Below are 144,179 nucleotides of genomic sequence, written 5' to 3' on the forward strand. Positions count from 1 at the left end.
AAAGCTGAACGCTTCCACGGGACATTGAGGAGATGGTTGGTGACCCAGGTGGTGGTGTTGCTGACAGATCCTCTGTTTGCGGGGTGGCAGGTGCCGGTATCACTACAGAGGTGGATGAAGAGGCCGAGACTGCAGCAGAAGAGGAAGCAGGAGGAGCCAGAGATCTTTCTTGGTTTTGAAGGTGTCTACTAAACTGCAGCTCGTGCTTTGCACTTAGATGCCTAATCATGCAGGTTGTGCTCAGGTTGAGAAGGTTTATGCCTCGCTTCAGGCTCTGATTGCACAGCGTGCAAACCACTCGTGTCCTGTCATCATCACATTGTCTGAAGAACTTCCACGCTAGAGAACTCCTTTGACCTGGCTTTGGTGCGCTAGGTCCCTTGCTGCGTTGGGCAGTAGCAGGCGTAGTGTCTAGGGCACGGCCGCTCCGCTTCTGCACCCTGCTCCCTCTTCTGCTGTGCTGGTGGCTCTGTGCGACCACCGCCTCTTCCTCCAAACTACTCAGGTCACCTTCATGACCTTCATTCCGTGTGGGGACGAGGACCTCATCGTCCTCCACATCATCTTCCACCCAGTCTTCACCCCTGCCCTCCTTGTCGGTCTCCACAATTCTGAGTGCCGCAGCAGTTGGCACCTGCGTTTCGTCATCATCGGAGACGTGCTGTGATGGTCCTTCCATGTACTCATCTTGAGAAATAAGTGGTTGGGCATCGCTGCACTCAATCTCTTCCACTTCTGGGGCAGGGCTAGGTGGATGGCCCTGGGAAACCCTGCTGACAGAGTCAGCAAAAAGAAGAAGAGACTGCTGCATGACTTGGGGCTCAGACTGCTTGCCTGATTTGCAAGGGGGGTGAGGTGAAAGATAGTTGGACATTGGCTGCAGGTGCCAACTCTGACCTTTCTGCAGTAGACTGGGTGAGAGACAATGTGAAGGAACTGGTGTATCTCACACGTACCGATACAGACTATGCCGCAATTTAATTTTTTTCACACCAAAAGGGTGTATATTGAATAGCGGAATAGAAAAAAGTATATAAAATTGGTGATTTTTCAATAGCACATGTGAACACAGCAGTGTCTTATGTTTTATGTCACAGTCAGCAGCAGGCTATGAAGGGAAAAAAAAAAAAATCCCCTTTAAATTTGTAATTTTTAAATAGATTAGAACAGCACTGTGTAGTAAAATATAGCTGAATGCTGCACACAACAGACTGATAATTTTGATAAAATATATATTTTTTCTCCCTCCTCCTCCTCCTCAGTGGGCTCAAGTGAGGGCAAAAAGATCCTTCACTGCACCACCCCCCACACAGCAAAATCGATGTAGATCGCTAACGGACGATTGTTCTGTCCTGTGTCTCGTAATCTCTCCCTGCCTCCTCTCTCCAGCCTGTCCCTAAAATGCTTTTCTATCTTTCCCTGCCTACACTCCGACCTGTCCCTACATTCTTTTCAGCCACAATGTTTTTTTTTTCCTGTCTCTGTCCCTAATCAGCAGCAGCCAGCACCATTGTTTGTGCTCTCTCCCTACACTAGAACAGACTGACCCACACCACGCTGTGTCTCTAGCTTATAAAGACCTGGGTCACATGCTTCAGCTGGCCAATCACAGCCATGCCATTAGTAAGCATGGCTGTGATGGCTTCTATGGCACACCAGTTAAACGCTTGTTGATTGGCTGTTGAAACCGCGCCATTAAAACCGCACCATTACATACAAAATAGGAAATAAAATTACCAAACACGGATTTTAAAGCCGAATATACGAATAATACAGTCCGTGTTCGCTCAACCCTACTCGTGAGTGGTGAGGTTAGTATCAATTCAAACATTTTATAATATTGGGAGGAGAACCCATCTGGCCCAGGTCTTTTACCTGGTTTCAGATCTTTAATGGCCTGTTTTATTTCAGTTTCACTTATATCTGCTTCAAGGCTTCGTATGTCAGTTTGCGATAGGGTGGGTAGTTTGCTATGTGTTAAATAATCTATGATGGAACTATGTCTGTCTCCTTGTATCTCTGGGGGTTTTGTTTGTTGTGGGATATTATAAAATTTAGTATAGTATTTATGAAACATGTCCGCAATTTTGGTAGGGTCATGTTCTAAGGAGCCATCTGGTTTGCGTAAACCAGTTGTTTCCAGTTAGTGTTGTTTCTCTGAGGGCTTTTGCCAATAGTTTACCACTTTTGTCACTGTGTTCAAAATATATTGATTTTTTTTGAAAAAAAGATTTTGCTTCATTTATTGTCTAATAAATCTCTTAGATCTTGTCGTGTTTTCCGTAGTTCAGATTCTGTATGAATGGCCCGAGAGCGTTTATGTGTACATTCTAAATTTGCTATTTTGTCTGTTAGATCCTTGATGAGTTTCTCTCTTTCCTTCTTTTTCTGCGCACCAATTTTTATCAATTCACCCCTTATCACACATTTGTGGACACTCCAGATCGTCATAGGTGAAAGGTCTGTGTCATTGTTGGTGTTGAAATAGTCTGTTAACGAATTTTGGATATGTAATTTTATTTTGGTGTTTATTAGAAGTGAAGCATTAAGTTTTCACGTGAAGGCTTTTGGTTGGTGGTCGCATGTTTGCAAAAGTGAAGGTGCATGATCTGAAGAGGAAAAAATACCAATATGTGTCGATTTGATGTCTGGTAGGTCCCTCTGTGTGATGTAAATACAGTCAATTCTTGTGTATTTGTTGTGTGGTTTGGAAAAGAAGGTAAAGTCCCTCTCATTTGGATGGAGAAATCTCCATGAGTCTATTAGCGTCAACGAATGCAGGAGAGTCTTAATTCTCTTCCGGACTCTATACTTGAACACTAGCACACTAGAGGGTGCTACATATCATTGGTATGAAATCACGTAGACAGACACCAGGAAACTTGTATCAATAACTATAGTAGAGCTGGGTAGAGGGTTTGTTGGCAAGTGACTTTTTTTCTAGGAATGATGTTTTGCTGGGGAAAGGGACATTTTTGCTGGGAGTGTGGAGGGGGAAGGAGGAGGAAGCAGGTATTCATGTATATTGTCATGAATGCCTGTTTGTTTTTTTCATATTGTCACAATTGCCAATTTGTTGCCCCACGCTTTTGCAAAATCTAAGCATTCTACGTCCACAGTCACCAAGGTTTTACTTACCTCTTCAAAGATGAATCCATGCTGTCTGTAGCTTAAAATATTTTCTTTCCAGCAAGAACTCATCTGTGTGGTCTTTTATTAAACTCTCCAGTATCTTCCTGAGTATTGAAGGTAAACTAACAGGTCTATAGTTACTTGGTAAAGACTTTGATCCCTTTTCAAATATAGGCACCACATTGGCCCTACGCCAATCCATTGGTACTATTCCAGTCATTAACTAGTCCCTAAAAATTAGAAACAACGGCTTTGAAATGACAGAGCTCAATTCTTTTAGAAACCGTGGATGTATGCCATTTGGTCCAGGTGCTTTATTCACCTTTATTCTGCCTAAATATTTCTGGACCACATCACTTTTGAGCCATTGTGGATCAATTGGGGCTGTGTCAATAACATCCCCATTATGGGCATGAGCTCCCCCATGCTCCTTTGTATACACAGAGCTGAAGAAAGGAAAGTATTTAATACATTTGCCTTTTCTTTGTCCCCAGTCACCCACTCCAGATTTTGTAAAGGGCCTACATGCTCAGACTTGAATGTCTATTTGCTGCCTGCATATCATAACATATGACTGATTGTTGCCTGTGTAGTGTATACATTTCCTATTTGGACCTCACATATTGTCAGGATAGACATTTTTGCCTAGGTATTTGACATCACAGCACTGATAATTCATCACCCATGCAGTTAAGTATAGCAGATACTGGGAGGGTGTACAATGTTAGTTCACCTTTTTAATTTTTTCTTTAAAGGTGAACTTAAATTTTATGTCCACTACACATATAGATCCATAATGCAGTACAGCAGCACCAAACCTTTTTTTGTACCTTGCAACAATTTGACTCATAATATTGGTACTACATTTATTTTGGAACAATGTGAGGTCTACTTCGTACTACATGCATTTTGTAACAATGTGAGGTCTACTTCGTACTACATGCATTTTGAACCAATGTTAGGTCTACTTAGTACTACATGCATTTTGAACCAAATGTTAGGTCTACTTGGTACTACATGCATTTTGTAACAATGTGAGGTCTACTTCGTACTACATGCATTTTGAACCAATGTTAGGTCTACTTAGTACTACATGCATTTTGAACCAAATGTTAGGTCTACTTGGTACTACATGCATTTTGTAACAATGTGAGGTCTACGTTCACCCAAGATTCACCCATTTTCTGCATATTAGTCAATTAAAATTTGTAAATGTTGTGTGAATCTTTGGTGAAAACACTGATAAATAGAGCCTTGCCTATTGTGTAATACTGACCTCAGAATTCAAATACAGAATTTGATTGCACTTATACAATTACTTACTTATGTATGGAACAACATATATAGCTTTGTATGCATTACACAATGGTAACAGGGACAGAAAAGGGCTTAATGCATTAATTATACCTAATGGAATCCAATGCAATACCATATAATGGAATTATTGTATGAGTGCATTTGATGCAAATAACTATTAATTACATTAGTATATGAGTTGATTGTAGTGCACACCATTAGCTTTTCATTTTGTAAGCACTTCTTAAGTATTTTATTTTCTTAATTATATGGTTTGCCACATTTTATTTATTTCAGGAAAAGGCATAATGTGACCAAACAAAGCACTGAGATCTTTGGGCTTCCAAGTATAAATAAGAAGCATTTACATGTTTAAGTCAATATTTGAAAAGTAGCTTGGGTAATAGGTGCACATTACCCAGTTAATGCAATTCACTGATTTAGCCAGTGACTACTATAGTCGTTTTCCTAAGGTCCTTTCATTCCCTAAATTTAGAAGAACAGAACATTATGTTGTGAAAAATTATAGCTAGCTTTTAGCACCCAAGCTCTCTTTTGGTGGAATTCATTATAATACTTTTATATTTGGTACCGTGTAGCAAGCACCAACTGTTCCTTGTACATTGGTGCAACTTAGTTATGGTTGCCCCATCACATATAGCACAATGAAACGTGAATAATAAATTGACGTTCTCTTTAAATTCCCTTTTCATCTTTTAATGTAGTCTCATTCCCTTTCTTCTTAGCATTCTATTATCTTCTGATGCATCTGTCCAGGGTTGGGACAATGGGGGTGGAAGGGACAGAAGCCCCGGGCACAATAGCTCAATAAGAATAAGAGGAGGAGTGAGCCCAAAACTACAGGCAGTGCTGCTGCTAAGGTCAGCCTGGGGGCAGATGAAGATGCCCAGCACAGACTCCACCAGATTGGTGCTAATGCCCAGAACATAGCACCTTGTGAAATTGCACTTAAAGAGTGGCAGAGGGGTGCAGAATGCTAGAAGGCTCCCTGCACTCAGCACTAGAAGATGTCACATCACACACTTTTCTGTCAGATAGAGTCATCACCACCCAACAGAGTCTCAGTCCCGGTGTCTGAAATTATATAGTTCAGAGGCCAGGACAGGAAGAGAGAGTGGTACTGCAAGGGAAAGTGTCAGTCGGATGTAGATAGATGTCTGACGGTCAACAACTTACTAAAAGCTGAAGGCATCAGCCAGAGCAGAAAAAATATTACTTCAGTTAATAATGTATTTCCTCCTTGGGGTATGGGGGGGGGGCTTTATGGTGAATGAGAGGGGGGGTTAGAGGGGGTCAAATAACTAACACTACCACTGGCCAGTAATGCACCACAAAAGGGTTAATGAACTGCCACTTGTCACTATTGTGGATGTGTTAATATTTAACCGTTTTGGCCAGTGTCAGTGTTTATTAGTTCCTTCATGCTGCATTATGAAGGGGTTGAATAACACTGCCATTGCCCACTGCTGTATTAGTGACCAGGGGCAGTTTAATAACCCCTTTCTTCTGCAATAGTGGCCAGTGGCAGTTAGTTAATTCCTTGTGTTGCATTAGTGGCCAGTACTGTGTTTATTAACCCCTTCATGCTGTAGTAAACACTGCCACTGGCCACTGCTGCATTAGTGATCAGCGGCAGTGCTTTCGCGTTAACTGGCACTGATGCTGGGGGTTAAAGTTGTGTAAACTGGACCCGATGCTGGGAATTATGATTGCGTCCTCTGACATCAGTGCTGGCGCTTACCACTTTCATGTGTTGAAAAAACACTGGCTCATTAAATCATTTGTAATAAACATGAGGAGAAGGCACAGTTTTCCATTTTCCCCCTGGGCACCAGATGACCTTGTCCTGGCACTGCATCAGGATATATGTTCAATGCTTTTATTTAGCCACTCTTGCACTCATCATCAAACAATTTCTTTATTTCTCCTAGCTTTGATTTCCTCTATACCTTCTGCATGTTCCATACATATTTTAAGCTCCTCCCACATGCCCTGTACATCTCTTTGTTATTCTTCTTTTCATATTAATAGCATTTATCCATTCTCACCTTTTTTATTTTCCTATCATTGGATACCTTTGTACATATTTGAAAAGCTACTTAATATTGATCTAGGATGCTACCCATTTACCATTACATCTTTATAGCTGTACTCCATACCTTGACTCTTTCCAAACTGGTTTTCTTCAGTTGTCCAACTTGTCCATATCCATAGATTAAACAAAAAAAAAAAAAAGATGTTCCCCCAATTACAATGTCATTTTAAAGAGAATGTAACACTAAACAAGATACTTTACCATATGTCTCTTTGTGTACACTTTCTTTCACATCATTTGATTTAAAGGTGTTGTTTTCTAAACTAAGCTAATTGATGTTTTGGTTGATTTACCAAAGGCAAAAAGACTATTCACTTTGCAAGGGAATTTTCCCCAGACCCTAATGAATTAGGTGGAGCTCTGCTGACTTCACCCAACCACCCATTCATGTGTAAAATAACAGTTTTTTTTATATTTTTTTTTTTCTTATACAGGATTGGATATACTCTGTAAAGTGAAATTCCACCACATTCATTAAGCTCTAGGGAAAATAAACACCTGATTTGTCTTTAGTAAATCAACCCTATTGTCTCCGCCATATTATAGCACTTAGCCCAGCGGCATACGTACAGGGGTCACCATTACGATCCGGCCCCATGCGACCCGGCCCCATAGTAAAACATAAAACAACAAAAAGTTAAAAAAATGACTGGACACAAGTGGCGGAACTATCAGGGTGGCAAATGTCACACTCATGACTGGGCTCTGGTATTCCACCACTATGGGGGGCTTCTTGCACCGGGGCCCTGAAGGTTCTGGTTATGAATCCAGGTTTTGGTTTCAAAATCCAGATGTTCTCTTTCTTCTCTAATACATACCTTGCTCTCTCTAGAATAGACCTTGCCCTGTGTACATCGTCCAATCTCCCTTATGTTGTATCTGCAGCAGCCCCCCCATGTTGAGGGCATGGGGCCTGGTATGGTTCAGGAGGAAGAGCCTGGTATGGATTTGGGGGGGACCCCATGCCATTTTTATTTTTTCTTTGTGAGGAGTTCTTTTTTCTAGATGTGAGTATGTCTCATAGGAAGCTATGTTAAATGGACTGCAAAACACACTAAAAAGCATAGGTGTGAACCTAAACTTAATGTCCCTAATCATGCATTTTGGTTCCTTTCAAGGATTTGTTATAAACTTGGACAAATCTGTTTTACTACCCTTGGACTCCATCCTAGGACAGCTACACACGTATGCTTCACAGACTGGAGTAGCAGAGTTGTTTAAATATCCGGGGGTTGTGATTTATCCCGAGCTTGCAGATAATATTACATTTAAATTATACAAAAGGGGAGCTGGTGTATATTGGATCGAGGTGTGTCTCAGTCCCAAATGGTACAGACACCAACAAAAACCATAGCCCTTGGGATTTTTAAAGAGACACAACCTACAAATTAAAAATGCATAGATATATTATTTGAAGTCACATATGACATCACATACATTTAAAACCATGTCATGATAAATGGTTACCAAAAAGATCCAACAGTAGAAAATACATGAATAGAATAAATGTCATTGTATAAACATTTCAACAATTTTGGACAGTCTGTGCTGTTTGTGTCTCTACGCATTTCACGAGGTACGAAACTCGCTTCATCAGAAGAAGCACAGATAAGAATCTAAAAAAAACAGAAAAGTTAAAAAAAAAAAAACATACCCCTAATACCCACCCTTACAATTAAAATGGTTGTCTGAACCTTCACATATAACCAATAAATAATGGATAGCCTAATACACTTGGTCAACCATTCAAATGGCTCACAGTGTCATCCCGGATGAGGAAGGCCCCTGGTCCACATAAAGTTGAGGAGAGGGAAGAAATTAAGCCAAAAGCAGACAGCTGGTGCCCCCAGACAACCCCACAGACCAATAGGCGGTCTATGTGAGATCCTGAAACAAAACCTAATCAACCTAAAGGAATCAAAAATTAAAAGAAAAAAGAAAGAAAGAAAAAAAAAATAAAGGGGGAAAAAAGTGCACAATGAAGTCATATAAAAATAAATGTCAAAAGAGAAGAATGAAGTGTACATAAGTGCACTGACTATAAGGTCCAGTCATGACAAAGGATTAAGGTGAGCGATAAAGAATATGTGTCAAGAAGATCCAAATGTGTGCTCACAAAGAATTCACCTCTCCCAAAAAACTGGGATTAGTTGCATAAGATGAAAGTAGCTAGAAAAGCCATTTAGATTAAGTTAAAAAACACTGTGCATTCTAGACAAAAAAGGAAGTGAATACCAAGCATGACCAAAACCAAAAAGGACTGCTAAATCAAAAAGGTATATGTGATGCATATCATGCCAAAGTGCAAAAGTGCCATTGAAAAATATACAAACAGTACATGTAAAAAAAAAAAAAACACTATATATATATATATATATATATATATACACACACACACACACACATATATACATAGTGCATGTGAATCTAATCTAAATGTTACCAGAAAGTCCTAGGATTGTGAGTGGCACATGGCACAGACAGCATACCAAAGATTCCTGGAGAGGAGGAGGTAAATGGTGGCAAGTGGGTGCCTAAATAGCCCTTGCAATCAGCAAGAACCTCCCCAAACAGACACAAACAGCACAGACTGTCCAAAATTGTTGGAATGTTTATACAATGACATGTATTCTATTCATATTTTTTCTACTGTTGGGTCTTTTTGGTAACCATTTATCACAATATGGTTTTAAATGTATGTTATGTCATATGTGACTTCAAATAATATAATCTAAGTATTTTTAATTTGTGGGTTGTGTCTCTTTAAAAGTCCAGTGGGCTATGGTTTTTGTTGGTGTCTTAATTTTAAATGACTCTTTAACTTACTCGCAATACTGGAGAAATGTAAAACAAAAAGTAAGAGCAAGTGCAAATAGCCCATCATGTGAAGGCAAGGCTAGCATGTTAAAAAGGATTGGGCTCCACAACTGTTATATGTTTTACACAATTCCACAAAATGGTTCTTTCAGAACTGGCTCAAACTCATAGATTCACTTATTCGAGATCTAAACTGGAAAAGATGGGCTCCCTGTATTAAACTTTTCACTCCAAAATTATCTAAGGATCAGGGAGGGTTGCCGGTCCCCAATGCCAAAACATACTTGTTTTGCCTTTCAATTATAGCTAATAGCAGGCTGGAGGGACATTAATGTAGACAACCCTATTCAGGGCATACTGCTGACACTTTTCTCTAAATGCTCACTTCTCTCCCAATTGGAGGCTAATACTATGGCAGAAAGTGTACAATGCCTCAATCTCAGACACTTAAAAAATGTGAATAGAAATGAAACACCTTATATTGTTTGAAGGCTATAATTTGTATGCCTCAACATGGAATAATACTCACTTTGAAGAACTTTATAGTCTGCAAGGTTTTGACCTCTGGTAAAAGCAAGCATTCACAGGGAATCCAAAATATCCGCCACTTCTATGCCACTAATGTTCTCAAATCTTTTCAAACATTACAGGTGGAATTGCCTCTCCTAAAACACAAAATCTACCAATACGTACAACTAAGACATGTCCTTCATTCTTGCAATATGGCCCAAAAATTGACCAAATTCCAAGCACATCTACTTTCTAGCAATTACCATAACAAAAACAGGCTGTATTGCATATTTATATGCTTATCTTCCACAAGACAATTGTGACAAAACTCCATTGCAGGATAGCATGGAAAAAAGATTTATGGTGTATTTTGGAGGACGGATGTCAGAGCATGTTGAATGATCCCTATAGAGTCTCTTTGCATATACCCAATGGCTGACTCAATTAATTGTTTTACATAGAGTCTATCACACCCCACAGAATGTCATAGAGATATGCCAAACTTCCCCAGGTGCCATAATGATAATGCAGATCTCATGCAAATGCTACAGAGATGCCCTAAGCCATTCCTCTATTGGCAAACAGTTATAATTACCACTAAAGAATATTTCATGTTGCAATGTCAACAGACCCACTTGTACTTTATGCTAGATGGAAAGGTCTTCCTCTTGGGAGTATTTGCCCCAGTGGCCGGACTGTGCCCTATAGGTTTTAAACTAATGGTTGTCTTTCCATCCACCTACAATCACAGAATGGAAAAACCAAGTTAATTCTTCATTACTAAAATAAAAAATAACTTTTCAACACAGGCTGTGCACACAAATTCAACAAAATATCAGAGCAGGAGCTGAATGATCCTTGGTGAAAAGCTGAACCAATCCTGGAGGAATACACATCGAACGGGGGAGAATGACAGGCTGGTGTGGAAGCTGTGTTTATCTGGGTAGATATTGGAGCTGATGATTGAATCCACCAAGGCATGTATTGACCACCTGATTGGCATCAAAAGCTTCTAGTAAGCCTCTCTCTTGCTTAACTAGGTTGGCATGACCCCTTTTTTCTCTCTGGAAGTCTGGACATCTTCTGCATTTCCTTTCTCTGGGGACACCTCTCCATTCATTTAATGAACTATTTTTTCACCTTTGGAGTCCATTCAATCTGCAACCATCTTCATAGTTTGGGATATGGACTTATAGCTAAATGTAATATTCTGTCCACTTTTTATGCACAAGCACTTTAATGGTTTTTACAGTCATTTGATCTTGTGTGAATGTTTTTAGTAGATTTACTTAAGACAGTTACGCCATAATTTAATCATTGGTACACATGTCATGATCTTTTGCGTTTTGGTACACATTAGCACTGTTATACTTAGTGTCTGGATTAGATCACACACGGTATAAATTATTAAGGATATGGAATAATAAACTTATGCGCTAGAATGAGGTAAGCGACACTATGGAAACTCTAGACGGAAACTAGAATCAGACGTGGAACTCCTCCGAGCAAGCAGCTAATTTGATAGTGTCCCCACGTATCACAATAGTTATATAAGCAGAAAATCAGCGCTCAACTCTAAATGAGGTGGACCACTCTATCTGTCTTCAGCACTAAATACCTATTGATCTTAAAGCTGTAGATTACATAAGAATCCAATGATAAATAAATCTATAAATGTGTTTGTGAACTTCTAAAATCAGATGTAGTGATCAGAAAAGTAAAAGCATAGGTGATGATAAAACGGTAGAAAAATGTTGTAAAGTGATGATCCCACAATAAATGGTCTGTTTAAAAAAAAAAAAAAAAAAAGAAGCAAAGTACTTGATCCCAAATACATGTATAACACCAGTTTTATATACTCTTCCAAAGATTCACAAAGATAGTGTAAACCCACCAGGTAGACCTATAGTGAACAGCATCAATTCGATCAGTACAAGACTAGGAGAGTATATAGATTGGTTTCTACAGCCAACAGTGCAAAATACTAAGGCCTACCTTAAAGACACTAAAGATTTACTGGATAAAATCAATAAGATAAAAATTGATTCAGATGAACTGATACTGGCTACAGCTGATGTAGCCAGCTTATACACTATTATTAATCACGAAGAAGCTATTACAGCCACAAAATGGGCCTTGCGAAATGGAAGTAATCTGAAATCAAAACAAAGGAGATACATATTGAAGTGCCTAAGGTATGGCCTAGAACATAATTATTTTTGGTTCAACTCTGAGTATTACAAACAGCTACAAGGTGTAGCTATGGGCGCGAAATTTGCGCCCAGTGTGGCAAATTTATATATGGCCAATTGGGAAGAGGAGAGAATTTATAAAAACAGACCAAAACATCTACTTATGTACCAACGATTCATTGATGACATTATAATTATATGGGCCGGTAGTAAAGAGGCTTTATTGGATTTTACAGAAACTCTAGCACAGAATGATAAGAATATTGTATTATCCTGGAGTTTCAGTGAAAGATCCATTACCTTTTTGGACCTGGAAATTTGGAGAGAAGGTGAATACCTAAAAACGAAAACTTTCTTTAATCCTGTTGATAGGAATAGCTATTTGCCTACAAACAGCTGCCATTATAAACCTTGGCTAATTAATATTCCTAAGGGCCAATTAACAAGGATTAGGCAAAATTGTACAGAAGTATCAGACTACCAGGAACAAGCCAAAATTTTAAAAAATCGATTTTTAGAAAAAGGATATGAGAATTCTTTTATCGAGAAAAAAATCGAGGAAGTTGGAGCAATGAATCGGGATTCACTGCTGAAGGAAAAAATAAAAAAACATGAGTCGGCCTACTCTAATTCGGCGCTCATCTTGAATTTTAATGTTCAACACAAAAAAATAGAAATGATTATTAGAAGACATTGGAAAATTCTTTTAGCAGATAAAGTTTTAGCTGAATTTTTACCACCTCTTCCCAATGTCACATATAGAAGAGTACCAACATTACGGAATATGATTGCAAAAAATATTATTGATCCACCCAAGAAGAATGAAGTGAATTATTTTCAATTAAAAGGGTTTTATCCGTGTAAACGATGTTATTCATGTAAAAGGACAAATTTTAACAAAAAGAAAAAGGAGTTTTTTTATTCAACTAAAACGGGAAGGAGTTACAAATTAAATGGATTCATAACATGTAACACAGAGGGTGTCGTGTATGTTTTAGAATGTCCGTGCCACATCCAATATGTGGGACGTACTAAAAGACCACTTTGGAAAAGACTACACGAACATGTTCAAAACATTCAAAAGGGGTACCACAAACACAGTCTATCTAGGCATTTTGCCGAGGTACACCACAAGGACCCCTCGTCCCTCCAATTCATAGGCATTGAGAAATACACACCTCATTGGAGAGGAAGTAATAAAGTGAGAACATTAAGCCAAGCAGAATCACGCTGGATATTTGAACTCCAGACCCTCGCGCCGTCAGGCTTGAACATTGAGTTCGACCTGAACTGTTTTATTTTGAATTATTAACTTCTTTTAATTGGTTTTATTATTAGAGTCACCTACCATATACTATGTTTAGCCTTTGTCTCGATTTTTGGGGGCAGGATCCTCACTAATGATTGATTGGGATATAGATTGTGCATGGTCACCTAATTGTTTATTGGAGAAGCCACACCATCCAACACACCTCGCATAGTATGGTATAGGTAGGATTCCATTCTATCCTTTTCTTTCAGTCTACATCCACACTGCCATCTTGAGGCCTTTTTTGATATTGCTATTAATAGAGATTATGTTTTTTATCTAGATTAATTTAGATGAAGCAGGTCTTGTTGTTTTATATTTTATTGATTGTAGTGGACATTGTCTTTATACATCATTCTCCTCTCCCTCGTGCACGCATTGGATTTGGTCGTGATCTATTACTCATGTTTCTCATGGGTAGTTCATTCTCCACTTTTTCTATGTCACATCCTCAGGGCTTCTTCTCCCTTCTTAATCATTTTAAACACATATTTTATACTGGAGTTTTTATTGATTTTATACATGTTAAGATATTGTGATTATATGCCTGAGAATTCCCTTCCACGGATGGATATTCTCACGCTCTCCTTGGTTTTGGGGGAGAACTTCAGGACTTAGCACACTGTCTTTAGTTTAACCCCTCCGTTTTTATTAAGCAATTTTATTAAATAGTTTTTACCACATATTTTCATCAAAAGCCCCGGATTTGGAGGGCAGCGGATTAACCGTTATCTTTAGCCTGTGATTTTATCGATATACACTCAGAGGAAGTACATTAGTCATACTTGCAGCAAACTCCGATAGACCGGAAGCAATTGTGATGGGTTAAGCATTGACCTCGTCCTATGTGGTTTCCTTGGTAACCAATTCCTGTTATATATCCGGTGACGATCTACTGACGGCTTTCCCCTTTGAAAAAGCTATGGGTGTTCGTAGCGCAACGCGTCAGAGACAAGCCGCATTGACGTCACTTCCGGTCTTCGGCCGAGACCGGAAGCCTCGGAGCTCACCGCAGCAGCGGTTGTATTGGAGACTTTCTGCACTGTCCTAGCTTCGTTGTGTAAGTAGTTTGCAACTTTTATTCAATAAATATATACCCTTATGTACTGCACAATGAGAGCCTCTCTTGTCTGAGTGCTAGATAGATGGATTGAGGGAGATCCGCGTGGACCCATATTGTGACGAGTTCAGAGTCTGTATCACTAAGCCAAAAACAGCTGAAGGGAAACAAGCGCATGTCCGAAGATTGTGAGGAGCTTGGATCACAGTGCTCAACGCTCTTTTTGAGTGTTGTGGAGGTGAGCGGCCACTGCACTTGGTGTTGGATTGCGAGCTCACCGTGACACATCCACTTTGCTGTGTTTGGAAGTGTGATTTCACCTGCTGATTTCACTTGAATTGATCACTCAATTTCTTGGCACTCTGCACTTTAATTACCGTATTGGACTTTTAAAGCCATTGTTTGGACATTTATGCACCTTAAGTTTAGCACTTCTGCACTTTTGATATTCAGTCCGTTTGGTGACACTTATGTATGTTTTGTATTGATATCATCACTGATTGCTGCTATCCGCACACCAATTTTTGTCAATTTTCTGCTGCCATCATATTGATTGGACATTATTCGTACACTATTTGTTCTTCACTGTTAGCCACTTTTTTTCATTTTTAAGAAGCACAGTGGTCTGGATTAAGCAGACCATTTATTGTGGTACATTTTTCTACCGTTTTATCATCACCTATGCTTTTACTTTTCTGATCACTACATCTGATTTTAGAAGTTCACAAACACATTTATAGATTTATTTATCATTGGATTCTTATGTACATCTACAGCTTTAAGATCAATAGGTATTTAGTGCTGAAGACAGATAGAGTGGTCCACCTCATTTAGAGTTGAGCGCTGATTTTCTGCTTATATAAATTATTAAGCCCTGCTTTATTTTTTGTTTCTAACAAAATATTGGACCTCTGGTTGGCAGTACCGAGATTAGCTCCTGTGACATCAGTTACACAGACATCAGTTGCACATAAACTATTACAATAATTTCCATGACAATGTTACCCTGCCATATCGTGTGTGTTTGTGTGTGTGTACATGAAATTACATGAATCATACTGTAAATAAAATTTGCTAGGGAATGTGCATTTATGTATGTTTATTTTTTTTTTACCTGGCAACCTTGATGTAAAAATGTATTGTAATCACATGAATGGCCAGCTTTACATTTAAGTATTATGGTAGAATATGTATTACATGTAAAATGTGAGAAGACTGCCTCTTTTATATTTTCTTATTTTCAAAAGCAAAAAAATTCTCATTAAAAAATAATTGATTAAAAAAATTATTGTCCCATGTATTTTGGCCCCTCTAGAAAGGTAAGAGTCAGTAAATTGACCTGGAACACCATGGGCAGAATGAGAGTTAGGTGTGTGGTGCTTCTTGAGTCATCATAGCCAAAGAGCAGCGCCACACCTATAGGTCAGATAACTGGTTCAGAAGCTATCAAATAATTTAATTGCGATTCTCACATAGATAAACTTAGTTAGTCAATAATATCTTAAAATTAACAATTTGTATGACATATTTTAAACATTTTGATTTCTATTTTAACACTTTTTTCATTTTTTACAGTTTTTATTTTTACATATTTTCATCATAGTAGTTCAGTGTCACCATAGGGATCAGGGTTTTTTTTACACTTTGCTGTTACAATGAAGATCATTGAAACAGCAGAGTTTTTAACTGTCATGAATAGATTAACCATTCATGACATCTGTGATCACTAGTGATCTGTGCTTGGCTACAACTAATCACATAGTGCAGGGTGCTGTGATTGGCCCATGTACCAAGTGATAGCTGTGGGCCAATCACAGCATAGGCAACACAGTTGTTATGAATTAATTCAAGCTCAGCAAAGCTGGTCCCCTTACAATGAGCACAAATACAAAACGGAAATGTGTTTCCTTAGTGCTACATTTGTATGAATTCATTCATAACAGCTTTGTTGACATTGGGATCTGCACAGTGGATGTGGGGGGGGGGGGGGGGGGGAGCATGCAGCGTGCTCCTAAACCCAGTGCCAGAGCATAAAGTACATGCATGTGATTGTGCCTGCATGTGCAGTTCTGCCACAGTATATGTACTGTGGCAGGTCAGCAAGTGGTTAATGAAGCTGTGGGATACTCCACATTCCTGTTTAAGTGCTATGAAGACACTTTTGCCTTTGTAGCTACTTCTCAGAAAAGCACCTTGAGAAGTAGGACATAAAGTGAACAGTACTGGGACACCATAAGCAATGTTTCATGCCAGGCAAGCATTAATACTAGTGTACCAAGGGTTAACAGTCCCTAGGATCCCTCTCTCAGGTCTGTACTCACAGTGTCTCTGGAACCTGGGTGTCTTCTTCCAGACTCAGGCAGTCTCTTTATTGAGCCTCCAGGCTAGATTCTGGTTGAAACCCCACTTTTAGCTCTCTAGGGACTTTCATCGGAATAGGCCTCCCAAGATATGCATAGCTGGCACCTCAATGAGACTGGCTGGGTCTTCAGCTGGACTACTAGGAACATCTCCTCCTGGCAAAAAACCCTGTTCCCTTTGGCTCTGAACTTTTATGCACTCCCCAACCACCATCTGGGCATACCTCCCCAAAGATTGGCTACTCATTTGACTCCCTCATCCACTATATTCTGTAAATCTCCAGAAGATGAGGGACACAATTATACTTGCAGCCTGCAGAGCCTAGAGCAATCAAATGCTGCTCTGCTGATTGCAGGAGAGCCACACAACTAGATTTGCCTACCCTCACTAGCAGCCTATCTAGAAAGGTGTTACATCTAAGAGCTGGTTATCTGCCAAAGGATTTATACCTCTGTTTATCCAGTTATGAGATTTACATAGCTCTGCCACATAGGTTGATTTTTATCTTTATGGTAAAAATAGCAGGCATGATTTTAGTAAAAGCAGTAGTTAAAACTAAAGAAAATTACATTTACTGTATATGCTAAAGCTTATATAGTAATAAGCAGCAGTTGCAAACTAACAATCTCTTTGTCAGTCTGCTCTTTCCTTCTGTTATTGTGTCCCCTATTAGCATATTACACTGCTTTGCAACACTTCTTATTCTGCTTCTCATTCCCCTAGCTTGGACTCTGCCATACAGGAACTGTCAGAGACTGGTACCTAATTCAGATTCTTACTCCTCTATGATGTATTAATGAATAAAAAGCTGCATTAAGGCATGTATTTAGTTTCAAATGAATGCTTTTTTTAGTTAGTAACTCCTTCTCTTTTTTTACCTATTATACTGCTGACACATTTCCACCAATGTTTTCCTCTGTAGTAACTGTATGATCACATTATTATGTGGTATTAATTTTAATGGTATAATATTTATTTTCAGATCTGAGCATTTCTAAGAGAAAAATCAAGACCTGTGTATTTTTATAATAGCGGCAGGGTAAAAAAAAAAAAAATCCTAATACCAAATGCAGTTTTAAAAGCCTTTTCAGCAACCACAATGACATTAGAAATTCTCCTTGCTGCTATAGACTGGTTCTTAGCTAATTTTTCAACCCTGAACTTTTATCCTATTCAACTACTAAGGAAATCAAACCATGTATTAGAATTTGTCTAGTAAATTGTCAACCTAAAAACATTTACATGCTTGTAACAAGTAATTCAATAATGTTCTTCAGTTTATGCAGCATTACATGTAAAGGATCAGACTACTGTTCTGCTACTTCTGATAATTAGAGATAGAGGAAATTAATCACATAGAAATGTGCCACATTTTGGTTAAATAGTTAACTGCACTTAATTTGGTTATGTGGTTTGGCTGTTATCAGTATATAACCTGATGATACATCTCCCAAGATTTATGTGGCCAACATTTACTTATCCCAAGGGCACTCTCAGTGAAGCATCATTATTTCTTTATTAAATACTCTACCTTTGCCTGCTTGCACTCGACAAACAAATCTAATGGCATGAAAGAATTCAATTTCAGAGCTGAATGATAATTTGTCAGGCACTGTTAATTCACATAATTCAAAGTTAATTATGTTTGAGATATTAGGCTGAACTATAATTTGGTTTAATTCGACAGTAGATTCCTAACAATTTACTAGTTGTGATTAGGACAACAAAATGTGCTTACTGCATTGATTGGGCAAATAAGCTCTCTTTCATATGCTGTATATATATATATATATATATATATATATATATATATATATATATATATATATATATATATATATATATATATATATATATATATATACACATACACACACACACACACACACACACACACACACACACACACACACAGTATCTCACAATAGTGAGTACACCCTTCATATTTTTGTAAATATTTTATTATATCTTTTCATGTGACAACACTGAAGAAATGACACTTTGCTACAATGTAAAGTAGTGAGTGTACAGCTTGTATAACAGTGTAAATTTGCTGTCCCCTCAAAATAACTCAACACACAGCCATTAATTTCTAAACTGCTGGCAACAAAAGTGAGTACATCCCTAGGGGAGGAGTTCATGCTCTGCTTCAGTATGTCACAGTACATGTTGGCATTCATGGTTCCCTTAACTACCTCCCACCCAGGCCATTGTAAATATACGGCCGGGTGGGAGTCTCGTCCTTCTGAATGGACGTTCCGGAACGTCCTTCAGAAGGAGAGAGATCGCGCTGCCGCGGGCACGCGCAGCGGCGCGATCTCGATGTGCCTGTGTACCTCGGACACAGAGCAACATCATTCGGCAGGAGGACCCTGTGATTGGCCCTCCTGATCACATGACGGCTGTGTCCAATCACAGCCGTCATGTAATGTAAATAGAGCCGTTGTAACGGCTTCGATCTCTTCTCCTCCTGACAGATCCTGTCAGTGAGGAGAAGAGAAGAGGATCGGTGCTGCTGCTGGGGTGATCAGTGAGTATTTCTAATTACTCACTGATCACAGGGGGGGTCTGTGCTGGTAATCAGATGATTGATTACCAGTGCAGCCTTGGGGGGGGGGGGAGGGGTGCCACTAAGCCACCAGGGATGCCCACCCATGACCACCAGGGATGCCCACCATGGCCACCAGGGATGGCAAGCAGGGCTCAGAGAGCCCCCCAGTGCCCTCCCTATCAGTGTTGCCCACCAATGCCATCTATCAGTGCTGCCCACCAGTGCCGTTATTGCCATCTATCAGTGCCGCTCACCAGTGCCCATTACTGCCCACCAGTGCTGCCTATCAGTGCCCATCAGTGCCCCCATCAGTGCCGATCAGTGCCCCCCATCAGTGCCGATCATTGCCGCCCAACAGTGCCACCTATCAGTGCCCATCAGTGCCGCCAATCAGTGCCCATCAGTGCTGCCTATCAGTGCCCATCAGCGCTGCCTATCAGTGCCCACCAATGCTGCATATCAGTGCTATCTATCAGTGCCACATATCAGTGCCCATCAGTGCTGCATATCAGTGCTACCTATCAGTGCCCATCAGTGCTGCATATCAGTGCCACCCCATCAGTGCCACCCCATCAGTGTCTCCTCATCAGTGCCTGTCAGTGCGGCATCATCAGTGCTCATCAGTGCAGGAAAAAACGTATCTATTCACAAAATTTTATAACCTAAACAAAAAAATTTTTTTTTTTTTCAAAATTTTCAGTCTTTTTTTATTTGTGCACCAAAAAAGAAAAAACCTGACGGTGATCAAATACCACCAAAAGAAAGCTCTATTTGTGGGGAAAAAATGACACAATGTTGCATGACCGCGCAATTGTCATTCAAATTGCAACAGCGCTAAAAGCTGAAAATTGGTCTGGGAAGGAAGGGGGTTTAAGTGCCCAGTATTGAAGTAGTTAATGAACTGTAGCTCCCAAGTGCCGGCAGCACTCATGCAGTCCCAGACCATGACACTCCCACCACCATGCTTGACTGTAGACAAGACACACTTGTCTTTGTACTCCTCACCCGGTTGCCGCCACACACGCTTGACACCATCTGAACCAAATAAGTTTATCATGGTCTCATCAGACCACAGAACATGGTTCCAGTAATCCATGCCCTTAGTCTGCTTGTCTTCAGCAAACTGTTTGCAGGCTTTCTTGTGCATCATCTTTAGAAGAGGCTTCCTTCAGGAATGACAGCCATGCAGACCAATTTGATGCAGTGTGTGACGTATGGTCTGAGCACTGACAGGCTGACTCCCCACCCCTTCAACCTCTGCAGCAATGCTGGCAGCACTCATACATCTATTTCCCAAAGACAACCTCTGGATATGACGCTGAGCACGTGCACTCAACTTCTTCGGTCGACTATGGTGAGGCCTGTTCTGAGTGGAACCTGTCCTGTTAAACCGCTGTATGGTCTTGACTCTTGACCACAGTGCTGCAGCTCAGTTTCAGGGTCTTGGCAATCTTCTTATAACCTAGGCCATCTTTATGTAGTGCAACAATTCTTTTTTTCAGATCCTCAGAGAGTTCTTTGCCATGAGGTGCCATGTTTAACTTCCAGTGATCAGTATGAGAGCATGAGAGCGATAACACCAAATTTAACACACCTGCTCCCCATTCATACCTGAGACCTTGTAACACTAATGAGTCACATGACACCGGGGAGGGTAAAATGTCTAATTGGGCCCAATTGGGACATTTTCACATAGAGGTGTACTCATTTTTGTTGCCAGCAGTTTAGACATTAATGGCGGTGTGTTGAGTTATTATGAGGGGACAGCAAATGTACACTGTTATACAAGCTGTACACTCACTACTTTACATTGTAGCAAAGTGTCATTTCTTCAGTGTTGTCGTATGAAAAGTGTAAGCTGGGAACAGGTAGCAGGTGCAAAGCTCCCTGGGATAAGCAGTCTTTCAGGCACAGATACCAAATCCAGTGTGGTAGTGACAAACAACGCGGTGTTTATTGGTGCTATATGAAAGTCTATTTACAGGTGCTGTACAGTGCTTTAAGGAAAAACAAGCAAGAAAAATAATAACAAAACAAAAACCTAGCCGTGTCGCGGCACTTACTATACAAAATGCAGGCCCTCACTAACAGGCTGAACAAGCCTACAGCTTGTTAGCTTCCACAGACACACTCTGACAGTTTTACTGACCTTCTGCTCTCATAGACAATCATGTCTGTTTTCCCAAGCTGAGAGAGCACTGGCTGTCTGTCTCAGGTGAGTTTAAATTGGCCTGGAAGAGAGGACCAAGATCCGAACTGGATCATGGATCAGAGATCCCTAAAGGTGTATGAGAGATGCCTGGGGGATGTATAAACCCTGAACAGGACTTTTCCCGGCTCTCTCTGGGACGCTCTGCTACAAAAGATATAATAAAATATTTACAAAAATATGAGGGGTGTACTCACTTTTGTGAGATAATAAATATATACACACACACACAGATTTTATAGGTATATGGCTTTGTATAATGGTATACTTTGTAGACATTATATTTGTGTATGTGACATTGTATTTTCTTTTTTTTTTTTTTAAATCAGAAAATGTTTATTACAAAACGTATGCATGTAACACCATACATGAAAAACATACAGATACCTATAGAACATTTGAATACGTTCAGCAATATACAGCAAAAGAAACAAAAATGGAATGAAGATCAGACATAGTAATATTTAAATTGTAAGAATAATATTAGTATTTGGTGCTTGTCATGAAGTAGCAATTTCTTTATCGTATCAGCTTAATGATAACTTCTGTAGAGCTTATATTGTAAGTATTTACCAGTGCAAAATCTACAAAATTGTCCTAAGCAGTTAATTATCATTTGCAAATGATCAACTAATAAACCTTAAGCGGATCTTCACTGCATCTGAGCAGTCCACTAACCAAAAACGCTATTTAATTCATTTTTAATATTCAAAGCAAACTCTCCCATCCTTCCATGTCTCCATGATTTATTTTGCTGAGAAATTGCTTTGAAAATCACCCCCTAGCATTTCTGGTTGTGGCCATCTTGATTAAGAGCACATGATTCATGTAGCATTTACTTCCTGCCCGTAGCTCAAGCATGCATGCAAGAAAGTGTGCTTAGCTGAGAAAACCCCTTCTCCCATCCCCTCCCCTCCTGAAGACTCCTGGGATGCATGACATCATTTGCCTAGGCAAGAAACCAGGAAGTAACTGAAGAAATATATATAAAAAAAGTTTTAAATAAGTAAATATGTTATACTATTTATTTACTAATGCTAGCATCATGAGGATTTAAAAAAATCAATGTCGATTGGGAGAGTGAAGTTCCACTTTAACTGTATAATTTATGTTGATATAAGTACTAGCTCATTTCTAAACCTACAGGGGGTTTAACTAAAGCATATTGCATGTGGTATTTGGGTCACGTGACACATTTTTTCCAAATATCACATGTAATACTGAAAATGTCAATTCACTTTCCCTTTATGTGTCATTTACCTAAAAAAGCAAAAGGCTTGGTAAACACTGCATAAACAGCGGTAAAGTCAATTCAGTAAAATAAATAAATAAATGTATGTGTTCAATAAGAAGTGATCCAGGCATGCGATAGTTAACCACTTGACCTCCGGAAGATTTACCCCCCTTCATGACCAGGCCATTTTTTGCGATACGGCACTATGTTATTTTAACTAATAATTGCGCGGTCATGCGACTATGTACCCAAATAAAATGTATGTAATTTTTTCCCCACAAATAGAGCTTTATTTTAGTGGTATTTGATCAACAAATTGGAAAAAAAAAATACTTTCTGGTAAAAAAACACATCCAATAAAAAAATTGAAAAAAATCAAATTTCCTCATCAATTTAGGCCAATATTTATTCTGCTACATATTTTTGTTAAAAAAAATTCCAATAAGCGTATATTGACAGCATCTAAAAACTTTGGAATATTTTTATTTATCAATTTTTTTACTAGTAATGGCAGTGATCAGCAACTTATAGTGGGAGTGCGATATTGCGGCGGACAAATTGAACACTAACTGACACCTTTGACACTTTTTGGGGACCAGTGACACTAATACAGTGATCAGTGATAAAAATATGCACTGTCACTGTACTAGTTACACTGGCTGGGAAGGGGTTAACATCAGGGGCAATCAAAGGGTCAAATGTGTTCCTAGCCAGTGCTTGTGTACTGTGGAGGGAGGGGCTTTTACTAAGGGAAAGCATAAATCGGTGTCCCTGCTTTGCAAGAACACAGGATCAATGCCTTCCCTCCTGACAGAACAGCAATCTGCCTTGTTTACATAGGAAGATCGCTGTTCTGCCTGTGTAATTAACAATCGTTGGGTGCCAGCAGACATCGAGTCTGCGGTACCTGCCACTGGGCTCCTGCTGTGTGTGATCACAGCGGGAGTGGGCCAGCGGCGGCACACTTGCATGCCCCAGACCTGGAAGTGTTAGATCATGTACTAGGTATGTGATCTGGTGCAGAGCCCTATGGTGGATGGTCGTGAAGTGGTAAAGAATGTATTTTATTTCAGCTGGTTGTCAAGGAGCCATTCTTATTAACAGAGATGTATAGTAACTAAGTAGAACTACTTCACTACTGTACTTAAGTACCGAAAGGCGGTATCTGTACTTTCCTAGAGTAGAATTTTTTTTCTCCTACTTCCACTTTTACTTCACTACATTTTTTCGACGATTTCAATACTTCTACTCTGATATTTTTTATTTGTGCTGCATAGTTACTTGTTACTATTATAAAAATTACCACTGCCAGAACAGTAGATGGCAGGTTTCATGAAGCTCAAAACATGTGTATTATCAGCGCATACGAAAATAAATGCTACTGTATGTATAAATAAAAGCTGCATTTGAAATAATAAAAAACAATATGATGTTCAAACTTTTGACTTCTTTCTTTAATAACTACATAACACAGTACTTGTACTTTTACTTTCAGTACTTGAGTAGCAATTTTTCTTTCAAAACTACTGGTACTTTTACTTTCAGTACTTGAGTAGCAAAATTTTTAAAAAAACTACTTGCAATACTTAAGTACAAAAAATGTTGAATACTTTAGTACTTCTACTCAAGTCACTTTTTGATTGAGCACTTGTACTTTTACTCAAGTATGGGTTTCGAGAGTTTAATACAACTCTGCTTATTAACCAGAAATAACCCAAAACAAAGGTCCATGAAGTTTAATTAATGTACAGAAGCACATGTAAAAAATGCTTAGAATACACTCTGATATGGTGTGAATGCAGGCTAAGGCTGGCCATACACTATACAATTTTCTTATTCAATTTCCTTTAGATTTACCTTAAACTACGTAGTGCAAGGGCCTGCCTGACTGCATACAAATTGAAAGTGTTTAGGTTTGACCCTATATTACATGGTTTTGGTAAATCTAAAGAAAAGTTGAACAAGAAAATTGTATAGTGTATGGCCAGCCTTAGTCAGATCACTTATAGGACAAGTTCACTTTTAGTAACATGCTACATGCTGGGGGGTTCTTCTTCCCACACCGGTTGTCATATTTTAAAATCTGCATGGCTGTGCAGGGCCCTGCCCACATAGCAAGTCCCGTCTGCCACTGCGGACCTTAGTTTGAATGAACTGCAGGAACATTGATCATAGTTTCATAGTTGGCAAGGTCTGTGGGTGTGAGTTTTTAAAATTATCAACACTTCCTACTGACACCACCAGTTGTGGATGGGAGTTCCATATCCTTACTGCTCTGGCAATAAAGAGCCCCTTACACAGTTTAAGATGAAACCACTTCTCATCCAACTTCAGAAGCGTTAAAAACATGCCTAAAGTCACATTTTTAAAACAGGTTTAAACACATTCAGGCGTGCAAGCATTAATAATTTATTTGACCGGAATATTAATTTATTCTGGCTATTGAAATGGATAAATGCTCCTAGCGTTTAGGCTCATTTAGGCCAGGCGGATGTTTTTCTATGCCCAAATGTTCCTCTCTTGAATGTGATTTTGGTGCCTTTAGATTGTTGCCCTTAAACGCCTCTGCCTCTAAACTCCTCTAAAAGCCTATGTGTGCATGTACACATAAGCTAACATAGAGGAGCGTTTAGGGGCAGAAAAAGAATAAACAAACACCTGAAAATGAGCCTTTGACAGCAGCAGGGTGCATGAGGACTTAAGCGACCTGAGACTAACCATTGAGATATTTGTATATTGCTATCATATCTCATCTTGGGTGTCTCTTCTCCAGGGAGAATGCGTTTAATGCTTGTAGTCGTTACTCATAACAAAGTCCATCCAGTATCGGTTTTAGCTTTGTTGCCCTACTCTAGTCTCTCCAGTTCCAGCACACCCTTCCTGAGGACTGGTGACCAGAACTGGATGGCATACTCAAGCTGTAGCCGGACTAGGGTTTTGTAAAGTGGTAGAATAATAATCTTATCTCTTGAGTTAGTAACCTTTTTAATGCATGCTAAAAGTTCGCTACTTCTGCTTGCTGCAGCTTGGCATTGCATGCTATTGCTAAACCTGTGATGTACTAGGACTCCCAGAGGTCAGATAATTTTCCATCCTAAATTACCCCAAAGGTTCTCCCCCTAGTAGCGAGTAACTTGCTTTCATATTTGTGATCAGCTTGCCGTAGTTCTTTCACACTTCCAACATCTTAGCAACTGTCTGCCCATAATGAGGTACAGGCACAGAGCTCTAGGCAGTGTGTGCAGAAGTCTGACATTGCACCCGCCATCTACATCTACATATAAAAATATAAATATGGACATTCATTTTTTTTTCAAGGTGAACTTAGTCTTTAAATATACTGTCTCATCTGTGCCTAAAATGAGCATATAAGCCCATGCAATGTAGTGATAGGTAAACAAATTCACAGTCAAAAAATATATACACAAATGCATATATAAATCATTTTCATATTGGCTATAGTCTGTGTTAAGAACATAAAATTGTATTCTTTGGCATTATATTATTCTGCCTTTGTTATAGGACTTAGTCACATTGCTGTATTTTACTAGAGGTGCCTTGCATATAAGGAACTGATGAGACAAGCAGATTTATACCTGTATGCTTTTTTTTTTCTGTGTCAGCCTTTTCGGAAGCTATTTCTCCACAACTCACATATCACATTTCCTCAGTTCAGCAGCATGTTTCCGCAGCAGTGCCTTGTTCACGATTGTGCTGACTGCCTTTCCCTTCTACTATCTTCCTGCACACCTGATAAAAATCTCTGCCAGGTAACAAATGGATGAATCAGCAAGCCATGTGATGCAACAGTTGATGTAATATCTTCATCCATGTGCTTGGCTCCTTCAGATATATTACAAACATCTTCAAAGCAATTTATTGTAGCAGCAGCTACTGATAGCAAATGCGTACTGAAGTAAATAGTAAAAAAAAAAACAAAAAAGAAAACAGCAATGCGCTTTTAGAAAAAAAGTATCAATACATTTTTTAAAGATAAACCATCCATTGTAGCTCAGTTATGGTGGCTCAGTTATGGTGGGGTCCATTTATAGCTACAGTGTGTTTTTCCACTATAAAATATGGCATTACTATTTCTATATTTTAGGATTATATTTTTAATTGTTTTTCACATATTATGTTGCTTTTATTGCACTCAGAAGTTGGCACAAAAAACAATTCTGGTATTGTATGTGCTGCTAAAGTGACAAATATAATTGCTTATACTACAAACTTCTGTTATATTTAATTTTATTGTATTGCTTCAAATTTTCAGATGATTTTTTTTAAACATGCTCGTTCCATTTATTTGTTATATTTTCACATCTTCTATTTACTGCTTTATTAATTATGTAAACTAAATATATAAAAAAAAAAAATCAAAAAAATAAATCAATGGGTGGAGTTGTGAACCAAAACCTGTGTGCAACTTCATGGCTGGGTTTACACTGCCACACTGAGTGGCTCACAGCAGGGGTCCGGTGCGTCCCTGTTCGCCGTTTTAGGTCTGATTTCAGTCCAAAATTTTGGCTGAATTCGGACCTGAAGTGGACCAGGAGATGCACAGAACTTTTGCTTCTGCTCTGGAGATATGTGACCTGGCTCTATAGCGAGCCGGTCACAATCTCCTGACATGCGAATTGGATGCAGGGAAAACCGCATCCAATTCGCAATAGTGTGAACCCAGCCTTAACCACTTCCATAAAGAGCAGTTACACCCCCTTCCTGCCCAGACCAATTTTCAGCTTTCGGTGCTCTCACATTTTGAATGAGAATTGCTCAGTCATACAACTCTGTACCCAATCAAATTTTTTTATCATTTTTTTCACGCAAATAGAGCTTTCTTTTGTAACAAAACAGTGGATTATGTCAGAAGCATAAAGCAGAAATATTTTAGTTAGTACTGAATTAGTTGGTGTAGGATACATTTATAAGGACAAACAGCATGACGTTTTTTACCCTACAAATCCACAAACAAGTGTATATGTGGCACAGAAAAAAAAATATTGCCACACCACATAGAAAGCATTTCAGCTGTTGTAGTAGGCAGTAAGCTTGGCATAAAACATGCAACTATTTAAGTAAAATACAATAAAGAGTATTTTCATACTATATAGCCTCATGTACACTGGGTGTTTAGTCCCAGTACATGACATCCTGGCTTTTTGATGTGGATAAAAGGCACACGTGCACTGCAAGTCTGTTCTCTAAAATCCTCCTGAACTGGATATATTATATATTTTTTCTAGGAAAATATGTTTGTTTTCTCTCTGAACTGAGTAAGTGGCAAGTTTAGCCATGAAACATGTTTTATTTGGTAAATTAAAAAAATCTTGGGGGTGTGCTTAGCTGTGGACCAAGATGCCCTCTTAACCTCAGAGCTCTGTCCAACTACAGGCAAAAACCGGCTTACTGTGACTCCCCCCTCCTCTCTTAGACCCCGGAGAGGAACTCACTACCTCCATGACCCCAGGACCAACACTTTGCATGACCAGGAGGAAGGGGAGCTCCTCAGCCCCATGCCGCTCACTGATTTCTTCAACGCCAAGCATACCAGCCAACATGGTGCCAGCAGCGCTGCGGACCCGCCACCACGAGGCTCCACTGATCTGCACTGTGATACTGACCCTGAGACTATGGCCAGCTCCAAGCTCCCCATCACAGCCTCTCCCTGAGAGAGGTAAGCGTACTGCACACTCACCAGCTCATTCCCCTGACAAGGCTCCATTGTGTAAAAATCAGGATAGCTGGGCACAGGATGATCCCCATAATACTGAAGGAAAGGACTCAGATTCACTAGCTGCCTTCCCTGCTAGTGATCACCCAGCATCAGAAGCCACATAAAAGGAATGCTGCTCTCCCTGCAAAAGGAGCTTCAGAGAGAAATTCGCTCCTCCGTATCCAACCTTACTATCAGAGTGGATCAGTTGGAAGATCGGTGCGATACTATGAAATGACAGGTGAGTGATTACTCCAGAGCATATAAGGAAATAGTCGATGCCTTTGATCACCAAATGGAGGATCTCCGCCACATGACTGCTAAGATTAATTGACTTAGAAGATAGGTCAAGTCGGAACACTATAAAGTTCAGCGACATACCAGAATCAGTCAAACCCGCTGAACTGACCACCTATCTACAGCACCCATTCCTTAAGCTCTTACCTCACCTTACCATTATGGATCTAACCATAGACCAAGCGCACAGGATCTCTAAACCCCAGTACCTGCCCGCAGATGTCCAAGGGATGTGCTGGCTCGGATCCACTTTTATCACGTTAAATACCAGATCCTTACAGTATCCAGATCCTCATCACCTCTGCCTGAACCATACACGGGGGTCTCACTTTTTTCCAACATCTCAACTACCACTGCTCGACAGCGCAAATAATTTCAAGTCACTACCATCCTTCAGGAATGCCACATTCCTTACAAATCGAGCTTCCCAGCCACTATCACCTCACCGAGGGATGGCATCAAATGCCTGCTATATTGGAGCCTTATAAACACTCCTCCCCCTCCTCCCAAGCAACAAAGGCCACTGCAACATCAACATGAGCCTTGGTCCACAAGCAGAAAATCATATTCTAACTTGGAAAGCCTCTAATGTTTTCCCTTCTCCTGACCCGGGAATCCTACCCATTCACAGTTAATGCTGTAGTGCTAAAACTTTGTTTCTGTAGCAGGCAGTGTTTTTTCTTGATGATCCCCACTCCTAGGATACACAGGGTGCTAGGCACACCTATTAGCTCTTTGCTTCAATTTTGCTCTCTCTTTTGCTTTATTACTGTAAATTTCTTTGATTTTACTGGTCTCCAGATAGGACATTGGAGTACATTGCTATGCTCTGTTTTAATTGTTGATTGCATACCAAGTGTTGGTATAATAGATATGGTCTCTGATCACAATTCTATGCTTCCTTCTCCAACCCCACCGTGGTACTTAGTATACCCTCTATCCATGCCAATGGGCTAAACTCCCCTTTCAAACGTAATTTATTATGGCAGGAGGCCCTATCCCAACAGTCAGATACAGTGGGTACGGAAAGTATTCAGACCCCCTTAAATTTTTCACTCTTTGTAATATTGCAGCCATTTGCTAAAATCATTTAAGTTCATTTTCTTCCTCATGAATGTACATATAGCACCCCATACTGACAGAAAAACACAGAATTGTTGACATTTTTGCAGATTTATTAAAAAAGAAAAACTGAAATATCACATGGTCCTAAGTATTCAGACCCTTTGCTGTGACACTCATATATTTAAATGCTTTCCATTTCTTCTGATCATCCTTGAGATGGTTCTACACCTTAATTTGAGTCCAGCTGTGTTTGATTATACTGATTGGACTTGATTAGGAAAGCCACACACCTGTCTATATAAGACCTTCCAGATCACAATGCATGTCAGAGCAAATGAGAATCATGAGGTCAAAGGAACTGCCTGAAGAGCTCAGAGACAGAATTGTGGCAAGGCACAGATCTGGCCAAGGTTACAAAAAGATTTCTGCTGCACTTAAGGTTCCTAAGAGCACAGTGGCCTCCATAATCCTCAAATGGAAGTAGTTTGGGACGACCAGAACCCTTCCTAGAGCTGGCCGTCCGGCCAAACTGAGCTATCGGGGGAGAAGAGCCTTGGTGAGAGAGGTAAAGAAGAACCCAAAGATCACTGTGGCTGAGCTCCAGAGATGCAGTCAGGAGATGGGAGAAAGTTGTAGAAAGTCAACCATCACTGCAGCCCTCCACCAGTCGGGGCTTTATGGCAGAGTGGCCCGATGGAAGCCTCTCCTCAGTGTAAGACACATGAAAGCCCGCATGGAGTTTGCTAAAAAAACACCTGAAGGACTCCAAGATGGTGAGAAATAAGATTCTCTGGTCTGATGAGACCAAAATAGAACTTTTTGGCCTTAATTCTAAGCGGTATGTGTGGAGAAAACCAGGCACTGCTCATCACCTGTCCAATACAGTCCCAACAGTGAAGCATGGTGGTGGCAGCATCATGCTGTGGGGGTGTTTTTCAGCTGCAGGGACAGGACGACTGGTTGCAATCGAGGGAAAGATGAATGCGGCCAAGTACAGGGATATCCTGGACAAAAACCTTCTCCAGAGTGCTCTGGACCTCAGCCTGGGCCGAAGGTTTACCTTCCAACAAGACAATGACCCTAAGCACACAGCTAAAATAACGAAGGAGTGGCTTCACAACAACTCCGTGACTGTTCTTGAATGGCCCAGCCAGAGCCCTGACTTAAACCCAATTGAGCATCTCTGAAGAGACCTAAAAATGGCTGTCCACCAACGTTTACCATCCAACCTGACAGAACTGGAGAGGATCTGCAAGGAGGAATGGCAGAGGATCCCCAAATCCAGGTGTGAAAGACTTGTTGCATCTTTCCCAAAAAGACTCCTGGCTGTATTAGATCAAAAGGGGGCTTCTACTAAATACTGAGCAAAGGGTCTGAATACTTAGGACCATGTGATATTTCAGTTTTTCTTTTTTAATAAATCTGCAACAATGTCAACAATTCTGTGTTTTTCTGTCAGTATGGGGTGCTATGTGTACATTCATGAGGAAGAAGAATGAACTTAAATGATTTTAGCAAATGGCTGCAATATAACAAAGAGTGAAAAATTTAAGGGGGTCTGAATACTTTCCGTACCCACTGTATGCTCTGCGTGCAAGAGACACATTTCTCTACTCGTAATCTCCACCATTGCTCCCACAAACAATTTACTCACTATTTCCATGCCAATGCCACTAAGAAAAAAACTGGCATAATAATTGCCATCAAGCACCCTCCCCATGTTGAGGGCAAGCAGCCTGGTATGGTTCAGGAGGGGGGTGCGCTCGCTCGTTCCCCCCCCCCCCATCCTGGCCAGCCAGGCTGCAACCCTAATCATTATACGTATTAACTTTTATGATGAGAAGTCCTGTTTTCAGCAATACTGCCTGCAGTCTCTGAACTTATCTTGGAACTAGACTTGGCTTGAAACAACAGATTATTCGAGACTGTTCACACAAAAGATTGTCAGAGGCTTCTTCCATGTTACCACACACCAGTGTTCACTTACTGACATAGAGATTGTTTTGTTGATAGTCGCTAAATAAATATATTTCTAGTGCTCACTGCTCCTGCCCAGGACCTCAGCCTCATCAGCAATCTGCAAATACACCGAGAAGATATAGAAAATCACTTCCTGAGCTCAAAAGGAGGCACTGTGGTGCTTTTACTTACTTACTGGTTGCTGAAGCAGCAAAGACAGATGTATTAAAGGGGGCAGAGGGACCTAGATGTCCAACTAATCCACCAATGTAAACAGGCAAAAAATTTGGGGGAGCATACCCATGTATTTCCAAAGCTGCTGCAGCTATGAACCAAAAGACATATATATTAAAAAAGAATAGCGCGCAAATGCAAAATAAATTACTACCAAATCTGAAGAGAGTCCATAAATAAAAATGGGGTTTGGTCCCACCATATGGCCATATCGTGCTCAAGCCCACTACTGCGTCAAAGTACCCCATTATCAGTGGGTCCTACACTATCCATGAAAAAGAGATGAATCCAGCCTTTCTAACCCTTGGAGATAATATTCCTTGCTGGGAGAGATGTGCAAATGCACTACAGGGGACTCCTCCTATATCCACTTGATGGTGGACACTGATTGAGTACAGGTGTGTGTGGGGGGTGGGGAGGGCTGCGCAACCTCAATAGTCTGGTCAGACCGAATACATAATAAACAGGCAAAAAATTTGGGGGAGCATACCCATGTATTTCCAAAGCTGCTGCAGCTATGAACCAAAAGACATATATATATTAAAAAAGAATAGCGCGCAAATGCAAAAGAAATTACTACCAAATCTGAAGAGAGTCCATAAATAAAAATGGGGGTTTGGTCCCACCATATGGCCATATCGTGCTCAAGCCCACTACTGCGTCAAAGTACCCCATTATCAGTGGGTCCTACACTATCCATGAAAAAGAGATGAATCCAGCCTTTCTAACCCTTGGAGATAATACTCCTTGCTGGGAGAGATGTGCAAATGCACTACAGGGGACTCCTCCTATATCCACTTGATGGTGGACACTGATTGAGTACAGGTGTGTGTGGGGGGTGGGGAGGGCTGCTCAACCTCGATAGTCTGGTCAGACCGAATACATAATAAACAGGCAAAAAATTTGGGGGAGCATACCCATGTATTTCCAAAGCTGCTGCAGCTATGAACCAAAAGACATATATGTTAAAAAAGAATAGCGCGCAAATGCAAAATAAATTACTACCAAATCTGAAGAGTCCATAAATAAAAATGGGGGTTTGGTCCCCCCATTTGGCGGCGTCACTTCCGGTTCACTTCCGGTTCCCGCACATAGAGAACGAGGCTTGGACCACATCGCGCTCCACACTCGTACCTGTGCTTGTTTACTTATTTCTGATTGTGAGTACCTCTCTGTTTTATATTGAATAAACCTCTTAGACGGTATTACGCTATGTGCCTTGTCTATCTATCATCCCTTGGTATACGGCTATGAGCTATATCTGGCGGACCTCTCGGATCATCCCCAGCCTATAGGAGAATAGTAGGATCCACTAATACCCCAGGGATACCTCCAGTTAGGACCTCAGGGACCACTTCAGGGACCCATCGACCCAGGAGGAGGGGAGACACCGAGACCCTTGATTCTTATACACCCGCCTTATACCCCTGTGTGGGGTGGGTGCTTCTGGTAAGTGAGCCTTTTCACCAGAAAGGACCACGCAGCACCCTACCACAGGGGTCACCCTTTTGAATACAGTGATTGTCACCTACCACTCATATATATATTTTTTCTTGCACAATATACTCAGTCACTGGACTACAGAAATTCCATCATTGGGACTATTCACAGATTGGTTGCACACCAGCACTATTTGGATTGTGTTGGGACTATTCACAGATTGGTTGCACACCAGCACTATTTGGATTGTGTTTCCTTTTAGTATATTCTATTTGTACACCAACACTATTCTGATTGTGTTTTCATTTTATTACATTTTTCTTGTATTTGTATATTTATCCTTTGCATACTAGTTCTTTCCCCAGCTCTTTACAGCACTTTCCATATACTGTATGATACAGTTGGGAATTCTTTGCACGTGCACTACAACACTTTATTTGATAAGCACTTTATCTGCCAAGCACCTTTATTTTGATTAGCACTCATTTGTATTGAGTTATGTTTTAGCATGCAATATTTACGCTAAATTATTTGTCACCGTCACTTTATAGTATTTACAGTTTGTACGTTTTTATTGTTTTTCAAATAGGCAGCGCCAACACCCTATCTTTTATTCATTTTATATTTAGTCCCCGGACTAATATTCAGGGAGGCTGCAGCCTACACTCACACACACTATCTATATATTATATTTACTCTACACACTTGTCACTGGGATATATTTTCTTTGCACAATTTTTTGGGCATATCCTATTAGAGTCCTCTTGCGCGGAGTTTATACATCTCATCTGTACTCAATCAGTGTCCACCATCAAGTGGATATAGGAGGAGTCCCCTGTAGTGCATTTGCACATCTCTCCCAGCAAGGAGTATTATCTCCAAGGGTTAGAAAGGCTGGATTCATCTCTTTTTCATGGATAGTGTAGGACCCACTGATAATGGGGTACTTTGACGCAGTAGTGGGCTTGAGCACGATATGGCCATATGGTGGGACCAAACCCCCATTTTTATTTATGGACTCTCTTCAGATTTGGTAGTAATTTCTTTTGCATTTGCGCGCTATTCTTTTTTAATATATATGTCTTTTGGTTCATAGCTGCAGCAGCTTTGGAAATACATGGGTATGCTCCCCCAAATTTTTTGCCTGTTTATTATGTATTCGGTCTGACCAGACTATCGAGGTTGAGCAGCCCTCCCCACCCCCCACACACACCTGTACTCAATCAGTGTCCACCATCAAGTGGATATAGGAGGAGTCCCCTGTAGTGCATTTGCACATCTCTCCCAGCAAGGAGTATTATCTCCAAGGGTTAGAAAGGCTGGATTCATCTCTTTTTCATGGATAGTGTAGGACCCACTGATAATGGGGTACTTTGACGCAGTAGTGGGCTTGAGCACGATATGGCCATATGGTGGGACCAAACCCCCATTTTTATTTATGGACTCTCTTCAGATTTGGTAGTAATTTCTTTTGCATTTGCGTGCTATTCTTTTTTAATATAATCCACCAATGTAACTGAGACATTCAAGGGTTTCGTTAGGATTGTGAAAGATTTTTGGTGCCCTTGGGCATATTGAAGTGTACAAAAGTACAGGACTATGTAATATAGCATTGATGACTAAGGTTGGGTAAAGACAAATCTAAATTAGTCTGGTACAGCAGGGAGTAGCCAAATTTTGATCTGTGTGTGACCCTCCCTGTTTGACAGAAGTCGATCGTTAAATTGGCTTCTGCCAAACAATCACACTGGCAGCAGGACTTTTCACTGTCACACTGATCAGATTAAATTTGAGTACAGATATTCTAGCAGGAGGAATTCCTCCATCTAACTTGCTTGTATAGATGGGGGAATCCACGTGACTTCTTCAAGCCTTCAGCCCTCAACCTACTGGATGAACAAAAATCCTGACTGTTTATACCCAGTTTTAGTTAAACTAATCATATAGAAACTAGGGGTCAAATATATTTAAGTCAAAACAAAATGTAAGTAGAGTGCAACGGTCAATAAAATGGGACATGTAGCACTGCATATAGATTGCAGTGGTCAGGAACATGTAAGATACAATACTTCCTTAAAGAGTCTAGTGGTCAGACATATGTATCATATTGTATTCTACATCGGTAGTCAGTGGGAGAAAGATATTCCCCCTAAAACGGTGGTCATTATTGGAAGAATGCCCCAGCACTTATGGTCAGTGGGGGAAAAAGGAAGTGGCGGACTATGGGAAGAAGTCTACCTCAGCAATGGTGTCTGTGGTAAGAAAAATGTCCCAGTATTGGTGTCAGTGATTACTTGCCTGAGGAGATGCTCTGTGTTCTTTGCCATGTGATATCAGCACAAGGTCTATGCAGGGAGATCTAAGAAGACATAGGATTATCTACTGTAGGTGTTGCTGTCCTTTCAAAGCATGCAGCAGACCTAGGAAAGTGCCCAAGGTGTTTCGGCCTAAGAACGCTCCGTGAACAGCACGGTATTTGCCTGGTCCTAGTGACACTCTACCCCACAATTATTACTATAGGTAAATCTGTTCCATGGGACTTAAAGTGATTGTAAACCCTCACCTTGTAAAACAATCCATTAATTTCAAAATAGAAATTAAAGGCAGCAAATTTGTGGATAGACATATATATATAAAAAAAAGACATTATAAATACCTTTTTTCCCTTGTTTATAAATTATCACATTACCTCTGTTCTCAGCTGCATAAGAGCTAGGGGCAGAGAAGCAGCAACACACTCATCTTCCCAGTGAAATGTTGTATGGGGGGGGGGGGGGCTTGTTAGGGCAAGTATGATCATTGGAGGAGAGCAGGCTGAGTTCCCAGCACATATAGAGACCTGACCACAGTATGTTCTCTTGCTTAATGTAGTCAGTTTTAATAGGAAAGCAGAAGGACAGGCAGGAACACCAGGGATTTCACACAAAGGAAGTAATACAAAGAGAAAAGGATATGAAAAATACAAGTACATAGTACAATGAGCACATATCAGGAATATGAAATGTTGAGTTGTTAATTTAAATGCTTTGTTCAGCTTCAAATAATGAATTGTCTTAAATGTTCTGTACTAAATATTCACTTATGCATTGGAAGTCATTATGAAACTGTGAAACTAACCAAAAAAAGCAAAATAAAAAAAAAAAAAACAATTTTATGTATGTTATGTTTTTATTTATTTATATCTATCACATATAACAGAAAAGGAAAAGATTAAAAAAATGCAAAGTAGGTTGCTAAAAATATCATGATGATAATTTAGTGATAAAAACTGCTTTTTGTTTTTTGTTTTTTGTAATAACCACTTTTAGAGATGACTAATAAATGTTGGCTTAGCCAGCTATAAAAAAAATCCGAACCTGATGCTAGCTTTCAAGTATAACCATTGCCAAATTATGGCTGTGTATATAATGGCTGAATGAGTGCTATGGCGCTGTCTAACCATCTGCTTTAGCACAATTTTTCAGGATGAATTGTCTTTAAGTAACTGTTCCAAATAACCATTGTTTCTCAAATTCCCTGTTGTTTCATCAGTTCAGTTAAATCAGTGTTTCTTAAATTATATTACGAAATTCACTTTATAATTCAGATACTATAGACCCAGTCTATTTGATGTTATTCTATGGAGGATCAAAACATTATTTCAGTAGCATTAACTGTTAAATAATATACTTTGTTTACTAATAAAAGTTAATGCGTTCATAAAAAGTCTGTATGACATAAAACCGGTTCTCTAGCAACCATGTCTTTTTCTGACAATTGCTACATCGCAGACTCACTGAAACAGCAGAGCACAGCTATCTCTGTGTTCCTTTCATGAACCTGGTTGGAGGCTGAGGTGATGAGAGGGCTCCCTTGCGGCTGAGTGCAGAGCACCCCTGGAGATGGTGACAGAGGGTGCTGTGCCCAAAGGTGCACGGGTTGCCTGTAGGTGTAGCTGTGTCAGGAATCGGATCCGCAGTAGATAAGACAGTCACTTGGATCACTGGCAGGTTAGTGCAATCAGGGTCAGAAGCCAGGCCGAGGGTCAAACACAGGTAGTCAAACAGGAGCAGGCAGGGAGAAGTCCATAAGGCAAGCCGGGTTCAGAGCAGGAGAAAGCCAGAGCAGGTCAAGAATAGGCGGGTCGGTAACGGGTAATCAATCAAGCAGGAGTTTCAAGGCACAAGGAAATCAGGTGCTAGCTGAAGATAATCCAGCAATGAATGGCAGCCAGTGCTGAGTTTATATAGGAAGTGGATGTTGATAATTGGCACTAATTAGGACGTCCCACGTGTCCATTTTGGAAATTAGCATATCTGCCATTTCCTGACAGTCCTGCGTGACCATTTTGGAAATTGGCATATTTGTCATTCTTTATGAAGTTCTTCCCTGACAGTTCCACAGCGTGGAGAGTTGCTGTTGCCTGTTCTTCCAGAACTCATTAGAGGGACATCAGGATTGGTGAGAGAGCACCTGCTCGGAGCCCAGTTACCTGTTGCTACAGTTTCTCTTAAACACTGAACACAGACACTCTACTCTTGGATCAGTTAGTGGATCATCATTAATCAGAACCAGCTACATTGCATTGCCTGTTTCACACTGTGCTACACTGGGGAATCATTTTTCCTTTAAGCTCCAACTGCCGGTGAAGATAATAGCAAGGCCTTGCATTCTGAATATTGCTATTGCATTGCTTTTAAAGGGGACACATCACTGGTATCTAGATGACCTTATCTCTCATTAAGATACAGGTACTATAGGCCAGCCTGGGGTTCCCCTTTAGTAAGAGTGTTTTTGATAGCAATTTATAGCTTTCTGAGAGATTCATTCACTTACTGTAAAATACTGTGTGAATTGATATATGCCCATGCCACAAACTATATGTGGGCAAAACTAAACGCCCCTTGAAAGTTGATATCGGAGAGCATTTAGCGAGCATTGGGGGGAAAAAAGATGATGAAACCCCGATTGCACAAGTATCATGACAAGAGACCAAAACGGCTTGCGGGTGAAGGGCTTTTATGCCCTCAAACTCTCAAACAGAAGAGGAGACTTCAATCTCATCCTTCTCACCCTGATCCCGGGTTGTGTGTCATTTTAGCGGCAACGTTGTCATAATAAACCTTCTGTGTAGTCTGCCCAATCTAAATCTATGTTCATTTGGGGGGTTTTATTTTATAGATTTTGCTTCAATAAAGTTTGTTTTATACGGGAATTACTGCGGTCTGCCACACTCCCTTCCTCCCCTATAGAACTCCTTTGGGCTTTCCCCACTTCTTTTTCAACTCTAAACTGGTAACCGTTAAAATTTGTTAAAGCGTTGCTTATGGAGATTTTTAAGTACCGTAGTTTGTCCCCATACCACAAGTGTATGCAATTTTAAACTGTATCATGTTAGGTATCTATTTACTCAGCGTGACATTGTCTTTCAAAACATACAAAAAATTGGGCTAACTTTACTATTTAATTTTTTAAATTCAGTGAAGTTCATTTTTTCCCCAAAAAATGCGTTTGAAAGACCGTTGTACAAATATGGTGTAACAAAAACTATTGCAATGATCGCCATTTTCTTCTCCAGAAAAAGTTGCTAAAATATATATATATATATATATATATATATATATATATATACAGTGTATATATATATATATATATATATATATATATATATATATATATATATATATATATATATATATATATATATATATATATATATATATATATAATTTTTGGGGGGTTTTAAGTAATTATCCAGCAAAAAATACTGATTTTACTTGTAAGCAACAGGTGTCAGACATAAGCTTGGTCCTTAAGTGGTTAAGTTTTCTTTCTGATATTTTCATCAGGTGATCTGGCCAGTAAGTCTGATATTTTTCAAAAGAACAAATTCTTCAGCAGTATGTTTCACTTACAGAGATGAGACAAATCATTTAACACTGGCACAGGTGCTTACAATGATCAGCTTTTATTTATTTATGTAAAATCTTTATCCCAAAAGGAAAAAAAACAAAAACAACTGTTGTCTGTAACTACCTATAAAGCATTAGCTGGAGTTTGGCTTCAATTTAAATCTGCTAGTACATCTAACATTCTCCTCCTGCCAGATTATCAATGCTGCTGTTTACATGTCCCCCCCCCCCCCCCCCCCGTGCTCCTTCATTCAAAGTAGGGAGCACTCTAATACAGGAGGTGGATTATTGGCCAGATCAACAGGTGAAAACAGAGGGAAAAAGCCTAAGAAAACAAAAATAATACAGCCACCACATTCAATGATTGGAACGCTGCAATATAATAAACTTTTACTTTTGGGTTCCATACTGCTTTAATCCTCTATTTGCAGTGGTGACCAAAGACAAAAAAAATTATCATGTCAACGGTTTGCTTCCCTGCTTAATCCAAATAAATTTCTCCTGTGTCACTCCTGTGACTCGTTTACAGTGGGCCAAAGCTTGCTGTTGGCTGACGTCACATACCCAGTCTAGGCTCAGGAAAGATCTCAACCGTATGGTCAAGAATCCCAGGGAGCCGCTAAAAACCTGAACCAGTTTCTTTTGCCCCCTCCAGAGCTCAGTTCTCCAGTGAGCACTGGAAGGGCAGAGCAGACTGCCAGAGACTAACAGCCCCCTGCTCTTTGCACACTGAAGGCTGGGAACTGAGTGATCAGTGATCTTTGATTGGGTGATAACGCTGATGGTAACTGCTTTGCTAAAACTATCTATCTATTTTTGAATGCAGTCACAGACACATTTCAATGTTTTTTAGTGGTATATTAAATAGGAAGAGATTTGAGAGTGCTTATAGCAGACCTAGTGAAATTGCATACAGGGGTAAGTGGGTGGTCTTCACTTCCTCCATGTTTCCCTGGGCACTTGAGCACCAAGTATGAGCCACATAGGAGGCCGACTCCGGGGTGGGTTCTTCTGGGCTATGCTAGGCACTTGGTACACTGCCTTACACATGGGGTACTTTTACTTTAAACAGACGACTGAATGATGTACTAAACACCACCACTGTTACTTGTGCATTTAATGCCAACTGACAGCATACATCCCTGCCTCTGCCCTTGCAGTGATTACACTACATGAGCAGAGCATGCAGGGTTGAGACCCCCCCCCACTTTTCTCCCTCTCTGAGCTGAGTGGGGGGAGAGTAGGGATGGCCAGAGAGAGCAGAGTGTGCAACTCCAACTCTCCTGTTATCTGTTCCATATCTGTCAAATACACAGAAAAACAGAGCTGATTGCTCTTAGGGCTCTTTCACACGGGCTTTCCGTGTGAGAGCTCCGCTGCGGTCCCTTTTTTTTTTTTTTTCACGGAGCGGATGACATTTCTGTCATCCGCTCCGTAGGTCCGCATATCATCCCATCCGTTTGCGGATGATATGCGGACCTAATGTAAATCTATGGGGATTGCGGATGACACCGCTGACATCCGATTTTCCTTCCTTTCCGTTTTTTGAACGGAGGAAAAATAGGGTTCTGTTCCGTTCGAAAAAACGGAACAGAACTGAAAGGAAGGAAATCGGATGTCAGCGGATGGTATTCCGCTGACATCCGCAATGCCATAGACTTACATTATGTCCGCAAATCATCCGCAAAAAAATAGGATGATTTGCGGACATACGGAAAGCCCGTGTGAAAGAGCCCTAAATTAACAAAAGGGCTTGAAACCCTTTTGTTAATTAGGAGCAGTATATGATGTTTATGTTTATATGCATTATGGTTGCACCACTCTTTGTTAATTCCCCCAACTGTGTTTTGCACACTCTTATAGCAGAATGTGTGTTTGCTTGTTTGCTGTATGCCCTGCTTATGTTAAAAAAGGGGCGCTTTAATGTTTAGTGAAAATGTATAAAGACTATGCACATCCTCACTAGAATATTTTGGGGTTTTTTTTCATAAAAAATTGTAAAGTCATTTTTGTTTTTTAATTTTAACCACTTGACCACCGGAGGATTTTGCTGTCTTCCGTCCAGGCCACTTTTTGCGATTCGGCGCTGTGCGACTTTAACTGACAATTGCGCGGTCATGCGACGCCGTACCCAAACGAAATTTACGTCCTTTTTTTCCCACAAACAGAGCTTTCTTTTGGTGGTATTTGATCACCTGTGCGATTTTTACTTTTTGCGCTATAAACAAAAAAAGAGCGTTTATTTTGAAAAAATAACAATATTTTTAACATTTTTTTATATGAAATTCCCCCCCAAAAAAATTTAAAAATCATTTTTTTTTTAAATTTTTGGCCAATTTGTTTTCTGCTACCTATGTTTGGTAAAAAAAATCGCAATAAGCGTATTTTGATTGGCTTGCGCAAAAGTTATTGCGTTTACTAACAAAGGGAAAGATTTCTGTCATTTTTGGTGTTTTTTTTTTTAACGCGTAATGGCGGTGATCTGCGATTTTTTTTTTGCGGGACTGCGACATTGCGGCGGACAGATCGGACCCTTGACTGACATTTTTGACACTTTTGGGGGTACCAGTGACATTACTACAGTAATCAGTGCTATAAATATGAACTGTTACTGTAAAAATGACACTGGCAGTGAAGGGGTTAATTTTATTGGAGAGGGAGGGGTTAATGTATGCCTGGTGCTTACTGACATGTGGGGGGGGGAGGTGACTGAGTGACAGAAGGACAGATCGGATGTTCAGCTATGCTGAACACTCCGATCTGTCAGTCCCTGTCACTATGGAGATCCGCCCGCTCTGTTTACACAGGCGGGCGGATCTCCTCACTCGATTCCCCGACGATCGGGGCAGAGCAGCGGCGATCGCCGCTGCTCCTCCCCTGGCCCGACTCCCGCTGTTAATGAAAACAGCGGGAGCGCGCCTCCGGAGGCGCGCGAGCGCCGCCTACAGGGGGAAGAGTCCAGCGACGTAGGTCTACGTCGCTGGACGGGAACGAGCCACTTTGCCGCAGTACGCTCCATGTGAGCGGTCGGCAAGTGGTTAAAACTGGCTGGTGTGGGTCCTGTTAGCAAATAGGCTTAGTGATTGGTTTTTAAAGCGTAACTCCACTTTTGTTGAGAAAAACATATTCCCCTCTGGGTGATCTCTGTACATTACAAGGATTTCAACAAACTTTGTTGCAGATTCCTACCTTTTTTTATTCTGTTCTAAAATCCATGTGTGTTTCTCTGTGCCTCTGGGAAAGTGATTCTAATGGAAGTGATTTCATAATTATCAATCAGCTGTGCACCTGTAGGACACTGATCAGGAAAGCTGCTGGACCTGCATCCCTTTAGATGTATTCCTTTTGGGAGTTTCTCACCAATAATTACATTTGTGTTACAGGGGATGCCAGAAATCTGACTTGCATCTTAGTGCAGACTTCTGGGAAAATCGGTGAGCCAATCAAACAAGCAGGAAATTACGTTTCAAGTAGCCATATTGCATTGCATTTTCAGAAAATAACAGCAGCTGCAGATTAAAAAGGAAAGGTCATTCTTAATAACATTCAATTACAATATGACTTGTGTCCCAATTGTATACGCTACATTATTTTTTCTTTATTTGCAATTTTTTTTTCCCCTATGAAAGTGGAGTTACCCTTTTAAAGACCATTCACTTACTTACTCACATACTTTTTTCTGTCAACTCATTTTAACGTTGATTTCTTGATGGAATATAAAGATGGCATAGAAATGTACCACAAAATGTAATATGTTTTGTGCTGATAAAATATACTAATGTTAATTTCTAGCTTTTAAAATGGCTGATGAGCTTCCTGCATTCAATTGGAACCTAGTACAAGTGATTAAATATGTAGGCACTTTATTAAACTGATCGTTTTTTCTGTGGATAAATTATGCTTTAATATTTATTTATCACTAAAAAAAAGACTAGTGAGGGTACTGTTACAAATGGGGCTTAATACAAGTGATTTAATACTCACATGTGGGCAATACAGTATTTTCACTTTAACATGATTTCCTCATTATAAAATGGCAAGTAAATAAATACTTTGCTTATTGGCTCCACACTCTGTTGTTGATTTATATAAATGTACATGGCTGGCGAGGGTCCTGTTCAAAATTGGGCCTAGTGCAAGTGATTTATTACTGCACACATACATTATTGTTAACAGCACCTGTGACGAGACCAACCTCGCCACATTGCATTGGAGGAGCCTGGTTGCCCGTCTGCTGCCTTTGGATTATGGACCGGCAACTAAAGGGTTAATTTTACGGTGCAGAAGGATCTATTTCTCCCTTTCTGCACAGCCGTTCGGTAGATTCTATCTACCGAACAAACAGCCCCTGGTTCTAATTTGTATGGATTTGGTGAATTCAGGGTGACCAGGAGGGTGTTGAACACTGAAAATATGGTTTGGATTACTACAAATGAGACAGTCATATTCAGGAAAAATGTCTCCCTTGTAATATGAAGATTTTTGTTCCCATTTGCCATGAGGTCTCTGAACAGGAAGTCAACTCCTAATATGGTCATTACAGGAAGTTCTGAGGAGACGGGCTGTCTGAGGTGGCTCTCCATTCATCTATTGTCAGGTGTGCTAATGACCTCACCTGTTGTCTGCTAAGGGATGTATTGACACTCAGAGTAATGTGTATTGAGGGCTCGTTAGGGAACCATTGTTCTGGGTCTGACTATTGTGTACATTGATTGCCCCCCTGGGGCTTCTGTCTCCTTGCATTGGTCAAAGCTATCTGACCAATCCCTGTTGACTCATTTTCAATTCCTCATTTGCATGGCTAAAAGAGGACCTGAATGGGAACTGCAGGTACTGTGCAATTGACCAATGGGAAAGCGGTTGTTGGGGGAAGGATGTTCCAATTTCTGTATAAAAGTGTGCTGTGTTCTTCCAATAAATGTTGTTGTTGTTCCTGTTTTACCCTCAACTCAGAGCTTTGTCTCGTTCTTGGGGGGATTCACTGTATGCTGTTGGAGACTGATTGCTAGGAGTGTAAGCTGATGTATGCTTTTCCTGTTCGTCTGCTAGCAGCTATTCGTGAGGTTCCAGGTTGGACTGCTATTTTGTATCCAGTTCGGGAGTTTGTTGTTCTGCAGTAGCTGTGCCTGTCTCTCAGAAAGGGGCATATCGCCTAAACGGATTTTAACCCCTTGTCTGCTGAAACGGTCCGTTACAGCACCCTAGACACAAATCACAGTGTGTTTGTGGATACCACATTGCATGGTACCACAGTACCATAAGATTTGCTGTGGCACATTTCTTAAAAGTAGTGCATGAACTTATTTTTTCTGCATTACATTGCGATTCAGATCTGAACCAGCCCTAAAAACAGGGGTATTTTTTATGTTGTATCTAGTTTCCTAGATAATGAACTCCGGAGGAGGAGTTACTTGTTCTGATGTCACCCACGGCTTTATCTTGTTGTACTATCGATTTACATTGTTTTATACAGAGCGTTCTACTTTGCACTTGTGAACAAGTGCCAGATTTGTAAGTGTGATTTTAATTTCTTATTGTGATTTTAATTTCTTATAGTAAAGTACTATTAAAGTAAAGTTTTTAGCAGAGAGCACTATTTGTCGCTCTCTTGATTTTTTTATATATACCCAGCATATCTTACACATCTGAGGATCGATCAGTAGAAATGAGCCAACCACCCCCTGTTCGGTTTGCAGCAAATCTCAACCAGGGGAAAAGTTTGGCCCTGAGCTGCAAACTCTATTGAAGTCTAAGGGAGTCTAAAGCCCCTTACACACGCGTCGAAAATTGGCAGGGAATTTTCGGCCAACGACCGATCTGCCGATTTTCGGCTTGTTAGTATGATGCTTCCGACAACCGACTCCGACTTTTCGGCCGAAAAAAATCTGGTGTGCAGACTATAAAATTTTTGGCTGCCGTCAAAACACGGCCGATTTTCACACAGTCAGCACAGATTCTGACAGGGAAAAATCGAATGAGAAAGTCTGGGCATGCTCAGTGAAGAAAGAACACAAAGAAAGCAAACCAACACATTACATCACTTCTGAAGTAGAATTTTGTTGGGCGAGAAAATTCGTGTGCAGTCTAGGCACATTCCAACCAACAAAACACCACTCTGGACAAAAGACGGACGATCGGTTGGCCGATAATCATTGCGTGTGTACGGGGCTTTCCTTGAGAAATAAAAAGTCCCCATTTTGAAGGCTAATATGCAAGTTATTGGCCATAAAACCAATACCCTGCCCTGGGGGACATGTATCAATGCAAATTAAAAAAGAAAACTATAATTTTTAAAGGTAAAGGAGCAGTGATTTTAATGATGCTTAAAGTGAAACAAATAAAATGAAAAAAAAAAAAAAAATGGTTTCTTTCTTTTTTGTACTGGTATGGACTGGGGGGACCCCACGCCATTTTTTTTTTTTTTGTATTCCCGGAAATAATTTTATTTTCTTTCAGCTGTCAGTGGGGAAGTTGTGTTCCGTGAACACCTGAATGGGTGATGTTCCTCCCAAATTTTTGCTCGGCCTGAACAGTTCTCCCAACACTATTGATCAGCCTGGATCAGCAGAGTTACTATCTGAAATGTTACCCTTAATGGAAAAAGCCTGATATGAGTGTCCTGTTAAGTCAGGAGTCATGTTTAAAAGGTGAGTGGCCAGGATTCCGTTTGGTGATGGGATTGAGCACCCTATACACTTGGATGTTTATCATGTCACATTTTTGATCTGTACCTTTACTGGCGATCCACTGAAGATTTTCTTATGAACGTTGTTGCTCTGCAATTTTAATGAACTTTAGATAATGAATTGCCTAAAACCAACCATAAACTGAAGTGCAAACTGAGAGACATCATACATCATAGTATAAAAGATAGTCAGGTTGAAAAAAGACATAAGTCCATCTCGTTCAACCAATAAAAAAAAAAAAAAAAAAAAAAAACAACCATACAATACCATATACACAATCCTATACCCACAGTTGATCCAGAGGAGAGCGAATAAAACCCCAGCAAAGCATGATCCAATTTGCTTCAGCAGGGGAAAAAATTCCTTCCTGATCCCCCGAGAGGCAATCAGATATTTCCTGGATGAACTCTACCTATAAATGTTGGTGCCCAGTTATATTATGTACATTTTGGAAATAATCCAGGCATTTTTTAAAGCAATCCACCTCTGGAGGAAGTCTATTCCACATTTTCACAGCTTTTTTTGGGAAGAAACTGTTCTGTATTTGGAGATGAAATCTCTTTTTCCTCTGGACATAAAGAGTGGCCCCATGTCCTCTGTGATGACCTTAAAGGGAATTACTCAACACCAAGTTCACTATATGGACCCCTTATGTATTTGTACATGTTGATCATACCCCCCCCCCCCCTTATACACCAGTCATAATCTTATGTTACAACAACATAAAAAAAAAAAATGGAATGTAAAATGTTACTCCTCTTTCTCTACCTGTATAGTAGAAACAGGGGAACACAGATAAAGCAAGTCTGTGATTTTCCCTTTCCATCATAGGCAGTGTAGCCTCACTTCCCCCTTCTTGTTTCTTCAGGTAACATCGACTGCTGTGCTGTGGCTTGGCTCCTTTTTGAATTTGCACATTTCACAAATATACTTATTTCACTTGGCACTGGACATAAAAAGAATAGAAAAAAAATACAGTAAGGTATGCTCCTCAATTCAGAAAACAGATGGAGATATCTAGTCAGCCGGGGAAGGGAGAAAAGTATCTGATGAATATGAGAGAGTGAAATGAAACACTAGAAAAGAAGCTGTAGAAGTAGGAGAGAGATATTTATACTGTATTTGGAGGAATAGACCTCAAGAGGAAGTGAAGATTTTATCTATTTTTATCTTTTTTGCTGGTTTCTGTCAGAAACACTTTTCCAGTTTTTGCAATATTTAAAAAGGAAAAATAAAATTATTTTTTATAGGAAATAAATAAAAGATATATTTTAGTGTTTTAGATTGGTTTGATGTGCATATTAGAGATATGCATCACTTTCACAAGAGTGTTATACTAATTCTATTAGGAAAATGTGAAACATTGTTATGGCAGCAATCCCAGTTCACTTTTACTGCTCATCTCTAATCTGGACAGTTGAGGGTAAACCCATTAGCAGAATGTGAATTGGGGGACTACAAGACCCGTTGAGTTGAATCAAATAACTCTAGCTCTATTAATGTGGCCGTAAAGGCAGAAGATTTTTTTTTTTTTTTACCCTAATGTATTATCTGCATTAAGGTAAAAAAAACCTTCGATCAGCCCTGCCCCAGGCCCCCCTAAATACTTACCTGAGCCCAATCTTGATTCAGTGCTGTGCTCCCGCCTCATGAGACTCAGGTGCAGCAGCATTAGCCATTGACTCCTGCTGCTGTCAATCAAATCCTGTGAGGAGGCAGCAGGGGGTGGGGCTGAGCCACGCTGTGTTTGCCTTTCTATGGGGGCACTCGGCGGGGAGGAGGAGTCAGGAAAGCCTATAGGGGACCCCAGAAGAGAAGCTTTGGAGCAAAACCATTGTGCAGAGCAGGTAAGTATAACATGTTTATTATTATCCAAAAAAAAATAAAATGAGCTTTTACAATCACCTCAATATGCAGCCATCTACTTATCCGTAGGCTTGATTGGTGGACCTTCTCAATAAATGGTAGATATGCATTTAAAGATGACAGTATAATGACTCTAGTAATGCATTATTATATTAGGATTCATAAAAATAATCATGTGCTATGGTTTCCGACTATTGGGGTTGAGTCCGCATAAGGAAGCACGATTTATGCCTTTTCAGATCTTTATATTCTCTAACTATAACCCCTGATAAAGTTATATTTTGATCAGTCAATAAACAATTTCTAAAATGTTGTTTTTCATATAATCACAGGAATTACACTTTTGCTGCTAGAAAATATCTGTATACTAAAAGCATTTTACCTCTTTGTGTTTTATCCATAATGCTTAATCATGTATGCAGATGGACAATGCCATGTACCTAAAATGACTTGTTTGTTTTCAGCTTTGCAATTGAATGTCTGGTAATAGAACATTTTCCAAAATATGTTCTACCATCTGTTACTGAATCATCTGTTGAACTGATATGACTGCTAATACATATTTTACCACTTTGTTTTGTGATAAATAAGAGTGAGGAAAATATATGCAATGTAAGTTTATTAACATGATTTAAGCTTTATTGTTCATGTCAATGGCATTCTAGTCAAATACTGCCTTTTCCCTTCAAACGTGTGCAGGTGTGTTTACATGGAAAATGCAGCATTTGAAAAAAACCTGCACTTAACCTTCTTTGCCTGCTGTTCAAATGAACCTTAATAGAAAATGATTTGTCCAAAGAAGCACAGTGCAATGCATAGCAGGTTTAATGCAGCCTCAGAACTGCCTGGTGTACTGCTCAATTAAAATCAATAGGATTTTGCTGATCTGCATTTGACATACGTTTAAAACACATCTCAAACACCAGAGAACAACATTCATAGACATGAGCCCTTAAGCTAAACAGAAGCTATTTACATAAAGCAAATGGAGTGTAAAGGTACTCTGAGGGGGGACTGAAGTCGAAGGTGCCTTCAAAATGAACCCCATAAACTTAGCTCTGAAGTTAGGAAGGTCAAACCAATTGCTGCAGTGCTGATCTGTTTATTCTGAAGGGGGGTCCCCATTGTCAGAATACAAAGACACAGCAGGGCTCTGTGAATTTTTTTTTTTTTTTTCAACCCGCTGGTTTAAAAAAGAAATACTGAGATACTGTTTCTGATTGATTGATGAAATTATATTGGGTGAACTTAAAAATAGGTAATATATTCGCCACACTTTCAATGTTAAGGCTGTAGGATGTCTGTAGGAGCTGGACTGGGTGCTTTGGGGGAACGCGGGAGGAAATGGGGGGGGGGTAATTTTTTTTTTTTGGTTGTGTTACTTGTTTGGTATTATGTCATTGTTTCTGCGTTTCTATGTAATTGTAAAAATCAATAAAGAGAATCTTTTTTAAAAAAAAAGGTAAAAAAATTTGTATACCATGCTTTATCTCTATCCTATTTTTATTTTCTCATATTCACAGTGTCAGATAGCTAGGTCTGTACTACTGTATCTGTGTAGTAGTCACAGTGCTGTATGTTATAGGTGAACCTGTTTAATGCAGTATAGTTTATATGCTGTTCATGTTGTTTTAGTTAACTCTGCCCCTTCTAGTCTGGGATTCTAAAGCTAGTTTTAGCTCAGAGCACAATAACCAGCATAGACTATGTAATGGAACCCCAACCCAAATTGCGTTTGTGTGCTTCCGTCAGAATACCGCTTCCTTCAGTCTTGAACATAGATATCAGATATTCTAGCCACCCCCATACAAAACTAGCCAAGAATAGCTTATATAGATCTGGAACCTTTATTGAACAAACTCACACACAATATATACCACACAGGAGGACATCCCCCTCCTGATCAGATTACCCCACCAAGTCAGGTGCCTGATTACATTATCATATACAGATAAAATTGTGTACAGAAATATATTTAACCTGAACTAATTATCTTGCCATCGAGACAGAAACAATAGGTGAATGGGAATCCACATCTAGACAATGCTATAATTACCATGTTAATTAACTCAGCACTGCAACAAGGCTAAAATAAAATACATTACAAATTTTTCTATGTATATACACAGAACACCTTATTAAACAGACAATAGCAGGAGACCACTAGTAACAGGCTGTCTGTCTCCTACATTGAAGAGCCTGGAATCCACATCCAAGCAACGTCCTGACCACTCAGGAGTCACAGAATTCATGGCAACGGTCTGCAACAGTTTATGGGGCAAAGCTCATACAATGTTTTATCATTCTGATGCAGTGGAATTAATGTATCCTAGATTTCTTGAGGGATATTAAAGCGGAGTTCCACCCAAAAGTGGAACTTCCGCTTTAGGGAGTCCTGACCCCCCGACATGCCACATTTGGCATGTCATTTTTGGGGGGGGGAGCGGGTACCTAGTTTTGACAGGTACCCGCTCCCACTTCCGCTCGGAGCGCCGCGGCGCCCTGAGCGGAAGTTCTCCTCTCCCCCTCCCTCCCTGCAATCTTCTGGGACACGTCAGAGGTCCCAGAAGATTGCCAGCCAATCACGGCGCGCAGCGCGACTCGCGCATGCGCAGTGGGCACCCGGCTGTGAAGCCGCAAACTGTAACAGCCGGGTGCCCACAGCAGTGATTCCGGCGCCGTGGGAGAGGATCGAGGCTTCCGGCGGCCGCATCGCTGGACCGTTGGACAGGTGAGTAAATGGCTGGAACTCCGCTTTAAGGACAAATATCACTATCACATTTGAAGCAATCAAAACCATATTCCCAGTGTCCACCAAGTAGTTGTCCATCATTTCCTTGGTCACCCTGTGCCCCTAATAGACACAGGGTGACTTACACATAAGAGGGGCCTAGGGAGCTAAGAGAGCGATTTCTCAAACTCGCGAAGGTAAGCTGGGTTTCAACCAAAGTGATTCCCGTCACAAGCTAGTTCTAGGTTAGACATCTGATGGCCATTTCTGGTAGTTAGAAGTCCGGATGCATGTCAGATTAGAAACTACTAGGGATAGTGTTGAGCGAACACGGACTGTATTATTCGTGTTCGTACCGAATAATTGGATTTTTTGTACCCGAACACGGACACGGACACTTTACTGTATGTTCGGGTAAAAATCCGTGTTCGGTCGTTTTATTTTCGGGTTTTGCATGCTTTGGCGCTCTTTTCATGGCGGGCTTTCAACAGCCAATCAACAATCGTTTAACTGGTGTGCCTTAAGCCATCCCAGCCATGCCTGCAAATGTCTCAGTAGCTGTGATTGGCCGTCTGAAGCATGTGACCAAGTCTTTATAAGTTCCAGGCAGCCGCAGCATCTTCATTCTGCTGCTTAGATCAGGGACAGAGCACACATCAACGTGCTGGCTGCTGATTAGGGAAAGACAGGCAGGAAAAAAACATTTGTGTCCGGATAGAATTGAGGGACAGGTCGGAGAGTTTAGGCAGGGCGAGTTGTAGGCGTTTTAGGGATAGAGTCTGCTGAATTATAGGGTCAGTGTCTTCTACAAAGTACAATCGATATTGCTGTGTGGGGGGTGGGGTGACTCTGCACTCAATCCTGATCTACGATCTCTTCTCAATCCTGTTAGGGAGAGGCTGCTGCTGCTAAATTTTAGGGAAACTGTGTTCTACAAACTACAATCGATATTGCTGTGTGGTGTGGGATAGGAGATAGGCAGGTGTCAGTGATCCACATCCATTTTTCTGTGTGTGAGCTGCAGTGAACACAATCTTTTTGGGCTGCAGTGAACACAATCTTTTTGGGGTGCAGTGAACAACGTCCTTTTTGGGGTGCAGTGAACACAATCTTTTTGGGGTGCAGTGAACAAAATCCTTTGTGGGGTGCAGTGAACACAATCTTTGTGGGGTGCAGTGAACACAATCTTTTTGGGGTGCAGTGAACAACATCCTTTTTGGGGTGCAGTGAACACAATCTTTGTGGGGTGCAGTGAACACAATCTTTTTGGGGTGCAGTGAACAAAATCCTTTTTGGGGTGCAGTGAACACAATCTTTGTGGGGTGCAGTGAACACAATCTTTTTGGGGTGGAGTGAACAAAATCCCTTTTGGGGTGCAGTGAACAACATCCTTTTTGGGGTGCAGTGAACAAAATCCTTTTTGGGGTGCAGTGAACACAATCTTTTTGGGGTGCAGTGAACAAAATCCTTTGTGGGGTGCAGTGGACACAATCTTTGTGGGGTGCAGTTAACACAATCTTTTTGGGGTGCAGTGAACAAAATCCTTTTTGGGGTGCAGTGAACATCCTTTTTGGGGTGCAGTGAACAAAATCCTTTTTGGGGTGCAGTGAACACAATCTTTTTGGGGTGCAGTGAACAAAATCCTTTGTGGGGTGCAGTGAACACAATCTTTGTGGGGTACAGTGAACAGAATCTTTGTGGGGTGCAGTGAACACAATCTTTGGGGGGTACAGTGAACACAATCTTTTTGGGGTGCAGTGAACAAAATCCTTTGTGGGGTGCAGTGAACACAATCTTTGGGGGTACAGTGAACACAATCTTTTTGGAGTGCAGTGAACAAAATCCTTTGTGGGGTGCAGTGAACACAATCTTTGTGGGGTGCAGTGAACACAATCTTTTTGGGGTGCAGTGAACAAAATCCGTTTTGGGGTGCAGTGAACAACATCCTTTTTGGGGTGCAGTGAACACAATCTTTTTGGGGTGCAGTGAACAAAATCCTTTGTGGGGTGCAGTGAACACAATCTTTGTGGGGTACAGTGAACAGAATCTTTGTGGGGTGCAGTGAACACAATCTTTGGGGGGTTCAGTGAACACAATCTTTTTGGGGTGCAGTGAACAAAATCCTTTGTGGGGTGCAGTGAACACAATCTTTGGGGGGTACAGTGAACACAATCTTTTTGGGGTGCAGTGAACAAAATCCTTTGTGGGGTGCAGTGAACACAATCTTTTTGGGGTGCAGTGAACAAAATCCTTTTTGGGGTGCAGTGAACAACATCCTTTTTGGGGTGCAGTGAACACAATCTTTTTGGGGTGCAGTGAACAAAATCCTTTGTGGGGTGCAGTGAACACAATCTTTGTGGGGTACAGGGAACAGAATCTTTGTGGGGTGCAGTGAACACAATCTTTGGGGGGTACAGTGAACACAATCTTTTTGGGGTGCAGTGAACAAAATCCTTTTAGGGTGCAGTGAACACAATCTTTGTGGGGTGCAGTGAAGAAAATCCTTTTTGAGGTTCAGTGAACACAATCTTTGTGGGGTGCAGTGAACACAATCTTTGTGGGGTACAGTGAACACAATCTCATACTTCTGAAGATTTGAGGGTGCTGCCTGTTCCATACTCCTCCTCCTACTGCTCAACCATCCTTTTAGGGGTACAAACAATAGTAATTGGGGCCTAGTGTGGTGGTGTACGTGTGAGATACATACACTTTCTTTTTGATCATATTTTCTATTCCACTATTCAATTAAAACCTTTGGGGATCAATTAAATTGCGTGATAGTCTGTGTCGGTATGTGTGAGATCCACCTTTCCAAGTTTTTGGGGTTCATCTCATACTTCTGAAGATTTGAGGGTGCTGCCTGTTCCATACTCCTCCTCCTACTGCTCAACCATCCTTTTAGGGGTACAAACAAATAGTAATTGGGGCCTAGTGTGGTGGTACACGTGTGAGATACATACACTTTCTTTTTGATCATATTTTCTATTCCGCTATTCAATTAAAACCTTTGGGGATCAATTAAATTGCGTGATAGTCTGTGTCGGTACGTGTGAGATCCACCTTTCCAAGTTTTTGGGGTTCATCTCATACTTCTGAAGATTTGAGGGTGCTGCCTGTTCCATACTCCTCCTCCTACTCCTCAACCATCCTTTTAGAGGTACAAACAATAGTAATTGGGGCCTAGTGTGGTGGTGTACGTGTGAGATACATACACTTTCTTTTTGATCATATTTTCTATACCGCTATTCAATTAAAACCTTTGGGGATCAATTAAATTGCGTGATAGTCTGTGTCGGTACGTGTGAGATCCACCTTTCCAAGTTTTTGGGGTTCATCTCATACTTCTGAAGATTTGAGGGTGCTGCCTGTTCCATACTCCTCCTCCTACTCCTCAACCATCCTTTTAGGGGTACAAACAATAGTAATTGGGGCCTAGTGTGGTGGTGTACGTGTGAGATACATACACTTTCTTTTTGATCATATTTTCTATTCCGCTATTCAATTAAAACCTTTGGGGATCAATTAAATTGCGTGATAGTCTGTGTCGGTACGTGTGAGATCCACCTTTCCAAGTTTTTGGGGTTCATCTCATACTTCTGAAGATTTGAGGGTGCTGCCTGTTCCATACTCCTCCTCCTACTGCTCAACCATCCTTTTAGGGGTACAAACAATAGTAATTGGGGCCTAGTGTGGTGGTGTACGTGTGAGATACATACACTTTCTTTTTGATCATATTTTCTATTCCGCTATTCAATTAAATCCTTTGGGGATCAATTAAATTGCGTGATAGTCTGTGTCGGTACATGTGAGATCCACCTTTCCAAGTTTTTGGGGTTCATCTCATACTTCTGAAGATTTGAGGGTGCTGCCTGTTCCATACTCCTCCTCCTACTCCTCAACCATCCTTTTAGGGGTACAAACAATAGTAATTGGGGCCTAGTGTGGTGGTGTACGTGTGAGATACATACACTTTCTTTTTGATCATATTTTCTATTCCGCTATTCAATTAAAACCTTTGGGGATCAATTAAATTGCGTGATAGTCTGTGTCGGTACGTGTGAGATCCACCTTTCCAAGTTTTTGGGGTTCATCTCATACTTCTGAAGATTTGAGGGTGCTGCCTGTTCCATACTCCTCCTCCTACTGCTCAACCATCCTTTTAGGGGTACAAACAATAGTAATTGGGGCCTAGTGTGGTGGTGTACGTGTGAGATACATACACTTTCTTTTTGATCATATTTTCTATTCCGCTATTCAATTAAAACCTTTGGGGATCAATTAAATTGCGTGATAGTCTGTGTCGGTACGTGTGAGATCCACCTTTCCAAGTTTTTGGGGTTCATCTCATACTTCTGAAGATTTGAGGGTGCTGCCTGTTCCATACTCCTCCTCCTACTGCTCAACCATCCTTTTAGGGGTACAAACAATAGTAATTGGGGCCTAGTGTGGTGGTGTACGTGCGAGATACATACACTTTTTTTGATAATATTTCCTATTCCGCTATTCAATAAAAACCTTTGAGGATCAATTGAATTGCGGGATAGTCTGTGTCGGTACGTGTGAGATCCACCTTTCCAAGTTTTTGAGGTTCATCTCATACTTCTGAAGATTTGAGGGTGCTGTCTGTTCCATACTCCTCCTACTCCTCATCCATCCTTTTAGGGGTAGAAACAATAGTAATTGGGGCCTAGTGTGGTTTTGTACGTGCGAGATACATACACTTTTTTTGATAATATTTCCTATTCCGCTATTCAATAAAAACCTTTCTAGGGCAAGATCTTAAATTACAGAAATATGAGGAGACCGTCAAATAAGGGCCGTGGCCTGGGTCGTGGTGCTGCTGGTAGAGCTCCTGTTGCAAGGAGAGGACGTGGTCGATCTGTGCCAGCTACACGCACAAGTGAAACACCTTCCTCAAGTGTGAGTAGGCGACAGAACCTGCATCAGTATTTGGTAGGGCATCATACGCCCCTAGAAGTGATGAGGCCAGAACAAGTGGAGGCAATAGTAGATTGGTTTGCTGCTGACAGTGCCTCCAGTTCCTTCACATTGTCTCCCACCCAGTCTACTGCAGAAAGGTCACAGTTGGCACCTGCAGCCGATGTCCAACCGTCTTTCACCTCACCCCCTTGCAAATCAGGCAAGCAGTCTGAGCCCCAAGCCATACAGCAGTCTCTTCTTTTTTTTGATGACTCTGTCAGCAGGGTTTCCCAGGGCCATCCACCTAGCCCTGCCCCAGAAGTGGAAGAGATTGAGTGCAGCGATGCCCAACCACTTATTTCTCAAGATGAGTACATGCAAGGATCATCGCAGCACGTCTCCGATGATGACGAAACGCAGGTGCCAACTGCTGCAGCGTTCAGCATTGTGGAGACCGACAAGGAGGGCAGGGGTGAAGACTGGGTGGAAGATGATGTGGAGGATGATGAGGTCCTCGACCCCACATGGAATGAACGTCATGCAGGTGACCTGAGTAGTTTGGAGGAAGAGGCGGTGGTCGCACAGAGCCACCAGCACAGCAGAAGAGGGAGCAGGGTGCAGAAGCGGAGCGGCCGTGCCCTAGACACTACGCCCGCTACTGCCCAATGCAGCAAGGGAACGAGCGCACCAAAGTCAGCTCAAAGGAGTTCTCTAGCGTGGAAGTTCTTTAGAAAATGTGCTGATGACAGGACACGAGTGGTTTGCACCCTGTGCAATCAGAGCTTGAAGCGAGGCATAAACCTTCTCAACCTGAGCACAACCTGCATGATCAGGCATCTAAGTGCAAAGCACGAGCTGCAGTGGAGTACACACCTTCAAAACCAATAAACGTCTCTGGCTCATCCTGCTTCCTCTTCTGCTGCAGTCTCGGCCGCTCCAGCCACATCTGTAGTGATACCGGCACCTGCCACCCCGCAAACAGACAATCTGTCAGCAACACCACCACCTGGGTCACCAACAACCATCTCCACAATGTCCCGTGGAAGCGTTCAGCTTTCCATCTCCCAAACACTTGAGAGGAAGAGGAAGTACCCCCCTACCCACCCGCGATCCCTGGCCCTGAATGCCAGCATTTCAAAATTATTGGCCTTTGAAATGCTGTCATTCCGTCTGGTGGAGACGCACAGTTTTAAAAACCTTATGTCAGTGGCTGTCCCACAGTACATCGTGCCCAGCCGCCACTACTTTTCCAGGCAAGCCATCCCTTCCCTGCACAACCAAGTGGGGGAAAAAATCAGGTGTGCATTGCGCAACGCCATCTGTGCCAAGGTCCACCTAACTACCGATACGTGGACCAGTAAGCACGGTCAGGGGCGTTATATCTCCCTAACGGCACACTGGGTAAATGCAGTGGCGGATGGGCCTGAGGCGGATAGCAATTTGGCGCATGTCCTTCCACCACCGAGGATTGCAGGGCGCTTCAGTTTGCCTCCTGTTCCTAACTCCTCCTACTCCTCTTCCTCATCCTCTACAGCCTCCTCATCCGGACAGCGTAACACCTTCACCACCAACTTCAGCACGGCCAGGGGTAAACGACAGCAGGCAGTTTTACAACTTGCCTGTTTGGGGGACAAACCACACACCGCGCAGGAGTTGTGGAGGAGCATGGAACAGCAGACAAATGAGTGGTTGCTGCCAGCGAGCCTCAAGCCCGGCCTGGGCGAAATCTCATAGCAGCTCTGGGCCTAGCCGGTTTGACGCACATCCCTTGCCTGGCGCATGTGCTGAATTTGGTGGTGCAGAGGTTCCTTAAAAACTACCCCGATATGTCAGAGCTGCTGCAGAAAGTGCGGGCCGTTTGTGCGCACTTTCGGCGTTCTCACCCTGCTGCTGCTCGCCTGGCAGCGCTGCAGCGTAACTTCGGCCTTCCCGCTCACCGTCTCATATGTGACGTGCCCACAAGGTGGAACTCCAACTTGCACATGCTGGAAAGACTGTGCGAGCAGCAGCAGGCCATAGTGGAGTTTCAGCTGCAGCACGCACGCGTGAGTCGCTCTGCGGAACAGCACCACTTCACCACCAATAACTGGGCCTCCATGCGAGACCTGTGTGCCTTGTTGCGCTGTTTTGAGTACTCCACCAACATGGCCAGTGGCAATGACCCCGTTCTCAGCTTAACTATCCCACTTCTATGCCTCCTTGAAAAAACAATTTGGGCGATGATGGAAGAGGATGTGGCACAGGATGAGGAGGAGGATGAAGAGGTAACATTTCCAAGGCTTTCAGGGCAGTCATTCGCAAGGGGCTCCGAGGGTGGGTTCCTGCACACACAAACGCCAGGGACACAATTGTCCAGCAGGGGCACAGTTCTGGAGGATGAGGAGGAGGAGGAGCTGGAGGAGGAGATGGAACCAAGTTCACAGCAGGGTGGCACCCAGGCCAGCTCATGGCCATCACTGGTGCGTGGCTGGGGGGATACAGAGGACACGGACGATACACCTCCCACAGAGGACAGCCTTTCGTTGCCTCTGGGCAGCCTGGCACACATGAGCGATTACATGCTGCAGTGTCTCCACAACGACCGCCGAGTTGCCCACATTCTAACTTGTGCTGATTACTGGGTGGCCACGCTGCTGGATCCCCGTTACAAGGACAACGTACCGTCCTTAATTCACTCACTGGAGCGCGATCGCAAGATGCGCGAGTACAAGCGCACGCTGGTAGACGCCATGCTGCTGGCATTCCCATCTGACAGCGGGGCCGCAGTGGAAGCACGAGGAGGAGGAGGAGGAGGTCGCCAATGCAACCAGGGCACCGCCAGCACCTCAGAAGGCAGGGTTAGCATGGCCGAAATGTGGAAAAGCATTGTCAGCATGCCACAACAAACAGCAGCACCAGCAGCTCAGATGGAACGTCTTAGCAGGAGGCAGCATTTTACCAACATGGTGGAGCAGTATGTGTGCACACGCCTACATGTAGTGAATGAGGGGTCTGCCCCCTTCAACTTCTGGGTCTCCAAATTGGGCACATGGCCTGAGCTTGCCCTTTACGCCTTGGAGGTGCTGGCGTGCCCTGCAGCCAGTGTATTATCTGAACGGGTATTTAGCACGGCTGGGGGCGTTATAACAGACAAGCGCAGCCGCCTGTCCAGAGACAATGTGGACAAGCTCACGTTCATTAAAATGAACCAGGCATGGATCCCACGGGACTTTTCCGTACCTTATGCAGAATAGCAATGGATACCGACCTTACCCACCCATTGTTCCATTTTTGCTCTTTCTCACTCTTTTGGGGTGTACCCTCATTTAAAATTTGTGAAAAGAAGCAGTGTTGGCTACCTCGTCCTCCTCCTCTGGGCCAGATTAACGTAGGGGCTATTGGAGCTGCAGCTCCAGGCCCCTACCTTTTATATAGGCCCCGGGTTGGCCATATTCACTGTTACCGCTCTTCTGTCACTTGTAAACACAGAAGTCTGGCTTCTATGCTCGCTTCCCCAGGCAGCACCCTCAGAACCTCCCCACACAGCGCGAAGGCCGGACAAGGAGGGACAGTTGCCGATGCATGGATGTGTTTATGGGCTTCAGAGACAGCATCCCATGTTGAATTAGGCATGCATGGCTGCACCCTTCCTCCTCTGGGTGCATGGCAAGGCACGGCCCTTAAGGCCCTTCAAAATCCTCAGCACCAAGCCCATGATGCTCTTAATCCGGCCCTGGTACTCCTCCACCGCCGCTTCCACCTACACCGCCCATAGGTGTGCGCAGCCTATTGCATTAAGGTGTGCACCCCAAAGTTGAAATACACATGCATGTGTTTGCCAGCAGGGAGAGTAATGTATCGGGGCCATGTACCTGTAGGCAAAGAGAAATAGAGCAGAGCAGGTCCGAGGGAGATCTTTCCCATCTCCTCACTGGCAATGCTATGTGCCCTAGGTGATAAGGGTGTGCCCAGGCACACCCGGCACACCCTGTGCGCATGCCTATGTCACCGCCACATCCACCACCACCTCAACCTCCCTCCTACTCCATATGGGCCTCGTCCTTCAGAGATGAAGAAGAACATTGCTTTATTTTTCTGTTTTTTTTTGTTGTTTTAAGTTATTTCCCTATCCACATTTGTTTGCAGAGCACTTGCCATGCTCTTAATTACGTTTTGCTGCCATTTGCAGCACTCTAGCCCTTTCCTTTGGTGTTTTAGAGCCATTTTAGTGCCTTAAAGTTCGGGTCCCCATTGACTTCAATGGGGTTCGGTGTCCGGGAAAAGTTCGGTAAAAGTCCGGGACACGGACCCGGACTTTTTTTTAAAGTTCGGCCGAACCCATCGAACACGGACATCTAGGTGTCCGCTCAACCCTAACTAGGGACTACAGTGCAGAGTAGATTGGCTGACTCTGAGTTCCAGTACCATGACACAGTTTTTGCCAGTAAGATGCTGCATTCCAGGCTGGTTGGAGAATGGCTGGAGGATAAACCCATCAGAACTGATCTTGTCTTAAGGTCTCTGACACAAAGATAGACACCGCAACTTTATTATCAAATGTACTCTTCCAGTTAGTGAAGGTTCTGGTTCTCTTATTTTCCTATTTGGGGAGGGATGTTTCTCATATGAGGGGTATGAGGCACTGCTGGGATTCACCTGTTTCTAAAGGGTGTAACCCTTTCCTAGATGCAATGGTAGATTTAGACTATACTTTCTGACTGGTGCATGTAAAAGAAGAACCAGTATTTACAATGTATTAGCTATTTTCATAGGATGGATAATGATAGTGAACACCCAATGAAAATGACAATGCAAGTGGTAGGTTAACTGGTAGTTTAACCAAACTGACTGAAATGTTAGTACAGGGTTTACAGGCAGACCATTACAGTCAGCTAAAAGTTTTCTGGTACAGTATATATCTTTTGCCACAAGGAGAAAAAGTTTGGAAGTCTGGAAAGAGCACACTCTCCAATGTCTAAGGGAGTGATCCTATTCAGAAGAAGGCAAACAACATCGTGTTACTGACAGTCTGTGGTTCCCAGGTGCAGAATTAAAGTGTTTCTTACCTTAACATTTCATATTCCTGATATGTGTATGCTGTACCATGTATTTGTGGTAAAAAGTATTCTGTTTTCTTTGTATTTCTTACTTTGTGTGAAATACCTGGTAATCCTGCCAGTCCCCTGGCTTTCCTATTTTAATCTGACCACACTAGGCATAGAAGAACATCCACCCCAGTATGGTCAGTTTTCTGGCTGTGCTGGAATCACAGCCTGCCTGTCCTCCAATGGTAAGGCTTGTGCTGATACATCTGCACAGTCCTTCACTGAGAAGATCAGCATATTGCTGTTTCTATACCTCCTGCTGACACCCCCCTCCCTGCAGTCTCCTCCACCACCTCTTATGCAGCTGAGAACAGAGGTTATGTGACGTATATATATATTTTTATTTATGTACAGTATATATGCAAATATTTTGCCTTGCATTTATATTTTAAACTAACTAGGTTGTTTTACAAAGTGAGGGTTCACATTTAATTTATTCAGCCTTTACTGAGACACTCACAAGGGTGTAAGTGCAATGGACTACATACAGGTACGGTCTGTTCACTTTGAGCCATACTATGATTACAAACAGATGGTTGCTGACTAGCGTATCTCTCGTCAGAAAGACGGGGAAGATGTTTCCACCTTTATTAATCAGTCACAGTTAATTAATTACATTACCTGAGCAGAGCTGCAGCTCCATGTGTCCATTCAGACACAGAGCTGCCATCCAGCACACGCCCCTCTCTCTCCTGATTGACTAACTGACTTTGATTGACATCAGCGGGAGCCAATGGCACTGCTGCTGTGTCTGAGCCAATCAGGAGAGAGTGTCATGGATGGCCGAGGGACTCATGGACATTGCTGGATAGAGGTGGGGCTCAGGTAAGTGTTAGGGGGTGCTGGGGCGGCACACAGAAGGCTTTTTATCTTAATGCATAGAATGCATTAAGATAAAAAAACCTTCTGACTTTACAACTCCTTTAATAAAGTCGGTGAAGAAATAAGCAGCTGATATTCAGTTTCGTACTCTTAAGGCGAAAAGTGTTCTAAAAGAGGATCTCTATTCTAACTCTCTCCAAACAGAATATCCTGAGCCTTATCAACCCAAATCTTCGGTTGCTCAGCCAGTTGCTTCAAAGAAGAGGAGGGCTTCAGATGTGGTCATAATGAATAATGTCATGGGGACTCTGGGGGAACAGTGCTTAGTGTGGCATTCCCTATACAGAAGAAAATACACAGATGTGGGTGTTTCAGACCAAAGCCAAGATGACCCCTCATAGGCTCTAAGTGTATAGTTAGCTTTATTTGACACAATTTACCAAGTTACCCTTAATTACCACTCATTCTACCAGAAGTACTTAAATGGTAACTCCACTTTCGTGGGGGGGAAAATAGCAAATAATAAAATCCAATATAGTGTATACTATTGTGACACAAATCATATTGTAATTGAATGTTTTTAAAAATTACTTTTCCTTTTCAATCTGCAGCTGTTGTAATTTTCAGAAAATGCAATGCAATATGGCTATCTGGAGCTGTTCTGTACACAGAATGTGTACTGACCACACCCCAGAAACATTTCCTGCTTTTGTGATTGGCTCACCAATTTTCCCAGAAGTCTGCCTAAGATACAAGTCAAATTTCTGGCATCCCCTGCAACAAAAATGTAATTTTTGGTGAGATACTTCCAATAGGAACACGTCTAAAGGAATGCAGGCCCAGCATATTTACTCATTAGTGCTCTACAACTGCCATAGCTGGTTGATAATTATGAAACCACTCCTATTAGACCCAGTCACACAGGAGAACAGAGGAACAAACAGTGATTTCTTCAGAATAACAAAAGGTAGGAATTTGCAACAAAGTTTGGTAAAATGTAATGTAATGTAATGTAAATAGATCACCCAGAGGGGAATGTTTTTTCTCAACAAAAGTGGAGTTATGCTATAAACTACTAGAAGAATGGAATTGTGGGGCCTGAACAGTTATTCATATCCTGTTGACAGAAACTTGCAAACAATTGTGACTCTTAAGGATTTAGTAAACAAAGGTGTTCTTCCTATGGAGATCATGGCACTCGTCTGTCCCGACACAGGTGATTCATGCAGATCCAGAGATACTGGCCACTAATTGTGCCTTCGAGAAGTTTCTTGAAGGAGGTTGCACTTCTTCTAAGCAAGTTGTTATCCTATCTGGACTTCAAGAGCTTTGCAATGTCCTTTCTGTGAGCCATCAGCATGAAATGGTGTATTACGTTGGTGAGAGCCCAGTAAAAATTCCACCAGGGGGAGAGAGAGTGCTGAGAGTAGCCTACAGTATTGCCCTTGAGCTACTGGATGAAGTGGAGTGGAATTATCTATAGTTATCACTGTTAAAAATTGTTTTTCCCAACCTGTCATGATTAGTCATCAGCAAGTTGCAGCTAACCCTGTGCTTGGTGTTAAACGCTATGCTGAAGTGTCCAGAGTCCAAGTAAGTAATACAGCTTCTACCTCAAATTCAATTTCTGTAACCCGAAATTGCAAGAAATCTGGAACAAGAAACTAACACAGCAATTGACAGAGTTGCTAAAGGTGTTCTCTACAGATGATATGGATGTAGGCTGCACTAAGTGTTCAACACATTTTTAGACTAACTGACACTATTCACTTCAGAGAGAGAGCCCAGAGGATAGCACCAAAAGATGTGGATGATAGACACTACACCAGATGAAAGACTAGGGAATCATTGCAGATAGTAAGAGTCCCTATGCTTCCTCCATTGTGGAAGTGAGAAAAAAATGTGGATCCATCAGGACAAGACCTGATCAGTATACACTGCCCAGAACTAAAGAAGCTCTGGAGGCTTTAAACAGAAAATGTTTGTTCACTGAGCTTGACCTATAGCCTGGATGCTACCAAGTCCCCATGGCACCTGAAGATCAGGAAAAGACAGCCTTTGTATGTCTTTTGGGCTTCTATCAATTTACTTTAGCTGCAGTAGCTGAAGATCAAGTAGCCTTTTCTGGGGTGTGGCTCATAGGCTCCATAGGAGGTTGACCAGAAACTGGACCAGGCATGTTCGCCAACCCTGCTGCATTAGGGTCCTTTGAGAGCTGTTCCATATTTCCACAGTGGATGACCAGGAGTCAAAAGGTTGACCCCCTAATTGGATCTCTGGATAGGACTGTGAGTGCCAAAGAACAAGAAGTGTTGAGAAAGACTCTTCCTGCTGGATGTGTTCTGCTCTTAAGACATTGGAAAAAGTTTAAAGAGGAAGTAAACACTGCCTCTTTTTTTTCTCACCTGCAAAGTAAAGGCACAATGTGCTAGTATGCAACGCATAATAGCACATTATGTGAAACTTACCTGCAAACTAAGCCCTAGTCGTCCTCACTGGAGACCACATCCATCTTCACCCGTCTTCCTTCCAGGTCCATGAACTCTGGCTGTGTGACTGGCCGAAGCCACGCATGTGTGCAGGAGCCGCCCATCAGGGCACAAGGCCCTGAATAAACATCACGGCGGCTGTTCCTTCAGAGAGCATGCACCAATGGTGTCATTAGTGCAGTATACAGTAAAAATCTCCTAAACTTGCACCATTTAGGAGATGTTTACAGTACCTATAGGTAAGCCTCCATATAGACTCACCTATAGGAACAAACATTAGAATGAAATTTACTTCCTCTTTAAGATAGACTAAGGACTTATCTATCATGTAGTATTGTATCATGACCACCCTGGGAGATTAACTGGTTCTACCATATTGTTTCCAAAAGATGTTCTTCAGAAGTCTGCATGATCAGAATGGCCATCGGGGAAAACACTTATGGCCTAGTTCAAGACTGTTTCTATTGGCACAAGATGGGAGACATTGTGACTAGTCTATGTAGACATTGCATCAGATGTGTACAGAGGAAAGCCCTACCAGTTCGAGCTGCTCAAATGGGGCACTTACAGAGTTTGAGCCCTACGGACTAAAACTGTATAGATCTTCTTAGAAATTACAATGATTCAGGAGGAAATGGAAATGTACCGGTGGCAACTGACCACTTTACCTGTTAAGCCCAAGCCATTTCTACCAAGAATCAAATAACAGTTACAGTCTGGAGAGTGCTTTCGGAAAAATATTTTATCCATTATGGCCTAGTAGCCCAACCCAGAGGTTACGCTCAGATCAGGGCAAAGATTTTGGAGTTGATTAACTAAATCTGGAGAGTGCAAGATCTGGTGCAGCTGTGTATTGTAGCCAATCATCTTCTAACTTCAGCTTGTTCAACTAAGCTTTGCAAAAAAAAAAAAGAAATGGAAAATGAGAGCTGCACTAGATTTTGCAATCACTAGCTTTAGTAAATTGACCCGTTTGAGAGCATGTGTAAAGCTAGAAAGATCACTTGATTTGCCTAATCTGACTTTCAATACAAGATTGAAAAGATTTAAACATAAGAATTCAGAACGGCAGGGGTAGGATGGGAAAGGTGCAGATAAAGGAAAATAGATATTGCTCGTACAGCCTGTTGAACCAAGATAGCCGGGTTACATTTTAAAAAGGATTACACAATATAATACTCTAAATTAGGCACAACTATATAGCTAATAAGGAATACAGTATAGTACATTGTAAATCATTTTTTTAACCTGCAGTGTTTGGGTAATACAATGTATAAATGTTTGTCATTCTTATGCTGCACTGAGAAGAAAGTAGTTATTATAATTAGTGATGGACGAACATCGGCCGAGTTCGCGGCGGGCCCCGTTGACTTTAATGGGAGGTGAACTTTAAAAACCTTTAGGTCATATTTGCAGCCACAAAAGACTTACTAGCTGTGAACAAATAGTCCCAGCACATGGACAATGTCATAGCAGAAGTATTGCAATTGGAAAAGTTGCCCTAAAATTTTTTATTTTTTTTTACAGCAAACATTTTTTTTTTCTTTTCATAAATCAGCAAGAACTGACAGCAGCTGGTAAATACATGTCAAATACATATAGGGTCCATTCACACATCTCTAAAATGGGTCCGCATCCATTCCACAATTTGGCGGAACCTTTACAGACCCATTGATTTTTAATTCCAGTCTGAAAAATTAGGCATTAACAGGATAAAGAAGTAAGTGTCGGCCATTTCAGGCCCCAAAAATTAGCCCACATGTGTTTACCTGACAGCTAAGAATATTGTATTCTGTGGCTGAAGGTAAATTAGGCATTCACAGGATACAGAAGTAAGTGTCGGCCAGTATAGGCCCCAAAAATTAAACCACATGGGTTTACCTGACAGAAAAGAATGTAGTATTTGGTGGCTGGAGGTACATTAAGCATTCACAGGATACAGAAGTAAGTGTCAGCCAGTATAGGCCCCAAAAATTAGCCCACATGGGTTTACCTGACAGCTAAGAATGTTGTATTCTGTGGCTGAAGGTACATTAGGCATTCACAGGATAAATAAGTAAGTGTCAGTCATGAAAGGCCCCAAAAATTAGCCCACATGGGTTTACCTGACAGCTAAAAATGTTGTATTCTGTGGCTGAAGGTACATTAGGCATTCACAGGATACAGAAGTAAGTGTCGGCCAGTATTGGCCCCAAAAATTAGCCCACATTGGTTTAACTGACAGCTAAGAATGTTGCATTCTGTGGCTGAAGGTAAATTAGGCATTCACAGGATACAGAAGTAATTGTCGGCCAGTATAGGCCCCAAAAATTAGACCACATGGGTTTACCTGACAGCAAAGAACGTAGTATTTGGTGGCTGGAGGTACATTAGGCATTCACAGGATACAGAAGTAAGTGTCGGCCAGTATAGGCCACAAAAATTAGCCCACATGGGTTCACCTGACAGCTAAGAACGTAGTATTTGGTGGCTGGAGGTACATTAGGCATTCACAGGATACATAAGTAAGTGTCGGCCATGAAAGGCCCCAAAATTTAGCCCACATGGGTTTACCTGACAGCTAAGAATGTTGTATTCTGTGGCTGAAGGTACATTAGGCATTCACAGGATAAATAAGTAAGTGTCAGTCATGAAAGGCCGCAAAAATTAGCCCACATGGGTTTACCTGACAGCTAAGAATGTTGTATTCTGTGGCTGAAGGTACATTAGGCATTCACAGGATACAGAAGTAAGTGTTGGCCAGTATTGGCCCCAAAAATTAGCCCACATGGGTTTACCTTACAGCTAAGAATGTTGTATTCTGTGGCTGAAGGTACATTAGGCATTCACAGGATAAATAAGTAAGTGTTGGCCATGAAAGGCCCCAAAAATTAGCCCACATGGGTTTACCTGACAGCTAAGAACGTTGTATTCTGTGGCTGAAGGTACATTAGGCATTCACAGGATAAATAAGTAAGTGTCGGCCAGTATAGGCCCCAAAAATTAGACCACATGGGTTTACCTGACAGCTAAGAACGTAGTATTTGGTGGCTGGAGGTACATTAGGCATTCATAGGATACAGAAGTAAGTGTCGGCCAGTATAGGCCCCAAAAATTAGACCACATGGGTTTACCTGAGAGCAAAGAACGTAGTATTTGGTGGCTGGAGGTACATTAGGCATTCACAGGATACAGAAGTAAGTGTCGGCCAGTATTGGCCCCAAAAATTATCCCACATGGGTTTACCTGACAGCTAAGAACGTAGTATTTGGTGGCTGGAGGTACATTAGGCATTCACAGGATAAAGAAGTAAGTGTCGGCCAGTATAGGCCCCAAAAATTAGCCCACATGGGTTTACCTGACAGCTAAAAATGTAGTATTTGGTGGCTGGAGGTACATTAGGCATTCACAGAAAAAATAATGGTCGGCCATGAAAGGCCCATAAATTTTGGCATTCCATGGACATGAAATGCCTTTTATGCCGCTGTATTAGCGAAGACCAGGACTAGAAATTGTTGTGGGTGGATGGCGGTCTGGCGGATATTTGTGGCCTGTCATGAGGAATTTCAGTGAAACATGGTCTACTGGTCACATGTGTTGAATTCCTCAGAGATCCATGCCTCATTCATTTTTATAAATGTGAGGTAGTCTACACTGTAGACTGTAGAGCTAGGCGAGTGCGCTTATCGGTCACGATCCCCCCTACTGCGCTGAACATCCTTTCGGATAGGACACTGGACGGGGAGCAAGCTAACAGTTCCATTGCAAATTGTGCAAGCTCTGGCCAGAGGTCAAGCCTGCCCACCCAGTAGTCCAGGGGTTCATCACTCCTCAGAGCGTCCACATCGGCCGTTAACCCGATATAGTTTGAAATCTGTCGGTCTAGGCATTCCCTAATGCTGGATCCGGAGTACAGCTGTCGATGGTTCGGCTGAAAGAAGGATATTATATCTGAAGTGACCAACACATCTTCAAACCGCCCTCTTCTTGCAGGCGCTGTTGGATTACTACCCGCAACTGTCTCTCTGTGACCGGAAATTCCTCTGCCAGCGCGCGCACGCAAAAGCAGAATGCAGCATTTCCCGCAGCAAGGCCTGGAAGCGCTGCATTCTGACCGCCCTCTGTGATTGTGGTAACATTGCCGCCATTTTTTGTTTGTACTGGGAGTCTAAGTACAAAGTACGTTGCCACCCAGTACTGGTCCTTGGCCTTTATGCTTTTTATATGGGGGTCCCCCTTAAAACACTGGAGCATGAAGGCCCCCATTCGCACTAAACTGGAAGCGGTGTAGTGGCCTGCTTCCAGCTCATCATCCAGGATAATGTCGTCCTCCTTCTTCTCCCCCCATCCACGGATAACACCAGGGATCCCAGAAAGGTTAAAGGCATGCTCTTCTTGCTCCTTCTCATCCCCCCGGCACCATCCTCCTCTGATTCCTCTTCAGACTCCTGCTGTTGACTTGTCTCAGATGGAGTAGCACCCACTGGGAATTCAACCAACATTGCGACTTCCTCATCTTCCTGCTCCTGCTCCTCGACGGCTTGATCAATGACACAACGCAATGCATGCTTCAGAAAGAAGACGTAAGGTACGATGTCACTGATGGCGCCCTGGCCGCGACTGACCAGTTTGGTGATCTCATCGAATGGCCGCAGAAGTCTGCATGCATCGCTCATGAGCAGCCACAGGCGAGGTGAAAAAAAACCAAGCTCCCCAGAACCTGTCCTGCCGCAGAGTTCGTACAGGTAGTCGTTAACTGCACGTTTCTGCTGGAGCAGCCTATCAAGCATATGCAACGTTGAGTTCCATTGCGTCGGACAGTCACAAATAAGACACCTGACGGGAGCCATGGCTGTGTAAGATCTTCTGAAATGGCCCGAGATTTTCCTGGCCTGCCGCAAGACGTCCTGGACCCCAGGGTATTTGGCAATGAATCGCTGCACGACCAAGTTCAGGACGTGTGCCATGCATGGCACGTGTGTTATTTTGCCCTGTCTCAGCACGCTCAACAGATTGGCACCGTTGTTGCAAACCACTTTACCAACTGTCAAATTGAGCAGTGTCAGCCACTGATCTGCCTGTGAACGCAAAGCTGAAAGGAGTGCAGGACCAGTGTGGCTCTTGGCTTCCAGGCACAACGGACGCAGCACAGCATGGCAACGTTTCACCTGTTATGTGGAATAGGTTCTGAAGATCTTGGGCAACGCTGCGGAAGAGATGGTAGCAGCGGAAAAGGAGGAGTCAGCTGAGGAGGAGAGGGAGGATGGAGGAGGAGGAGGAGAAGAAGAGGCAGGCCTGCATGCAATCCGTGGCGGTACAACCAAATCTACACCGGTGCCACGTGTTACATGCTTTACGGCCATCAGAAGGTTCACCCAGTGGGCAGTAAAAGTGATATACCTTCCCTGCCCGTGTTTGCTAGACCATGTGTCTGTGGTCAGATGTATCTTGGCACAGACACTGTGTGCCAGAGATATATTCACTTGCCGCTGAACATGGCCATACAGCTCTGGAATGCCCTTCTGCAAGAAATATTTCCTGCCTGGGACCTTCCATTGTGGTGTTCCAATGGCCACAAAATTACGAAAGGCCTCAGAGTGCACCAGTTGATATGGCAGTAGTTGGTGGGCTATCAGTTCCGATAAGCCAGCAGTCAAACGTTGGGCAAGAGGGTTATCCGGCGTCATAATTTTTTTACGCTCCAACATTTGGGCCACAAAAGCCTGCCCTTTTCCAGAACAACATGACAACGTCATGATGGAAGGTGGAGTGGAGGACAATTGTGAGGAGAAAGGAGAAGAGGCTGGATGGTGAGAACCTGGAGTGTGGCTTTGTGGGTTCTGACGGTGTTGCTCCCACTGAGCTCGGTGATGGGAGTTCAGGTGCCTTCTTAAGGCGGTCATCCCTAGGTGAGTGTTCGGCTTACCGCGACTTATGCGTTGACTGCAAAGGCTGCAGATGGCAACACTGTTGTCAGCAACGGACACATTGAAAAAAGCCCACACTGCGGAGCCATGTGCCGGCGTCCTGGGAGCGCCAGATGTGACTGTACATGGTTGATGGCTCACTCTTGATACATTTGCAGTCTGCTTTGTACCTCTTGTGCAATGCAAGTTCTGCCTGCCTCTCCTCTCTATCTGCTGGTCCGTCTCTCTCCCTCTGAACTCCCCTCCTCTTCCTCTCTTGTGGCCACCCACGTGATGTCCATAGACACATCATCATCCACGTCACCTTCCCCACCACTAACATTCGAGATCTCGGAGTAGGCAGCAACAGCGGGGACCAACCTCCTTGGGCTAATCTGGGTACTGTCGTCAGACTGCTGAGTGGTGGCTGTTGCTACTTCCTCTTCCTGATCCGATGCCAAGAATGGCTGCGCATCGCAAATGTTTTGTGATGAATGGGAAAATAATTCCAGTGACTCAAGCGGAGGGTATATGGTGGTGGTGGTGTTTGTGGTGGTGTATTTGGGGGTGCACACAGCAGAGATTGAAGAGGGTGCAGATAGAGAGGATGAGGAGGGTGCAGAAGAGGAAGGCTGAGTGAGCCACTCAACCAAGTCTGGTGCGTCCTTTGACTTAATCAAATGCACCTTCTGAAGCTTCACACTTTGGCTCCGGCCTACTGCTCCTGCCCTACCCCTACCACCCCTGTGAAAGGGCCTGCCTCTTCCTCTGCCTGTAATTTTTTAAATTACCCTGTGACAAAAGTCTCTAGTGAATCGCAGTATATCTGGAAAAAGGTATATAACATCCCTCTTAATCTGTGGTATTGGGGGTCCACGGGTTTACCACACCAGTTCTACAAATAATTGGCCAGTAACTGTTATCACTGTGTGTAGCACAGTTAACACAGCAAAAGAGGCCACATTTTTGTACAACTAAAATCCAATCTTAGAAAAGTATACTGTTAAATAACACCCCACTTCAATATGTGATATTGGGGGGCCACAGTTTTATCACACCAGTTCTACAAATAATTGGCCAGTAACTGTTGTCTCTGTGTGTAGCACAGTTAACACAGCAAAAGAGGCCACATTTTTGCTGGACTAAAATACACTCTTAGAAAATTATACTGTTTAATAACACCCCACTTCAATATGTGTTATTGGGGGCCACTGGTTTATCACACCAGTTGTTCAAAAAATAGGCCAGTGAGTTTGGCACTGTGTGTATCAGAGTTAACGCAGCAAAAGAGGCAATATTGTTGCAGGACACAAATACACTTATGAAAGTATACAAAGATAACACCCCACTTCAATCTGTGGTATTGGGGGGCCACTGGTCTATCACACCAGTTGTTCAAAAAATTGGCCAGGGAGTTTGGCACTTTGTGTATCAGAGTTAATGCAGCAAAAGAGGCAATATTGTTGCGGGACACAAATACACTTAGGAAAGTATACTCAGATAACACCCCACTTCAATCTGTGGTATTGGGGGGCCACAGGTTTATTACACCAGTTCTACAAATAATTGGCCAGTAACTGTTGTCACTGTGTGTAGCAGAGTAAATACAGCAAAAGAGGCCAGATTTTTGCAGGACTATAATACACTCTTAGAAAAGTATACTGTTAAATAACACCCCACTTAAATATGTGGTATTGGGGGCCACTGGTCTATCACACCAGTTGTTCAGAAAAATGACCAGTGAGTTTGGCACTGTGTGTAGCAGAGTTAACACAGCAAAATAGGCAATATTGTTGTAGGACACAAATATACTTGTAAAAGTATACTCAGATAACACCCCACTTCAATATGTGGTATTGGGGGGCCACTGGTCTATCACACCAGTTGTTCAAAAAATTGGCCAGGGAGTTTGGCACTTTGTGTATCAGAGTTAATGCAGCAAAATAGGCAATATTGTTGCGGGACACAAATACACTTAGGAAAGTATACTCAGATAACACCCCACTTCAATCTGTGGTATTGGGGGTCCACGGGTTTACCACACCAGTTCTACAAATAATTGGCCAGTAACTGTTATCACTGTGTGTAGCACAGTTAACACAGCAAAAGAGGCTACATTTTTGTACAACTAAAATCCAATCTTAGAAAAGTATACTGTTAAATAACACCCCACTTCAATATGTTTTATTGGGGGGGCACAGTTTTATCACACCAGTTCTACAAATAATTGGCCAGTAACTGTTGTCTCTGTGTGTAGCACAGTTAACACAGCAAAAGAGGCCACATTTTTGCTGGACTAAAATACACTCTTAGAAAAGTATACTGTTTAATAACACCCCACTTCAATATGTGTTATTGGAGGGCCACTGGTTTATCACACCAGTTGTTCAAAAATTAGGCCAGTGAGTTTGGCACTGTGTGTATCAGAGTTAACGCAGCAAAAGAGGCAATATTGTTGCAGGACACAAATACACTTATGAAAGTATACAAAGATAACACCCCACTTCAATCTGTGGTATTGGGGGGCCACTGGTCTATCACACCAGTTGTTCAAAAAATTGGCCAGGGAGTTTGGCACTTTGTGTTTCAGAGTTAATGCAGCAAAAGAGGCAATATTGTTGCGGGACTCAAATACACTTAGGAAAGTATACTCAGATAACACCCCACTTCAATCTGTGGTATTGGGGGGCCACAGGTTTATTACACCAGTTCTACAAATAATTGGCCAGTAACTGTTGTCACTGTGTGTTGCAGAGTAAATACAGCAAAAGAGGCCAGATTTTTGCAGGACTATAATACACTCTTAGAAAAGTATACTGTTAAATAACACCCCACTTAAATATGTGGTATTGGGGGCCACTGGTCTACCACACCAGTTGTTCAAAAAAATGGCCAGTGAGTTTGGCACTGTGTGTAGCAGAGTTAACACAGCAAAATAGGCAATATTGTTGTAGGACACAAATACACTTGTAAAAGTATACTCAGATAACACCCCACTTCAATATGTGGTATTGGGGGGCCACTGGTCTATCACACCAGTTGTTCAAAAAATTGGCCAGGGAGTTTGGCACTTTGTGTATCAGAGTTAACGCAGCAAAAGAGGCAATATTGTTGCAGGACACAAATACACTTAGGAAAGTATACTCAGATAACACCCCACTTCAATCTGTAGTATTGGGGGGCCACAGGTTTATTACACCAGTTCTAAAAATAATTGGCCAGTAACTGTTGTCACTGTGTGTAGCAGAGTTAACACAGCAAAAGAGGCCACATTTTTGCAGGACTAAAATACACTCTTAGAAAAGTATACTGTTAAATAACACCCCACTTCAATATGTGGTATTGGGGGGCCACTGGTCTATCACACCAGTTGTTAAAAAAATTGGACAGTGAGTTTGGCACTGTGTGTAGCAGAGTTAACACAGCAAAAGAGGCAATATTGTTGCAGGACACAAACACACTTGTAAAAGTATACTCAGATAACACCCCACTTCAATATGTGGTATTGGGGGGCCACTGGTCTATCACACCAGTTATAATACATTAAAAGTGCTTTTGTTACTGTTTGTAGTATTGCTGCAGCAACGCTCAGTCACCACAGCAGTCACAACGCTGCACAGTGCACAATACAAATCCACTATAATATGCTTTCTGTATTACAAAGTATATTATACCATGGACTACACCCCTATATAGTGCACTGCACACCTATACCAAATAAATAGCAGCCCTTGAAATGACTTTTGTGGCCATTAACAGAGCGATTTGTGTCACTGCTAATCTCTGTCCCTGGAGCACACTGGATACCTGTCCCTAAACTGAAAAACTGCACACCTATACCAAATATATAGCAGCCCTTGAAATTACTTTTGTGAACATTAACAGAGCGATTTGTGTCACTGCTGATCTCTGTCCCTGGAGCACACTGGATTCCTGTCCCTAAACTGAAAAACTGCACACCTATACCAAATATATAGCAGCCTTTAACATGACTTTTGTGGATATTAACAGAGCGATGTGAGTCACTGTCGATCTCGATCTGTCCCTGATGAACACTGCATACCTGTCCCTAAACAGAACAGAAACTGTACACCTATACCAAATACCAGCCCTTAAAAGGATTTTTGTGGATCTTAACAGAGCGATTTGTGCCACTGCCGATCTCGATCTGTCCCTGATGAACACAGCATACCTGTCCCTAAACTAAAACAAAAGTGTAGTAGACCTATACCAAATACCAGCCCTCAAAAGGACTTTTGTGGATCTTAACAGAGCTATTTGTGTCTGGCAATCTGTCCCTGATGCGCACAGCCAACCTATCCCTATGCTAACAAAAAGCAGAATGTGAAATGGCTGCCAGCTCTGGTCTATTTATAAGGTAGGAGGCATGTCCATGTGCTGAAATGTTTCAATTGGCTGTCCCGTTCCACCTGACGGCTGTGTCATGGGTCAAAATTCTCCCCAATGTAAACTAATATGGCCACTTTGAACAACGCCATGTGTTCGCAAAATTGGCAGGTAGTGAACAAGCAAAATTTGCCGCTAACCGACTGCCAGGCGAACCGCAAGGCCATCCCTAGTTATAACGTTAGTCTTGACATGTCTCCTAAAGTGCAAAGCTATTTAGAAAAGTTATACCTATCTCTCTCTCTCTTCTTCTCTCTCTCCCTCTATATATACAGTATCTTACAAAAGTGAGTACACCCCTAACATTTTTGAAAATATTTTATTATATCTTTTCATGTGACAACACTGAAGAAATTACACTTTTCTACAATGTAAAGTAGTGATTGTACAGCTTGTATAACAGTGTAAATTTGCTGTCCCCTCACAATAACTCTCCACATAGCTATTAATGCCTAAACCGCTGGCAACAAAAGCAAGCACACCCCTAAGTTAAAATGTCCGAATTGGGTAAAAAATGTCAATAGTTTGTGTGGCCACCCTTATTTTCCAGCACTGCCTTAACCCTCTTGGGAATGGAGTTCACCAGAGCTTCACAGGTTGCCAATGGAGCCCTCTTCCATTCCTGCATGATGACATCACAGAGCTGGTGGATGTTAGAGACCTTGAGCTTCTCCACCTTCTGTTTGAGGATGTCACACAGATGCTCAATAGGGTTTAGATGTAAAAAAGGATGGGGGCTATAGAACAGCTCCGTGAGAACGACTGCATTAAGGGATGCTCACACCAACTGTGTTAATTAGAAAAAATCTTTATTGAAGAGCAAAAAGACACAGTGTCTAAAATGCCCCCTTTTTGGGGGAACAGTGTACAAAATATAAAGATGTCAATGGTGAAAATATACAACAAACATGACAATCAACATGAAACAATGACTCACACACACAAAGCCGGCCACACATACGCTCCGGAGGTACTGACCAACAGAATAACATACAGGCTGCATACGTTCCTAAACGGAATCTATGAATGCTGCTCTGTTATGAGTCTGTTGGTCGGCATGCCACAATAGAAAAAATTGCACCACAAAGTGGAAACTGTAGTCACTATAACTGGATTTGTCATAACGGTGTAGTACACATATTGCATATAGTATATGCCTAATTGGTCAGCAGGCTACTAATAAACCAAGTCCCTGAATAAGGTTAGAGTTCAGAAATTCAAAAAGGGATGAAAAAATAGGAAAAACCAGTAATTTTCATTCAAAAACAGTACGTGTCATTCTTGAACTCATATAGATTGTGATAATTTTTGGGACTCTGCAGCTTCAATTGAAGTCCTCAAAGACTGGAATGCAGTTGGAGAAATGTCTGTGTGTCATTGCTGACGAGCTGGATGTAATTTCAGTGCATTAAACTGAATAGTAATAAATGACTCCTAGTGGGTGACAAAGGAAGTTCACTTTGATTATAGGGGTAACGGGATCAGGCCAGCATGATCACTTTGCCACAATGAAAGTCTCTCCTTATTAAGAACCAAATACGGGAGCTAGGGGAGAGACGCAGTATTGTTTGCTAACTGCGCAGGCTCACACCACTTCAGGGCTGTGTCTGGTATGATCACATAATAATAGACATTTAGTCGACCACAGAGATGTGGGTATCAACTAGTTATTTAGCCCAGACCTGCCGGTGTTCACTGCCCTTTCTCTATCCCCCTTTTTGTTCCAAATGAACTGTGGCTCACCGTAAGTTCTCCAGGCTGAAAAGAGCTGCTCAAAGACGGGAGACCGCTGTGACCCCTCCGTGGGTGAAGTGAACATGAAGGCCCAAAGTTTTCTTTCCGCTATCAGCGTTCCACGAGGAGGCAGCATGTACCATACGTCGCGGACTTTTTACGCCATTTACAGGAGCTGGAACGCATCGGTGGCTCTTCCGGGTGTTGTGCGGCCGGCGTGTGACGTCAACGCGTTTCGCGTGCGTGACGCACGCTTCTTCAGGACGTCATTGGTTAGTACGGAAGATCAATATAAAGGGGGTAGCCTGATTGGTAAGTGCAGACAGGTGTCAGCACAACAGACATTCCTCAATACTGCTTCCTATGTAATTAAAAGACCGGATGGTGTAACACCATCTTGTGGTTAAAAACAGGTAATGCTAGTGTTTCATATTTACTGGCTAGTTTTGGTGTGGCTCGGGGACTCGATTTAGCATAACTGTTTAGGCAGGATCAACAAAGGTATAGCGATATGGTGGGATTACTTTAAGCCAGTCAAGTCACTCAATGCAAATTTTGCTGCTGTAGTCCGGCTTCATTTACTGAGTGACACAACGACTATTCCCAAGATTGACTCAAACAGATATGCTAAAACGTACTTGAAATTAAAAAAGTCTTCATAAGGGATTTGAAACGAAGTTCAGGCCAAAACCACAGCCTGGCATTTTTAGCATATACAAAGAGATGTTTTAACCATCTCATTTAGATTAATTTATGGAAGGTAACTATATAGGTGGAGTTCATTCATCAATTCATAAAGGGGAGAAAATAGTTAGTGATGCTATAGTAGGCATCATCAAATACTATTATAAGAACCTACAGAATTATTTTCTTAAATAAAGGGAATTAGTGCCAATAATGGTATGATAAGAAAAATCGACCAAGGCAATAATAACCTAGTAACCCAATAAAAAGAAAAGAGAAGGGCCCGCATAAAGTTAGAAATATAATATATAATCCAACATGGTTCACGGGCAACAAAAATGATGTCACGTGAAGAAGTCAGTAATCAAGTGATCATATTCCCTATTTTATCTATGCCATATTGGGGCTCTATTCTCCCATAGTTGGATTTACCCAAGCTGATCTTTCCACCTATCAAGTTCCTAATTCCCTAAACAAGCCTAGTCCACCTATCCTTCAAAAATACCTAGATGTTATGGTTCCAGAAAGATACGAAGACTTATCTCTGTGTTCAGGCCTAGGGGAACCAAAGTCTGGAGTCTAAATATCCAGGCCTTCTCCTCTTTTAACAGGACTTTATCAAAGTCTCCTCTCCTAGAAGATATCTTAAGAGCCCAGAAGCCTATTACTTTCAGACCTGAGGGGTCACTATTATGCTTCTCGGCAAAGTGTGTGCTGATGGGAGTATCTTCCTTGAGACGCACACTTTTGAGGTGTTCTACTATTCTAATGCGTAGTTGCCTTTTGGTCTTTCCTACGTACATTTTGTGGCATGGGCACGTGATGATATACAGTACCCTGGAGGTGGAACAGTTTATAAAGGACTCAATGCCATAGATGACCTTTGCTGTAGAATCAGTGTAGACCTGTGTTTTAGTTACATGGCCACAGATCTGACAGTGACCACATGGGTACATCCCCTTTAAGGGTTTCAATTCCGTAAGCCAGTTGGTTTTAGGGGTACGTGTGAACTCGGAGCGTACCAGGTGGTCATTGAGATTTGTGGCCCTTTTGGCCGTCAGAAGTGGTCGTGGACCCACTATATTTTTCAATTGTTCATTTTTCTGCAATATATGCCAATGTGATTGAAGTATTTGTTTCACTTTATCCCAATGACACCCGTATTTGGTAATCAAACGCGGCAAATTAGGATTTTCCGACTTTTGTTTTTTTTGGGTCAGTAAACTATCTCTATCCTTGACTGCAGCTTTTTTCCTGGCTCTCCTGATCACTCGGTGTGAGTATCCTCGCTCACGGAACCTTGCATATAGCTCTTTAGATTCACGGATATAATCTTCATCGAGTGAACAATTACGTTTAATACGAGTAAATTGTCCCACTGGGATCCCCATTTTTTGGCTGGCTGGATGGTGACTGTCAGCCCTAAGAAGGGTATTGGCAGCCGTTGGTTTTCGATATGTAGTGGTGACTAGTTTGCCTTCCCTGAGCTCAACCTTTAGATCCAGGAAGGAGATAGTTCTCCTGTCCGCAATATGGGTCAATCGAATATTGCGTGAATTGGCATTGAGTTCTGACATAAACTGCTCCAGCTGGAGTGGTGTACCATTCCAAATCATGAGCACATCGTCTATGTACCTCAGCCAGGTAAGGGCATGGCTGAGGTACATAGACGAGGTGTACACCACTTCCTCCTCCCACATTCCCAAATGTAGGCAGGCGTAGGAAGGGGCCCATGGGGCTCCCATGGCCGTGCCTCTAATTTGTTGGTAAAAGTGCTTAGAGAACTGGAAGACATTGTTCAGTAACGAAAATTCAAGTAATTCCAGAAGGAATTCGTTCTGTGGACCTTTTAGGGGAAATTGTTGTTCCAAAAAGTGATAGACTGAGAGTAAACCCCAGGGGTGGGGGATAGAGGTGTAAAGAGACTCCACATCAATGCCTACAAGTAGGATGTCCGTGGCAAACTCAAGGTCCTTGATCTTGCCCAAGACGTCCCCCGTATCTCTCACATACGAGGGAAGGTCCAGGACAAGATCCTTGATCAGTGAGTCGAGATATTTACCAATCCTATCCAGTGGACCCCCACAGGCAGACACAATGGGTCTGCCCGGGGGGTCCACTGGATTTTGCCTACTATAGCATCACTAACTATTTTCTCCCCTTTATGAATTGATGAATGAACTCCACCTATATAGTTACCTTCCATAAATTAATCTAAATGAGATGGTTAAAACATCTCTTTGTATATGCTAAAAATGCCAGGCTGTGGTTTTGGCCTGAACTTCGTTTCAAATCCCTTATGAAGACTTTTTTAATTTCAAGTACGTTTTAGCATATCTGTTTGAGTCAATCTTGGGAATAGTCGTTGTGTCACTCAGTAAATGAAACCGGACTACAGCAGCAAAATTTGCGTTGAGTGACTTAACTGGCTTAAAGTAATCCCACCATATCGCTATACCTTTGTTGATCCTGCCTAAACAGTTATGCTAAATCGAGTCCCCGAGCCACACCAAAACTAGCCAGTAAATATGAAACACTAGCATTACCTGTTTTTAACCACAAGATGGTGTTACACCATCCGGTCTTTTAATTACATAGGAAGCAGTATTGAGGAATGTCTGTTGTGCTGACACCTGTCTGCACTTACCAATCAGGCTACCCCCTTTATATTTATCTTCCGTACTAACCAATGACGTCCTGAAGAAGCGTGCGTCACGCACGCGAAACGCGTTGACGTCACACGCCGGCCGCACAACACCCGGAAGAGCCACCGATGCGTTCCAGCTCCTGTAAATGGCGTAAAAAGTCTGCGACGTATGGTACATGCTGCCTCCTCGTGGAACGCTGATAGCGGAACGAAAACTTTGGGCCTTCATGTTCACTTCACCCACGGAGGGGTCACAGCGGTCTCCCGTCTTTGAGCAGCTCTTTTCAGCCTGGAGAACTTACGGTGAGCCACAGTTCATTTGGAACAAAAAGGGGGATAGAGAAAGGGCAGTGAACACCGGCAGGTCTGGGCTAAATAACTAGTTGATACCCACATCTCTGTGGTCGACTAAATGTCTATTATTATGTGATCATACCAGACACAGCCCTGAAGTGGTGTGAGCCTGCGCAGTTAGCAAACAATACTGCGTCTCTCCCCTAGCTCCCGTATTTGGTTCTTAATAAGGAGAGACTTTCATTGTGGCAAAGTGATCATGCTGGCCTGATCCCGTTACCCCTATAATCAAAGTGAACTTCCTTTGTCACCCACTAGGAGTCATTTATTACTATTCAGTTTAATGCACTGAAATTACATCCAGCTCGTCAGCAATGACACACAGACATTCCTCCAACTGCATTCCAGTCTTTGAGGACTTCAATTGAAGCTGCAGAGTCCCAAAAATTATCACAACCTATATGAGTTCAAGAATGACACGTACTGTTTTTGAATGAAAATTACTGGTTTTTCCTATTTTTTCATCCCTTTTTGAATTTCTGAACTCTAACCTTATTCAGGGACTTGGTTTATTAGTAGCCTGCTGACCAATTAGGCATATACTATATGCAATATGTGTACTACACCGTGATGACAAATCCAGTTATAGTGACTACAGTTTCCACTTTGTGGTGCAATTTTTTCTATTGTGGCATGCCGACCAACAGACTCATAACAGAGCAGCATTCATAGATTCCGTTTAGGAACGTATGCAGCCTGTATGTTATTCTGTTGGTCAGTACCTCCGGAGCGTATGTGTGGCCGGCTTTGTGTGTGTGAGTCATTGTTTCATGTTGATTGTCATGTTTGTTGTATATTTTCACCATTGACATCTTTATATTTTGTACACTGTTCCCCCAAAAAGGGGGCATTTTAGACACTGTGTCTTTTTGCTCTTCAATAAAGATTTTTTCTAATTAACACAGTTGGTGTGAGCATCCCTTAATGCAGCCGTTCTCACGGAGCTGTTCTATAGCCCCCATCCTTTTTTACATTGTTACTGCTATTTGGCTGCGGTGGCTCCCCATGACCTAGTAGAGGCTGTCTGATATACTGATGAGTCTCCAGACGGAGTGTGTCAAGCATACACAGACACCATAGTCTCTAGGCCCGGTGTATATTCTCCATGTATTTTCAATAGGGTTTAGGTCTGGAGACATGCTTGGCCAGTCCATTACTTTTACCCTCAGCTTCTTTAGCAAGGCAGTGGTCTCTTGGAGGTGTGTTTGGGATCGATATCATGTTGAAATACTGCCCTGCGGCCCAGTCTCCAAAGGGAGGAGATCATGCTCTGCTTCAGTATGTCACAGTACATGTTGGCATTTATGGTTCCCTCAGTGAACTGTAGCTCCCAAGTGCCGACAGCACTCATGCAGCCCTAGACCATGACACTCCCACCACCATGCTTGATTATAGGCAAGACAAACTTGTCTTTGTACTCCTCACCTGGTTGCTGCTATACACGCTTGACACCATCTGAACCAAATAAGTTTATCTTGGTCTCATCAGACCACAGGACATGGTTCCAGTAATCTATGTCCTTAGTCTTTTTGTCTTCAGCAAACTGTCTGCAGGCTTTTTTGTGCACCATCTTTAGAAGAGGCTTCCTTCAGGAATGACAGCCATGCAGACGTGTGTGACGTATGGTCTGAGCACTGACAGGCTGACCCCCCACCCCTTCAACCTCTGCAGCAATGCTGGCAGCACTCATACGTCTATTTCCCAAAGACAACCTCTGGATAGGACTAAACTTCTTTGGACAACCATTGTGAGGCCTGTTCTGAGTGGAACCTGTCCTGCTAAACCGCTGTATGGTCTTGGCCACAGTGCTGCAGCTCAGTTTCAGGGTCTTGGCAATTTTCCTATAGCCTAGGGTCTAGGCAATTTTCCTATAACCAGTAATGGCGAACCCATGGCACACGCGCCACAGCTGGCACGCAGAGCCATCTCTGTGGGCATGTGAGAGAGTCTATGGAGAGTCCAGGTTTGGTGGCGGCGGGAGAGCAACAGCAAACAGTGGCGAGGTCGAGTTGCACGAAAATATCTGCACATAGTGAGCGAATGAGTGGGCAGCCCGCAGCCTCTGTGGGGAAGGTTAACTGGCCTGAAAACCCAGGAGGGAGTTTTCACTGCTTCCTTGACCCTCGAAGAGGTGAGCAGCAGCCGCAGGAGGTCAAGGAGGCGGTCCAGAAGATGAGGACGGCCGAGATGTACAGGCTGCAAAGGAGCGGCTCGAAGGAACAGAGCAGAGAGCACCCCTGGATCAAGAACAGAGACTAGCTTGGAAGGTACCAGGCACGATGATACACAGACTACTTGCACACAAAGACTGGGACAGGGGGGCAGAGCAGGGACTGCACATAAGCACAGTGCTAGAGGTCTCTCTCTCAACCCCCCTTTCTCTCTCTACCCCCCTCTCCCTCTCTTTCACCCTCCTCCCTCTCTCTCTATGTCCCCTCTATCTCTGCCCCCCTCCCTCTCTCAACCCCCTTCTCTCTGTTCCCCCTCTCTCAACCCCCTATCTCTCTCTCTCTCTCTCTCTGTCTCCCTCTCTCTGTCCCCCCTCTCCCTCACACCCCCTCCTCTCTCTCACACCACCCCTCTCTCTTCCTCTCTCTCTCTCTCTCTCACACCCCCTTCTCTCTCAACCCCCCTCTCTCTCACCCCTCTCTCTCTCACAACCCCTCTCTTTTTCACATCCCCTCTCTCTCTCACACCCCCTCTCTTTCTCACACCCCCTCTCTCTCTCACACCCCTCCTCTCTCACATCCCTCTCTCTCACACCCCCGCCCCTCTCTCACACCCCTCCTCTCTCTCTCACAACCCTCTCACTTTCTCTCTCTCTCTCTCTCTCTCAACCCTTTCTTTCTCTCTCTCTCACCCCATCTCTCTCAGCCTCCATCTCTCATAGCCCCCCTCACGCTAATTGCAGTGTTGGCACTTTGAAATGATTAAGTTGGTTTTGTGTTGCAGTTTGGGCACTCAAAAAGGTTCGCCATCACTGGCCTAGGCCATCTTTATGTAGAGCAACAATTCTTTTTTTTGAGATCCTCAGAGAGTTCTTTGCCATGAGCTGCCATGTTGAACTTCCAGTTACCAGTATGATAGCATGAGAGCAATAACACCAAATTAAACACACCTGTTCCCCATTCCCACCTGAGACCTTGTAACACTAACAAGTCACATGACACCGGGGAGGGAAAATGTCTAATTGGGCCCAATTTGGACATTTTCACTTATGGGTGTACTCACTTTTGTTGCCAGCGGTTTAGACATTAATTGCTGTCTATTGAGTTATTTTGAGGGGACAGAAAATTTATACTGTTATACAAGCTGTACACTCACACCTTTACATTGTAGCAAAGTGTCATTTCTTCAGTGTTGTCACATGAAAAGGTATAATAAATTATTTACAAAAATGTGAGGGGTGTACTCACTTTTGTGAGATTATATATATATATATATATATATATATATATATATATATTAGAAAACAAGTAAATTAAACACAGTGAGACTGTAAAATATTGAACACAATCAAATAGCTTCAAATAAAGTTGTGCTTTACTGGGTTCTGAAATTGAATTTTGTGCTGAGAAAATTAAATTAAGGGATCAATAGAGATGAATTATATAGGAGGAAAAACTTGGATTTATGTGGACTGACAAAAATGAACATTACAAGTGTCTATCTGAATTCATTGTCAAAATTACATATCTTTGATAAAAGCAATGTGCCAACAAAATGTGGCACAAATTAGATCTTTTAAATCTGTTACCTAAGTATCAAGAATCATATTTTTTAATCAAGATATAGTGCAGTTGCCAAAACATAATACTATGCATTATTCTTCCTTTCTTTTTTTATTTATTTCTATTAATCTGTTTGGATTACAAGCAGGTTTGCTATTCTGAGTTACAGATGTATAAAATATATGAGTAGATTTTTTTCACGAAAGGTAAAGATGCCAAGTCAGTTTTTACAGGATTTCTGTGACTCTTTCCGCTCTGCAAGCATGGAAACAAAATGATACCTTATTATAAAGCTATTTTGGCCATAGTTCCCCTGTGGGTCACAGGAGTGCACTTAGTGACCTGTGACCCAGATACAGGCAACAGCTGGCTAAAGCCCACTGTCGGATGACGTCACAGGGCTTGTGTAGGCTCTGCAGGGATCCCGAAAATAATGTTGGGATCCACCCAGATGCCTGACTGACAGCTAGCTCAGCCTTTCAGCACACTGGAGGAAAATGGCAGTAAAAACTTGGCTGTGCCAGTAAATTTTGAGTGTCGTGTCAATGAATTTCAGTCTAGTAGGTTGGCAACACTGGATCAAACAGAGGTTTGAATAAGCTTGTCTATAATTTAGGATACTTGGCTTTCACCCTGCACCCATTACAGATATGGGTGATAACAATGCAGAAATAACACCTTTCCACCTTAAAGGATAAGTTCACTTTTGTAAAAATAATAAATAAATGCACATTTTTTTGCAGGTATAAAAGTACTCTAAAATTTTGTGGAACATGTAATCTGTTCCCAAAGGTGAACATATCCCTTAAGATCAGATTGCTGATTAGGTCTGTATCTCCTGTTGCACCGTAAACTCAATACAGGTTTGGGTGTTAGATTTCAATGCACTCTATTCCCCACTTCTATTTCAGCAGGCTACAAAGTTTTTACTCTTGTACCTTGTGCCAACCACTGGCACATGTGCTGGATTTTCTGCTCCTTTGTTTACCAAGTGGTCAGTTAGCAGACAGGAATCCCTCTCCAGGAATCCATTCCGTCAATTACTAGGAAAAAAGCAGAGCACTCGTGTGTTTCTATGTGCAATATAGCCAGGACTTTCAATCTTTCAATGTACTTTTACACACAGATAGATGCTATTAGCAGCTGTTTAATGAACTGTGTTTTTTAGCCCCGTAAAGGTTTAAACATTATTTGCACCATAGAAACCTTTTTTTCATGGTTCACTCTAGAGCCAGCCACCATATAGTTGTTTTAGGGAGACCCTAGGTGCTCCCTTACTTCCCATTACATACCTGAATCTAGAAATCAACAAAGAAAATTCCTGAAGATGGGTTTCTGCATGTTGATTACCACTTGGTAACAGGAGCAGTAATAAAGCAGGGCCAGAGCAAGGAGTAGGGTATTCATGTGAGAAACATGACAGGGAGAGGAGTGGAGAGTAAACCAAGCAGACTTCTGAACATGGGGAGCAATATAACAGAAGAGCAACGGTATGATAGGGGAACGGGGTAGTGGCTAGGAAATATATGTTTTGTGTGCAGATGGGGGAAATCACAAGAAGTGGATAGTTCTTTATGCAAGGGAGGGAGTAGCAGGGAGATTTGGTGATGTATGATAGAGTATAAAGAAAAAGTGCGCTGGATAAAGTTAGTGAAAAAAGCAGCAACCTTAGAGCCAATAGGTGATATGAAATGAAAAAAGAAAGTCAGGTGCGCTAAATTCACATGTGTCACACATCAAAACTTGGGTGTGTCACTATAATAAGTAACCAACCAACCTCTGCAGTGTGTACCTTGGTTGATGTGCACTAAGAGGGTGTATGGTATTACCAGAAACCCTGGTGCTGACAAATAAAAGGTGATGGATGAAGTAATAATTTTCAATGTGATAATAACAACATAATCAAATGGTGCTTCACAAATAATGCAAAATAAAGTCCAAAACTTCAGTGTGAACCACCTAAAGTGTAAATACACCCCTGGGGGGTACACAAGTCCCAAAATCCCACACAAATAATACAGTCCACAAACGTGTATTGGATAAAACTGTGAAGGTGCAATGGTTCCACCACCTGGATAGGGATTGGCCTCTTACCATAAGAAAGAGGTCAAGGGCGGATAATTAACCCAGTAGTGTCCTAGGGGTCCCGGGGGTCACCTTGGGATGTGCAGACAAAATTGGCCTCTTACCAGATCGCTCCAAGTATGGGCAAGTTGTCTCACTTTTCGTATTATGTCCCAATCCCGGTCCTCTATCTTCCTGGGGGTTCTCTCTATTATCCCGGATGGAGGCTTCAGCTTGTGGCTCATGAAAATAAATTAGACCATAGTGCAGTACCTTGGGTGGTTTTATTAACAAAAGTAGATGCACTTACATTTAGACGGTCATCTCAAATCACAAAAAGAACCAATTCCAATAATAGAGGCCGAGACCACCTGCAGTGCGGTCCGGCAACCAACGATGACGGCGCGGCGCTCCTCTCTGACGCGTTTCCACTCAATAGTCGTCTACGGAGATAGGAGTATGCCTGCACCGTCATCTTCCGCCCTTAAAAAGCCAATGTGTGACGCACTTCCGGTGTCCGCAGTATCCTCCTTCCTGTGCGTGCACAGGAAGTGACCTCACACAAGCAGTCCGTCCCGATACTTCCTGTTATGGAAAATAAACATCCGGGTCAAAGTCCGTGACGCTACCATAATCAGCACGATCGCCACCCATATAATGGGGACCGATTCCATAACAGGAAGTATCGGGACGGACTGCTTGTGTGAGGTCACTTCCTGTGCACGCACAGGAAGGAGGATACTGCGGACACCGGAAGTGCGTCACACATTGGCTTTTTAAGGGCGGAAGATGACGGTGCAGGCATACTCCTATCTCCGTAGACGACTATTGAGTGGAAACGCGTCAGAGAGGAGCGCCGCGCCGTCATCGTTGGTTGCCGGACCGCACTGCAGGTGGTCTCGGCCTCTATTATTGGAATTGGTTCTTTTTGTGATTTGAGATGACCGTCTAAATGTAAGTGCATCTACTTTTGTTAATAAAACCACCCAAGGTACTGCACTATGGTCTAATTTATTTTCATGAGCCACAAGCTGAAGCCTCCATCCGGGATAATAGAGAGAACCCCCAGGAAGATAGAGGACCGGGATTGGGACATAATACGAAAAGTGAGACAACTTGCCCATACTTGGAGCGATCTGGTAAGAGGCCAATTTTGTCTGCACATCCCAAGGTGACCCCCGGGACCCCTAGGACACTACTGGGTTAATTATCTGCCCTTGACCTCTTTCTTATGGTAAGAGGCCAATCCCTATCCAGGTGGTGGAACCATTGCACCTTCACAGTTTTATCCAATACACGTTTGTGGACTGTATTATTTGTGTGGGATTTTGGGACTTGTGTACCCCCCAGGGGTGTATTTACACTTTAGGTGGTTCACACTGAAGTTTTGGACTTTATTTTGCATTATTTGTGAAGCACCATTTGATTATGTTGTTATTATCACATTGAAAATTATTACTTCATCCATCACCTTTTATTTGTCAGCACCAGGGTTTCTGGTAATACCATACACCCTCTTAGTGCACATCAACCAAGGTACACACTGCAGAGGTTGGTTGGTTACTTATTATAGTGACACACCCAAGTTTTGATGTGTGACACATGTGAATTTAGCGCACCTGACTTTCTTTTTTCATGTATGATAGAGGCCCAGGCCAGCACAAAAGCAAGAACAGTCAGTATAGGGAGGTGTGTGACAAAAGCAATATGAAGAGGGGAAATAGAAAGCAAGTGAAATAAGCAGCATAATGCTGCAGTAGACATACTCAGGAGGACTTTTTGGTTGTGCTATTGTTTTCAGTGTAATTTCAGTCACAAAGCACTGTTTCAGCTTATACTCTGTTGAAGAAAATAGGTACCATTACTATCAAACTGATGTAGTGGAGAAGGGGGTCCGGAATAATTTCCCACTGTCAAAGAAGTTTCAAACCTTCATCCACCATAGTACACACTGCTCTGTGTGTGATGACAAGTTGTACACTGATGGTACCTCACACCCTCGCAAATTTGTATCTCTCGCACTCCTCTGCATGTTGGAGATAATATAGAGAAATTGTCTCTTTAGCTCCTATACTATTGAACTACAAAGCTATCCATTCATATTGGAACAAGATTTTTATTTTGGCCTCTGATATGATTTTTACATGTGCAGAGGCTTCCCTTTTGCATACCCAAGAACAGGGCTGGATCTAGCCTGCCTGATGTGGGGGTGCAGTAAAAAATGGCAGGGGAGCAGAAGTTGGGAGGGAAGCAAAGCAGTGCACAGTGGCTCAGCAATACAAAGGATAGGGTCAGGATTGAGTCAGAGGACAAATTTTGCCTAACAGTGGAAGGGACTTAAAGGAGGATGAATAAACAGCATCTGTGCCTAGTAGCTGTAGAAAATATGTCATGCCTCCAGCATAAGGAAGTAATTAATTCTATTGGAACTTGTAATACCAATCTTGTCCACAAGATGCCACTGTGACATAGACTGTTATACAGCACTTTATGGTACTTCCTGTACTCTATTGCTGGATATTAGTTCCACCCCTCTCTGAGAGAATCTCCATTTTAAGATTTACCTCAGGAAGGAGCAGACAGCATCTGAGGTTGCTGTGGGAAGATTCCTGAACCCCCCTTTGAAGCATCGCTGGTATGCCTATGAACTGTTGGTTATATACTCAATGCATATACTGTTTATGTTTGTATACTGATTATATGTCTTTATATGTTTATTTACAGTTTCACCTCATATTCACAATCCTATTCGCATATCCATTCTGACTTGTAACCTGTCATGTGACCACTATTCTATCTCTGGAATAAAGCCTTAAGTTACAAAAGGACTGGTTATTAAAGGTTTAGCTGTATGTTGAGCTGCACACGCCTGGGGCATATGTGTAGTGAGAACAGAACAGTGAAACAGCGGCTATCCAGCAAGTGGGATTTAGGACAGAGACTATACAGAGGCCTGCTACCCTGCCAGCGCAGTCATCTGCATATGCAATACAGAAGTCTCTACACAGTCAAGCATTCCTGAAAGCGACATGTCACATAGCCAGACATCCTCACTCAAGACAAGGTCCCGAGTTTCCGGCTCTTCTAGATCTTCCTCCGCAAGCAATGCACTCGCCATAGCACGTGCGAAAGCTGAAGCCGCCAAGGTGCGAGCAGCCTTTACCGAGCAGGAAATGCAGATTAAACAGGAGAAAGTGAGAATAAAAAAAGAGACAGAGGAAGCTCTCCTAAAAGCAAAGACAGAGGAAGCCCTCCTAAAAGCAAAGACAGAGGAAGCCCTCCTAAAAGCAAAGGCAGAGGAAGCCCTCCTAAAATGCAGAAAGAGGCAGAGGAGGCCCTCCTAGAAGTAGCCCTAGAGAAACTGACCGTAGAGAAGGAAGTAGCAGCAACGATAGCTGAAGCAGACGCCTTAGAATTAGCTGTATACCCGAGAAGTGAACGCAGCAGACGCAGCAATATTCTCGATCCAGCAGCTGAAACTCCAAATTCTCTACAACAAACTTCAGATTACATCAATCAACACTTTAAAACAAGCAGTGTCAAAGATGACGTCAAAGAGACAAGCCAAAGTCACCACACGGTACCGCCGCAAGTCTGTGACAAGCCTCAAGCCTGCAAACAGGAGAAATCCGCACAAAGTGACATCATCTACGACAGACTCCCCATAAGTGAGATAATAGAATCACCTTCTAATCGCCCTCCAGAACCAACGCCCAAGCCAGAACGGTACATCAGAGGACAGCTCGGTGCCAGCAAAAGGTATGACTACACACAGCCATCTTACCATGACAACACACAACAGGCTAACCAAGCCACCATAGACTTTGCAAGGTTCTTTGCACGACGCGAGTTAGTCACCAAAGGACCTGAAAAGTTTAATGACCGCCCTGAAAACTACAGAGCCTGGCGGTCATCCTTTCAAAACACTATCAGAGACTTAGGGCTATCTTGCAGCGAAGAGATAGATCTCCTGATCAAATGGCTTGGAAATGAGTCTGCCGAACATGCCAGGCGAATCAGGACAATAAATATAAACTACCCAGACACTGGTCTTAGAACAATCTGGGATAGACTTGATGAGTGTTATGGTTCAGCAGAAGCAGTAGAAAATGCATTATTCAAAAGACTTGATAACTTTCCCAGAATACCTAGCAAAGCCTACCATAAACTTAGAGAGTTAAGTGACTTGCTAATGGAACTTCAAGTAGCTAAATCTGAGGGAGACTTACAAGGACTTGCATTCCTTGACACAGCCAGAGGTGTCAACCCCATTGTGCAAAAGTTACCCTATAACTTGCAAGAGCAGTGGATTATACACGGATCCTGATATAAAAGACAGCATGATGTTCCAATCCCTCCCTTTTCTGTTTTTGTGGACTTTGTGTGCCAACAAGCTAAAACAAGAAATGATCCAAGTTTTGATTTTACGGTGTTGTGTGCTACTCCTGTGGGACTTAACCCTCGCAAACCTCCAGTAGCAGTACACAAAACTAACGTGTCTCCTCCAGGTTCCTTTCACAGGTCTGCCAACTTCTCTAACTCAGAGACAAAGGTCAACGATCCTGGTAAGCAGCGTCCCTTGCATCGGAAGCCACATCCTCTTCTAAAATGCAGAGCCTTCAGAGAGAAAACCCTGCAGGACCGCAAAGCTTTCCTCAAGGAGAACCACATCTGCTACAGGTGCTGCTCTTCAACATCTCATCTCGCCAAGGACTGTAAGGTCAGTTTGAAATGCACAGAATGTGACAGCTCAGATCACAACACAGGGTTAAATCCTGGGCCAGCTCCATGGACTTTACAACACACCCTCAGCACTAGTGAGCACGGCGGGGAGGAGGAGCACACCACCACAACTACACCAGAGGTCACTTCACAATGTACAGAGATCTGCAAAGGAGCCATAGGTTGTAGGTCCTGCTCCAAAATCTGCCTAGTAAGAGTCTACCCAGCAGACCAAAAAGACAAAGCTATTAAGCTTTACGTAGTCCTGGATGACCAAAGTAACAAGTCACTAGCCAGCTCAACCTTCTTTGACATGTTCGGCATTAAAGGCCCCCGCATTCCCTACTCCTTAAAAACTTGTGCAGGAATAGTGGAGACGGCCGGTAGGAGAGCATCCGGCTACCAAATCGAGTCCATCGATGGGCAATCACGCTTGTCTTTGCCAACTCTTATCGAATGCAATCAGATCCCTGATCATAGATCTGAAATTCCTACACCAGATGTAGCTGCTCATCACCCACACTTGAAATGCATAGCACATCTGATACCAGAACTTGATCCTCAGGCTCAGATTATCCTACTCCTTGGGAGAGATATCTTACAAGCCCACAAATCAAGAGCTCAAATTAATGGTCCCAATAACGCTCCTTATGCTCAGAAGTTAGACCTCGGATGGGTCATCATAGGAGATGTCTGTCTAGGAAGCGTGCACAAACCTAACTCCGTTAGCAGCATGCTCACAAATACCCTAGAGAATGGATGTCCCTCTCTTTTCCAGCCATGCCACTACTATTTCCTTGTTAAGGAATCAGCCTATGCCAACCACTTATCTTGTCCCTTCACAAGCCCCACTAGTGACAACTTTGCCTGTGACAGTGACCAAGACCATTTAGGGTGCACAGTCTTTCAGAGAACTAAAGATGACAATCGTGTGGCAATGTCTATCGAAGACAAACTCTTCTTAGAAATAATGGAGCGAGGTCTAGTTAAAGACAGCACAAACAGCTGGGTTGCACCTCTTCCCTTCAGACCACAGAGACAACGCTTACCCAATAACAAAGAACAAGCATTACAATGTTTTGCTTCCCTTAAACGTAATTTACAAAGAAAGCCAGAGATGAAGGAACATTTCTTTTCTTTCATGGGGAAGATCTTTGAGAACGGTCATGCCGAGGTGGCTCCTACCCCTAAAGACTCTGAAGAGTGTTGGTATCTCCCTATATTCGGAGTGTACCATCCCAAAAAGCCAGGTCAAATCAGAGTAGTGTTTGACTCTAGTGCCAAATACAAGGGTATCTCCTTAAACGATGTCCTCTTGACAGGCCCAGACCTTAACAACAAACTCCTGGGAGTGCTCTTACGCTTCCGCAAAGATTCTATTGCCTTCATAGCTGACATCCAGCAGATGTTCCATTGTTTCTTGGTCAGAAAGGAAGACAGGAACTTCCTAAGGTTCCTTTGGTTCCAAGACAATGATCCTTCAAAAGATATCTCAGAGTATCGCATGAGGGTACATGTCTTCGGCAATAGCCCTTCACCTGCAGTCGCTATCTACGGACTCAGACATTCCGCCCAAGAAGGTGAACTTGAGTTTGGCTCAGATACAAGACAATTCGTAGAGAAAGACTTTTATGTGGATGACTTTTTAAAATCCTTACCTTCCAGTGAGTCTGCAATCTGTCTTCTTAAAAGAGCACAGGAAATGTTCGCTTGTTCAAATCTCAGGCTTCACAAGATTGCTTCTAACAGCAAAGAGATAATGGAAGCTTTCCCTGCTCAAGACCATTCCAGTGATCTAAAGGACTTAGATCTGGGTACAGACTCTTTACCTGTACTGCGCAGTCTCGGTCTACTTTGGGACTTGAAATCCGATTCCTTTACCTTCCAAGTAAAAGGAGAAGAAAGACCCTTCACTCGCAGAGGTGTCTTGTCTACAATCAATAGCCTGCACGATCCATTAGGATTTGCGGCACCTGTTACAATTCAAGGCAAAGCCTTACTTAGAGACTTGATTCGTGAAACATCCGATTGGGATGCCCCACTACCCCTTGATAAGAGGAACTCTTGGGTAGAGTGGAGGGACTCTCTATCAGTCTTATCTGATCTCCAAGTTTCACGGCCATATGCTCCTGTACCTTCTACAGAGATACAGAGTCAAAACCTTTGCATATTCTGTGATGCTTGTGTCAAGGCAATAGCTGCTGTGGCCTACTTAAGGACTGTTGACACTACAGCACGATGCCACTTAGGATTCATCATGGCCAAAGCAAAGCTTGCTCCACACCCCGAGCATACTATACCTAGGCTAGAACTTTGTGCTGCAGTACTAGCTGTTGAACTAGCAGAGCTAATAGCCTCAGAGATGGACATTGACCTCAAGGATGTTCAACTCTACACAGACAGCAAGGTAGTTCTAGGCTACATCTACAATGAGACCAGACGTTTCTATGTCTATGTCAACAATAGAGTGTTGAGGATTAGGAGATCTACCATTCCAACACAATGGCACTATGTACCTACTGACTACAACTCTGCAGACCATGCTACAAGAGCTGTTGCTGCATGTAACCTGAAAGACACAACATGGTTTACAGGACCTGCATTCTTGTACGATGCAGAACAGACTTTTCGTAAAAGTGACACTATTGAACTAATAGATCCAGACTCAGATACTGACATCCGTCCTGAGATCTCAACATTTCATACTGCAACTTCAAGTTGCCAGCTTAAATCTGACAGATTTACCAGATTCTCAAAATGGAAGACACTTGTTCGAGCTATTTCTTGTCTTATCCATATAGCTCGCTCCTTTAAAGGTGACTCAAACAGCTGTGACTGCAAGGAATGGCACCATTGCCAAAAGATCAGTTCAGTATTAGAGCTACAGCAGTCTCAGGATCTTATCATCCGCACTGTACAGCAGGAAGCCTATGCTAAGGAGATTGACTGTATCTTGAACGGGAAACCTATCCCTAGAGATAGTGCCCTGAGAAAACTTGACCCATTCCTTGATCAAAACGGACTACTTAGGGTAGGTGGTCGTCTAAGACAAGCCAACCTAGATTCAGATGAGAGAAACCCTCTAATAGTTCCTGGTCACCACCACATTGCTGTTTTGATTGCATCACATCATCACTCCCATGTAAAGTGGAAGTCAAGATCCACAGAAACAAGGAGACAAAGTTGTTCCTCAGACCAGTTTCTGAACCGATCTTGCTGTTATCATCTGAGGAATAAATAGTGGTATCTGATGATACCAGGCGGGGAGTGTCATGCCTCCAGCATAAGGAAGTAATTAATTATATTGGAACTTGTAATACCAATCTTGTCCACAAGATGCCACTGTGACATAGACTGTTATACAGCACTTTATGGTACTTCCTGTGCTCTATTGCTGGATATTAGTTCCACCCCTCTCTGAGAGAATCTCCATTTTAAGATTTACCTCAGGGAGGAGCAGACAGCATCTGAGGTTGCTGTGGGAAGATTCCTGAACCCCCCTTTGAAGCATCGCTGGTATGCCTATGAACTGTTGGTTATATACTCAATGCATATACTGTTTATGTTTGTATACTGATTATATGCCTTTATATGTTTATTTTCAGTTTCACCTCATATTCACAATCCTATTCGCATATCCATTCTGACTTGTAACCTGTCATGTGACCACTATTCTATCTCTGGAATAAAGCCTTAAGTTACAAAAGGACTGGTTATTGCAGGATTAAAGGTTTAGCTGTATGTTGAGCTGCACACGCCTGGGGCATACGTGTAGTGAGAACAGAACAAAATAACTCCTACTTACTATGTCACAAGTGACAATCTTACAGATACACATAAACCTCATAACCTCATATCAAATTTAAAAATGTAAATGTTTCCATTACATATGATTTTCTGCAGACAAAAGGTTATTCACTTTGTTTACCTGAGCCTATCTTAAAGAAGAGCTTCATTAAAATCAGAAACTGTTATGACAATGAATGCTATGGTCAGGATTATGTAATGTACAACATAATGTATAGAGTGCATGGATAAGGAGTAAGTAACATAAAAAAAACATATAAAGTGCAGCATCAGGATGATGAAAGACTCCCCCCTTTACATTGGAGTACTTCCCCATCAGGGTTGACACAGTCACCCCCCTTATGTCAGGGTCCCCAGACTCTTTCCGTCTAATATCAGCATCCCCAGAGTCCCCCTCCTTACATCAGGATCCCCAGTGTTATTCCCCCTCAAAATAGGGTCACCAGAGCTACCCACTTTACATCAGGGTCCCCAGAGTCACCTCCACTACATCAGGGTCTTCAGAGCCAATCCTACATCAGGGTCCCTAGAGTCATTCCCTTTAAGGAGGCTCCCCAGAGTTGACCTGGTTACGTCAGGTTCCCAGAGCCCCCTTTTAAATTACAGTCCCCTCTCCTTCTTACATCAGGGTCCCAAGAGTCCCCCACTGACACCAGGGTCCCCAAAGTCCCCCACTTGCACCAGTGTCTCCAAAATCCCCCCCACATACAGCCTGGTTCCCATAATCCCTGCTCCCTCACTTTTATCAGGGTCCCAAGAGTCCCCCCCAACTTCAGGGTTGGCACAGTCACCCCCCTTACGTCAGGGTCCCCAGAGCCCCTCCTACATCAGGGTCCCTAGAGTCATTCTCTTAAAGGAGGCTCCCCAGAGTTTCCCTGGTTACATCAGTTTCCCAGAGCCCCCCTTTAGTCACAGTCCCCTCTCCTCCTTACATCAGGGTCCTAGGAGTCCCCCCACTGACATCAGGGCCCCCAAAGTCCCTCACTTGCATCACTGTCTCCAAAATCCCCCCACATACATTGGTTCCCATAATCCCCCACTTTCCTCAGGGATCCAGAGCCCACCTTAACATCAGGGTCTCTAGAGACCCTCATCTTACATCAGGATCCCCAGGGTTCCTCCTCCTTAAATTAGGGTTCTTGGAGCCCCCTTATGTCAGGGTCCCTAGAACCCCCTCCTTACATCAGGGTCCCCAGAGCCACCACTACCTTTCATCAGGGACCCCTTTACATCAGGGTGTTCAGAGTCCCTACCCTTTACATCATGGTCCCCAGAGTCCCTCCCTTTACATCAGGGTCCCCAGAGTCTCCCTTCTTACATCAAGGTTCCCAGAATCAGCCCTCTTGCATCAGGGTTCCCAGAGTCCCTTACCATAATCAGGGTTCCCAGTGCCCCCTCCTTACATCAGAGCTCCCAGAGCCCACCTTCTCATATAAGGTCCCCAGAATCACCCATCTTGCATCAGGGTTCCCAGAGCTCCCTCCTTACATCAGGGTCCCCAGAGCTTACCCCCCATTTTCATCAGGTTCCCAAGAGGAACCCCTTTTTAACATCAAGGTCCCCAGAATCTTCAACCTTTACATCCAAGTGCCCAGAGCCATGCCCCCCCCTACAATATTGAATCGGGGTCCCAGGAGTTCCTTTACTCTCTTTTTATCAGAGTCCACTCCATTCCATAAAATGGGCAATGGGCATATACATGTGAAAACTAGGAGGTGTGGCACTAGCAGCAGGTCTGGAGGAGGAAGATCCATACTCCAGTTCTGAACACTGGGGGGCAGAGTAAGCATGCGGGTTCATTTTTGTGATGCTAAACGGTCCTAGTAATCAACCACAGCACTTTCTTTGATTCACAAATGGATGCAGCTGGCGCTGTAGCGCTGACAGTGGTGGGCAGCAGCAGTGGTGGAACCTCTGTTTCCAATACAGGATAATCCTTGACTTTGAGGGCCACAACTGAAATCCAGTGGGGATCAGTCCACCCCAGCACCAGGGTTGAAACTGTTTGTAAATTTATGGACAGTTTAAAAATTTAGAGCAACTTACAAACTCTCTGTAAATGTCCATTACAGACAGTGGCCGGCTGTAAGAAATATGGCTTCTGCCCAGCTTTGGAACTGAGGGTGCGCAGGTCTGATGCCAGCCGGGCTTGGGGAAGCTCGGCCAGGGAGCATTATGGCACCTTTTGTGAACAGCAGCCAGCCAGGACTGGAGGGGGAGAACTCAGCAGGGGCTTAGTAGCGGGAGCACCACTGCCTGCCATTGCCACAGCCGCCTGAGTTGTTATCTGAGCTGGCTTTGACCAGCACAATAGTGCTTGGGGACTGAGGCAACTCCAGCCTCCAGTGGCCACACAAAGCCTGTGGGGGGGGGGGGTCACTAATGTAAGGGGGAATTAATACACTAAGGTAAGGGGGGCAGTGATATAAATTTACCCCTATATCGGTAACTCCCCCCTTACCTTAGTGTATTCATTTTTCAGAAGGTGGTCTGTTCCTGATGTCCCCCTTAAATCAGTGTCATCAGAGTTTCCCCTTACAGAGTCTGCAGGATTTCACCTTACAGTGCAAGGGAGAGCTCTGCAGGCCATGATGTAAAGGGGAACTCTGATGTAAAGGGGAATGCTGTGCACTCTGGTGACCAGAGACCACCTTATAATAGAGTTTCCCAGAGTCTGCAGCATCTTCCCTTACTTCATAGATCACAGCATTCCCCTTTACATCAGAGTTCTGAAAGGAGAAATCTTGCAGACTCTGATGTAACGAGGAACTCTTTGGACTCTCATGTAAGGGGGTAGGGAGCTCTGGTGACCAGAGACCTCCTTACATCAGAGTTCCACTTTACCTCATGGTCTGAAGTATTCATCCTTACATCTGGGTTCACAGCATTCCCCTTTACATCAGGGTCTGCAGAGTTCCTCCTTACACTGTAAGGGGGTACCCTACGGACTCTGATATAAAGGGAAACTCTGTGGACTCTGATGAAAGGGATAACTTTGGTGACTGTGATGTAGAGGGGAACTCTGTGGAGTCTGAAGCAAGGGGGAACTCTGTGGTCTGTGATGTAAAGAGGAGCATTGTGGACCCCTGTGTAAGGAGGGGGTTCTGGTTACCCCCTTAAATCAGAGTTTCCCTTTACACCAGAGTCCATAGTATTCCCCCTTCATATCAGATGTCACAGATTTCTCCTTTACATCACAGGCCAACAATGTTTCCTTTTACATCGGGTACGCAGACTCTGATGTAAGGGGGAACTCTGTACTGGGTTAAATTAACCTGACCTTCATGTAAATGAAGAAATATGTTTTTTGCCTTTTATTATATCTTAAACACATTGATAATAACTCTAGCTACATGTTTGTAGCTTATATATAAATATTTGCAAGGTTTTGCACTGAAAATGATCACTTTATGTACTTTTTTGAAGTGTCAGTAAAAAATATGGTTTCATGTCTTGTGTCAGTAAAAAAATTGGTGCTGTCAGTATATTTTGGTTTCCTGTCAGTAAATGTCACTTTTGGATGTTGGCAACACTGCCCAGCAGCCCACCCCCCCCCCCTAGATCTGGCCATGCCCAAGAAGAACATGCCAACTCTGCAGATAGTGCTCTGAATGGGTTTAGAACTAGGAACCAGAGCGCTGAAAGACAAAAGTGCTAACCACTAACTACTGTGCAGATTCCTTTTTTTTTTTTTTTTTTTTCATTTAAAAGATAAAACCAAATTAGTTTCCTTGGTCAACAATTCAATTTTTGCTCCAATATGATAATAAATCAGTCCCACCATTGTTCCTATATGCTGTATAGGTTTCTGGTTATGTGAAGTACCCTCTATGTTTTCTGTATTCAGCATTTTATTTAGAGAAGATGTTTCATAATGGTTTCCTTTCATGCTATATGCTTCCTTGACTTGCTCCTGTCTGTCATGCTCACTTTGACTTTCTTGACAGGGTTAAGAAATCCCTTGGTCAATGCTGTCAGGAACATTTCTATTGTTCTCTTCACAAACAAAACAACATCATATTGTCTTGCACCTCTATCCCAAAGTGTCACTCAGTATATTTTTATTTTACCATTTGACAATATAGATAAATAGATCTTGTTTTATTATTTCTTCATTTTAGACCCTTCTCTTACTGAAGCATTTTAGATCCCATCTGTTCCTGCAAAAAATAAAAACTGTGCCATGGGATGAAACAGAAAATGCAATTTCATTATTTTATGTACCAGCTTTTGAAAAACCAATTTTTCAAAAGGGGAGCATGGTAGCTAATGGTTAACAATTCTTTCTTGTATTTCTTGGACCTGGATTTAAGTCCCACCTAGGAAATTGCCTACATAGAACTTTATTACTTGTTTCCTTTACCAATCCAAAACCATACTGGAAGGTGAGGTGGAATTTTATCAAAACTGAACCCTCATATATATGAGCTCCTTTGAGGAACAGGGACTCATGTGAAGGTTTCTATGTACTCAGAAAGTACAGCAGATATAAGTGCTATACTGTATATACAGGAAATGAATAACAAAACTTTTTATACAAGTATATCTAGGATTTGGACCAAAGAATTAAATCATCAATCCCCTCTTTGACATAGCAGATAATGTTCAACAATTCCAAGTATTTATACTGTTAGACAAGCCTAAAAGGGGCAATCAGGTTCTTCATCTGAAAATGAAAACATGCACCTAAACCATATGAGTAACTCTTCAAAGTATGAACCTCTGGACTATTAGATGTTCCAGCTGGACCACTGACCAAAACTTGCACAGAATGCTGTAATTTTGCTTTCATGATAAAACCTGTCTGATGTCCTCCCCTAAAACTGTAGCCTACTAAAGCTGCTGAAATAGAAAATGTTAAGTTGGTACAGTTTATGTGGCTTTTTTTCCTGAGAAATATAATCCTCTGATGTTGATTTCTTTTCTTGAATAAAATGTGCCTGGTGTCTCCTTCTGTAACTGCTACCTACTAAAGCCACCACCAAAGTGTACATCAGTTTCATGCATTACTTCTTGCTTTTTTCTGTGCAATGATATTTGCACAGACTGATGTTTTCTTGCTTTCTCCTGTAAAATTCAAAATTCCTTTTTGGATTAAAACCTGCATTTTTTTCTCCTTCTGGATCTATAGGCTACGAAATGAGCACAAATTGTGTGCATAAAATCTGTACAATTTTTGCCGATTTTTACTGTGAAATAATCAATAGAGATTCTGATGGATTTTTTGTGAAGTAATTCACTCTAATTTTAAATTTCTTGTTTAAAACCTGCCTGGTATCTCCTTATTGTGCTACTAAAGATGCTTACATAGTGTACATGTATTCTGTACAATATTTCTGGATTTTATTCTGTGAAATAATACACTCTGTGAAATAATACACTCTAAAATTGATTTCTTGATTAAACCTGGCTGGTGTGTTCTTTTGAAACTGAAGCCTACAAACATTGCTTAATTAGTATGCAATTTGTATGGCTTTTTCCTTAAAATAATAAACTCTAATGTTCATTTCTTGATTAACCCTTTTAGTGCCTATTTTTGCAGACATGTTTAAAAAAATTTTGACCTGAAGTTTAGTCAAAACCCCAAACATTATATTTTTTTCTGATAGCAGACTCCCTAAAAAAAATAAAATAATGGTAGTTCCAATTTTTTTGGTCACATATTATTAGAGTAATAGTTTATGAAACAAAAAATGTCAGTAAAAAATAAAATAAAGTTTAGAAATATGCATGCACCAGTGAAACGGCGGCAAACTTTGGTACCCTATTTTTTTGATATGCAACACTTTAAAAAACCTTACAAGTCAGTTAGTGTAAACCATGAATAATGGGCTCGGAATTCCCACTCTCGCATTCATGCTGATATGTGACATATGTATTGAGATCAATGTTTTCATTTATAGGCACCCCGACACATGTATTTATGTTCATACAAGCTTGTATGTGGTGTTGAGGAGCCAAAAATAGTTTTCGGGGGTTTTAATGCCTGGGTATAACTTTTTACACTTTTAAATTATTTTTTTTTGTTGTTACTAAACTTTATTTTTCATCACGTACAAAACAAAAAGTCCACTATGTAATTATTTTTTTTGGGTGACAGATTCTCATTAATGAGACATATAGTAGTATAGCAGTGGTTGGCAGGCCTTCAGAAGGCGACTCTGCCACCTCCGGGATTTTTCCTTTTTTTCCCTTCGAAGGGGGATTTTGTAGTTTAAAATCACATCACAACAGCAAGTTGAGCTTTTGAATTGTGGTTTTGGTGTATTCCCACTGAACTCAATGGGAGAATTTGACAGGGAGTGCTCAAACTAAAAATGCCATGGCTGTGAAGTACCACATTGCAGCCATGGCATGTGTACAGCCCTGTCAGGATTAAATGTTAACACTTAGGTGTGCTACTGGGGAGGTATTAAAACAATGGCTCCTGCAAAAGAAGGGAAAACTCACAGCCGGAAAACTCACAGCCTCAAGAGCTGTTCAGTTTGTCCTGCTGCTGTCCAAAGGACCACAACAAAATAGTGGCCATTCTACACCACACACTGGAGCTTCTCTGGCTGCAGGCTTCTGATCAACCACAATACACAGGTACACAGGTGACAGGCCCTATGCAGGGTCCCTCGGGCTCTGGCTCCACCACACCATCCAAGAGAAGCTTATGAAAGTCCAGGCTTGGCAAGACTCCAATGGCGATCTTGCTGTGGACCTGAGTATGGAGGTGAGTAATCATCAGGACCCAAAAAGCCCTAACATGGAATCCACTGATCCAATATCAACCTTTCCTAATTCTGATCAGCCTGTTTCAGATATGAAAGGATATGCTACTATCCCTAAGAGCTTCTTTACACACGGATATATTATCTTTTATGCAACAATTTAAGGCACAGGTGCAGAACTTGGGAGAAAGAGTGGGGCACATTGACAATAAGATGTGTGAATATACCTCTTCCTTCAGCACCCTGGTCAATGCACACACTGACCAAAGTGAGGGTCTGACCCACCTTAATCACTTAACGACCGCCCGCCCCAGTTTTAAGTGAGGGTCTGACCCACCTTAACCACTTAACGACCGCCCACCGCAGTTTCACTGCGGCAGGCAGCCGCTCCTGGGCAAAGCAACGTAGTACTACGTCCCTCGCTCAGGAGACTGTAGGGGGCAAGCGCGCTCCGTCGGTGGTGCGCTCCCGCTCATCAGCCAGGGAGCCAGCGCGTGTGACTGACGGCTCCGATGGCCGCCGGCCACTCGTGATCTCCTGCAGCTGAGGGAGAAAGACAGATGGCTGATATAAACACAGCCGTCTGTCATTCTCCCTGAAGTGATCACAGAGGCTATGTGATCCTGCTATATAGGATCGCATGTCTCTGTGATTACTTCACAAGCCACTTTTAATACATTTTTTTTTATTGAAAAGAAAAAAGGATTTTCCAGCAAGAAAAACAAGGAAATAGAAGAAAGATGGAAAAAAAAATTCAAAAAATTCAAAAGATTCCAACCAAAACATTAAATACAAAATATGGCCATATTAGCATAACGTGGTATAGTGTGTGAGTACATATCATTATTCAAATAATAGGTCATTTTGCCGTATTGGCATAATGTATTACAACTAGAGTTGAGCGGACACCTGGATGTCCGTGTTCGGCGGGTTCGGCCGAACTTGAAAAGAAAGTCCGGGTCCGTGTCCCGGACTTTTTCCGAACTTTACCCGGACCCGAACTTTCAGGCACTAAAATGGCTCTAAAATGGCTCTAAAACACCAATGGAAAGGGCTAGAGTGCTGCAAATGGCAGCAAAACATAGTTAAGAGCATGGTGGATAGGGAAATAACTTAAAACAACAAAAAAAACAGAAAAATAAAACAATGTTCTTCATCTGTGAAGGACGAGGCCCATATGGAGTAGGAGGGAGGTTGAGGTGGTGGTGGATGTGGCGGTGTCATAGGCGTGCGCACAGTAATCACCTAGGGCACATTAGCATTATCGCTCTGTTTGCCAGTGAGGAGATGGGAAAGATCTCCCTCGGACCTGCTCTGCCATAAGAGAAGTGCCACACACTTCTATTTCACTTTGCCAGCAGGGAGAGTAATGTATCGGGGCCATGTACATGTAGGCAAACACGTGCATGTGTATTTAAACTTGGGGTGCACACCCTAATGCAATAGGCTGCGCACACCTATGAGCGGTGTAGGTGGAAGCGGCGGTGGAGGAGGACGAGGTAGCCAACACTGCTTTTTTTCAGTCATTTTAAATGAGGGTACACCCCAAAAGAGTGAGAAAGAGCAAAAATAGAACAATGGCTGGGTAAGGTCGGTATCCATCTCTATTCTGCACAAGGTACGGAAAAGTCCCGTGGGATCCATGCCTGGTTCATTTTAATGAACGTGAGCTTGTCCACATTGTCTCTGGACAGGCGGCTGTGCTTGTCTATGATAACGCCCCCAGCCGTGCTAAATACATGTTCAGATAATACACTGGCTGCAGGGCACGCCAGCACCTCCAAGGCATAAAGGGCAAGCTCAGGCCATGTGCCCAATTTGGAGACCCAGAAGTTGAAGGGGGCCGACCCGTCATTCACTACATGTAGGCGTGTGCACACATACTGCTCCACCATGTTGGTGAAATGCTGCCTCCTGCTAAGACGTTCCATATGAGCTGCTGGTGCTGCTGTTTGTTGTGGCATGCTGACAAATCTTTTCCACATTTCGGCCATGCTAACCCTGCCTTCTGAGGTGCTGGCGGTGCCCTGGTTGCGTTGGCGACCTCTTCTTCCTCCTCCTCTGCCTTGGCCTTGTGCTTCCACTGTGGCCCCGCTGTCAGGTGGGAATGCCAGCAGCATCGCGTCTACCAGCGTGCGCTTGTACTCGCGCATCTTGCGATCGCGCTCCAGTGAGTGAATTAAGGACGGTACGTTGTCCTTGTAACGGGGATCCAGCAGCGTGGCCACCCAGTAATCAGCACAAGTTAGAATGTGGGCAACTTGGCGGTCGTTGTGGAGACACTGCAGCATGTAATCGCTCATGTGTGCCAGGCTGCCCAGAGGCAACGAAAGGCTGTCCTCTGTGGGAGGTGTATCGTCTGTGTCCTCTGTATCCCCCCAGCCACGCACCAGTGATGGCCATGAGCTGGCCTGGGTGCCACCCTGCTGTGAACATGGTTCCATCTCCTCCTCCATCTCCTCCTCCTCATCCTCCAGAACTGTGCCCCTGCTGGACAATTGTGTCCCTGGCGTTTGTGTGTGCAGGAACCCACCCTAGGAGCCCCTTGCGAATGACTGCCCTGAAAGCCTTGGAAATGTTACCTCTTCATCCTCCTCCTCATCCTGTGCCACATCCTCTTCCATCATCGCCCAAATTGTTTTTTGAAGGAGGCATAGAAGTGGGATAGTTAAGCTGACAACGGTGTCATCGGCACGGGCCATGTTGGTGGAGTACTCAAAACAGCGCAACAAGGCACACAGGTCTCGCATGGAGGCCCAGTTATTGGTGGTGAAGTGGTGCTGTTCCGCAGAGCGACTCACGCGTGCGTGCTGCAGCTGAAACTCCACTATGGCCTGCTGCTGCTCGCACAGTCTTTCCAGCATGTGCAAGGTGGAGTTCCACCTTGTGGGCACGTCACATATGAGGCGGTGAGCGGGAAGGCCGAAGTTACGCTGCAGCGCTGACAGGCGAGCAGCAGCAGGGTGAGAACGCCGAAAGTGTGCACAGACGGCCCACACTTTCTGCAGCAGCTCTGACATATCGGGGTAATTTTTAAGGAACCTCTGCACCACCAAATTCAGCACATGCGCCAGGCAAGGGATGTGCGTCAAACCGGCTAGGCCCAGAGCTGCTATGAGATTTCGCCCGTTATCGCACACCACCAGGCCGGGCTTGAGGCTCGCTGACCACTCATTTGTCTGCTGTTCCATGCTCCTCCACAACTCCTGCGCGGTGTGTGGTTTTCCCCCCAAACAGGCAAGTTTTAAAACTGCCTGCTGTCGTTTACCCCTGGCCGTGCTGAAGTTGGTGGTGAAGGTGTTACGCTGACCGGATGAGGAGGCGGTAGAGGATGAAGAAGCGGAGTAGGAGGAGTTAGGAACAGGAGGCAAACTGAAGCGCCCTGCAATCCTCGGTGGTGGAAGGACATGCGCCAAATTGCTATCCGCCTCAGGCCCATCCGCCACTGCATTTACCCAGTGTGCCGTTAGGGAGATATAACGCCCCTGACCGTGCTTACTGGTCCACATATCGGTAGTTAGGTGGACCTTGGCACAGATGGCGTTGCGCAATGCACACCTGATTTTTTACCCCACTTGGTTGTGCAGGGAAGGGATGGCTTGCCTGGAAAAGTAGTGGCGGCTGGGCACGACGTACTGTGGGACAGCCACCGACATAAGGTTTTTAAAGCTGTGCGTCTCCACCAGATGGAATGACAGCATTTCAAAGGCCAAGAATTTTGAAATGCTGGCATTCAGGGCCAGGGATCGCGGGTGGGTAGGGGGGAACTTCCTCTTCCTCTCAAGTGTTTGGGAGATGGAAAGCTGAACGCTTCCACGGGACATTGTGGAGATGGTTGGTGACCCATGTGGTGGTGTTGCTGACAGATCGTCTGTTTGCGGTTGGCAGGTGCCGGTATCACTACAGATGTGGATGAAGAGGCCGAGACTGCAGCAGAAGAGGAAGCAGGAGGAGCCAGAGACCTTTCTTGGTTTTGAAGGTGTCTACTCCACTGCAGCTCGTGCTTTGCACTTAGATGCCTGATCATGCAGGTTGTGCTCAGGTTGAGAAGGTTTATGCCTCACTTCAGGCTCTGATTGCACAGGGTGCAAACCACTCGTGTCCTGTCATCAGCACATTTTCTGAAGAACTTCCACGCTAGAGAACTCCTTTGAGCTGGCTTTGCTGCGCTCGTTCCCTTGCTGCATTGGGCAGTAGCAGGCGTAGTGTCTAGGGCACGGCTGCTCCGCTTCTGCACCCTGCTCCCTCTTCTGCTGTGCTGGTGGCTCTGTGCGACCACCGCCTCTTCCTCCAGACTACTCAGGTCACCTGCATGACCTTCATTCCATGTGGGGTCGAGGACCTCATCGTCCTCCACATCATCTTCCACCCAGTCTTCACCCCTGCCCTCCTTGTCGGTCTCCACAATTCTGAATGCCGCAGCAGTTGGCACCTGCGTTTCGTCATCATCGGAGACATGCTGCGATGGTCCTTCCATGTACTCATCTTGAGAAATAAGTGTTTGGGCATCGCTGCACTCAATCTCTTCCACTTCTGGGGCAGGGCTAGGTGAATGGCCCTGGAAACCCTGCTGACAGAGTCCTCAAAAAGAAGAAGAGACTGCTGTATGACTTGGGGCTCAGACTGCTTGCCTGATTTGCAAGGGGGTGAGGTGAAAGACGGTTGGACATTGGCTGCAGCTGCAGGTGACAATGTGAAGGAACTGGAGGCACTGTCAGCAACCCAATCTACTATCGCCTCTACTTCTTCTGGCCTCATCACTTCTAGAGGCGTATGATGCCCTACCAAATACTGCTGCAGGTTCTGTCGCCTACTCACACTTGAGGAAGGTGTTTCACTTGTGTGTGTAGCTGGCACAGATCGACCACGTCCTCTCCTTGCAACAGGAGCTCTACCAGCAGCACTATGACCCAGGCCACGGCCCCTATTTGACGGTCTCCTCATATTTCTGTCATTTATGATCTTGCCCTAGAAAGGTGTTTATTGAATAGCGGAACAAAACAACAACAGTATCGCACGGGTGTATCTCACAGTCAAATATGCAAACTATGCCGCAATTTATTTATTTTTTACCCCAAAAGGGTGTATATTGAATAGCGGAATAGAAAAAAGGATAAAAAACGGTGTATCTCACACGTACAAACACAGACTAGGCCCCGATTAAAATTTTTTGTACCCTAAAGGGAGGATGAGGAAGAGGAGTAGGAGGAGTTCGGAACAGGAGGCAAACTGAAGCGCCCTGCAATCCTTGGCGGTGGAAGGAGATGCGCCAAACAAATTTAAAAGGTGTATCTCACACGTACCGATACAGACTATGCCGTAATTTAATTTTCTTACACTCCAAAAGGGTGTATATTGAATAGCAGAATAGGATAAAAAACGGTGTATCTCACACGTACAAACACAGACTAGGCCCCGATTATAATTTTTTGTACCCTAAAGGCAGGATGAGGAAGAGGAGTAGGAGGAGTTGGGAACAGGAGGCAAACTGAAGCGCCCTGCAATCCTCGGCGGTGGAAGGAGATGCGCCAAACAAATTTAAAAAGGTGTATCTCACATGTACCGATACAGACTATGCCGTAATTTAATTTTTTACACTCAAACAGGGTGTATATTGAATAGCGAAATAGGAAAATTTTTATAAAACGGTGTATCTCACATGTACAAACACAAACTAGGCCCAGATTACTATTTTTTGTACCCTAAAGGGAGGATGAGGAAGAGGAGTAGGAGGAGTTGGGAACAGGAGGCAAACTGAAGCGCCCTGCAATCCTCGGCGGTGGAAGGAGATGCGCCAAACAAATTTAAAAAGGTGTATCTCACATGTACCGATACAGACTATGCCGTAATTTAATTTTTTACACTCAAACAGGGTGTATATTGAATAGCGGAATAGGAAAATTTTTATAAAACGGTGTATCTCACACGTACAAACACAAACTAGGCCCAGATTACTATTTTTTGTACCCTAAAGGCAGGATGAGGAAGAGGAGTAGGAGGAGTTGGGAACAGGAGGCAAACTGAAGTGCCCTGCAATCCTCGGCGGTGGAAGGAGATGCGCCAAACAAATTTAAAAAGGTGTATCTCACATGTACCGATACAGACTATGCCGTAATTTGATTTTTTACACTCAAACAGGGTGTATATTGAATAGCGGAATAGGAAAATTTTACAAAACGGTGGTGTATCTCACACGTACAGAACCACACTAGGCCCCGATTACTATTTTTTGTACCCCCAAAGGCAGGATGAGGAGTAGGAGGAGTTCGGAACAGGCAGGAGGCACACTGAAACACCCTCAAATCCTCGGCAGTATGAGATGCGCCCCAAAAATTGGATAGGTGTATCTCACATGTACCGACACAGACTATCCCGCAATTTAATTGTTTTTACCCCAAAGGTGTAGATTGAATAGCGGAATAGAAAATATGATATCAAAAGGTGTATGTATCTCACACGTACCGACACAGACTATCCCGCAATTTAATTGTTTTTACCCCAAAGGTGTAGATTAAATAGCGGAATAGAAAATATTATCAAAAGGTGTATGTATCTCACACGTACAGAACCAGACTAGGCCCAAATTACTATTTTTTGTACCCCCAAAGGCAGGATGAGGAGTAGGAGGAGTTCGGAACAGGCAGGAGGCACACTGAAGCACCCTCAAATCCTCAGCGGTATGAGATGCGCCCCAAAAATTGGAAAGGTGTATCTCACACGTACCGACACAGACTATCCCGCAATTTTATTGTTTTTACTCCAAAGGTGTAGATTGAATAGCGGAATAGAAAATATGATAGCAAAAGGTGTACGTATCTCACACGTACCGACACAGACTATCCCGCAATTTAATTGTTTTTACTCCAAAGGTGTAGATTGAATAGCGGAATAGAAAATATGATATCAAAAGGTGTACGTATCTCACACGTACCGACACAGACTATCCCTCAATTTAATTGTTTTTACTCCAAAGGTGTAGATTGAATAGCGGAATAGAAAATATGATATCAAAAAGTGTATGTATCTCACACGTACCGACACAGACTATCCCGCAATTTAATTGTTTTTACCCCAAAGGTGTAGATTAAATAGTGGAATAGAAAATATTATCAAAAGGTGTATGTATCTCACACGTACAGAACCAGACTAGGCCCCGATTACTATTTTTTGTACCCCCAAAGGCAGGATGAGGAGTAGGAGGAGTTCGGAACAGGCAGGAGGCACACTGAAGCACCCTCAAATCCTCGGCAGTATGATATGCGCCCCAAAAATTGAAAAGGTGTATCTCACACGTACCGATACAGACTATCCCGCAATTTAATTGTTTTTACCCAAAGGTGTAGATTGAATAGCGGAATAGAAAATATGATATCAAAAGGTGTATGTATCTCACACGTAGAGACCCAGACTAGGCCCAAATTACTATTTTTTGTACCCCCAAAGGCAGGATGAGGTGTAGGAGGAGTTCGTAACAGGCAGGAGGCACACTGAAGCACCCTCAAATCCTCGGCAGTATGAGATGCGCCCCAAAAATTGGAAAGGTGTATCTCACACGTACCAATACAGACTATCCCGCAATTTAATTGTTTTTACCCAAAGGTGTAGATTGAATAGCGGAATAGAAAATATGATATCAAAAGGTGTATGTATCTCACACGTAGAGACCCAGACTAGGCCCTAATTACAATTTTTTGTACCCCCAAAGGCAGGATGAGGAGTAGGAGGAGTTCAGAACAGGCAGGAGGCACACTAAAGCACCCTCAAATCCTCGGCAGTATGAGATGCGCCCCAAAAATTGGAAAGGTGTATCTCACACGTACCGACACAGACTATCCCACAATTTAATTGTTTTTACCCAAAGGTGTAGATTGAATAGCGGAATAGAAATTATGATATCAAAAGGTGTATGTATCTCACACGTAGAGACCCAGACTAGGCCCTAATTACAATTTTTTGTACCCCCAAAGGCAGGATGAGGAGTAGGAGGAGTTCGGAACAGGCAGGAGGCACACTGAAGCACCCTCAAATCCTCGGCAGTATGAGATGCGCCCCAAAAATTGGAAAGGTGTATCTCACACGTACCGACACAGACTATCCCACAATTTAATTGTTTTTACCCAAAGGTGTAGATTGAATAGCGGAATAGAAATTATGATATCAAAAGGTGTATGTATCTCACACGTAGAGACCCAGACTAGGCCCAAATTACTATTTTTTGTACCCCCAAAGGCAGGATGAGGAGTAGGAGGAGTTCAGAACAGGCAGGAGGCACACTGAAGCACCCTCAAATCCTCGGCAGTATGAGATGCGCCCCAAAAATTGGAAAGGTGTATCTCACACGTACCGATACAGACCATCCCGCAATTTAATTGTTTTTACCCAAAGGTGTAGATTGAATAGCGGAATAGAAAATATGATATCAAAAGGTGTATGTATCTCACACGTAGAGACCCAGACTAGGCCCAAATTACTATTTTTTGTACCCCCAAAGGCAGGATGAGGAGTAGGAAGAGTTCGGAACAGGCAGGAGGCACACTGAAGCACCCTCAAATCCTCGGCAGTATGAGATGCGCCCCAAAAATTGAAAAGGTGTATCTCACACGTACCGATACAGACTATCCCGCAATTTAATTGTTTTTACCCAAAGGTGTAGATTGAATAGCGGAATAGAAAATATGATATCAAAAGGTGTATGTATGTATCTCACACGTAGAGACCCAGACTAGGCCCAAATTACTATTTTTTGTACCCCCAAAGGCAGGATGAGGAGTAGGAGGAGTTCGGAACAGGCAGGAGGCACACTGAAACACCCTCAAATCCTCGGCAGTATGAGATGCGCCCCAAAAATTGGAAAGGTGTATCTCACACGTACCGATACAGACTATCCCGCAATTTAATTGTTTTTACCCAAAGGTGTAGATTGAATAGCGAAATAGAAAATATGATATAAAACTGGTGATTTATCAATAGCACATGTGAACAGCAGTGTCTTATATCAGTCAGCTCTGCTGCAGGCTATGGAGGAAAAAAAAAAAAGAAAATTACCCTTTTAAGTTTGTAATTTTTAACTAGATTAGTACAGACTATGCCACAATTTAATTTTTTTAACCCAAGGGTGTATATTGAATAGTGGAATAGAAAAAAGTGTATAACTTTTGAAATTACTCAATAATAGCACATGTGAACACAGCAGTGTATTATCACAGTCAGCACAGCAGCACTGAAGGAAAAACGCTACACACAACTGACTGATAAAAAATACTTTTTTCTCCCTCCTCCTCAGCGGGCAAAAAGATTGTGTTCACACCACCCCACACACAGCAAAATCGATGTGGACCACTGACACCTGCCTATCTCCAGACTCTCCCTAAAAGGATCGATAAGATCGGTCACTGCCGGCACTGCAAACCCCCCCCCCCCCCACACACAGCAAAATTGATTGTAGAACACTGACCCTAAATATCTCCAGCCTCTCCCTAAAAGGATCGATAAGATCGGTCACTGGCGGCACTGCAAACCCCCCCCACACAGCAAAATCGATTATAGAACACTGACCCTAAATATCTCCAGCCTCTCCCTAAAATGCCCTAATATCTTGCCCTGCCTGCAGTACTCCGACCTGTCCCTCAATTCTTTTCGGACACAATATGATTTTTGCCTGTCTGTCCCTAATCAGCAGCCAGCACGTATGATGTGTGCTCTCTCCCTAATCTACAGCAGAATGACGCAGCGGCGCTCCGTCTCGAACTTATAAAGACTTGGTCACATGCTTCAGATGGCCAATCACAGCTACTAATACATTTGTAGGCATGGCTGGGATGGCTTAAGGCACAGCAGTTAAACGCTTGTTGATTGGCTGTTGAAAGCCCGCCATTAAAAGTGCGCCAATACATACAAACCCGGAAATAAAATGACTGAACACGGATTTTTACCCGAAAAAGAAGGAACGAAATGCGTGCGAGAAATCGCTAATTCGAGCTATTACGTCACTTGAATCGAGTCATAAACGTTCATCAGACTCAGATATCCTGTGGCATCTTACAGTTAAAAGGGAAGATTTTCTTTTTGAGGAACATAAAAGGCAGTATCGATTGGTATCTCGCTCATTGTATGAATTTGGTAACAAGCCTAGTCATCTATTAGCTTGTTCCCTACGCAAAAAAAAATCTTCTACATTAATTTCTATAATTAAGACGGCAGGGAATTTGATACACAAATCTATAGCTAAAGAATTTTGTAAATTCTGTCAACAATTATATCAGGTCCACACCATCTCTAATGATACTCAAGAACGCAGGCAAAAAATCTGTGAATATTTGGCAACTGCACAACTCCCTTCTCTTCCCAGTGCCTCATTGGCAAGTTTAGAGGAGGAGGTCACAATAGATGAACTTTAATATGCATTAGACTCCACCATGACGTCAGGAAAAGCACCAGGTCTGGATGGCTTTTCGATAAAATACTATCGAAGCTTTCAGGACCAATTGCTACCACACCTACAAGCATATATTACTCTGTCCTCCCAAGGTGGCCATTTACGTCCCGAAACCCTACATGCCCATACCACGATCCTCCCTAAACCTGGGAAAGACCTGTGTTTATGTAGTAGCTTTCGACCAATTTCATTACTGAATACTGACTTGAAGCTATATGCAAAAGCTCTTGCAAACAGACTGCTTCCATTGATCCCGCAATGGATCTCTAAAGATCAGACGGGCTTTTCCCGGGACGAGAGGCAAGGGATAATTCCCTTTGCACATTGTCTCTGGTTTCCTATGCCAGATATACTGCAGAACCCACCCTGCTACTCTCTACTGACGCAGAAAAAGCGTTTGACAGAGTGGATTGGGTCTTCCTTATGAAGACCCTGTCCTCCCTGGGTATTGGCCCTCGGATGACGGATAGAATTAAAAGCATGTACGACACACCAACGGCGCAACTACGAGTGAATGGTACTTTAAGCGATTCCTTCACTCTCTATAATGGCACTCGACAGGGTTGCCCCCTTTTATTTATTTTGTCCTTGGAACCCTTTCTCTCTAAAATTAGGTTAAACCCTAATATTAATGGTATTTAAGTAGGTCAGTATGAACATAAATTTGCCCCATATGCGGACGATGTTTTGTTTTATGTTCAACAACCTATGATCACACTTCCTAATTTGATGTCAGAATGTAAGGCATACGGTGCTCTCTCATTTTTTAAAATAAATCTGTCAAAATCTGAGATCTTAAATGTATCTATTTCTCCCAAACTTGTTGCCTCCCTAGAACCATCCTTTCCTTTTGTGTGACAAAAATGCTCCTTACAGTATCTGGGAATACGCCTTACTGCACGCCCTAGTCGTCTTTTCCGTGAGAAGTATATGCCCATGTTGAACAATATTCATGCTGATTTGAGAAGGTGGTCCTCCCTGGCCCATTCATGGTTGGGCAGAATTAATGTTATTAAAATGAATATTCTGCCTAGATTATTATTCATGTTTCAAATGATACCTTTTTTGGTCCCTCCCGGGATTCTTTAAAAAATTGACAGCTTGGGTTGGCAAGTACGTATGGCATCGTAGACATCCCTGAATTGCTCTACGCCAACTGGATAGACCTAAAAATGAGGGAAGCTTAGCTCTCCCGGATTTTAAAAAATATTATGAGGCAGCAGTACTTTTCTGAGTGATAGATTGGAAACAACATAAGGATACCAAACTTTGGGTTCAACTAGAGTCGGATATGTACCATAGTCGGATATGTACCATAGCATAAGGCTATCCTTCATATAAGATAGGGCCAGGGACTATTCATAGGATTCAGATATATTGGGCAGGCTAGATGGGCCAAATGGTTCTTATCTGCCGACACATTCTATGTTTCTATGTTTCTATTGCTAATACACCACAAAATTTACTCGTCAATAAAAGGTAACGACTTCATTTTTATTTTTCTACTGCTATCAATGGAAAACACGGTACAACACTTCATCCATGTCTTTGGTGATCTCTGATCTCCTTATTATTATTTTATTATTATTTTTTACAGGTACTTATATAGCGCCATCAGTTTAAATATTGTATATATATATATATATATATATATATATATATATATATATATTGTACGTCCACATCAGTCCCTGCTCTCAAGCAGCTTACAATCTAAGGTCCCTAACTCACATTCATACATACACATACTAGGGCAGATTAAGGCAGGATCCAGTTAACCTACCAGCATGCCTTCAGAGTGTGGGAGGAAAATGGAGTACATACAGTAAAGTTTGCGGGTCCGTGTTCGGGTAACAAAAATCCAATTATTCGGTACGAACACGAATAATACAGTCCGTGTTCGCTCAACACTAATTACAACATATTAACATATGTCATTGTTCATATTACAAATCAAATATCAAATAGCCATATCTAAGATATGTGACATATTTGGATCAAACTATCACACTAAACTTCTATATGATCATAACGAGAGAAAAAAAAAATTAGGGAAAGAGAGAGCAGGGAAAGGATAAGGAAGGGAAGAAAAGGGAAGGTATCATCCGGAGACCTCCGTGGACTTCTTAAGTCAAAATATTTGTATTAGATGACATAGTTTTGATATATTCCGATGAACATGTAAAGGAAAGCCAACCAGCACATCTTTTAAGATATGTAGGATTTAGATCTTTTAAAGTTAGAGAGAGATCCTCCATCCGAGCTGCATGTGTGACTCGTTCTAACCCCATTTGAACAGTAGGGAGAGTAGGTTTTTTCCATAGTTTAGGGATTAGCGATTTCGCCGCATCTAATAGATGAGGGGTAATAGATTGCTTATACCTGCTCACTGGTTCCCCTGAGCAATGGAACAGGATCACCCAGGGATCATCCAACACTGGATGCCCCTGGATGATGTTGATCCAATGCAACACAGAGGACCAGTATGGGTGCAAAACCGGGCATGACCACCACATATGGGCATGAGAGGCTTGTTCTCCGCATCCTCTCCAACAGAGAGCCGAGTAGTCTGGGAACATTGACTGCAACTTTCTAGGAGAGTAATGCCATCTAGACAACAGTTTATAGTTTCGTTATGAAGATTGTGTAGAAATAGAAGAAGTATGTACTAGCTGTAATATCTGTTTACGTTGTTGATCAGTTAAAGGGCGGTCTAGGTTCTTTTCCCATTTCAATAAAAATGGGCTACCCAACGTCTTCTCAATTTTTATTAATGCTTTATATAAGTCAGATAAGCTGCCTTTGGTTGTTTGTGACCTTGCCATGATCTCTTCGATAGGATTCAACTCTGCCAATGAGCGAATAGGCTTAGGTAAAGCATGAACAAATCCAAATATTTGTCCATATTGCCATTTAATCATTGTGGTTGTTGTTGATGAATCGGGGATCAATTCTGAAAGGGATAGCACTCCTGTGGCCTAAGTAACATGATGAAGTGTAGGCGGGAAAATAGGGAGCCACTTACCAAAAGAAGGGTCCATATTCCCTGGTAAAAAGTAAGAATGGCCTAATAGGTGCATCAGAGGAGAATTATAGTGCCAGTGGTTACACTTATGTATGGAGTCCCATATGACATATGTAGAGGCAGCTAGAGGAGAAATATCTCCAAAGTGTGGTCTGTGTTGACGTGGTATCCACACCTGTGTATATAAAGTAGTATAAAGTAGTATGGTACATATCCGACTCTAGTTGAACCCAAAGTTTGGTATCCTTATGTTGTTTCCAATCTATCACTCAGAGAAGTACTGCTGCCTCATAATATTTTTTAAAATCCGAGAGAGCTAAGCTTCCCTCATTTTTAGGTCTATCCAGTTGGCGTAGAGCAATTCAGGGATGTCTACGATGCCATACGTACTTGCCAACCCAAGCTGTCAATTTTTTAAAGAATCCCGGGAGGGACCAAAAAAGGTATCATTTGAAACATGAATAATAATCTAGGCAGAATATTCATTTTAATAACATTAATTCTGCCCAACCATTAATAAGCCAGGGAGGACCACCTTCTCAAATCAGCATGAATATTGCTCAACATGGGCATATAATTATCACGGAAAAGACGACTAGGGCGTGCAGTAAGGCGTATTCCCAGATACTGTAAGGAGCATTTTTGTCACACAAAAGGAAAGGATGGTTCTAGGGAGGCAACAAGTTTGGGAGAAATAGATACATTTAAGATCTCAGATTTTGACAGATTTATTTAAAAAAATGAGAGAGCACCGTATGCCTTACATTCTGACATCAAATTAGGAAGTGTGATCATAGGTTGTTGAACATAAAACAAAACATCGTCTGCATATGGGGCAAATTTATGTTCATACTGACCTACTTAAATACCATTAATATTAGGGTTTAACCTAATTTTAGAGAGAAAGGGTTCCAAGGACAAAACAAATAAAAGGGGGCAACCCTGTCGAGTGCCATTATAGAGAGTGAAGGAATCGCTTAAAGTACCATTCACTCGTAGTTGCGCCGTTGGTGTGTCGTACATGCTTTTAATTCTATCCATCATCCGAGGGCCAATACCCAGGGAGGACAGGGTCTTCATAAGGAAGACCCAGTCCACCCTGTCAAACGCTTTTTCTGCGTCAGTAGAGAGTAGCAGGGTGGGTTCTGCAGTATGTCTGGCATAGGAAACCAGAGACAATGTGCAAAGGGAATTATCCCTTGCCTCTCGTCCTGGGAAAAGCCTGTCAGGTCTTTCGAGATCCATTGCAGGATCGATGGAAGCAGTCTGTTTGCAAGAGCTTTTGCATATAGCTTCAAGTCAGTATTCAGTAATGAAATTGGTCGAAAGCTACTACATAAACACAGGTCTTTCCCAAGTTTAGGTAGGATCGTGGTATGGGCATGTAGGGTTTCGGGGACATAAATGGCCACCTTGGGAGGACAGAGCAATATATGCTTGTAGGTGTGGTAGCAATTGGTCCTGAAAGCTTCAATAGTATTTTATCGAAAAGCCATCCAGACCTGGTGCTTTTCCTGACGTCATGGAGTCTAATGCATATTTAAGTTCATCTATTGTGACCTCCTCCTCTAAACTTGCCAATGAGGCACTGGGAAGAGAAGGGAGTTGTGCAGTTGCCAAATATTCACAGATTTTTTGCCTGCGTTCTTGAGTATCATTAGAGATGGTGTGGACCTGATATAATTGTTGACAGAATTTACAAAATTCTTTAGCTATAGATTTGTGTATCAAATTCCCTGCCGTCTTAATTTTAGAAATTAATGTGGAAGATTTTTTTTTGCGTAGGGAACAAGCTAATAGATGACTAGGCTTGTTACCAAATTCATACAATGAGCGAGATACCAATCGATACTACCTTTTATGTTCCTCAAAAAGAAAAGATTTTAAATCTTCCCTTTTAACTGTAAGATGCCGCAGGATATCTGAGTCTGATGAACGTTTATGACTCGATTCAAGTGACGTAATAGCTCGAATTAGCGATTTCTCGCACGCATTTCGTTCCTTCTTTTTCCTAGCACCCATCTCTATAAGACGACCCCTAATATAGGCTCTATGAGCCTCCCATAGCATTCCCGGTGATATATCCGGGTCCATATTGGATTCAAAAAAGAGCGTTAACTCATCCATCAGTGAAAAACTAGGACCAGTGCGCTACCCAAGGGGTTTGATATTAGCAAGCAGGCAATCACTAACTGGTGAACACGAAAAAGCTGCCAATCTGAATTGGTGTCCCCACCGTGAGTGTGCAAGTGTATGGTGAACAAGATCGGCGCTAATTCAAAATAGGATCAAATGAGAAGTGAATGTGCTAAGAAACAAAATCAGTGCTAAATCAAACATAATGTAACAATAACTGAAAAAATCATACAATGACAATGGTGCTGTGAAAAAATCCAATGTGAAACAATAAAAAAATAGCTGCAAGTTTGCTCAAATGGAAACAATGTGAACCGATGGTGCTTGCAAAAAAATGTAAAGTCCAAATCAATAACATATAATATGCAAATGAAGGATGGATCAAAAATGTCCAAAATAATACTGTGCTAGAACATAAATCCTATGTGCGTAAAACAATCTTCAATAGGTATCAAAGTCGGTGGTTAATAAAGTGAAGGCGCAATAGCTTAATATCGCTCCAATATCGATGGTGTGTGGTGTGTAATGGCCGCTTACCTCAACCCACACAAAAAAACGCATGTGTGTGATCCAAAACCAAGGCTCTTTGCTCCAAACCAGGCTCTATAGATACTCTCTTCAAATGGATAGATGGTGGGATCCCTGTAGCAGATCTCCTCACACATCCTGACACAATGTGGATCCTCCGCTGTGTAGACGTAGGTCACAGGCACCAATCTAGCCTGTTCTTCATGTCTGCATCCATTAGCCGCTGTCTGTGCCCCGGGTTGTCAAGAAGTGTCTCATTTAATCTCCAGTTTGTTGTTTTAACCGGTAGGGAAGGGATCTTTAAGGTCAAGCAAACAGGTTTGTGATCAGACAGTGTAATTTCTGCTAAATTAACCCTGTTAATTAACTCTAGATGATGATTATCTATAAATATATAGTCTAATCTAGAATAGGTGGTATGTACTTGGGAAAAACAGGTATAGCGAGCTAGCGCCCCCCCCCCTCCTGAACCATACTAGGCCACATGCCCAGGGGTGGGTGATGAGTCGCCCGTCCACCCGAAAAATAGAAAAAAAGAAAAAGGAGCTCCTGCTACTTCAGACACTTACCGCGATCTGAGCTGCTTTGACTGTGACAGCTCTTTTATAGTGACCTGACGTCACAGGCCGCCCCACAATGCACTGCTCAAGTGCAGTGAATAAATTACTGATGTCAAAGCAGCTCAGAACGCGAGAAGTTTCCGGAGAAGCAGGAGCTTCTTCTTCTTTTTTTGTTTTCTATTTTTCGGGCAGACGGGTGACTGATCATCGGGGGACACTATTTTTTTATTTTTTAATGAAGGACTTTTCCAAAACTGTCTTTTGTCTTCATTTTGTTTTACACTTTTTTTTGTGAATGGGTAGGGGTATGATGTACCCAATATCCATTCACATAGGGGGGGTTGGATCAGGGGGCCCCCTTGTTAAAGGGGGCTTTCAGATTCTGATAAGCCTCCCCCCGCAGACCCCCAGAGCCCACGGTTGTCGGGAAGAGACCCCTGTCCCCATCAACATGGGGGCAAGGTGTTTTGGGCTGGGGGGCAGAGTCCCCCCCTGTCCCAAAGCACCCACCCGTTCGCTCGTTCGCCCCCACCCCCATCCTGGCCAGCCAGGCTGTGTGCTCAGATAAGGGTTTGGTATGGATTTTAGGGGGAACCCCACAACATTTTTTTCCTTTTTTTACCTGTATTGCCGGGAGCCGACAATACATACTGTACAGCCACGAGCAAGTGTAAATGACATTTTTTCCTTTAGAAATGTCAGTATTGCTGCAGCAGTCTTCAAACATTGCACAAATGTGTCACTTTACAGACACATCAAAAGGACCCCCCATGCACGTTATTTAAAGGAATTTTTCATTTTTATTGTTTCACTTTAAGCATTATTAAAATCACTGCTCCTGTAAAAAAGAACGTTTTAAAAAAAAAATTTGCATTGATTCATGTCCCCCAGGGCAGTACCCAGGTCCCCATACACGTTTTTGGGCCAATAACTTGCATTTAAGCCTTTAAAATTAGGACTTTTGATTTTTCATGTTCGTGTCCCATAGACTTTAATGGAGTTTGCATGTTTGCTAGAACATTTCCCCTGTTCGAGATGTTCTGTGCGAACCGAACAGAGGGGTGTTCGGCTCATCATTAGTGGGGACCCTGGTTACACCTGATTCAGCAGTTGACATATTACATCTCCTTATTGAACATTTGCCCCCACAGAATAAAACTATCCTCATCCTTATGTTTTTGCGGTAAGGCTTAGTATAGTTGTATTTTAGACTTTATGTTTCCTTAACCCCCCTTGTATTGTTGATACATTGCAAGTCCTAAATCACCAATGTGATATGGAAAGACAATTGGCATCTAAGTATCTAACTATTACTAAGTTTTATAGTATCTGGTCCTTATGGTCCCATGCCCCTAATGGCACACTCAAGACTGATAGCTGTTGAATGCTTTTCTAATGATGACTGGATTTTTTTCCCTTTTCTTCTTTTTGGCTCCTGTGGGTAACAATGTTCATTTCCCCCTTCCCTCTCAACCTACACCCTCTTTTTTCTCAATCCTAGTTCCTGTCCCCCATCTTCCACCCTCCTCCCTCCTACTTGTAAAAAAATAGAGGCTGGTGCACTAAACTGTGCTTATTCCTTAAATGCCAGCTTCATCCAAAGCCACAGCTCCAACGCATTTCACCCCATCTATAGGGCTTAATCATGGTTAATCATGATTAGGCTCAATGGGGGAACCGCGTCAGAGGCATGGCTTTGGATGAAGCTGGCTGAGACTTCTTTCATCTGTTTACTGAGGGCTTTGCTAGGTGTGCAGTGTTTGGGACCTTTTCTCTATGCATATGTCACAGTATTATTGAACATCTGAGCGCAAGGTATGACAAAGATGCAGCCTGTAGTATTTGAATCAAAGAGGAAACACAAAACACTGTTGCTCACTTGCTTCCCAAGGTTAATGCATTAAACAGAAATGGATTACAATACACAGATGATTACTTTCTTTATAGTGGCAGCACAGGCCACATGGAAAATCACATCAATTTGTATCAGCGAGTTACCAGTACTAACATATAAGATACTAACAGAGAAAATAAATGTCAGAATAAACACAAAAGTGAACAAAGATAGCATAAACAAAGTCTGATTACCTTGCATCAAAGAGGAAACAACAAACACTGTTGCTCATCAATTTCCCAAGTTTAATGTGAACTTGTTGGTTTTCGTCTCCTGAAGTCACACTTCAAATCATTAGAGCTCCCTCTAGCTGCAGCCTAGTGATAGCATTACTGGAAGGTTTAATGATTTACCTGCTAAACATATCCACAGTATGTGAGGAGTTAAACAGACACCTGTCCAGCCAGCACCCATTGCAGGAAACACCAAATGGACTTGAGCAGAGACCTTACGTTTTTTTGAGGTTAAAGTATTAATAGCTATACAGTCACATTTGTTCACAAATTACAATCATTTTGATTTAGATGACCATATCACATATTTAATTCTCTAATTAGGTGGTGGATCAGAAATATTTCTCTGTCAGCAAGTTTGACAAGTGAACTTTTTAAAGAGAGTGATTATGGTTGTTTCTAAATTAGACATAAAACCATGTATAAGTATGTATACTGTACATAATTACTACACATACATGGGTAAGGTACCATCAGCAAGACATAATACATTATACACACATATTACAATATTCTGGTAAACACAGTAGGTAAAAATAAATCCCTGGGACAAATGCAGATGCATTTACTATTTAAATACCAGACCTCACCATACATATTGTATAGTTCAGGGGTAATAGCTACTGTGGTAGCGCTCTAGGATCACTTGCTGTTTTCCACAAACGTAAAAGTCTTTATTTTTTCATAAGGTAAACAAAACAGATTGTTCGACAGCAAACATAAATAGTTTAACTCCAGCAAAACAAGAAAACTAAAGTCCCCTTACCTTCAGCACAAAGTAAAAATAACACTATAACAGTCACACAAGGGTTTTACCAGCAGAAATAAAAGTTCAATCTGAGACCTTTTTGGCAGCTGCTAGCAGTCACACACCACTTTAGACATTTGTCTCCTCTCCAAAATCCTTACCACTTCACCCCTGCTCTACCAGTTTCTTGTCTTTAAGGGGTGCTTCCTAAAGGTATGCCTAACCCGTTTAGGACCAGAGTGCCCATATTCAGGTGTGGAAGTTCTTTCCCACCCAAATATCTCTCTGAACCTCCAAATTCTGGATTCCAAATAAAAGATTATCAATGCAGAGAGGATGTAAGTCAGTCCTCCCTTCTCTGATTGGACTGTCTGGACTCCTCTCACCTTGCACGGTTGAGAACCCCTGAGTACACCAACTGAACGGAAATCATCCACCTTAAAAAGGACCAAAACCCAAATTTGGGCAAAACATAGCACCCATCCAGGACCCATCCTCAGAGTCCTGTACAATATACATATATATTTATATATCTATATACATGATTCCAAATAACCCCAAATGGGGAACCTATCTAGTGCTTTCTTTCACTTCTCTTTCATAGAAACATAGAAACATAGAATGTGTCGGCAGATAAGAACCATTTGGCCCATCTAGTCTGCCCAATATATCTGAATCCTATGAATAGTCCCTGGCCCTATCTTATATGAAGGATAGCCTTATGCCTATCCCATACATGCTTAAACTCCTTCACTGTATTTGCAGCTACCACTTCTGCAGGAAGGTTATTCCATGCATCCACTACTCTCTCAGTAAAGTAATACTTCCTCATATTACTTTTAAACCTTTGCCCCTCTAATTTAAAACTGTGTCCTCTTGTGGTAGTTTTTCTTCTTTTAAATATGCTCTCCTCCTTTACCGAGTTGATTCCCTTTATGTATTTAAAAGTTTCTATCATATCCCCTCTGTCTCTTCTTTCTTCCAAGCTATACATGTTAAGGTCCTTTAACCTTTCCTGGTAAGTTTTTTCCTGCAATCCATGTACTAGTTTAGTAGCTCTTCTCTGAACTCTCTCTAGAGCATCTATATCCTTCTGGAGATATGGCCTCCAGTACTGCGCACAATACTCCAAGTGAGGTCTCACCAGTGTTCTGTACATTCCAACTCCTTTCACACCAGTAGGATGATAATGCACTTCATTATTTTGAGACTGCAATGTACACAGCAAAATTATCCATTATGCCTCACTTTTAAATATAATTTACACATCTGAGCTGAGAAATTTTCATCTTACCTAAGTGGTTTAGGCAGTATGATTAGTTTTCTATTCATTCTCAAACCCTCAATGATGGCATACAGAGTGAGTTGCCATCTTAATGTTATGCATAACATTGTACTACTGGCCAGGATATCTTATGTCTATATTTGCACGTTACCTGTTTGGATATTGTGCAGTGCTCTCTTACTGACTGCTCTTAAAAATATAGTAAATATGAAAAGGGTGCATGCAAGGAGCCAGGAATGGCGGATGCTTAATTCCTTACCTTGACAGCGTGGTGGCGGCTTTCTGCTAAATTCAGAAGCTATAGAAGACCAGACAGCTCCCTTCCACTACACAAAGACCCCCCCTTGTAGATACCTACAAATTTGGCAGATGGCCAAAGGAAAACCCAAGCAGCCCCCAAACACCCTCCCAGAGACGGAGACACCAACATCTTCTGCTGAGAACATGGCAGCTGCTGCTTCCTTCAGCTTACCGCCACAGAGCATCCCTGTAACTACAGCCCTAGACAGCAATCTGGACCTTGATCCCAGGATGGGTGAGCCTCACATTTTCTCCTATCAATCTGAAATTATGGCAAGAGATTACCCTGGAGGGATTTCTTCCTAGTGCACCTCCTCCTCCCTGAATAGGACAGTGGAGGACATGATGCACGATCAGCTCAGTAATGTAGCGAGCCCTGGTCCTCCCTCTGCCCAGGCTGTGCAGCCAAAACAGGAATATTTTGGTGACCCTATCGTATTGGCCAGGTTTTGGAAACTAATAGAACAGGGTCTAAAAAAAAAAAATACCAGCAAGTTTATCACTACTGAACTTAAGCAAGAATTCAATGAATTAGGGACCGATATCGAAACTATAGAGACTAAGCTGGATGTTAGGGATGATCGAACTTTTCAAAGTTCGTTTCGACCAGAACACCCGAACTTCCCGAAAGTTCGGCCCGGATTTCAGAACCCCATTGAAATCAATGTGACCCGAACTTCAGTAATCAAAAAACACCATTTTGAAGTCCCAAAACCCCAAAAATGCCCCTAAAAAGTGCCTAGGGTTCTGGGTCATGCCCCAGTGACTATTAATCACACAAAAAAAAGTTCTTTAAAATTGTCATTTTTGATAAAGAGCCAATTATTGAAAAAATTATTGAAAAAAAGAAAAAGAGATTTCTTTGGATTTAGTGTCGGGGGGGGGGGTCTAAAAAGTGTACCTGTGAAGTTTCAGCTCTGTAGCATGTCCAGAACCAGAAAAAAGTTAGTTTGTATTAGAATTGATATAGAACAGGGATATGGCTCCGCTATTTTCACACCTTGCCGGTTTTGTAGCAAGCGTTTTTTGGGCATTTTTTGGGGGTTATTGGAGGCAGGCATAACATCAGAACTTCTGTGTAGGGGTATATATACATACACACACTTATATGTATATATACACATACATATACACATACATACAAAAAAAGGGGGTTTATGGCTGTTTGATGCAGTACTACATCCCTTATAATTTGCGCAAAAAGAAAAACCTAACCAGATGTGACTTTACTGGTACCAGAAAGGAACAATTGCACAATGTATATGTAAAAAAAGTTATATTTTATTACAAACATTTATAAAAGAACAATAGATAAAAACAGAGTTTACAGTATCCTGTGCCATTGGCCATATAACTAAGCCAGCCAAATAAGTGCAATGGTGAAACACCGTCAGTATACTTTTCATGTTTGATATCAGAGGTCAACGTGCTTCACTCATAGCTTCATCAGGACCTTGTCATTTTGACTGGAAAAGTAACAAATGAAAGGCGTGGCCAAGAAAAAGACACAGTAAGCAAGCTGTATTTTGTACACAGTATAGTATTGCATTTATAGCATTTTAATCACAATCCGTGTGAATTTACACACCCCTTTATGCAACGTAGTCTGAGACCATTGTGTCAGAGTAAAATAGGATATTAGGATGGAGGGTAACATATATGGATCAATTGGTATGTTGCAGGTGCCTAAAGATAAAATAGTATAAGCTGTTTATCATGGAAAATGTATGCAGACAGTATGGCCTTCATGGGCCATAAAAAAGTTAATTAACTCTCTTACATAAATGAGGAACACCAAAAGAGACCATCAATACAAAAAAAAATCCCAGAAAGGAAAGTATCCTGACTGGAGATCCATCAATCACAATGGAGACAATTTATGGTGACAACCTATGAGAATGAAACTTTTGTTATTTATTGATACTTAAGTTTTATTGAAATAAAAAGATTATACAGAAAGAACTTATCCAAAAGATTAGAGGTTGTGCAGTAGAACTAAAAAGCAGTACAAAATTATTGTAACCACAGTATTTCAAATGACATGTATATATCAGATTTAAATGCAATGACTATAACATCTAATGTGCATCTAGAGGTAGCCGGCCTGTGCACCTCTATACCATTGTATAAGAAAATGGGGCACAGAGGTTTCCAAGGCTACTGTCTGTGCATAACCTAGACATTATCAACTGATTGTGCGGAATAGTAGGGATCAAAGGTAGTGTTTTATGTGTAAATAGAAGTGGGATACATCCAAAAAGGTATGTATAGCTGTCCGGGTGCTGTTTAAGGCTGAATGTCATCTCGAGCAAATTTCAACATAAATGTGTAGAAATAGAATTGAAGATACAAAGTCTAACAAATACAATTCTAATTCAGAGAATCCAGGTACTTGAAATTGATTTAAAAAAATGGATTATAAGGCTTTTGCTTGGAATATGGCACAGGATTACTATGTGGATTAAGGGATGTACCCTATGGGACACTAAACCTATATCTTTAGTCACAGAGCCAGGGAGCCCACAGTGATCAAAGAACTTAGGTAGTGTGAGATGGGCTTTAGCATACATGTAATCCATGTGTGGGTGTTGGTTGAGTATGGTTATGAGGTGTTGAACAGTAGGTGCTTGTGAGTTTTTCCAGATTTGTGCAATGGCTAGTCGTGCAGCGATTAGAATATGTGTTATTATGGGGTGGTATTGCATAGGCCATGTGTCAAGCCCTAATACCAGCAAGGCAAGTTGGGGGAGTAAAGTGAGAGTTTATCCTGATGGTGATTACTAAGGCTTTTACCTGACTCCAAAATGTTGTCAGTGCCGGGCAAGTCCACCAGACGTGAGTTGCTGAAACTGGAAGGCCACAGTTCCTCCAACAGAGAGTATAGAGTGTTGGAAATAGATGAGAAAGCTTAACTGGTGTATAATACCAATGATGCAAGATCTTTAGGACCAATTCCCAGTGTGTTACACAATTTTTTAAAAACAATTTGTACTGTCCTTTTACAAAATATATGTGATCCCCTTTATAACCCATACCCAACCCTTATCTACTGGGTACAGAGGAGAAGAAAAGCACAACCTAAGTGCAGCACGGCAAGGCAGAAAGCACAGCCCATGCCTGCACTAAGCAAATATGGCTAACTTGTACATACACAATTACAAATTATATATAGACACAGGGCTTTTAAAACATTAACATACTCCACTCCTGGTACCTCACTCCATTCAAGATAACACGGGAGATAATTTCCCCATCTCCGGTTTTAGCCCTCCTGCACCTCAATATTCATGAATTTAAGCCTTGCCATAGAGCGGTTATTATACACCTGCTTCTTGCAGCAAAAACTGCTATAGCCACGCACTGGAAATCTCCTATGCCCCCTTCCTGTAGTGGAGTCATCCTTGCACTTAAACAACATTGTATGATGGACAGAACGCTCGCGGTTGTCAACCTTGCCGCTTCCGCGTTCCGGAGGAGGTGGGAAGTTTGGCTATCTCACCCCAAGTGTACGGTCTTAGACTGATAGATTGATGTGAATTTATTAACTGGATCTAGCTGGACCTTTCCCTGTCCTGTTCTCGCCACCCTCTACCGTTCCTCTTTCTGCTCTCCCTTACCTTCATTCCTGTTCCTTTTTATCTCTCCTTCCCACCTTTTTGCCTCTCCAGCTTATACCTCCCCCAAGTGCTCTACCTTGGCGTTTGGGTCGACTTTATGCACCTGGCTCTGAGTCCTGAGCATGTTGATTAATTCAATGGTTATATGATTGTTCGCATTGGAGGTCCGTGAACTTGTATTGATCTGTCTTCCTCCCAGGGCACAGTTTGTTCCCCTTGGGGTGCCCGGGGGGCGATGTCAGACTTTTTTTTAATGGAAATGTTCACTCACCTGTATTCGTATGCTATGCTATAATATTTTGTGTAGTTGCTTCACCATTCTATCATGCCCATTGTACCTTGACCCATATGTACTGCTTTACTTTGTTCACTTGGCTGTTTACTCTTGTTTACTTGTCAAATTCAATAAAAATCTATTGAAACTAAAACATTAACATATATTGATGATTTTTTACATGAAGTTTACATCATTTAGATGCAAATATAAAAATCATTAATGATTTTCCCAGCTGTTTTAGTTCTTTTAAATTACAATTGGATTATGTAAAATTAGGCCAATTTTCAATACAAATATAGCTTAGCAGACTACAAGCAACAAATCTCAGATATGTTTTTTTCTGGAAATCCTAGCTATTTTTTCCACTTCTGTATTTAATATGGAATATAATGCATAACTCAGAGCAGTAACTATCAAACTCACTTGAATTATTCTTAAGTATCAGTTAAGATTTATGTACTTCTGTATAGAATCAAAATTTCACGAACCTATCATTCAGGCATATCATTGTCTTGGGTGTACTTAGTGAAATGAGGCATTGTTTTGCTACCCTGAGGATGATATTCCCCCAGCTAAGTATAATGTATTGCTACATTATACAAAGTGTAATATTTGCCAGTGTGTTATCCCAGGGTTTTGCAGGAAAATGTTTGCTTTTTTTGGACATCGTTAATAAATGGATTTTGTGATAATAAACATATTTTACCTATTTACAGTGAGAGATTAGCCTAAAAGTTGATAAAGGCATTCAAACCGGAGACCTACTTCCAAAACTGTTTAATATTAAGCAAGAAAGTAAGCATCATACAGTATAAGTTATTCTTTTAGAAATAGAATCACAAATAATGTAACATCTTCCAAGACTATGGATAGTATTTGCAAAACAACTAATTAATGGATTATTTTACCAAAAGTTATTTTTTTCAGTTTTGAGTGAACAATAATGCATTTAGTTTTCTACAAGTACATATTTGGCTCAGGTAGAGCTTTGAAATTCGTCTAAGGTCTCTTGCACACAGGTGGCCAGAGGGCGATAAAAACAGGTGCTTGAGCCATGGATTTATCACCTCACAATCACCCAGCTAAATTCTACCATTGCAGTAAGACAGGTCTGTACACATGCAATGGGCATGATGCTTTGCTTCACAAACACAGCAATTTTACCTTTTCAAACTCACCTATTAAGGTCAATAGGAGCACACTACAACTGAGATCCAAATTCTTAAAGGTTCAGCATTAATATGAAATCCCCCTCTGGATTATTAAAAAAAAAAGACATTCAGAAAGTGGCAGGGTCCCCTTCTGAATTCCTGGCATATACTGCTCTACAGCAAATCACTTTTCAGTGTGCAGTAGACACTGCAGTTCCTGTGAAGGAGCTCTAAGAAATGTGAGACAAAAACAGAAAAAAATTCCAGCTCAATTTACCAACCAGTTTGCTTACCACCCAAACCTGTCTAACAGTATGCGTTAAAAACAGGGGTTTAGTTAGCACACATTTGAAAATGCATGTGTAAGCTGCAGGGCCACTTCATGGAACCCTCTATTACCTGCAGTCCTAATTCTTGTACATTTTTGAGAGTCTCCACAGTGGAAGCACATGCACTTTAATGGATAGATAGGGGGCAGGTGAGCCTGGAGATAGCCCAACCCTCCTTAAAGGCACTTAGGGGGACAGTGGACTCCCATCTCATAGCACAATGGCAGCAAAGGCATCCAGTGTGTCCACTCAACAGCATAAATCAACAAAAAACAAAATGCCCTCTGCCCCCACCTATAACTGGCCTTTATAGCAAAGAGCACAAGGAAGGGCAATGCATGCGAGACAAAACTGAGAAAAAATCCCATTTGGGGGGAATTTACTAAAACTGGAGCATGCAAAATCTGGTGCAACTCTGCATCAAAGAAACCACTCAGCCTCAGGTTTTATTGTCAAAGCTTAATTGAACAAGCTGAATTTAAAAGCAGATTGGCTACCATGCACAGATGCCCCATATTTAGACTGCTCCAGTTTCAGTAAATCTCCCCCTTTGGCATTGATTTTAACCACTTCCCATCCATCATATTGCAGAATCCACCAAAGTGGTTAAGTTATTCTGACTGGGCATCATATGACGTCCAGCAGAATAAGCCGATCGCGCATTCCCACGAGGGCGCACAGAGCAACGATCGATGGTGCGGTGTGTCACACCGCATCTCCAATCCTGGTAAAGAACCTATGACGTAGGCACTTTACCATGTAATCAGCTGTATCCAATCACAGCTGGTCACATCGTAACCAGGAAGTGCCGTTTATCAGCTTTCCTCAATTCGCGCTGACAAGCTGCAAGTAGATGAGAGCGGATCGGTGGCTCTCCTGACAGGGGTATTATCAGTGCAGACCCATCAAGGATGCCTACTAGAGCCCATCAGAGATGTCTACTAGAGCCCACAAGGACTCTAGTAGAGTCAGTGCCTCCTCATCAGTGCTGCCCATCAGTGCCATCCATCAGTGCCCATCAGTGCCATCTATCCATGCCCATCAGTGCCACCTATCAGTGGTGCTTATCAGTACTCATCAGTGCACCCCTTTAAGTGCCCGTCAGTGGTGCCTTTCAAATCCACCAATCAGTGCCCATCAGTGCCCATTAATGCTGCATATCAGTGCCCATAAGTGATGCATATCAGTGCCGCCTATCAATGCCCATCAGTGCTGCATATTAGTGCCTCATCATCAGTGCCCATCAGTGCCACCTCCTCAGTACCACCTCATCAGTGCCCATCAGTGCAGCCTCATCAGTGCTTGTCAGTGCAGGAGAAAACATACTTATTTATACAATTTTATAACATACTTGAAGAAAAACTTTTTTTTGTTTAGCAAAAAGGAAAAAACCCAGAGGTGATCAAATACCACCAAAAGAAAGCTCTATTTGTGGGGGGAAACAAATTATAAAAATTTTGTTTGGATGCAGTGTTGCATGACCACGCAATTGTTATGCAAAATGTGACAGAGCTAAAAGCTGAAAATTGGCCTGGGCAGGAAGGGGGTGAAAGTGCCTTGTTTTGAAGTGGTCAAGGAGGTACCTCAATCAAAAAACACCAAAATGTGTGAAGTACACAGGAAATTCATACCAGACCATTAATCTGAGCATTTAGCATGGCTGACCAGAAAAGAGGGGGACAAGTGGCCCCCTTCCCCTCCTGATCCATACCAGACCACATTTCCTCAACATGAGGGTGTACCTTGTCACCATGTTAAAGAGGTCAAGGGCCTCTTCCCTACAACCCTAGCCCTGAAACCCTGAAACAAAGACTTGATAAGTCCTTTATTAAAAAAATAAAAATCCCGCAAAAAGTCCCTCATTGTAAATCCATGATCATGATGCACGTGGCTGTAGATTCTGACAACAGAAGTTACTAGGGATGTGGCGGATGCCAACAGATGCTGTTTCCTTGTATTCCATTAACAGCAGGAAGTTGTGATATATAGAAGTGGGCATAAGTATAGTTTCTATATGTGATGCTCCGCACCCATCGAACAGGGGACTGAATAGGCAAAAGTTTGGGCATTTAGCCATATACCCAAACAGCCAAAGTTTGGCCTGAAATTTAGCTCAGACCTAACTGTTGGATTAATCTCTGACAGCTTCTCACTATCACTGGTTCTTAAGGAGGCAGTGGGTACACATGCCGTGTCCCTAGGAACCATTGTGCATTGCTTTACATGGCTGGGATTCCCCAGTCACAAAAGCAAAGTGACAGGGACAGCAGTGACATCACTGCCCACATATATCCACTGGCCATAGCTGATGACAGCTCAGGGAGCTGTCATTTGACCAGTGGTGTTGTTGAGATTGGTTGTGTGTGCTGGGTCTGTGAGGTATTTTTTTTTTTTACAAGTCTGCTGGCAGCAGGCATTGTGATTGATGACGGAGGCACAATAGAGGACATTTTTGGGGGATTTTACTTTTTTTTTAATAAAAGTATTTTCAAATGTATTGGTGTCTTTATTTATAGGCTATTTTTTTTTGTGAATGAGTAAGGGGTCCAGGGGGTTTCATAATTCCTTATTATTAAAGTAGTCTTCCAGATTCCGATAAGCTCCCTGTTCACAGATCCCCACAACTACCAGGCCAGGGTTTTGGTGAAGAGGCACTTGTTTTCATCAAAAAGGGGATAAGGTAGTTTGGCAGGGGGTACTAAGGTGCCCCCTCATGTTGACGGCATGTGGCCTGGTATGGATAGGATTTCCTGGCAAGCCAGCCTACATGCTCAGATGAAGGATTTGACATGGATTTTTAGAGGGACTTCACAATTTTTGTTTTTTGTTTTGTATGTAGATCCACCTATGACAACTTTAGGCTAAGCATCTGAACTTCTTTTAACCTCCCTGGTCATATTCCCGAGTGTGGCACAGGGTTAACTTTCAGTACCAAAAGCGGTAACCCCGAGCCACACTCGGGATTACCCCAGAACGTTACTCACCTTCCCTGCGATCCCCCACCGTCCTCCCCATCATCCTCATAGTCTCTCCCCGCTCTGTGCACAGCCGATTGCTGGCACTTGTCTTCCGGTTCCCTCCCTGCGAGTGCCCAGGGGGGTGGAACCAGCGGCAAGTTCACAAGTGTAAATACACAAATGACATGATACAAAGCTGTGATCCTAATGGATTACACTGTATCATGCCATTTCAGCACAGGATTGCACCTGGTGACTTTTCCAGTGCCCTGCCTGTGCTTTTCCAGTTCTTTGTGCCTGGAAAATTTTGAACGACCATGGCGTCCAAAAAGTGGTTTTTTTTTGCGCAAAAACGCTCTCAGACTAACTGGAAAACGGCAATAGCGAAATGGAGTTACTTGAAGAACTGAGCGATAACGATTCATGAGAAAATTCTTTATCAGGTACGGAAAGTGACGATAGCGACGATTCTGATGTCTTCCTGGCACATAGCTCGATTCTGTTGTCTTTCTGGCACATAGCTTGTGGAATTTGGGAAGTATATCAAAAGATTCTTCAGAATTTCCACCGGAGCTATGTACCAGAAAGAGACATCAGAATCGTCAATGTTGTCACTTTCCGTACCTGATGACGAATTTTCCCACGAATCGCTATCGCTCAATTCTTCAGGTAACTCCGTTTGGCTGTCGCTGGTTTCCAGTTCGTCTAAAAGCGATTTTGCGCAAAAAGACCGCTTTTTGGAAACCATGGTCATCTCTATTTTCCAGGCACAAAGCACTGGAAAAGCACAGGCAGGGCACTGGAAAAGTCACCAGGTGAAATCCTGTGGTGAAATCACATTAATCCATTAGGATCACAGCTTTGTATCATGTCATTTAGTGGATTTACATTTTTGAATTTGCCGCCGGTTCCACCCCCCTGCGTCACAACGCTCGCAGGGAAGGGAACCGGAAGGAAGATGCCGCCATCTGCCGAGCACACAGCGGAAGCACAGCGGAAGGACGATGGGGGGGACGGTGGAGGAGGACAGTGGAAGATCGCAGGGGAAGGTGAGTTTTAAAATGTAAAGCAACAGATTGTTATACAAACAATGTACCGCTTTTAGCACAGAAATCCTGACATAATCAGACTGCCAGGGAGGTTAAGTTAGCCCAACAATGCTTGAAACAACCCCAGGCAGTTTGGCTCATTCCTAATCTCTATTTGGCAATCTTTGGCTGTCTTTGTCCATTGCACATGTGCAGTACAGTCTTAGCAGCTGTTTTCATCATAAAATACAAATTTAGAGATACTTATGTCAGATACAGCAGCCAAAATAATGTGCAGACTCACTGCATGAAGTATTTCAACTATATCTTGCAGGCCTCATTGACTAAACCACATCCCTTTGCAGGGACCAAAAGGCAAATTCCATTTTATGTTTTTCAGATTAAAATATGTAATATGTATTGAAAAGTTTAATATGTAAAGTAATATATCAATATACAATGCACAGGTATTATTTCAATAACCTCTTGTAGACCTCATTGGCTAAATCACATCCCTCATTTACCTTTAGAGGACAAAAAAAGTAAAGTTTTTCCACATTAAAATAGAAATAATATGGCATTGATATTATTTAAAAAAAATGTGTATGCCTCAATGGCCAAACCACATCCCTAATTTACCTTTGTAGGACAAATTACATTTCATATTTTCAGATTAACTACTTCCAGTACAGGCCAATTCTGACATTCCTCTACTACATGGAAAATCAGTACTTTGTTGCAAGAAAACTTCTTAGACCCCCAAACATTATATATATTTTTATACAGATTCCCTAGAAAATAAAATGATGGGTGTTACATATTTTTATGTCACATTATATTTGACAGCAGGTTTTTCAAATGCAACTTTTTGAAAAAAAAAAAAAAAAAAACACTTTAATTAATTGTAATGTGCAAAAATATAATATAATACCAATTTTTTTGGTAAAATATAACAGATAATATTACGCTGAGTAAATGGGCACAAAACATGTCACGCTTTTAAATTTTGTACTCCTGTGGAACAGCGCCAAACTATAATAGCTAAAAATCTCCATAGACAACACTTTGAAAAGCTTTACAGGTTATTCGTTTATAGTTAAACAGGAGGTCTGGAACTAGAATGATTGCTCTCACTTAGAGTTGAGCGAACACCTGGATGTCCGGGTTCAGCGGGTCAGGCCGAACTTGAAAAATAAGTCCGGGTTCGTGACCCGGACTTAACCCGAACTTGGCCATGATCCCTAACCCCATTGAAGTCAATGGTGACCCGAACTTTTGAGCACTAAAATGGCTCTAAAAAACATGGAAAGGGCTAGAGGGCTGCAAATGGCAGCAAAATCTTGTTAACCCTCCTCTTATGTTAGATTTCTGTTACTATCCATGATGTTAACGGGTCGGTTTTGACCCGTGTCTTAAATCAGCCATAAAATACCCTCTGAACAATTATTTATCATCCAATTTGTTTCTTACTTCTTGGTTACCTTGTTAGGCTTCTTTATCCTTGAAAAGATTGGTTTTAATATTTTTGGTGTGACCCCTTAGACCTTTCTTTTGATAGCATACCTCTCATTTTCAAATTTAAAAAATTGTAAAATAAAGTCAGCAACTCTGAAATGTATTGGTCCTATGTTTCTTTACTTTATTTAGAGAAGCAGACAAGCAGGCAAAGAGATAGGCCCCTCCCTAACTACAGCTTACAGGGTTGAGAGGTGATTGGCTGTCAGTGTTACTAAGCAGAGAGAGTGTTTATGATTTCAGTTTTGTCACTTATTAGTGTCCTATAATCCTATATTATAACTGGGTCAGAATTGACCCTAACACCATAAACGTCTTAATTTTCACCACAGTATTTTATAATTTAGTGAAAAGGATTCTTTTTCGATTACATTGTTTAAATAGAGGTTTCTGACAAAGTAAAAAAATCTTGATGCAATAAACAAATTTATGTGATACTTATAGACATTCAAAACCTGAAAACAGGTCGGTTCTGACCCTAACATAAGAGGAGGGTTAAGAGCATGGCAAGTGCTCTGCAAACAAATGTGGATAGGGAAATAACTTAAAATAACATAAAAAACAATCATCTTGATCTGATTTTTGAATAGCAGATTAGAACACAGCAGTGTCTAAAGGCTTTATCTCACAGTAACATATAAAGGAAAAACTGAAAAAAAATTGTTTCCCTTTACATTGGTGATTTTTGAATAGCAGATTAGAACAGCACTGTGTATAAACGCTGTATGTCACAGTAAAATATGGAGGAAAAAACTTTTTTCTTTTTTTAAATCCAGATTAAGCAGACACATATGCACTGAGCTTGCATTAAATGTCTGCTGCACGCTGCACGCTGCGCGCCGCCCACCTAACAGACTGATAAAAGTTTTTTTTTTTTTTTCTCCCTCCTCCTCACTGGGCTTAGGTCAGAGCAAAAAGATTGTGCACTGCACCCCCACACAATGAAATTGATGTAGATCTGATTAAAGAAGATTCTTCTGTCCTGTGTCCTATTCTTTCCCTTAAAGCAATCTCTCCAGCCTGTCCCTACAATAATCTCCTATCTCTCCTTCAAATCAGCTGCAGCAGCAGGAACCTGTCTGTCCCTACACTAGTTAGAGAAGAGTGACGTGCAGCGCTACGTGACTCAAGCTTATATAGAGGCTGGGTCACATGCTGCACTGGCCAATCACAGCCATGCCATTAGTAGGCATGACTGTGATGGCTTCTAAGGGCACACTAGTTAAACACTTGTTGATTGGCTGCCCTGCAGCTGTTGAAACCGTGCAATTAAAACAGCGCCAAAATAACCGAACAACGGACTGTATCCCGAATATACAGTGAAATGTTCGGGTCCGGGTACCGAAAACCAAAAAGTCCGGTACGATCCCGAACAATACAGTCCGTGTTCGCTCAACCCTACTCTCACTCTAATGTTTGCAGTGATACCTCACTTGTGTAGTACTTGGTCATTATTTACATATGTGTACGGGACAGATGCACACATTCACCTTTGAGCGTGAGCATGGGTTCACAGGGTTGTTTAAATCTTTATTTAAATTTAATTTCGTTGATATTATTTTTTTTTTTTTTTACACTGTACCTTTCATTTTTTTTTTTATTTAATCAACTTTATTTCTATCACAAAAAAATAAAAAAATAACCCTGTGATAACAGGGGCCTTGACAGTTCCTTTTTATGGCGAGATCTATAAGACCCTATATCTCTCCTTTGGCCTCCAAAGTATCAGATTAAACTGAGATTGGATGCTTTCACAAGCTGGTAAGGGCTTATTTACATGAGACCAAAACCATAAGTGACAAATTCCTCATGTGGCTGGATGGGATGCCACTGTTTGCATCCGCTTGCCGCTGTGGCGGTGTGAGGGGGGCAAACTTCCACCACCTGTAAAAGTACTCCAGTGGCTGTATAGCAGCTCGGATTACTTATACTAGAAAGAAAATCACTTGGGCTAAAAAAGGATACTGGGACCATGACTGCATCTTGTTTCCATGTTGATGAAAACAAGGGTTGTCTGGAAGAGGCCCTTGGCAAGGCAACCACCCCCCCATGTTGAGAACATGTGGCCTGGTAGGATTTTAAAAAAGCACACACTTGTCCTCCCTTTCCTAGTCAGTCAGGCTGTATGCTCAGTTTAAGGGCCTAGTATAGATTTTTAGTGCCACTTCATGCATTTTTTTTGTTGTTTTCTTGTGTGGACCCTCACTGTACAAGACCCAAAGAGTCTGGTATGGATTTCCTGAAGGACCTCACACTTTTCCTTTTTTTTTGTGTGTGTGTGAAGTACTCCTCCAAATATCCCACAAATACAAAGCAGACTCTTCAGAGTTTTTTTTTTTTTTTTTTTTAAAACAGAGAAGCTGGCAATAACATCAGTCAAAGTCAATTGTTGGCAATTTTAAACTTTTTTTTTTTTTTCTGTAAATGTCAGTGCTAGAAAAAAATCTCTTCTCCCGGCTGCATGGAATTTTCTAAATTGTTGTTTTGTATTGGTACATGTTCCCCAGGGCAGTGCATACCCAATGCTATTTTTTGACACCCCCTTGCCTATTAGCCCAGCAAATGGGCGGTTTTAATTTGACAGATTTGGCTCTTATTGATTTCAGTGAGGTTCGGGGTTTGAACAATCAAGAAGGACAGATCCTGCACATGCTGATATACAACAAGTACAAAGAGGAGTACTTCACCAGCCCATGGCGCTGTCCATGTATTCACCTCCTTTGTTTGTATGTTTTATAGCTGAAATGTCCTGGTTGCTGCTGCTCCTCTCTCACTCCACTGGGGGGGGGGCGGATCAAAACAATTCAAATCTGTAAAGAAAAGCGCACGCAACCTCGGGCAATAACGCTTTAATAAAGGACAACAACACAGTACATTGGAATTGCACTCACACTTTTCCTTTAAGACAATCGCTTTACAGCATTCCAACAGGAGCTACTCGCTCCTCCCGTCCCTCCAGATGGTGACTCTGCGGTCTCCTCATTCGCGGCTGCCGCCGCTGTTTCCCCGCTCTCCTTCACTTCCTGTGTTGCCTGGTCACCGGATGCCGGTTCTAGTGCGCCTGCGCACTATACCAACGTAATCTACGGCGCCTCAGGAGAGCCTCAGCCAAAGCCGGAGCCACAAGTTGTACGGAGCTGCGAGGTGGGAGATTCAAGACACGGGTGCACTGCCTCTGCTGTTACTACGGACAACGCGTTTCGGAGGCGGAGCCTCCTTCCTCAGGTCCCACCTTGCTTCCTGCTAACGCCCCTCCCTATATACCCGGGATACCATCGGCCCTAATTATTTAATTGTGTATTCTTAAAGGGGCCAGTAACCAATAATCCTTATCCACCTTGGCTGGGACGGGAGAAGCAAGGGGCTATCCACTTTTAAAAAACATATATTAAAAAACATACATTAAAGATACAGTTTAAGATACAATTTAAAATACAATTTAAAATTTAAAATACAATTTAATACCAGCGCAGATATTAACCAGAGCTATTATAGATACATGTTTGGATATCACATTCCCTACATAGCAATGGTTTTCTCCTGCTAAAAATACATAAACGTATCCTAAAAGTATATATGTATATAAGACTCTAAGCTACATCAGCATTTCCTAATACCAATAGTCGACGGATCATATTAATTCCACATTATCTCTCATCCATCTACCAGGATAATTTCATAAGTCAGGATAATACACATAATAAATATATAAAAAATATATAAAAATACTAGTCTCATTAGAATTCAGTAAGATAAGATTCAATTCCATATGGCACATATGCAAATATCAATTAGTATATGAGGATACTACTCCATATGGGCCAACCAAATGTACTACACGACAGTTGTTTATATTTCTACACACACACACACATATATATATATATATATATATGTATACACACACACATGAGAAATACATATATATATACCTACACATACCCATCGGTGGTGACACCCTGAGTATCCCCAAATATATATCTATACATATACACCTATTCACATACCCTGCAGGGAGAAAACAGGCGCCACACTGAGTGCAGTATGTCAGGATCGTATGTTTAATATATCAAATGAACAGGTACTCACAAACGGTATGATAAAAACAGCATAGCAGTATGTGACAGGGAAATCCCAGTGGAGAAGATATTAGGGTAACTGGCGCTGCCAAATGCTAAATTAAAATGTAAAAGTGTGTCTCATAGATCTAGGTACATTAAAATGTTCCGAAAAAGTTATTACTGTGGGTGGTGGTCCCTATAATATAACTAATGGTCTTAATGGTAAGTCACAATAAATATTTAAAGATGTCAATAAATTGATAAAAAAATTTAACCATTCATCAATAAATATCACAAATAAATACTTGATAGCAATACACTAATAAGGTAACCCAATCAATAAAAGCAGTAAAGTATCCCAAAAGTTCAAAAAGTGGTGACTCTTAAAATAATTGGTGTGAACACTAGGTGGCAGTGTTGATCAAAATTAAGTAGAGATGTCTGAGTGACTAGAAAGTGCCAGGTGCTATAATTAAGTCAAAAAACTAAGTGAAGTGCAAAAAAATGGGTATCTAAGCAAAATCAGATAAATATAGAAACAAGCCAAGTAGTATAAAAATGCATAAGATGTGCCAAGTGGATGATAAAAAACAAATAAATAGGTGAATTTCTAGTGGTTAAATAAATATGAATATAAATAATAATAAATTAGTCCATATTAAAAGTGAGAAAAAATCCAAAGCAAAATATATGCTCGATATAGTAGTCCAAAAACGTGCAATATGGTGATAGGACGTGCCAAAGAAAATCGCATGGATAGAGGGGGTGTCTCCTGGTGTGGATCAGGATGTGGGTGCTGGGTGAGGGAATTCCGTGCTCCCCTTCCTAAAAAGCCCGCACTCACCAGAGAGCGGCACCCCTACAGGGGTAACCAGCGTTGGATAATTGGGGTAAAAACCCGGATGAGCCTCGGTAAGCCTCTCCCTTCCTGGTGGGACCAGTGGTATTTCCTCCCTCAAATGGTGGTTAATGGGGATGAGCGATGTGCAAATAGGGTAATGAGCAGCGCTCCAGCAAGGATGATGTCCGGGATTATATGGGTAAAGAAACACTCATATAGTGAAGTACCGTAATGTATGTTCATTTATTAAGCAGATAAAATCAAGTACTCACATTTAAAAACCGGATAAAGCTTCTGTAAGAAAGTAGGGACCGCGAACCCCTCGTATAGCGGTATATCCGGACGCCGTGCGCCTCAACGGCCGGATGTGCGTCTCAAGGTGCGGAACTGACGTGCCTACGCTCTACGCGTTTCGTCATAAGACTGACGTCATCAGGAGCAGCGTGAGGCTACGTGAGTCCCGCTAGTATAAATCCTAAAACGTTGCCCGGCAACCGGAACAAGCGCCCAATCAGAAAAAGTATACTAGCGCGTCATCAGTTGGTGGGCAGATGTGGTTAATGCAAAACTACATAGAACTTGAAGCTCCACCCGATTTGGATTTTTCGACCAATGGGTTTTTAAATAGGGCCATAATCAGCAGTTGCTATGTAAAAGAGGAAAACCTGTTTATTTATTTAACGATAATTTAAATAGGTGACAGAGGAATATGTCGGGACCGTCCGAATTAGTGGTTGAGTATTAAGTGATAAATATAAGGATTTGAGAAAAAACCCTTAAAAAATAAAATAAAAAATATATAATCGGGAAGATAAAAACTTATTCATATGTATTTTGAATCTAATTAAAACCTATGATACAAATGATAAATATTAAGGAAAAAGTGGTATAATTTATATATATATGTTGTAAGACTAAGTATACGGTAAAAGTGGATATATAAAAGGAATAAAATGTAAAAATGATATAATATTGTGGCTTAAAATATTATAATATGATTATGATATAGTTCCAATGGCCTAATTAGTCTGGTGGTGGCACTAATGACAAGGGGAATATTACAACTATTCTAATTCTCTAAAGACAAATTAAGTAAGTGTATATAATATGATACAGTATATAAGCGGGAATAAATATGTTAAATAATGTTTGTTATAAAAGGGATAATATACGCCTCTAGCTATGTTTAAACGACTAATAATAACATATTAAATGACCCAAATGATGTTTAAAATTGGTAATAGTGTTAGAAATACAAGGGATCTTGTATATGTATCGGGATACCATAAGTATCACGGGGTAATGTATATTAATAATAATGAGATATTGGAAGGCAATAGTGTTCCTGTGGACAGGCAACTGTGATACATACTAGATAAAATCAATAGCAGAAAACATGATGACAGGATATCATATAAGTATGCATAAAGGCCTACATATCATAATTAAATATCTCATGTGCTAATAACTAGGTGACATGTGGTATACCATAAAGACCAGACCATACACAACAATTAAATTGGTTCAAAGGGTGTGTCAAAAAATAAAAGTAATAAGTTGTAGTGTGTTGCACTATTTAGTGTTAATCTCTATTTTATCTAAATGTGCTCAATGGTGAGACCAAGATAAAGTGGATAATTGACAAGTATATTGGTGAATGATTCTATAGTGATGGAAAATATCTAGATTTAGGTATTAGTATGTGAAAGGAGTCATATATAAAAATATGTATAAGTGTTGCCATATAGTGATGTTAGTCCAATTGGGGCTTAAGACCACTGATATTGGTAGATTAAAAAACGATAGAAAAACTTTATTAAAAAGACTAAAGATGTGTAGCTGCACTAAAAATCAGAGATAAAGCAATTCAAGTCAATATCAAGGTTAAGTCCTCCGGGTTGAAGAGATTCAAGCAAATAAATCCACTTAGTTTCATTTTGTGAGATCTTTCTAGTTTTATTCTCACCTCTCCAATGTTCCTTTATACTGTCTATTCCGTAGAAAATCAGCCCTCTAGGGTTCCGATTGTGAACCTCCTTAAAATGTCTTGATAAACTGTGTTTGGGAAAACCTCTCTTTATATTTCCAATGTGTTCTCTGATACGAACCATTAAAGGCCTAGTGGTCCTCCCTATATATTGAAGTTTACAAGGACATTCGACAATATAAGTTACATGGGTACTATGGCACGTGATTAGATTTTTTTTTTTTTTTAAAAGTTTTCTTGTTTACATTGGACTTAAATTGTGTGATCTTCTTCTTCTGTGCTGTGTTATTTCTGCAGGCTAAACAGTTACGACAGCGAACGAATCCTTTCAAATCTGGAAAGAGTTTCACTTCCTTTGGGGGATTAATGACATTATGAACAAGTCTGTTTCTCAGTGTAGGTGCCCTACGATATATAAATTTCGGCCTACTTGGTAATATTTTGGAGAAGACTTTGTCCGATTTTAAAATAGGCCAGTACTTTTTAAAAATCTTTTCTAGTGACTTATATTGTTTATTAAAACCAGTTATGAAAGCATATTCCAAGTTGTTATCATTATTTCGAATTTTCGTTTTTAATAGTTCGTCTCTAGGCATATTTTTAATGTTATCTTTTGTTTTCTCTAAAATCAATCTGTCGTATCCTTTTTCCTCAAATCGTTTAGTTAGTTTTTCTGCTTGTATCTCGAAATCCTCAATATTAGTGCAATTTCTTCTGATCCTCATGTATTGTCCTTTGGGTATATTTTGTTTCCATTTTGGATGGTGGCAGCTGGAGGTCGGGATATACCCATTTTTATCCGTGGGCTTAAAAAAGGTTCTGGTCTGTATTCTGTCTTCCTTTTTAGAAATCTGTAAATCTAAGAAATCGATTTGTTGTTGGTCATAGTGGGCTGTAAATTTAATCCCATAGGGGTTATTATTAAGTTGTTCAATAAAATTGTCTAAAGTGTTTTGTGCTCCTTCCCATACTAAAAAAATGTCATCTATGTATCTACGGTAAAACTGTAATTGTGAAATATTTTTTCCGTAGACCATCCTCTCCTCTAGCATATTCATAAAAATGTTGGCCACGCTGGGGGCATAACGTGCCCCCATGGCCACACCTTTTGTTTGTAGATAAAATGTCTTGTTATACCAGAAATAGTTTTTCTCCATGGCAAGTTGTAGTCCTTCTAAAATGTAGTTGATCTGTACTTGTCTTAGGTCTGTTTCCTCCGATAAAGCCTTTCTGACACTCTCAATTCCATCCTTCTGGTCTATGCTGGTGTAAAGTGAATTTGCGTCAATAGTCACCAGGATCTGTGTTTCTGTTGTTGTAAATCCTTGCAATTCTTTGATCAGTTGGGTGCTATCTTTTAAATATGATGTTCCGTTACTAACTAATGGTTGGAGAAATGTATCCAAATATTCACCAAGTCGTGAAAACAGTGACTCGATCCCACTAACTATTGGCCTCCCTGGTGGTTTGTCCAACCTTTTGTGAAGTTTGGGGAGATAGTAGATGACGGGTGTCTTTGCTGCTTTTGGGAGTAGGTATGTGGCTTCCTTTTCTGTTAGTATTCCCAATCTAGTGCCTTTCTTGATGTAGGCTTCTAATTTTTTCTTGTATTCCTTCTTTGGGTTCTTAGATAATTGTTTATATGTACCAGGAACACTCAAGAGATTATGCATCTCATTTTCATAATCCTGTTTTCTAATAATCGCAAGACCCCCTCCCTTGTCGGCTGGGCGTATAATCACATTTTTCTTCTTTTCAATTTCTGCTATGGTATTCCAGATTTTATTTTCTTTATTGTTATATGTTTTTAAGTTCTTAATATCATGTTCTACCATCTTCTTGAATGCCTGCATGCATTCATTATTTGGAACTTTGGGATTGAAAGTGGAGCGGTTCCTTAATTTGGTGTGTTTAAAAGAGTTGTTGTTGTCGGTGGCCCTCTGGGTTCCATTCATGTTAATGAATTTTTTAATATTTAATTTCCTTAAAAATCTCTGTACATCAATATATGCTTCAAATTTGTCTAAATTCTTGTTAGGGGCATATTTTAATCCTAAATCTAAAATTTCCAATTCCCCTTGTGTAAAAACAGTGTCAGTGAGATTAAAAATTCCTTCTCCTAATATGCTCTAATTCTAAATAATTATTTTAAAACCCCGTACTTCTACCATACCCCAAAGATACACAAAAATCCAGTTTGTCCTCCTGGTAGGCCAATTGTAGCGGCCATGGAGAGTATTACCAGCAGACTCTCCCAATATGTGGATCTCCATCTACAGCCGATAGTTACATCACTCCCGGCATACATTAGGGATTCCGCACAGGTGCTGGAGATACTACAGAATTATAGGTGGGAACCCAACTATCTGTGGCTATCCCTGGATGTGTGCTCCCTGTATACTTCAATACCCCATGAGGGTGGACTAAAGGCCGTAGAACACTTCCTGTCGGGTGCGGAGTACCTCAATCCAGACCAGTCTGGATTTATCAGTGCTTGCACGCAGTTTGCACTGGAAAGGAACTATTTCGAGTTCCAGGGAAAACACTATAGACAGATTTCAGGCACTGCGATGGGTGCACATTTTGCACCATGCTATGCAAACTTATTCATGGGGTTTTGGGAAAAATTCCATATTTGGATGCAGAACCCGTTTGCACAGCATTTGGTGTACTATGGGCGTTACATCGATGATGTAATAGTAATATGGGATGGTACAGCTGATAGGGCAGTAGAATTTGTGAACTACTGTAACACCAATCCGTATGGCATTAGGTTTACGCATGTACTAGATGCGAAGTCCCTTGTATTTTTGGATCTAGAATTGACCTGGAATGAAGAAGGGGCTATCACCTCCAAAACGCATTTTAAGGAAACAGCAGGTAACTCTTATTTACATTGGAAGAGCTGCCATTTGCCCAAATGGAAAGAAAACATACCCTACAGTCAATTCTGTAGGCTGCGTAGAAATTGCACAGACACTGAGCAATATCTGTTGCAAGCTAAAATTTTAGAGAAAAAATTTATGGAGAAAGGGTATGCTGTGCAGCATATACAAAAAGCCAGAGATCGCTATATAGAAGGCTGTAGTAGCAAGGCAGCTGTGGAGAACGGTGCTCCCCGAGAGGTTATGTTTATTACAAAATTCAATAACCAACATTGGGCCATTAAGAGAGCTTTGCAGAAACATTGGCCTATTCTGCAGCAGGATGCAGCCTTAGGTAGAGTGCTCCCTAAAAAACCCAAAGTGGTGTTTAGGCGGGCTAGCAATGTAAAGAGTCTGGTTGCTCCAAGCAAAATAAAAAGTATGAAATGCCAAAATAGAGCATCCACTATCCCAGTTCTCTTTAATATGGTAGGCTCCTACAAATGCAAGCAGAGCAGATGTAAGGCTTGTGCATTTATGCAACATGGCAAAAGTAGCTTTACATCAGTTGCAGGGCGCTCCTATAATATCAAACAATTCATTAGCTGTGGTACACAGTTTGTGGTCTATGGCTTGAGGTGCCCATGTGGCTTAATTTATGTTGGCAGGACAGTTAGAGCAATGCGCACCAGATTTGGCGAACATCGCCGGTTTATTGAGCAGAAAAAAGACAAGCACAGCGTGCCAAGACACTTCTGTAAAGCGCATGGTGGGGATACTGCAGGCCTGGAATTATTTGGGATTGAAGCCATATCTATGACTCTCCCAGAAGGTGAAAGGTTTTCGATCCTGTGCAGGCAAGAAACATTCTGGATCTTTACGCTTGGGTCCATGTCGCCGGGTGGGCTCAATGAGGAGCTGGAAGTCAACACGATCATTTGACATATCACCAGGGGGGTGTGGGCATGGTAGAGTGGGTTCCAGCACATGCACATACACATGGTTACCAAGGGTAGGGAACATAGTCCCTGCCAGGCCATGTGTCTGTGAAGTGTGCACGGAGGCATACGCACATTCGTGTCCACACAACAATATCTGAGCAGCTGGGTATGTGAATAGGTGTATATGTATAGATATATATTTGGGGATACTCAGGGTGTCACCACCGATGGGTATGTGTAGGTATATATATATGTATTTCTCATGTGTGTGTGTATACATATATATATATATATGTGTGTGTGTGTGTGTGTAGAAATATAAACAACTATCGTGTAGTACATTTGGTTGGCCCATATGGAGTAGTATCCTCATATACTAATTGATATTTGCATATGTGCCATATGGAATTGAATCTTATCTTACTGAATTCTAATGAGACTAGTATTTTTATATATTTTTTATATATTTATTATGTGTATTATCCTGACTTATGAAATTATCCTGGTAGATGGATGAGAGATAATGTGGAATTAATATGATCCGTCGACTATTGGTATTAGGAAATGCTGATGTAGCTTAGAGTCTTATATACATATATACTTTTAGGATACGTTTATGTATTTTTAGCAGGAGACAACCATTGCTATGTAGGGAATGTGATATCCAAACATGTATCTATAATAGCTCTGGTTAATATCTGCGCTGGTATTAAATTGTATTTTAAATTT

The sequence above is a fragment of the Pelophylax lessonae genome (genome assembly GCF_965119305.1).
Source record: "Pelophylax lessonae genome assembly, chromosome: 3".
NCBI classification, from domain to species: domain Eukaryota; kingdom Metazoa; phylum Chordata; class Amphibia; order Anura; family Ranidae; genus Pelophylax; species Pelophylax lessonae.